The sequence below is a fragment of the Saccopteryx bilineata genome, chromosome 1, assembly GCF_036850765.1.
Source record: "Saccopteryx bilineata isolate mSacBil1 chromosome 1, mSacBil1_pri_phased_curated, whole genome shotgun sequence".
NCBI classification, from domain to species: Eukaryota; Metazoa; Chordata; class Mammalia; order Chiroptera; family Emballonuridae; genus Saccopteryx; species Saccopteryx bilineata.
Genome location: NC_089490.1, coordinates 12432172 through 12541766, shown reverse-complemented (window position 1 = coordinate 12541766; position 109595 = coordinate 12432172). Strand labels below are relative to the sequence as shown.

Genomic DNA, 109595 nt, shown 5'->3' with positions numbered 1-109595 from the left:
AATACTTCTCCGAATTGAGCTTTTCGTTCGGTTTTAAAAGCTCATAATGTATTGGTCCTCGAATGTCCCACCATATACACAACATTTTCTTATTCAGAGTCAAATTTGGTTTAGAGATGGAAGGGCTAGGTTTTCCGGGTTCACAATATGCCCTTTTCCTTACGATGTTTTTGTAGGTAATCCACTTTTCATCCCCAGTTATCATCTCGTTCAAGAAGGGCTCGATTTTGTTCTGAGCAAGCAGAGATGCGCATATGACGACTTGATCATCCAAATTCTTCTGACTTAATTCATGTGGCACCCATCTTGAATATTTCCACACCAATCCTATCTTCCAAATATGGTCCGAAATGGTTTGCTGAGCTGAATTAAGCCTTTCTGCGATCTCTGATGTTGTCAGAAAAGGATCTTGCTCCAACATGGTCTTAACAACATTGTCATCGATCAAAGATGGTCGCCCAGAACGTGGCTTATCAGAAAGGTCGAAATCTATTTCGAATTTTTTTTGTTTGTTTGTTTTGTTTTGTTTTTTTGTTTTTGTTTGTTTGTTTGTTTTTTGTATTTTTCTGAAGCTGGAAACGGGGAGAGACAGTCAGACAGACTCCCGCATGCGCCAGACCGGGATCCACCCGGCACGCCCACCAGGGGCGATGCTCTGCCCACCAGGGGGCGATGCTCTGCCCCTCCGGGGCGTCGCTCTGCTGCCACCAGAGCCACTCTAGCTCCTGGGGCAGAGGCCAAGGAGCCATCCCCAGCGCCTGGGCCATCTTGGCTCCAATGGAGCCCTGGCTGCGGGAGGGGAAGAGAGAGACAGAGAGGAAGGAGGGGGGGTGGAGAAGCAAATGGGCGCTTCTCCTATGTGCCCTGATCGGGAATCGAACCCGGGTCTCCCGCACGCCAGGCTGACGCTCTACCGCTGAGCCAACCGGCCAGGGCTATTTCGAATTTTTCGAACCATTTTCTGCATGTCCTATCAGAAACTGTACCTTCACCAAACACTTTCAATAAATTTCTACATGCTTCTGTAGCATTTCTTCCTTGTTGAAATTCGTATAAAATACAGTGGCGTAAATGAAATTTATCAGTAGCCATGTGTACACTATTGCTTCACACATAAGACTAACGTGAATCAACTTTGTTTTAATTTGCTACGTCAGTATGTATACATTAAGTGATAAAAATAGAGAGGCACACATGCGCCAAATAAACGTGCTTACGTGTCGAAACTTGTGATAGAAATGGACAGAACTTTCCAGTAGACCTGATATTATATGCTTTAACTTGCTGTAACTCTGCTTAATAAATTTTATAGCCCTGGCCAGTTGGCTCAGTGGTAGAGCATCGGCCTGGCGTGTGGAAGTCCCGGGTTCGATTCCCGGCCAGGGCACACAGGAGAAGCGCCCATCTGCTTCTCCACCCCTCCCCCTCTCCTTCCTCTCTGTCTCTCTCTTCCCCTCCCGCAGCCAAGGCTCCATTGGAGCAAAGATGGCCTGGGCGCTGGGGATGGCTCTGTGGCCTCTGCCTCAGGTGCTAGAGTGGCTCTGGTAGCAACAGAGTGATGCCCCGGATGGGCAGAGCATCGCCCTCTGGTGGGCATGCCGGGTGAATCCCGGTCGGGCGCATGTGGGAGTCTATCTGACTGTTTCTCCCCGTTTCCAGCTTCAAAAAATACAAAAAAAAAATACAAAAAATAAATAAATTTTATAAAGTAAAGTGACTTCCCTACTTTATAAATCACCGTTACTGTGGAACCGGTGGGCAGTTAGAAAACCTTACTACTAACAGAGATACAAAAGTGGGCGGTAGGTATTAAAAGGTTGACTACCCCTGATCTAAACAAATGTGGAACTCATTGGACAGTTTAAGAGGGTCATCACCACCTCCCGTCTGCCTAGCAAAGTGAAGTTCCCAATCCGGAAGCCAGCCGACTGGTCCAAGCTCTCAGCTCCGGGCTTCTCTGCACAGCAGCGCTCCTGTTACAGGGAACCCCACCTCCCGCCACGTGGGACTCATTCCTTATTCAATATTCAGATTAAGTGTCACTTTCAACAAGCCCTGGCTGACAGCCAGCGTTGCTTCAGAGTCAGGTGAGATGCCCCTCCTGTTAGCCCGCAGCATCTGAGCATATGCGCTCTCACACGGGTCTTGACCAAGAGGCTCCAGCTGAGCCAGGGACCCTTTGCTCAAGCCAGTGACCTCGGGGCTTTGAATCTGGGTCTTCATTGTCCCAGGCTGATGCTCTATCCACTGCACTACTACCTGGTCAGGCATGACTTTTATTCTTTTGCTAATTTTTTCAACTTTCTTGAGGTGTAACGGACAAAATAAAATGCATATATTTCAAGTGTACAATCTGATAAATTATGACATGTATAAATCCATCAAATCGAGATAGTGAACACATCCCTCACTCCAAATTATCCTTCTTAGTTTGTGACCCACTCCCCTGCTCCCACCCCCCCACACCAGGCAAACCCGGTGATCTGTCAGTGTCGATTAGTCCGCAGTGTAGACTAGTGCATGCAGTGTGCACGCTTTACAGCCGGCTGCTTTTGCTTCTATGAGGGTGGCGGCACGGGTCAGTGGTTCCTTTTTCCTGCTGCGTGGTATTCCATCGCCTGGCTGTGCCACAGTTTTGTTAGCCATTTATGTGTTGGCGGGCAATGGGTTTGTTTCCAGTTTCTGGCTATCATGATGAACGCTTCTATAAACACTCCTGGACATGTTCTTGTGTGGACATGTGCTTTCGTTTCTGCTGGAGGAGTGCTAGGAATGGAGTTGCTGGGTCCCAGGGTGACTGCGGGTGAAGTCGTGAGGAGCTGCTAGACTGTCTTCTCCGGGGGCTGCCCCGTCTTAACGCTTCCCACCAGCAGTGAGTGAGTTTCCGTTCCTTCTCATCCTCCCCCAGCAGGAGTGCTGTCCGCTCGTCAAAAGACCCAAACCCCCACTGCAGGAAACGGAAACAGCAACCCGAGTGTGGGTCTGTGCGGGGACCACACTGGGCGCCGAGCGGTGCTGGGTAGACCGCTCAGTCCCTGGTGAACCCCGTCCCCATTCAGCCTGCTGACGGGAGAGGGAGGGGGGAAATCCATCATTTGATTGCTCGGTTTTTAGAAAAGGGAAACTGGGACAGAATGAGGGCACGAAGGGGGGGGGGAGAAATGAAAGGAATTGTTTAAAAAGTTACAGCCATAGAAAGCCTGGAGCCCACTTCTATTTAAAAGTGCTTTATTGGAAGCCCGTGATAAATGCATGGCACACACCCAAAAGAACAGCCGCTTGAAGAATAAGCCCGGCATGGTCTTCTGACATATCAAAGAGGCCATTGTGAGGAAAAGGACGTCCTTAAAAACAAGCAAATAGTAAATGGGAGAGGATACCCAAGCCGAAGGAATGAGGCGACCTCAACACAGAGCGAAACTGGCGAAAGCTACGAGTCAAATGACATTTAAAAAATTCTAGAAATGTACCCGCAGATGTCAAATAAATAGTTCCCATTTATTGAAGTGCATGAAAAGCAGGTCAGTGTGAGACGGCAGGGCATCCACTCATTGGCGTGCAAACCCTGTGTCCAGGAGACGGACAGTCAGCTGACAGACATCTTTGCCCCTATCACACTGAGGCTTTACTTTCCATTAAAAATTGTTTTTAAGGCCCTGGCCGGTTGGCTCAGTGGTAGAGCGTCGGCCTGGCGTGCAGAAGTCCCGGGTTCGATTCCTGGCCAGGGCACACAGGAGAAACGCCCATCTGCTTCTCCACTCCTCCCCCTCTCCTTCCTCTCTGTCTCTCTCTTCCCCTCCCGCAGCGAGGCTCCATTGGAGCAAAGATGGCCCGGGCGCTGGGGATGGCTCCTTGGCCTCTGCCCCAGGCGCTAGAGTGGCTCTGGTCACAACAGAGTGACGCCCTGGAAGGGCAGAGCATCGCCCCCTGGTGGGCAGAGCGTTGCCCCCTGGTGGGCGTGCCGGGTGGATCCCGGTCGGGCGCATGCGGGAGTCTGTCTGACTGTCTCTCCCCGTTTCCAGCTTCAGAAAAATACCAAAAAAAAAAAAAAGAAAAAAATTGTTTTTAATCCTTTTTATTATGGAAAATTTCAAACAAATGTAAACATAAGACTATAATAAATCACCAGATACCTACCACCAAGCTACAACGGCCATCAACACATCCTGCTACTCTTGTTATATCAATATGTATACCCTTTCAGCTCTCACTCAATTATTTTATTACTTTATTATTTTATTGTATTGTTTATTAAGTGAGAGGTGGGGAGGCAGAAAGACAGACTCCCACATGTGCCCTGACCGGGATCCACCAGGCAAGCCACCTACAGGGTGATGCTCTGCTCATTTGGGGCTGCTGCTCCATTGCTCGGTAACCAAACTATTTCTAATTATTTTATTTTATTTATTCATTTTAGAGAGGAGAGAGAAAGAGAGAGAGAGAGAGAGAGAAGAGGGGAGGAGCTGGAAGCATCAACTCCCACATGTGCCCTGACCGGGATCCACCAGGCAAGCCACCTACAGGGTGATGCTCTGCTCATCTGGGGCTGCTGCTCCATTGCTCAGTAACTGAACTATTTCAACAGCCGAGGTGAGGCCATGGAGCCATCCTCAGTGCCCGGGGCCAACTTGCTCAAACCATTTGAGCCATGGCTGCAGGAGGAGAAGTAAGAGCGAGAAAGAGAGAAGGGGTGGAGTGGAGAAGCAGATAGTCGCTTCTGCCCTGACTGGTATTCAAACCCAGGACATCCACACGCCAGGCTGATGCTCTACCACTGAGCCAACCAGCCAGGGCCACAATTATTTTATTAAAGTCAGGTTCATTGAGGTATAATTTACATGCAGTAACATTCATCCTTTTAAAGAAGACAGTTCTGAGTTTTGCTAAACAGGTGTAGTTGTGTAGCCACCACCACAGCGGAGCCTAAAAGGCTCCCGTGCTGCTCCCTGTGGTCAGTAACACCCTGGTGGCCGCTGCTTTTAGTCTCTGTGGTCTTGCCTCTTCCAGGATCTCAGATGCAGGGAACCACACAGTGCGCTCTCTTCCGTGTCCGGGTTCTTCTGCCCAGCAGAGCGTTCCGAGCTTCCTTCGGGACGTTGCGTGTTTCCCCAGGCCCTCCCTTCTTTGCTGTGCACCGGTGCACTGTGTGGCTGCAGTGCCCTTGGTTTATTCCTGTTGGTTCTTTTATACGAGCACTTTTGGATAAAAATTGACACTGATTTAAACACATCCTAATCCCACCCTTTGGAGGAATGGATCCAGCAGGGAACTCACAACCCGGAGGAAGAGAAAAGCAGCCCCTGACCTCCAGCAGCCAGGCCTGGTACCCACAGCTGGGCCTTGGCAGGTTTGAGGCTGGCCTGGGGCTCACAGGGAGGCCTGTCATTGTCCTGTTAGACATAAACAATGTCACTACATGTCGCCCTCAGGACAAAGTCGTTCTGTGACTCTGATAAAGCAGGCAAAACAGCAAGGCCACTTTATAATCTTATCTAAGCACAGACAAAGACAAATTCACACTAAAATATAAAACGTCCCCCTTCCCAGCTGATGGGCGACTGCTGCTTCTAGACTGGTTATAGCTTCACCATGTCCCTTCCTCCCTCCTTTGAAGGAAGATTTGTTTGTTTTTTGTTTTTAGCAAGAGAGAGAGAAAGGAACAGAGATGAGAAGTATCAACTCACACTTGCGGCACCTTAGTTGTTCATTGATTGCTTTCTCATATGTGCCTTGACCAGGGGGGGGCTCCAGCCGAGCCAGTGACCCCTTGCTCAAGCCAGTGACCTTGGGCTCAAGCCAGTGACCATGGGGTCAAGTTGACGATTCCCTGCTCAAGCCTCCACTCAAGCCAGTGATTTGGGGGTTTTGAACCAGTGACTTTAGCATTTGGGGTCAATCCTCAATCCACTGTGCCACCATCAGTCAGGCTGAACACTTTTTTTTTTTAAGATTTTATTTATTGATTTTACAGAGAGAGGAGATAGGGGCGGAGGAGCAAGAGGTATAAACTTATAGTTGCTTCACTTTAGCTGTTCATTGATTGCTCATTAACCGGGCAAACCTGGGTTTCGAACCAGCAACCTCAGCATTTCAGTTCAACACTTTGTCCACTGCACCACCACAGGTCAGGCCAGGCTAAACAATTCTTGTACTTTTTTTTGTTTGTTTTTTTGGGGGTTTTTTGCAAGAGAGAGACAGGAAGGGAGAGAGATGAGAAACATCAACTTGTAGTTGCGGCACCTTAGTTGCTCATTGATTGCTTCTCATATGTGCCTTGACCAGGGGGCGCTAGTTGAGCCAGTGACCCCTTGCTCAAGCCAGTGACCTTGGGCTCAAGCCCAGAACCATGGGGTCATGTCTGTGATTCCACGCTCAAGCCAGCAACCCCATGCTCAAGCGGACAACCTCAGGGCTTCAAACCTGGGTCCTCAGCATCCCAGGCCGACACTCTATCCACTGTGCCACCACCTGGTCAGGCTTGTACAAGTTTTTTTTATTGTGGACTTATATTTTCAATTCCCTTAGGTAAATACCTAGAAGTGGAATTTTTGGGTCATAGGATAGGTATATTTTTAACTTTTTTGAGACATTGTCAAGCAGTTTTTAAAAGTGATTATAGCAGCCCTGACCGGTTAGCTCAGTTGGTTAAGAGCGTTGCCCCAAGCAACAAGGGTGCAGGTTTGATCACCGGTTCAGGGCACACATGGGAAGCAAGCAAAAAATGCACAACTGAGTGGAACGACCAATGCTTCCCTTCCCTCTCCCCTCTCCTCCTTCCTCCCTCTGTCTATCCAAAACTCAATAGAAATTAAGCCCTGGCCGGATAGCTCGGTTGGTTGGAGCGTCGTCCTGGAGCACAGAGGGTGCCAGTTCAATTCTCCAGTCAGGGCACATACAGGAGCAGATCGATGTTCCTGTCTCTCTCTCCCTGCCTCTCTCAAAAATATAAAATAAAATAAAAGTGGTTGTATCATTTTACATTCCTACCAACAATGTATGAGAGTTACAGTTACTCCACATTCTCCCAACATCTGGGGTTGTAGGTCTTTTACTATTTTTTATTTTAAAATTTAGCCATCCTGGTGTGTTTCATGTGGTTTTAATTTCCATTTCCCCCACTGATGATTGGTACTGAACACTCTTTAAGGTGCTTATTGGCCATTCCTTATATCTTTTTCTGTGAAGTATCTGTTAAATATTCTGCCTCATTTTTAAAAATTAAATTTTTTTGTGTGTGTGTCAACTATACTTACAGAGCGCTGGAAAAAAACTGAACACTCAAAAAAATAATCTTAAGCCTGACCTGCGGTGGCGCAGTGGATAAAGCGTTGACCTGGAACACTGAGGTCACCGGTTCAAAACCCTGGGCTTGCCTGGTCAAGGCATATATGGGAGTTGATGCTTCCTGCTCCTCCCCCCTTTCTCTTTCTCTCTCTCTCATTCTAACTCTCTCTCCTCTCTAAAATGAATAAATAAAATTTAAAAAAAAATGAATAAATAAATAAAAAATTTTAAAAAAAGAAAAAAGTAATCTTAATTTTGAGATTTGCATGCAGTTGTAAGAAATAATATATTGCCCTGGCCGGTTGGCTCAGCGGTAGAGCGTTGGCCTAGCGTGCGGAGGACCCGGGTTCGATTCCTGGCCAGGGCACATAGGAGAAGCGCCCATTTGCTTCTCCACCCCTCCGCCGTGCTTTCCTCTCTGTCTCTCTCTTCCCCTCCCGCAGCCAAGGCTTCATTGGAGCAAAGATGGCCCGGGCGCTGGGGATGGCTCTGTGGCCTCTGCCTCAGGCGCTAGAGTGGCTCTGGTCGCAACATGGCGACGCCCAGGATGGGCAGAGCATCGCCCCCTGGTGGGCAGAGCTTCGCCCCTGGTGGGCGTGCTGGGTGGATCCCGGTCGGGCGCATGCGGGAATCTGTCTGACTGTCTCTCCCTGTTTCCAGCTTCAGAAAAATGAAAAAAAAAAAAAAAAAAAAAAAAAAAGAAATAATATATTGAGAGCCTGTGGACCTTTTACCTTGTTCTAAATGGCAACATCTTGCAAAACTATATCTTGAAGACAAAAATCTTACAAAATAGTATCACAACCAGGACATTGATTCAGATACATTCAAGATACAGAATATTTACATCCCCACAAAGATCCCTTATGCTGCCCTCTTATAGCTGCACCTACTGCCTCCCCACCCGACAGCCTCCTGACCCCGGCAACTACTCGTCTATACTCTTGTTTCCATCGTCATGTGTCACAAATAATACTAAATGGAATCATACAATACATAACTTTTGGGGATTATCTTTTTTTCACACAGCATAATTCTCAGAAGATCCATCCAGATTGTTTCATGTTTCAATATTTTGTTTCTTTCCAGATGCACCATATATATATATATATATATATATATATATATATATATATATATATATATATTTTTTTTTTTTTTTTTTTTTTTTTTTTTTAAGTGAGAGAAGGGGAGATAGAGTCCTGCATGTGATCAACCAGGATCCTCCTGGCAACCCCTGTCTGGGGCCGATGCTCAAATCACTAGAGCTATCCTCAGTGCCTGGAGCTGGAGCCAATCGAGCCACTGGCTACAAGAGTGGAAGAGAGAGAGAAGGGAGAGAGGGAGGGGGACAGAAGCAGATAGTTGCTTCTCATGCGTGTCCTGACCGGGGATCGAACCTGGAACATCCATATGCCGAGCCAATGCTCTATCCACTTAGCCAACCTGCCAGGGGAATGCATCACAATTTGCTTAATCACTCATTCATCGAAGGACATTTGGCTGGTGCCAGTTTTTGGCTATCACAAACAAAGCTGCTATAAACATTTTAGGTACAGGCTTCTGCGTAAACAGATCTTCATTTCTGTGGGATAAATGCCCAGCAGTACCAGTACGAGGTTGCACAGTTGTTGCATGATTTTCTTTTAAAGAAACTTCAGTCTGTTCTCCAGAGTGACCGTACCACACTAGCGTACATTTCCACCAGCAACAGAGGAGTGGTCCAGTTTCTCTGTATCTTTGTCAGCATTTAATGGGTGTCCCGATGGTTCACTTCAGTAATTCTTCTAGGCGTGTAGTAAGATCTCATTGTGGTTTTAATTTCAATTTTCCTAATGGCTACTGCTGTGGAACATCTGTCCCTACGCTCCTCTTTGGGGAGATGTCTGTTTAGTCTCTCACGTATTTTCTAATTGGTTTGTTTTGCTTTTTGACTGTCGTGTTTGGAGAATTCCTTATTCTGGATACTAGTTCTCTGTTGTGTATGTGATTTGCAAGTAGTCCAGCCTGTTGCTTGTCTTTTCATCCCCCTCAAAGGTTCTTGCCAGGGCAAAATATTGAAGTTTTGATGAAATCTGATTTATCAATCTTTTCTTTGATAGATCATGGTTTTTAAAATTTTTTAAATGTTTATTTTATTGATTTGAGAGCGAGAGGAAGGGGGAGAGAGAGAGAGACAGGAACAGGAACATAGATCTGTTCCTGTATGTGACTTGACCATAGATTGAACCGGCAACCTCTGTGCTTCCGGGTGATGCTCTAACAACTGAGCCATCTGGCCAGGGTTTAGATTATATATATATATTTTTTTTATTTTTATTATTTATTCATTTTAGAGAGGAGGGGGAGAGAGAGAGAGAGAGAAGAGAGACAGAGAGAGACGAGGGGAGGAGCTGGAAGCATCAACTCCCATATGTGCCTTGACCAGGCAAGCCCAGGGTTTCGAACCGGCAACCTCAGCATTTCCAGGTCGACGTTTTATCCACTGCGCCACCACAGGTCAGGCTAGATTATATTTGTGTTAAGTCTAAGACGTCCGCCTAGTGCCAAATCGAAGATTTTCTCAAGTGTTTTGTTTTAATTCTAAAAGTTTTTTGTTTTTTTTATAATTATTTTGACGTAGGTATTTTTTATTTTATTTTATTTATTCATTTTAGAGAGGAGAGAGACAGAGAAAGAGAGAAGGGGGGAGGAGCTGGAAGCATCAACTCCCATATGTGCCTTGACCAGGCAAGCCCAGGGTTTCGAACCGGCGACCTCAGCATTTCCAGGTCGACGCTTTATCCACTGCGCCACCACAGGTCAGGCTAATTCTAAAAGTTTTATAGTTTTATGTCTTACATTTAAATCCATAATCTACTTTGAGTTGATTTTTGTACAAGACATAGTTTGAGGCTCATTTTTTGCTTATGGATGTCCAGTTGTTCTAGCATCATTTGTTGAAAAGCCTATCTTTTCACCCAGTTTAAAATTAGGTTGTTCATCTTTTTATAACAAAGTTGTAGTAGTTCCTTATAGATCCCAGATATTAGTCCTTTGTCAGATTTTTGTTTTGTGAGTATTTTCTTCCAACTTATGATTTGTCTGTTAATTTTTATTATTATTATTATTATTATTATTATTTTGTGACCGAGAGAATCAGAGAGAGGGACAGACAGACAGGAAGGGAGAGAGATAAGGAGCATCAATTCTTCATTGTGGCACCTTAGTTGTTCATGATTGCTTTCTCATATGTGCCTTGTCAGGGGAGAGGGAGGCTACAGCAGATTGAGTAACCCTTTGCTCAAGCCAGCGACTTTGGTCCCAAGCTGGTGAGTCTTACTCAAACCAGATGAGTCCGTGCTCAAGGTGGCGACCTCGAGGTCTTGAATCTGGGTCCTCCATGTCCCAGTCCATTGCTCTATCCACTGCGCCACCGCCTGGTCAGGCTGTCTGTTAATTTTTATTATTTATTTATTTTGCATTTTTCTGAAGTTGGAAACGGGGAGGCAGTCAGACTCCCGCATGTGCCTGACCGGGATCCACCCGGCATGCCCACCAGGGGGCGATGCTCTGCCCATCTGGGGCGTCGCTCACTGTAACCAGAGCCATTCCAGCGCCTGAGGCAGAGGCCACGGAGCCATCCTCAGTGCCTGGGCCAACCTTGCTCCAATGGAGCCCCGGCTGCAGGAGGAGAAGAGAGAGACAGAGAGGAAGGAGAGGGGGAGGGGTGGAGAAGCAGATGGGCACTTCTCCTGTGTGCCCTGGCCGGGAATCGAACCCGGGACTCCTGCACACCAGGCCGACACTCCACCACTGAGCAAACTGGCCAGGGCTGTCTGTTAATTTTTAAATGATGTCCTTTGATTAGCAGAAGTTTATTTTATTTTTTTAGTGACAGAGAGACAGAGACAGAAAACATCAACCCATAGTTGTGGCACTTTAGTTGTCCATTGGTTGCTTTCTCATGTGTACCTTGACCAGAGGGCTCCAGACAAGCCAGTGACCCCTTGATCAAGCCCGTGACTTTGGGCTTCAAGCCAGTGACCTTGGGCTCATGCCGGCGACTTTGGACTCATGTCTATGATCCCACACTCGAGCCAGCGACCTCAGGGTTTGAACCTGGGTCCTCAGCATCTCACATCAACGCTCTATCCACTTCACCACCACCTGGTCAGGCAGCAGTTTTTAGTATTTTGTTTGTTTGTTTGTTTTTGTATTTTTTCTGAAATGAGAAGCAAGTAGGCAGAGAAACAGACTCCTGCATGCACCCAACCAGGATCCACCAGGCATGCCTGCTAGGGGATGATGCTCTGCCCATCTGCGGCATTGTTCTGTTGCAACCAGAGCCATTTTAGCACTTGAGGCAGAGGCCATGGAGCCATCCTCAGTGCAGGGGCCAACTTTGCTACCATGGAGCCTTGGCTGCAGGATGGGAAGAGAGAAACAGAGAGAAAGGAGAGTGGGAAGGGTTGCTTCTCCTGTGTGTCCTGGCCAGGAATCAACCCAGGACTTCCACATGCCTGCTGATGGTCTACCACTGAGCCAACTGGCCAGGGCTAGAAGGTTTTCGTTTTGATAGAGTAAAATGTATAGATTTCCTTTTTTTAAAAATTAATTAATTTTTTTAAGACTTTATTCATTTTAGAGAGAAGGAGGAAAGAGAGAGAGAGAGAGAGAGAAGAGGGGAGGAGTAGGAAGCATCAACTCCTATATGTGCCTTGACCAGGTAATCCTAGGGTTTTGAACCGGCAACCTCAACATTCCAGGTCAATGCTTTATCCATTGTGCCACCACAGGTCAGGCCATTTCCTTTTAAGGTTGTTTTTGCTACGTCATGATCTTTTAAGTCATGAAGATATCTTATGTTTTCCATAAAAGTCTTTAGGATTTTGGTCGGGAACCTATGGCTTGCGAGCCAGATGTGGCTCTTTTGATGGTTGCATCTGGCTCGCAGACAAATCTTTAATAAAAAAATGTTAAAATATAAAACATTCTCATGTATTACAATCCATTCATTTCCTACCGCTCATGTTCATGATTGTGGGTGGCTGGAGCCAATCACAGCTGTCCTCTGGGACAACACTAAATTTTTATTGGATAATGTGTAAGGTACACGGGTCATTGTATGGCTCTCACAGAATTACATTTTAAAATATGTGGCGTTCATGGTTCTCTCAGCCAAAAAGGTTCCGAACCCCTGAACTAAGGTGTCGCAATGAAAAACTGATGATTGATGCTTCTCATCTCTCTCCGTTCCTGTCTGTCCCTATCTATCCCTCTCTCTGACTTTCTCTCTGTCTCTGTAAAAAAAAACAAACCCCAAAACAACCAAAAAATCTTGAAAGATTGTCTCAAGGTTCAAGAATGGTAGGTAATTTGGAATGATTAGACTATAGAGTGAGGTTGGCAGGGGCCAGCTCCTGCAGTGTTTTGTATCTCCTGGTAGAATTTGGATTTTTTTTTTTTTGTATTCTTCTGAAGTTGGAAACGAGGAGGCAGTCAGACAGACTCCCGCATGCGCCTGACTGGGATCCACCTGACATACCCACCAGGGGGCAAGGCTCTGCCCATCTGGGGCATTGCTCTGTTACAACCAGAGCCATTCTAGCACCTGAGGCAGAGGCCATGGAGCCATTCTCAGCACCCAGGCCAACTTTGCTCCAATGGAGCCTTGGCTGCGGGAGGAGAAGAAAGAGACAGAGAGGAAGGAGAGAGGGAGGGGTGGAGAAGCAGATGTGCGCTTCTCCTGTGTGCCCTGGTGGGGAATCGAAACCAGGACTCCTGCACGCCAGGCCGACGCTCTACCACTGAGCCAACCGGCCAGTGCTGGGTTTTTTTACTTCAAAGCCCTGAGGAGCATTTGTAGGGTTTTAATCAAGGCCACGACTTACTCAGATCTGCATTTAGGAGGGATTCCTCTTGCCGCTGTGGGTGGACAGGGCTTAAGGGAGGTCTGGATGGAAGCCAAGGAGTGGCAAGAGGAAGGATCCTACTGAAGTAATGGCAGAAGGCAAGGAGGGAAGGGACAGGGGTTGGTGCCAAGAAGGCAAAAGCTATGGGTTTTATTATCAACAGATAGAAGGTAAGAGATATCAATGACGCCCACATTTCTGGCTTAGGCAACTGAAGAGATACCTTACTATTTACTATGGTCATAAGGAAACAGGCAACATTTTACATATTGGCTTTTTTTTTTTTTTTTTAATTTTTTATTTATTCATTTTAGAGAGGAAAGGGAAAGACAGAGAGAGAGAGAGGAGAGAGACAGAGAGAGAGAGAAGGGGGGAGGAGCTGGAAGCATCAACTCCCATATGTGCCTTGACCAGGCAAGCCCAGGGTTTTGAACCGGCAACCTCAGCATTTCCAGGTCGACGCTTTATCCACTGCGCCACCACAGGTCAGGCTCTGGCTTTTTTTTCTTATAGGGCTTTTGGAGTATTTAACTGGAATAATATGGTAGTAAGTACAGGGGTCTCCTGTTATGCATGGGGGATACGCTTCAAGACTCCCAGTGGAACCTGACTAGGCGGTGGTGCAGTGGATAGAGTGTCGACCTCGGGTGCTGAAGACCCAGGTTCAAAACCCCGCGGTTGCTGGCTTGAGCATGGGGTCAAAGACACAACCCTATGGTCACTGGCTTGAGCCCAAAGGTTGCTGGCTTGAGCAAGGGGTCACTGGCTTGGCTGTAGCCCCCCCCCCTCTGTCAAGCACATACGAGAAAGCAATCAATGAACAGCTGAGGTGCTGCAACTTATCTCTCTCCCTTCCTGTCTATCCCTGTCTGATCCACCCCCCCCCCAAAAAAAAAAAAAAAAGCTGGGGAAGGAATTGAAAACCAACAAAAAAAATCTTCACCCATCTATTCAATCAACATTTACTGAACTCTTATTCTGGACAAGGCCTTGTTCTAGGAGACAGGGATATGAAAGTAAATGACACAAGACTGTCGAGGGGTCTACAATCTAACTGACTTATCCTTGCTCTCGTGTACTGAAACCTGTAATGCCTTTTATTAATTTTAGAGAGAAAGGGAGAGAAACATCGATTTGTTGTTCCTCTTATTTATACATTCATTGGTTGATTCCTGCATGTGACCTGACCAGGGAGGGATCAAACCGCAATTGAAGGTTTGTATCCAGACTGTGCTCTAACCATCTGAGCTACCTGGCCAGGGCCTGCAATACCTTTTGCAACTCTGCACTCAACCTAAAGAAAGTGGCAGATAGTATAGTGGAGCCATCTAGCTGCGGGTGTGATGGTACTCCTACAACTTTTCTGCAGAGGCTTTGGCAATGGGCAGCAAGAGCCGTAAATATGTTCCTACCTGCTAGACATGCCTCTGGGAATTTATGGTGAAGAATTATTTGAGATATGGATGAGGATTTATGTACAGGATGTTCACTGCTGTTCTGAAGAAATAGAGGCTACAACCTAAGTTTCTAACAATTGGAAGATATTCGATGGCATATCCCTATGACGGAGTATTAGGTGGTAATTAGAAATGATATTTAAAATTAATGACACATGGCCCTGGCCAGTTTGCTCAGTGGTAGAGCGTCGGCCTAGCGTGCGGAAGTCCCGGGTTCGATTTCCGGCCAGGGCACACAGGAGAAGCGCTCATCTGCTTCTCCACCCCTTCCTCTCTCCTTCCTCTCTGTCTCCCTCTTCCCCTCCCACAACCAAGGCTCCATTGGAGCAAAGATGGCCCGGGCGCTGAGGATGATTCCATGGCCTCTACCTCAGGCACTAGAATGGCTCTGGTCACAACAGAGCGACACCCCAGATGGGCAGAGCATCACCCCCTGGTGGGCGTGCCGGTTGGATCCTGGTTGGGCGCATGCGGGAGTCTGTCTAACTGCCTCCCCATTTCCAGCTTCAGAAAAATACAAAAAAAAAAAAAAAAAAAAAAAAAAAAAAGAGGAGAGACCAGAAAAAGAGTAGGACACAGATCTCTACAGAAGGTGCTTAAAGATATCCACAATTTAGTATTTCTTAGGCACTCTATATTTTTAAAGTTTTTGACAATAGTGCATGTTATAGTATTTCTACAATCAGAGCTTTCAGGGTTGTTGGTTTTTTTTGCCCTTTTTTAAAAAAAATTTTATTTATTCATTTTAGAGAGGTGAGAAGGAGAGAGCAACAGAAAGAGAGAGAAGGGGGAGGAGCAGGAAGCATCAACTCCCATATGTGCCTTGACCTGGTAAGCCTGGGGTTTTGAACCGGTGACCTCAGCATTCCTGGTGGATGCTTTATCCACGGTGCCACCACAGGTCAGGCTTTTTTGCCCTTTCTTTTTTTTTTTTTCATTTTTCTGAAGCTGGAAACAGGGAGAGACAGTCAGACAGACTCCCGCATGCGCCCGACCGGGATCCACCCGGCACGCCCACCATGGGGCAACGCTCTGCCCACCAGGGGGCGATGCTCTGCCCATCCTGGGCGTCACCATGTTGCGACCAGAGCCACTCTAGCGCCTGAGGCAGAGGCCACAGAGCCATCCCCAGCGCCCGGGCCATCTTTGCTCCAATGGAGCCTTGGCTGCGGGAGGGGAAGAGAGAGACAGAGAGGAAAGCGCGGCGGAGGGGTGGAGAAGCAAATGGGCGCTTCTCCTGTGTGCCCTGGCCGGGAATCGAACCTTTTGCCCTTTCTTTAAGAGACATAATGGCACGACCTGGAAATGCTGAGGTCGCCGGTTCAAAACCTGGGCTTGCCTGGTCAAGGCACATATGGGAGTTGATGCTTCCAGCTCCTCCCTCCCTTCTCTCTTTCTGTCTCTTCCCTCTCTCTCTCTCCTCTCTAAAATGAATAAATAAAAAAATAAAAATAAAAAATAAAAAGAGACATAATGGCAGAGGAAAAGCTAGAAAGACAACCGAAGTGGCCAATATTTTAGGAATTCTGCTAAATACTGACCACAGTGAACTGAAATTCCACATCTTATGTGACAAGGGTTGCATGAACTATCAAGAACATTAGTTGCCATATACTGAGTGCTTACTATGTGCCAGGAGCCAAGGAGGTTTATTACCTCTACTTTACAGAGGGAAATAAGTGATATCATTGAAATTCCAAACTAGGTTTGTTTGGTTTCAATCCTGATCTTTTCTGACCATGCTATATACAAGCAAATTCAAAAAGGCTAATAGCAAATTCCCAGACAAATCCTACACAGGATTTTCAACATGCTCAGGGGATCGGCGCTCTGGGTTGCTGATGACATTCACAGATCTTACTCCAGCTTCATTGTGTCTCACTGTATATCCTTCCCAGGAGAATTTGCTTGACAGTCATATACATATATACTCCATTTATTGCCAGAGATGGTGCCTTATGATTTGCATTTTGTGTGCACACACACACACATATCTTCCTTCCTGGCCCTCGTGTCTGCCTCAAGAGGAAGCATTTGCTTTATTGCACACATAAAGGATCCCAGGATAAAGATTTGTTCCTTCTGGACTACAAACCCCAGCCCATTGGACTTCTAGGGTTTCTGAAAAGTCAATGAAACGTGCCCCGCCCTCCCATCATACAACATATTCTCCCCGCCGTTTCTGTGCAGCACCTCATCCCAGGCTCTCGGGTTGCACTCTCGTTGCGTTTAATTGCATCCCACTTCCGCTCCCAGACTTTGCTCCTCAAACGCTCCCAGATGCACCGGCAGGGGTCAAGGCCCAAGCAGCCCGACCTCGGGTCATCTCCGCCCACGGACCTGCGGCAAGCCCCCCCACCCCCTCCGCAGAGCCGCACGGCTGGAGAGCAGTGTCTCCACGCGGGTCGCTCCTTAGCCCACCCGGGACGGCCCTGCTACTACAAAGTCTTTCCTGCCAGGGCTCTCTCCGCTCAGCGCGCGCGCGCCGCACCCACCCCACCTCTACGCTCCTAGCGTAGGAGCCGCCTCCAGCCGCGCGGCGCTCTCCTTCCAGACGTTGGTTTACGCCGCGCGGAGCGGGAGAGCGCGATTCCCGAAGGCGGCCTGCGCCGCGAGCGCGTGGTCGTCCCGCGGCACGGCGCGGCCTTACGCCGCTGACGCAGCGCGCCCAAGATGGCGGCGCGGTCGTCGTCGGGGGTGGCGGCAACAGAGGGGACGGCGGTCGTGACGGCGGCGCCAGCGCGGAGCCTGGGACGGCGGGAATGAGGAGGCCGCGGCGGGCCAGCGGCGGCGCCGGGTAGCGGAGAAGCGGCTCCCCCTTCCTTGCTTGCCTGGGCCGAGCCGGGGGCGCGCGCGGGCGCGGGAGCGCGCGGCCGTCCAGAGCGGGCTCTCCGCCCTCGCCTCCCGCACCCACACCGCGCCGCACCGCGCCGCGCCCCCCACCCCGGCCACGGAGATGATGAAGCTCAAGTCGAACCAGACCCGCACCTATGACGGCGACGGCTACAAGAAGCGGGCCGCGTGCCTGTGCTTCCGCAGCGAGAGCGAGGAGGAGGTGAGGCCCCGGGCCGGGGGTGCCGGGGGGTCGCCGGCCGTCGGGGGGACGGGGTCCCGGGCTTCGGCCAGCCCCGCGCTCGGCCCGAAGGAAACCCCGACGGGACTTCCCGAGCCAGAGGAGAGGGGGAAGGGACAAGGATGGTGGGTGGAGGGGAAACGGGTCCGAGCGTGGCCCCTGGGCACGGGGTCGGGCGGAGGGGCGGGCTGGCTGTCAGCGGGGAGAGCGGCCGCGGGGGAAAGGCCGCGGCGGGGGAAGAGTGTGCGGTGTGGGATCCTGGCCTCCAGCTGGGGGTCCGGGAAGGGCAGTTCCGCCCTTGTCAGCCCGGCACATGTGTGCGGAGGCCGCGGCGCACGAGGCGCAGGCCGCCCCTTTGTGGCGGAGAAGCAGTCCATCCACTTCATCCGCTTCCTTGGCAGGTTGGGGTGTGCGGAGGGATTATGCGCCTGAGTCTGGGTCGGGGTGGGGGTTCGTGGTAAGGCTGAGGGCGCTGTGCAGAAGTCAAAGCCAAGTTGTTTGTTTATTGTACAGTGCGCTGGGTAGCCCTTTTGGTGTAAATTGGGAAGAAGGGATATTTATTTGATAAGATCACCTTGGAGGGTTTGAAAATTTTTTATTTTAATTGGGAAGGCCAAAAGCGGTCTTTTTAAGTTCTATGCCCTGACGTTCCTCTACAACTGTCTCTATATTAAAGGCCCTCGGGATTAAATTTGCTAACAAAATAGAAATGCTTCGAATCAGTTTCTTTTTTCATTGGGTAGTTAAAAAAAAAAAAAAGAATCTCAGCCTCTCAAAGCCGTTTCTGTGGTGATCAAGGGAATTCGGAGAAGGAACATGTTTTCGTTAATCCACAAAGAATAGCCCTTTGGAAATTCGTAAGAGGCCTGTGGGAACGCATTTCTCTCATGTGCATGGGGGTAAAATGGCAGTTAAACTGGAAGCAATGAAGGACAGTGAAATTCAATATGTTACAGTCTGGCATTCAGCAGTGGACTGGGCTGGATACAGTGCATCGTGTTGAAATGAGGGGAAAGGAACTTGACCCGTTAGTTATGAAAAGAAGCCGCGATGAAAGAGATGGATGGGTGGATTGGCAGGAGTGTCTGTCCAGAGAGATTTAGGAGGACGTGAGAATTTAAATTATTGCCTGAAAAAAAATTAATAATGCAAATTTTTTTTTTGAAGGATTGTGTGTGTGTGTGTTTGTGTTTCCTTGGAGCAAAACAGAAGGAAGTGGATTTGGAAATGTATAATTTGTGTCCTAGCATATGTTGTAAAGATCCTCCGAAACAGATGCATTATAATAGGAATACTAAGCTGGGCCGTGCTTTAAATGATGAACTGTTTTGGAATACATACTTGAGTGAAGTAAAATTATTAGTGGTGTTTATTGCTCCACGGGCTTTGTTCTCTTCACGATCATGTATTATGGGAAATCATATGGGATCACAGGCTGTTAACTGCTTGGAAAACTAATTAGCATAATAACATGTCTCACTACAGTACTATGGTGAAATCTGTGAGCACTCCAATTATAAGGAGAAGGGTGTATAATTTAGTTATGTGGCTGATGTCAGAGTTTATGTGTTTAAAAAAACCATGCTAGAAATTGAGAACACGTAAGTGTTTTGGATTAATTGGAAACCCTTTGTAGATCATAAGCAAACCAACGAGGATTTGATTTTCCATTTTTAGTTAAAGTTTTGTTATTTACTGACATTAAGTGGCATTGGAGTTTTCTCTACTGAATTTCTTCTTTCCCCTATTGAATTTCTTTTTGAACATTGGTTAACGAGCAGAAGACTTATGCAAATCTTTAATTACAGATTCAGTGGATGTTACAGCGAATTCCTAGGAAGGACAAGAAAATTAATGAAATGGACCCATTTTAGACTTGTTTAATCAAGTGTGTATTAAGAGCCTCTTCTAGATGCAGCACTCTTTAATGTGGGATTTAAAGATAGATTTCCTTCCCTGCCCAGAAAATTGAGTAGTTTTTGATGGGATCACTTAATTGGGAGAGCTTTTGGACCAGAAATAATCTCTAGGTTGCTGCTCAACCGCTGATTATATAATTGAGTTGGATGGGAAGAATTTGTTAGTTCCAGGAGAACTTTTATGTTCTCAATAGAAGTGCTAGAAACTGTGGGAATGTAAAATTCCAAATCAATAGGACATTCAGCCCAGTTTTTATTTTTTAATAATAGGCACTAGTGGCTTTAATCGAGATAGAATAATTTATAGACTATTGATAGCATTAATATAGTAGTAATATAAGTATGCATAGGACCCTGGTTTATAAATGTAGTTAACCAGTATCAGAAAACATGTACAATGTAAAGAAAAAGAGATGGGAAATATTAGCAGATAATAGACCATGAATCAAACCTTCTCACATTCTGTTTTATTAGCCCCATTATAGGCCAGCTGAAATACTGATCTGGGACTTCAGGATGTGTGAAGGTATTCAGCTAGTTTACCAAGCAAATTTGTTGAGTGTCAGTTCTGTGATACAGTTACGAAGGTGACAGGCAGGGAGCTTTTAAGCTAGTGGGAGAAATGGAAGAGCAAACAGACCCAAAACATGATGAAAATGAGATCCCTTCTATTTTTTTATTATTTATTTTTATTCCTTCAATGAGAAGAGAAGAGGCCCGCATGTGCCCCAAGCAGGATTCACACGGCAAGCCCAGTAGTGGGTGATGCTCTGCCCATCTGGGGCTTTTCTCTGTTGCTCAGCAACTGAGCTATTCTTAGTGCCTAAAGCTGTTAGAGCCATCCTCAGCCTCTGGGGCCAACTTGCTCCAATCAAGCCATGGCTGCAGGATGGGCAGAGAGAGAGAGAGAGAGAGAGAGAGGTGAGAGGGGGAGGGGTGGAGAAGCAGGTGGGCGCTTCTCCTGTGTTCCCTGATCAGAAATTGAAACTACTGTGTTTCCCTGAAAATAAGACAGTGTCTTATATTAATTTTTGCTTCTAAAGACACACTAGGTCTTATTTTCAGGAGATGTTTTATTTTTCCATGAATAAGAATTCACATTGATTGTTGAACAAAAAATCAACATTTATTAATATACTGTAGTCATGTCATCACAAACATCAGCACAAGCAGCCAAACTCTGAACTCCATCAAGAATTTCTTGTGACTCTATTTCCATGTACAACAATCTACCCTGTTTCCCCGAAAATAAGATAGTATCTTATATTAATTTTTGCTCCTAAAGACGCACTAGGTCTTATTTTCAGGGAAACAGGGTAGAACATCCATACGCCTGGCCAATGCTCTCCCACTGGCTGCGGGAAGGGATAAGAAAGAGAAGGGGAAGAGGGAGGTGGAGAGAAGCAGATGATCACTTCTGTTGTATGCCCTGACGCGGGATGGAACCTGGACATACATAGGCTGGGCTGATGCTCTTTCCACTGAGCCAACCAGCCAGAGCCCAAGCTTACTTCTTGAGTAAGATTTTACTGCACTGGATTGGGTAATATGACCTTCATCTTTGTCATATTATTTCATTTTGGCCCTCCTAAAGCACTTCCATGGAGATTTTTTGTTCCCCTACTGCTTTTCATTTTTGGAGACTCTCTGATGCCAGGAAGTGAGACACTAGGGGTGGGCTTGCCTGTACTCTGTACCCTGTACCCTCTAGCGTGGGGGAGGGTGACAGCATTTTAGACAGTTGAAATGTCTAGTGGAGTGAAATGCTCACTTAGAAATGTCAGTGATACGGACTGGATACCAGGGACATCGCAGTGCCTGGGAAAGTTAGAACTGATCAGTCCTGAAGGGTCGGTTTGTACTCAAGGGGTGAGGGGATGAGTACCGACAGGATCATCCCAGCTAGACTTCCCTGTGCATTAAACCTGTTTTGTAAAGAAAGGACTAAGGTGTCCATAAGGGTGGTGGGTCAGTTGAGCTCTTCCATCAGGAGCCCTGCATCTCTTGGCAATGGGGCTGCTGCTTCTCCTTTCCCCAGATCCTTGAGCTCACCGGCTGGACGGGAAGGTGATTGACAGGGAAGATCTTCAGTGGACAGAAAGTGGTGGCCTGCGTGTTTGTCCGTGAAAATGCCAGAGGAGTAGGTGGAGGGCTGCCACTGTAGGCGACACCTTCCCACAGGCTTTGGGGAGCGGGAGGAAGACATGGAGGGCAACTCCAGAGGCGGTGACCGGGATGAAGGACTTTTAGCAGCTCCCGGCTGACTGGCGGTCCTTTTGTAGTGGACCTGGTACACTGGCCAGGTCACCTGGCAGGACGTTTTCTTTTCTCTTTTTTCCCTATTTATTTATTCATTCTTTCTTTGCTCCTCATTTCTCTCGATCTTTCCTGGAGGCTTTGTGTGTGTGCGCATGCACTTTCTCTTGTTTCTGTTTAAAATACAGGTTAGTCCGTTAAACATTTCTTTCGTTACCTCCCCTTCTACCTGCTTCCTGAGATGTGAATCCTGGTCCGAGATTGTACTGCTGCCTCCATTCTTCTTTTCTACGCTTTCCCTAATCTTACTTGCTTTTGGGCGCTTCTCATTTCTCACTAAATAGTGTTGTGAATCTACACTGCTCACAAAAGTCAGGGGATGTTTTATCGCTTCATATTTATTTTGAAATAGCCCCTAATATACTGTGTGTGAAGCAGTCTGTATATTTTTCATAGCCTGGTACACAAAGGAAGGGCCCTGTTCAAGAATGCATTTGTTCATTTGTTCCTTCACACTTTTTTTGAGAGCCCTGCGATGGAGTCGTGTCTCCGTGAGACCCTGGGAATACACGGATAAAGAAGACGGTGGTCCCTAACGCAGCCAGCCTCTCTGCTCTGTGCTGTGCCCATGCCCTCCTGCCTGCCCGGTGGCCTCACTCCTGTCCTCGGCCTGTCTCTCCTGAGCTGCCAGTTGCTCAAGTTAGAAACCTTGTAGTCACCCTGGACTTCTTTCTTTGTTATGTTCACATCTCATCTAACAGCAAGTCCTGAATAACCTTAACTCCTCAGCCTCCACTGTGCCTGACCCATTCGTTCTAGCCCCTTGGTCGGCAAACCACGGCTTGCGAGCCACATGCAGCTCTTTGGCTCCTGGAGCGTTTAGCAAAGGCCAGCTTAGGAGTACCCTAATTAAGTTCATAACAGTGTACCTACCTGTATAGTTTAAGTTTAAAAAATTTGGCTCTTGAACGAAATTTCAATCGTTGTACTGCTGATATTTAGCTCTGTTGACTAATGAGTTTGCCGACCACTGTCTAGCCTAACCTGTTACTCCTTCCTCCCAGACTATTGCTGTCTTTTCTGAACTGGTCTTCTGGCGCTGCCCAGCCTCCTATAGTCTTCTCTGCCCCAGCTGCTAGAGCGAGTCCTCAGACGTAGAGGTCAGGGTGTGTTCCTTCGGCCCAGTGCCCTGGGTGACCTGGTCCCCCGCCGAGGCTCTGTCTTCCTCTCTTTCCCCTCGCCCTCCGATTATCCCTCTCTTCCAGCCGCACAGGCCTCTGTGCTGTTCCTTGCTCCTACGACCTGTGTGGCTGGCTCTCTCACTTCAGGTCTTTGCTTGATTTTCACCTTATCAGAAGACTCTTTAGTGATCAGCCCATGTAAAACAATCCCCGTCCTTGTCACTGGGTGTCTCTTACGCTTTTTCCCTTGGCAGCACTGTCAACACCATACATACTATGTATCCTTTGGTTTATTGTCTGGGTCCTCTCACTAGAACACAGCTAGTTCACAGGTAGGAATCTTTATTTTGTGTTGTCTGTTTTGTTCACTCCTGTATCATCAGTGTTTAGAACTTAACAAGATGCCCATTCTTACTTGTTGACTCGGTGGATGAATGAATGAAGACGTAGTCCCTGCTTTTAAGGGGCTTACAGTCCAGTGGAGGAACTGAAAGTAGCCAGAACATACCAAATGCTAGTGTCTACCAATAATGTGTTGTTAACTGTGTGTCGGAGAAGTCTCCCCGCTCTTTCTGCATTTTCAGGGTCTGAGCGACAGGGTGTCTGACGATCTTGAGTGTCAGCAACAAGAGTGCATGTGTATTTGATTGTAAGTCTTTTCTGAATCTAATCGGATCATCCTGTTTGATAGGACACTTTGGATTTCTTTCAGATGTTGAACTTGAAAGCCCATGCCAAGCTGTGCCATCTCGCAGGGTTCGTGTTGGGTTGTTAATATAATGCAGAGTGACCCCAACCCCAGTGGTACAGTACCTTAGGGAAAAGGATTTTCATTTTGCTGATAGCTTGGGATTTTTCTTAGTAAGTAAATAAGTATATCAACAAACTATAATTGAGTATGTAGTGGATATGATTTACATGAATTATTCATAGTGGTTCATACCCTACAATAGATGCCATTTGGATTTTAGTTAATGTTAGACTGGTTAATTTGAAGGTGAAGTTTGATAGAAATAACCAGACATTTCCTGCCATCATTATTTTGTCCTTTAGGTCAAAGGGAAAGAAACATGATATAGAGTTTGTGGGTGCTGAGTGTTGAAGCATGTGATTTATGGTGTTTAATATATAAAACAGAACAAAGGAACTATCAGTCAGAAAAGATAATCTGTGAATAAAACAAAAATAAGGTATTAAATTTGCAAATAAAGTCCTCAGGCTTAAAATTTAGTAATAAAATATGCGCACCTGAAGTCAGCTGAGTAAAATCCTCATGACACTCAATAAAAATTCCTTGAGTCCGGTTTCAGAATTTCTGCCCTAAAGTAACATGGAAACCTCTCAAGAACATTCACATCTTAGCCCTGGCTGTTGGCTCAGTGTTAGAGCATCGGCCAGGCTTGTGGATATCTTGGGTTTGATTCCCACTCTGGTCACATAGGAGAAGCGCCTAACTGCTTCTCCACCCCTCTCTCTCTTGCTTCTCTCTCTCTCTTTCTCTCTCTTTCTCCACCTCTTCCCCTCCTGCAGCCATGACTTTATTGGAGCAAGTTGGCCCCAGGCACTGAGGATGGGTCCATGGCCTCTGCCCCAGGTGCTAAGAAGAGCTTGGTTGCTGAGCAGCAGAGCAGTGCCCCAGATGGGCAGAGCATTGCCCCTTGTGGACTTGCTGGGTGGATCCTGGTCAAGGCTCATGCCAAAGTCTGTCTCTGCCTCCCTGCCTCTCACTGTATAAAAAAAAAAAAAATGTTCATATCTTTTTCCAGCCTTCCTGAAGCCTTTGCTTTTTGCAACCCTTTGAATAGGGCAAAATGTTCATTCTTATATTCATTCATTCACTCATATACTCCTTCTGCAAACTTGTACTGAGTGTCTACTTTCAGGCCCCATTCTGGGGACACGGTGGTGAACAAAGCAGAATGGAAGCTCTCACTCTGGTGGAGTGTTTGATAGGAATGTGGGGAGACAGTAAATGAGCAAACGTATCAGTGAACTGGGTGGTCTCAGGCAGCAGGGGTGCTGGGAAGGAAACCAGTATGTGATAGGACTGGGGATGAGGGGGTGGCAAGTTTTGATTGGGTGACCCCTGAACGGCCAGGCAGAGGAAGAGCAGTCACAGAGGCCCGGAGTGGGGAGTGAGCTTGGCAGGAAGGGAAAACCGGAAGCAGGCCAGTGTAGCCACAGGGCAGGGGGAGCGGTAGGTAGCCACGTGGGAGGGAGCAGACCCTGTGGCGCCTTGTTACCGGAATGGTTTTTCTGACCTTCTCTTAGCGGCCCTGCTTCTGACTTTAGATCAACCCAGCCAGAAACCCAGCAGCATGTCGGGAAGCCACCCTCTTTCCTTTGAACGTGAAGGGGTAGACGCGAAAAGGGTGGTGAGAGGTTATTAGCAAAGGCTGCTTGGTATACAGGTATGATGTTTTAAAGAGTTAAGTCTGAAAGAACCCAAAGGTAAGATCCTGACGTTTCTTTACACTCTTCTTGGGGTAGTTTATAGTCAGAAAGACTACTTTGACTAGGTAATGTATGCATACATAACAAAATTCAAAAGATAGAAAGGCTACAGAGAGACAGGTAAATCTCCTTCCCACACACCTTCCCTGGTCACCCTGTTTCTAGGTTTACCCTAGACTCCCCTTTCAGAGATTGTGTGTGTGCGCACACGCGTGTAACAGGCAGGTAGTTAAATTAGAGAAGCAGGGCCATGCATCGCAAGTAAAAGATTGGGAACATTTTTTGTTTGATTGAACAAAGGTACGCCTAGTTTTCCTAAACGTGTATTTGACGGGGCCCCTTAAGTATCTGTAGTTTTTCAACACTTTTGCTCGTTTTACTGAGGTTTGCTTACCTAAGTGCCAAGGGTCCTTCTAGCGTGGGGAATAGCTGGGAATAGAGCGGCGCATGTGTGTGTGGGTCTCTATGTGTGTGTGTGTGTGTGTGTGTGTAGGATCTGTTACACTGAGGCTGAAAGTGTGTTGGTAGTGGGCTCTGTGTGGCAGGAGAGTGCTGAGTGTAGGAGCTACTTGCCCAGCTGGCCGCCAAGCCCCTGAAAAGCACTCAGCGGTTGTCTAGGTCAGGCTGGGTGTGCCGATTTCTAACGGGGCACGTGGTTCAGACTGGAGCCGACCTGTTAAGCCAGAGCGCCTTCCTTTCCCAGGTCCTGTATGTGCCTGAACCTGGTAGGGAGCTGTTGACTTTACCCAGATGCCCTTGCACCCAGCTGTGGAAGGGGGCAGGTCGAGTTCTGAGTGTATGAGAAAACCTGACCAAAACGATCATTGCGGTGCAGCCTCCTTATTTACTTTGATAGAGAAAATTTACTAGAATGGTACCCCTATATTCAAATGTGAATACCGAAGTATTTGCATGAGTTTTTCTTTTTTGTTGACATTTTATCATTTAAATTGTGTGCTGCTGCTGCTTTCTTAGTGCACTTAATTAAAAATGAACTGTTTCTACAAATCTGGTTATGTATCCGAGGCCCAGAGCCTTTTGTGTGATTTATCCAACTCTATTTTAGAAAATTTTAGACGGTTTAGGATGCTTTCCAATTCATTTTCAAAATGGGAAATTAATAAACTCAAGTGTTGCCTGACCAGGTGGTGGCACAGTGGATAGAGCAGGGGTCCCCAAACTTTTACACAGGGGCCAGTTCACTGTCCCTCAGACCGTTGGAGGGCCGGACTATAAAAAAAACTATGAACAAATCCCTATGCACACTGCACATATCTTATTTTAAAGTAAAAAACAGTAAAAAACAAAATGGGAACAAATACAATATTTAAAATAAAAAACAAGTAAATTTAAATCAACAAACTGACCAGTATTTCAGTGGGAACTATGGTCCTGCTTTTGGCTAATGAGATGGCCAATGTGCTCCTCTCACTGACCACCAATGAAAGAGGTGCCCCTTTCGGAAGTGCAGTGGGGGTCGGATAAATGGCGTTGGGGGCCGCATGCAGCCCGCGGGCCGTAGTTTGGGGACCCCTGGGATAGAGCGTCAGACTGGGATGCTGAGGACCCAGGTTCGAGATCCCGAGGTCGCCAGCTTGAGCGTAGGCTCATCTGGTTTGAGCAAAAAGCTCACCAGCTTGGACCCGAGGTTGCTGGCTCAAGCAAGGGGTTACTCGGTCTGCTGTGGCCCCCCGTCAAGGCACATATGAGAAATCAATCTATGAACAACTAAGGTGTTTCAACGAAAAACTGATGATTGATGCTTCTCATCTCTCTCCGTTCCTGTCTGTCCCTATCTATTCCTCTCTCTGACTCTCTGTCCCTGTAAAAAAAAAAAAGAAAATAAATAAACTCAAGTGTCATAAAGCAAGATCTTATGTTGGTGCATTTTGTGAACACTTCTGAAGGGAGATAAGAATAGTTTCTACTCCATGTAAAAAGTTATTACAAAATAAAAACTTTAATTTAAATCAAGAAGAGACAATTATAAAGAGAAGACAAGACTATTATAAACATAAAAAAAGAAACAATCTCTTAAGTAGACTTTATGTATAAGTAGTTGATCTCTTTATTCATAAAACAGTATTAAAGTCCTTTAAAGAACTGCCTGGGTAATCTTTTCTGTGAGTCAGTTTTTTTTTAACACTTCTGATGTGTTTTATAAGAGCAGCTAAGCAGAGATGAGCAGAAATGAAGGTGAACTCAGACATACAGTGCTTCTACTTCTATTAACAGGAGCAAGAGGCCTTGGCCGGTTGACTCAACAGTAGAGCATCAGCCTGGGGTGTGCAAGTCCTGAGTTGGATTCCCAGTCAGGGCACACAGACGAAGCAACCATCTGTTTCTCCACCCCATCCTTCCCATCTCTCTCTGTCTTCCTCTCCCGCAGCCATAGCTTGAATGGTTCAAGCAAAGTTGGCCCCGGGCATGCTGAGGATGGCTCCATGGTCTCACCTCAGGCACTAAAATAGCTCGGTTGCCCAACAGTGGAGCAGCAGCCCAGACAGGCAGAGCATCTGTTGGTAGAGGCTTGACAGGCGGACCCCGGTTGGGGCGCATGCAGTAGTCTGTCTTTGCCTCCCCGCCTCTCAATAATTAAAAAAAAAAAGAGTAGTTATTTTTCTTTGAATATTTTGGAACCCTAATAAAATACACTCTAAGAGAAGTTACATTCTTTCATAAAATACTTATTTTATTTGAGTAGCTAGAAGTAATTATTTTGAATAATGGGACCTTTGATTACTTCATGTTTCCATTTGCTGCTTCTCTGCAGGAAGGACTTGGCTGCTAGACTTCGATCCGATCATTTGCTCAGTGCGCTGAGCCCTGCCTGGGCTCTCCCACCCAGAAACTGCTGTGCTGCTTTCCTCCCAGGGGGCTTTGCAGTTTTGGTAGCCTGCCTTTCATAATAATACTGTGAAACTTACAGGTTTTTGTTGGTAAAATGAGTTAGAAAAGCAATCCAGAGAGTTTCTGAATGGAGTAGCAATTGTATTTCTATGGTAGTTTCGTAGGTTCAGCACCTACTGTATTTTTCACTCCATAAGACACACTTTTTTCCCCCAAAAGTGGAGGGGAAAATGCCCATGCATTTTACGGAGCGAATGTTCATTTTCTTTAGCTGCTGTGGGTTCCCGGACAACTAAGAGTATTTGAATATTAAAGTCTCTTCTCGTTTGTTAATAACAGAGCTAATGGTTGTTAATACTGCTGTTGAGTTTACATTGTTGAAATATTGTAGTATATTTTGTTAAACATTTTAACACACCATTTGGTTCAGAATAGTTTTGTTCTTATTTTCCTCCTTAAAATCCTAGGTGCGTCTTATTGTCGGGTGCATCTTATGAAGCGGAAAATACGGTATTTAACAAGGAGCTAGCTTGGGATCATCCTTCAGTCAACCACTTACAAGTGATTTTTCTTTCTAAAAGGAATTTATTTTTTTATTACAAAAGTAATTTTTGTAATATTTGGAATATTCTTTATAGACTAAGAGGAGTTTAAGTTGTATAGAACACAAAACCTGAGCTCTGTGGAACTCCTGTTGGCAAGAAAGTTTATTGATTTTTAGAGAGAGAATAGGGTGGGGAAGAGAGAGAAAGACAGCAACATTGATCTGTTTCTGTATGTGCCCCGACCGGGGATCAAACCTACCACCTCTGTGCTTTGGGATGACGTTCCAACCAAGCGAGCTATCCGGGCAGGGCAAGATGCAGGTTTTTGTTTTTTGTTTTTTAATTTTTTAATTTTATTTTTATTTTTCTGAAGCTGGAAACAGGGAGAGACAGTCAAACAGACTCCCGCATGCGCCCGACCGGGATCCACCCGGCAGGCCCACCAGGGGCGATGCTCTGCCCTCCAGGGGGCGATGCTCTGCCCCTCTGGGGGGTTGCTCTGTTGTGACCAGAGCCACTCTAGCGCCTGGGGCAGAGGCCAAGGAGCCATCCCCAGCACCCGGGCCATCTTCGCTCCAATGGAGCCTCGGCTGCGGGAGGGGAAGAGAGAGACAGAGAGGAAGGAGAGGGGGAGGGGTGGAGAAGCAGATGGGCGCTTCTCCTGTGTGCCCTGGCCGGGAATCGAACCCGGGACTTCTGCACGCCAGGCCAATGCTCTACCACTGAGCCAACCAGCCAGGGCCAAGATGCAGTTTTTAATTTTTTTTAGTTTACTGATTTTTGAGAGAAAGGAAGGGAGGGAGGTTAGACAGAGAGAGAGAGGGAGAGAGAGATAAACATCAATTTGTTGTTTATGCATTCATTGGTTGATTGTTGTATGTGCCCTGACCAGGGATTGAACCCACAACCTTGACATACTGGGATGAAGATGTTCTAAAACCAACTGAGCTACCCGGCCAGGGCCAAGATGAAGTTTAGACTGTGAAATAATTAGAGAATTGAGGCCTGCCCTGTGGTGGCGCAGTGGATAAAGCATCGACCTGGAATGCTGAGGTTCCTGGTTCAAAACCGTGGGCTTGTCTGGTCAAGGCATATGTGGGAGTTGATGCTTCCTGCTCCTCCTTTCTTTTCTCTCTCTCCCCCCTCCCCTTGGTAAAATATATAAATAATAAAAAAAACTGTTGGAGAGGAATGTGTAGGGGATTCTGGACGAATCTGTAACGATTGATGAGCTGGAGAGTCAGGGGCAGTCTTTGGAGCATGTGGTCACACCGCATGGTGGCCTCGGGTAGCCGACGAAGACATTTTGGGCCAGGTAGGCCATGGGAAGTTAGAGCCTGGGCGTGGAGCTTCTGGAAGTCTGTCTGTGCTGAAGTGTTGTGAGGACCACAAACGGATGGCTTATGGCTGTTTGAGCTGCAAGATGATTAAGCAATTTTTAAAAATTCGTTTCCAGCATTTGGATATTGAAAAGTTTTGATAAGACCTGGTCTTCTGGATTCTCTTGAAAAAAAATCTGAAGATCTGGCCGCACCGGGCCTGCATTCCTGTGAATGACTGGCCAGCGCGGAGAGGCGGCCGCCCTTGGCACTGCCCACGCCGCCTCCTCTGCTGGCCCAGCCCTTACCCTCCCCGCGGAGATACCAGGGCTCCGTGTCAGCTGCCATTTATTTATGTGGTGGCTGAGGTGTTGCGCCTTTTTAAGGCAGAGCTAAGAGGGAGGTCGGGTATTTCTTGCACACTTGCGGAAGTGGGAAGGTGGGGGAGAGAAAGAGCTCCAAGTGTCTGGGGAAATGGGAGGGCGCTGCTTCCTGCTGATGAAAGTAGCCCTCTCTCTCTGCTTTGCAATCATGAGTGTCTGTCTGACTGGCTTCACATGCGTAAGCCTCCCTGCCCGGCTCTGGAGGCCGGCCCCTGAGTTGGTTCGTGTTGCGTGCTCAAGAGCGTTGTCCCCGGTGTCAGGCAGACCCGAGTGGCTGTTCCGCTCGCCAGCCTGCTGGTCTGGAGCAAACTGCTTTCTGTCTTTTCCCCTTGTTACTTGTAAAATGGAGACAGTAACAGCACCGTCCTATCTCACTGTGTTGTTGGAGGATTAAGTGAAATCACTTAATGTGTAAAACACAGTTCAGTGCCTGGCACATGTCAACATTAAATGTCAGTGATGTGACTTTTAAGCGAAGAGAACGGCAGTTCCCAGCTTCCTCGCGGTGGGGCTGCCGTGTGGAGAAGGTTTCGGGAGCCCCTGAGCCACTGTCTGCGTTTCTCAGTTCGTTCACATGGAGCTTGCGCAGAGCGCACAGCGTTCCGTTCAGTGGACGAGGCGGCCACAGCCCTGCCTGCACGCCGCTCTCAGTCTGCAAGTGGAGGAAGACGACTTGAGCCAGCAGTCAGCGTGCAGCATGGCATTCACGTTGAAGGTCTTAAAATAGAGTCGTTGAGTGATTCTCTGGGTTCAGTGCTAGGAGAGGTACCAGGCAGTATTGCTGACACTGGGCCCTGTTCAGCGGAGCATGGCCCTGTCAGTGGTCCACCATCTTCCCTCCCCCTCCCTCAGATCACCATCCTGGACGGGGCACCCGTCATCGGTCAGGCAGGTGGCCAAGGCCGGCAGAAAAGGGGGAAAAGAAGCCTTTCTCTGGAGAAAGAAAGCCCTGTCTGTCTTCTGCACGCCCCCCCGCGTCTGCCCCCAGTCTTTGTGGGAGAAGAGAAGCTAAGGGGGCCCAGCCCACACCAGCATCTGGGAGGTGGGTAAAGGCACTTCTCCCAGTCTTAAGAATTCGAAGACAAGACAGAGAGCCCTATCAGTTTTTCTAGATTTTATTGATTGATTTGAGAGAGGCTGAGAGGCAGGTGGGGGAGGGGGAAGGAGGAGCCGGAAGCATCAACTCTTAGTTGCTTCTCATATGAGCCTTGACCAGGCAGGCCCGGGGTTTTGAACAGGTGACTTTGTCATTCCAGGTCGCTTTATCCGCTGCACCACAGGTCAGGCAGAACCCTCTTGGTTTTAAACCTTGGAGCTACCACCAGGAGCAGGAAAATCCTTCAAAATTTTTAATTTACTTTTTATTTCATGATAGTAGTACTTACTATTAAAAATTAGTACTTTATTGCATATCTAAAAATTATTTTAAATGCATAGAAGAAAATTGATTTAACAACTTGTATTTTATTATTTAAAATAATCCCTGTAGATTGCTTTTATAATAAAACTTTTTAAACTTTAATTTTTATTATTTTATTATTATTTATTGAGAGAGAGAAGGGAGAGAGAGAGAAACAGTGATTTGTTGCTCCACTCACCCATGCATTCTTGGCTAATGCTTACCATATTTCCCCATGCATAAGATGCACCTTAATTTTGGGGCCCGAAATTTGGGGAAAAAATGTATTACATAAAGTTATTGAACTCAAGTTTTATTCATCATAAAATTCATACAACTCATCACTGTCAAAACTCCCATCCATTATCTTGTCCTCACCTTTGTCTGATGACGAATCACTGTCTTCAACAATGAGCACAAAAACAAGCATGAAAAAGTGAGAAATACAAGTAAAAAAATCTATAACCACTGTATAAGACGCACCCAGTTTTTAGACCCCAAAGTTTTCGAAAAGAGGTGCGTCTTATACATGGGGAAAGACGGTATATGTGTCCCAACTGGTGATCGAACCTGCAACCTTGGCATATTGGGACAATGCTTTAACCAGCTGAGCAGCCTGGCCCCGGGCTAAAACTTTTTTTTATAACTAGAAATACAGTGGTGGAGGAGCAAGAAGAGGGGAGAGGAACTCTTGGGTCTGGTAAGGTATGTGATGGGGCAGTGCTCAGCAGAGGACTGATAAAGAGACCCTGGGGAAGGTGAGTGGCACTCAGTCTGGGGGCAGGGCGTGTGGCACCCAGACAGGGCAGAAGAGCCCGGGGCAGCTGAGGAAACAGCACCCACACGGAGTCTCTAGGGGAGGGTTCGGATGGCTCTGTGTAAGGATTTGTATCTGCATTTGGGTGTGTTGAATTTTTCTGGCAGAAATTTAGACAGCGTGGAATAATGTTTCTAGAGAGTCGTTCTGTGAATGACTTTGGAAGTGGGTGTGTCTGTGGGGAGAGAGTTAGCTGTTTGTTTCTAGGGTCTCTGGCCGTCGCCTCCTCAGTGCCGTCTTCTCACCATTTTGGAGAAAGCCCCTCTTGGAGAGGAGGAAGGGCCCATCCTCCAGCCCAGAAGCCGAACGGCCAGTGTGGTAGCTCCCTTCTCTGGTGTGGATGTGGGACTCAGGGTCCCCTGGCTGGCTGGGTGGAGGGCGAGGGGAGGGCAGAGGCTCTCTCCCGACCAGGCGTTCATGCTGTGGACCAGGCTGTGGGTTTTGCTGCCCACCCTGGAGTGCTATGGTTTGGGCTCATCTTCAGAGCCTGGCCTTCCAGACCCTCTGCTCAGTCTTCTGTGCCTTTCATATCCCTTCCGGCATGTTTCTTTTGGCCACAAAGAACCAGACTTGGTGTCTGTTGCTTGCAGCCCAAGAACCCTGTTTCATGTACACGTGGGCTAGTTTCACAGGTCGCCTCCTCGTTAACCCTCTGCCCCGGAAGGAGTGTCTGTGTTGAAATTTATTTATTTTGTGGGAGAGCTTTTTTATTTTGTTTGTGGAGCCAGCTTTAACATTTTTCCTTCTGTGTGTGTGTGTGTGTGTGTGTGTGTGTGTAGTAAAAATTTCTTCATGCTAAGTTTCTAACATTGATTTTCGATGGCCAAAAAAATAATGCAAATGTAACCTAACACCGCCTTGAACTCTGATTGATCTTTTTATGCAATTCTTAGCATCTTCAAACCTGCTCTCTATCCTTGACACTTATAGTTTCTCTTTTTAGAATTGCCCTAAAGAATATTTGAGAATGTGTGAATTTTTAGTATTTTAAACATTATGGGTGCCAAGGACCATCAGATAGAAGATGAATTTTAAAAATGCAAGTTTATGAAAACTGTAGGATGCTTCTTGCCTGACCAGGCGGTGGCGCAGTGCATAGAGTGTCGGACTGGGATGCTGAGGACCCAGGTTCGAGACCCCGAGGTCACCAGCTTGAGCGCGGGCTCATCTGGTTTGAGCAAAAAAAGCTCACCAGCTTGGACCCACGGTCGCTGACTTGAGCAAGGGGTTACTTGGTCTGCTGAAGGCCCGCGGTCAAGGCACATATGAGAAAGCAATCAATGAACAACTAAGGTGTCACAATGAAAACTGATGATTGATGCTTCTCATCTCTCTTCGTTCCCGTCTGTCTGTTCCCATCTATCCCTCTCTCTGACTCTCTCTCTGTCTCTGTAAAAAAAAAAACACACAAAAAAAACCCATGTCTTGTTGCCTCCGAGTTCTGTCTTGGTTAACAACAGTTTATGGAGTCCTTACTTGATACAGAGCACTGTTCTTGGTGTCGTGATGATCTGTGACACTGGGGACGTGTTCACTGCTCTCCAGGAACAGTGCTTTCCTAAAACGCTGAGTTAAATTTCCCTTAGCTGTTTTAGGACAGTTGAACAAGTGGCTACTAAGTTTCTTGTTTGGAGTCACATAGAAAAATTGAGGCAGGACTTCAGCTACAAGGAACAATTGACAAAACACAGAGAGGCTGTGCTTTGGGGTGCTTCATGTTGGAGGGCAGGTGCTGAAGTCCTCCATCTTGGGCTTTGGGAAACGGTGGGAGTTAGCTAGCTGGGAAGGAGGGAAGGGCGTGTTGGGAGAAGGGGCCCCCGCAGGATGGAGGTGGGAATGAATTGTTGCATGTCGGAGACTGAGCACATGATCCTCGCCTGGGGTTCGTGCTGTGGTGGGGGAGGAGGGGGGAGCTGAGGGTATAAAGCTTTGATTTCAGAGGCTGAGACGTTTGGGTTTGATCCCACACTGGGGGACCGTGGTCGTCCTTCAGGGGGTTGCTGTGAAGGGGCTTGTTGGGAAGTGGAACGCAGGGTACACGTGACAACGGGCTTTCCGTCAGAAGCAGTGGTCGGGAAGTGGCTGTTCTGTTCTGGGCTGAGAGCCGTGGCCACCGGGGAAGGAGTGAAGGAGGAAATGGGAGGTGTTCCGAAGGAGGACAGACTGGGCGGCAGATGGTCCGCTCGGAGCCGGGGTGGTGGGGCGGCATTGCAGTTCTAGACGACTTCTAAATTTGGGTCCTGGGTGATGGGAAGGATGGAAGTTGAGAAGAGAGGCTGGTTTTGGAGAGAAGATGGAGCTTTGGTTTTTGTCTTGTTGAATCGGAGCAGATGAACTGGTGCTGTTGGAGGTGTGGGACCAGGCATGGAGTGAGGAGTCAGGCCTGGCGGTGGAGAGGCGAGCACCAGGGGCCTAGGTGGGGAGGCTGGAGAGTCGGCCTGCGAGGAGCTGTCCGGAGGTAACAGCGGGCAGGCCTGGGCTGGAGAGCGTCATGGCCACAGCGGCGGTGTCCTGCAAGCCGAGGGGGAAGGGCTTTGCGGAGAGAAGTGCCGGGTCCCGCGGTCAGCAGTGTAGGGAGGAGGGGTGGGACGAGCACGAAGGATGGCTTCAGAGGGCGGCTCCAGTAGGATGGTGAGATGGGCACGTGCATTTGGGTTTGGTTAGCCCAGGTTTTAGGGAAGAGGTGCATTGTCTTGAGGTTGGGGGGTACAGAAACCTAGAGCCTCAGTGATACTGATTAAAATTGGAGAAACTTGCAGACGACCCCGTCCGTCTGAGGAGAAGCTAAGGTTATGTACCGGGGTGGCCTGGTGGTAGGAGTGTGAGGGGCAGGAGAAGTTGGTGAGCGTTGCTGTGGTGTGGTCAGGACTGAAGTGAGAATTTTCTGAGACTGTAGGTTGAATGGTGTGTATTCTCACAGACAGCTTTGGGCCCACTGTGGACAGAGTACCGCAGAGGATAAACTGAGCAGACAGGCAATTTTAGAACTCAGCACTTATAATCTAGTGGGATCCAAAGAGAGATTAGAATGTATAGTGTTTTAAATTTTCTCTTTAAAAATTCCCATTGATTTTGGGGGAATGAGGAGGGAGAGAAAGAGAGAAGCAGCAACTTGCCGTTCCATTTAGTTCTGTGTTCGTCACCGGTGATCGAACCCTTGACCTCAGGGCACTGAGACAGTGCTTGTCCACCAAGCCACCCTGCCAGGGGTTTTACTTCTTTCCCTCTCTCTTTGCACACAGGACTGGAGGGGCGAAGGGGACAGCAGAGACGTTCCAAGGCTGGGGACAGACTCAGGAGCATGATACAAATCCAGAGGAATGGGAGGTTGGCAGAGTCGGGTTTAAACCTGTAAAATGGGAATAAATTGTACCTAAATCACGAAGTTGCTGTGACGTGAATGAGGAAAGGCAGATAAAGTGCCTCCCAGGTACATAGTGAGCACTCAGGACTTGTGAGCCATCATGGCGAGCAGTCACAGTTGTCGACAAGTAGTTACGGCCTCGTGCGATCCGTGCTGTAAGAGCACCCTGTCCAGAGTGCGTGCGGAGTCAGAGCCTGATGCTGAGTGGGAGAGCGGGAGGCCGTGGGTCCGGGTGTGGAAGGCAGAGAGCTTCGCTGCCGCTGCGGTGATGCAGGCAGTCTAGGCCAGTGGTCGGCAAACTCATTAGTCAACAGAGCCAAATGTCAACCGTACAACGATTGAAATTTCTTTTGAGAGCCAAATTTTTTAAACTTAAACTATGTAGGTAGGTACATTCCTTATCGAGGTAGTGCCTGCACGTGGTATTTTGTGGAAGAGCCACACTCAAGGGGCCAAAGAGCCGCATGTGGCTCGTGAGCCGTGGTTTGCCGACCGGGGGTCTAGGCAGTAAGCGTGGTCCAGTCCCGATCCTGACAGCCTGGCACAGCTGTGCAGAGACACACTTCAGGGTGGCGTGTGATCCAGACATACGGGCTTAGTGCGCCACGTGGAGCTTTGTGAGTTCACCCTGAATGGACTTGATGGAGGTAAGACCTGGCGTTAGAGAATCCTTAAGTTTGTAACATGCTCTATCCAGGCATCTCAGCGAGATCAGGGAACTGAAACCAAACGAGTGTTCACATCTCTCTACTGCGACATTTCTGGTTGCCTAATGTGTGCAAAGGCATTAAGACATGAATTTCTTCTGGCAGATCCACAAAAGGGGTTAAACAAGGGGAATGGAAGAAACTTATCTTATTTTTTGTGTGAGACAGACAGGAAGGGAGAGAGATGAGAAGCATCAACTTGTAGTTGCAGCACCTTAGTGTTCATTGATTGATTTCTCGTATGTGCCTTGACGGGGGAGCTACAGCAGACCGAGGGACCCCTTGCTCAAGCCAGCGACAATGGGATCATGTCAGAGTTCCCATGCTCAAGCTGGTGAGCCTGCGCTCAAGCTGGCAACCTCAGAATTTTGAACCTGAGACCTCAGCATCCCAGGTCGATCCTCTATCCACTGCATCACCACTGATCAGGCTGGAAGAAACTTGAATAAAAATGTATGTCTGACTGCCAGTATCAGCATTAGAGAAAAGAAAGCAGGTAGAATGAAAACCTGTGCTCCAGTTATAGAAAAGTGACCTAGACTGACTTCAGCAGCATCTGTTGCTTGCTCTGCTGTCACCGTTAGCTGCAGCTGGTCACACCTCTTGGAGACAGCACGTGTGTTGTGGGAAGAAGTAAAATGATCAGAAACACGGATATTTTTGCAAATTTTGAATGCCAAACTGAATAATAAAGCTATTTTACACCCAGTAGAGCAAATCTGGAGAACAGCCCTCATTTGAGCCTACAGGATTCTAAGTTACCAGAGTTCTAAGTGTCTCTCTGGCTCACAGTTTATCCTCTGTGATGCTCGGTACCAAGTAAGCCCACCGTTGTGAGGATAAATACCATTCAGTCTTCAAATAATTCCCTTCAAAACATATGGAAGCAATTCTTGTCTTTAGTCATTGTGGTTTTTAGTTTTTATAACATTGTGATTGACTTATGTACAATTTTATGTTTTTTCATGTATAATAAACTTTTTTCCCTAATCTGAACTTGGCATACTCATCTTTAATGGCTGGGTGCTCACTGAGTGGATGAAAGAATTTATTTGCTCTTGTAAATGACATTGTTATATCACACAAGAAGGTAGTACTGGGGACCACAGTAATTAGTGGTTTTCTTTCTTCAGCCTTACAAAGTACACATTTTAAAACATGTCAACTAACTGTCTTAAAGAACTGCCACCCTCTTCCCCCAGTGCTCATTAATAAGAAACGAGTGTGAGATTTTACATTTTTCACAAATCTCTCTTTTTTTAAGGTTTTATTTATTGATTTTACAGAGAAAGGAGGATGGGGTTAGAAGTAGTTGCTTCACTGTAGCTGTTCATTGGTTGCCTGTTGCATGTGCCTCGACTGGGCAAGCCCCGGGTTTCGAACCGGCAACCTCAGCATTCCAGGTCAGCACTCAGTCCACTGCGCCACCACAGGTCAGGCTTTACAAATCTCTAATGTCTGGATAGATGGGTTTTCATATCTGCTTCTGCATTTGGTGTCTTGTGATACGTTGTTTTAAAGTATCAAGAAAATAGAGCTGCACACAGATACACAGTGAATCATTTTATAGAATGTTCCTTAATTTGAGTCTGATGTTTTCTCTTGATTCAATTGAGGTCATACATTTTTGGCAATAATATCACAGAGGTGACGTGCCCTTGTCCGAGGGTACATGATGTCAGTGTGTCTGTTACTGGTGATGTTTACCTTGGTTGCTGGGGTAAGGTGGTGTCTGTCTGGTTTCTCTACTGTAGCATAGTTATAAAATGTTTTTTTGTTGTGATGAGAACTTAAGATTTATTCTCTTAATTTTCAAATATACAATGCAGTATATTACATCTTCTTTATATGTTCAACAGTCAATGGACATTTAGGTTGTTGTCATGTCTTGGCTATTATGAATAATGCTGCCAGGAACATGAGTGTGCAGTTATCTCTGAGATACTGATGTTGTTTCTTTTGGATATATACCCATAAATGGAATTGCTGGATCCTACGATAGTTCTATTTTTAATTTTTAATTTTAATTTTTTCCATACTGTTTTCCAGTGTGACTGTACCAATTTACATTCCCACCAGCAGTGAACCAGGGTTCTCTTTTCTCCATGTCCAACACAAACAAGACATCTTGTCTTTTTAAGAACAGCCATTCTAAGCTGTCTGAGTTGCTATTTCATTGAGGTTTTGTTTGTATTTTCCTGGTGATTAGTGATGTTGAGTACCTTTTCACATCCCTGTTGGCCATTTGCATGTCATTTTCTTTTTAAGTGAGAGGAGGGGCGATAAAGAGACTCTCGCATGCGCCTGACCAGGATCCATCCGGCAACCCCTGTCTTGGGCCAGTGCTCGAATTAACTGAGCTATTTTTAGTGCCTGAGGCTGATGTGCTCGGACCAAATGAGCTGTCTTTAGTTCCCAGGGCCAATGCTTGAACCAATGAGCCACTGGCTGCTAGAGGAGAAGAGAGAGAGAAGAGGGAGAGAAGCAGATGGTCACTTCTCATGTATGTTCTGACTGGGAATTGAACCCGGGATGTCTGCATGCAGACCTGATGCTCTATCCATTGAGTTAATTGGCTAGGGCCATTTTTGTTTATTTACAGTTTTTATCCAGTTTTCTTGCAGTAGACACTTCTTTTTTAGGAATTAGGCAACTTGCTAATATGGTCAGTTTTATCCTTTTTAGCATCTTTAGGCATGGATGATGTAGATGTGAATTGAGAGATTGAGTCTTCTAATCATCCTTTCTTAAGGATATGACTCATCCTAAATATAAAAGTTATTCAAGACACATTTCCTTATATATGAAAGTAAAATACTAAAATCACAAATGTTAAAATAAGTTTTAGATAAAAATTTTAAGTTTAGAGAAGTTTTTAAATTTTAAAAGTATTGCAAAACAAGACAAGAATGTACTGCTTGTGTGGGCATAAAGAAAGCCTCAGAATTTGAAATTGATATGTTGGACAGTATTCAAGTTATAGGAATTATAGCAATTTATAATTGACCATAGCTGGTAAGACTAAATCTAAAAGGGTTTCCCTTGCTTTTGCACTGAGAATAGACACCAGTTAGGGAGCTGCTACTTTAATTGAGATGATAGGTAGAGATTGTGCAGATCAGGATGGTGGAGGTGGAGGTGGTATGAGGTCACAACTGGATTATAGCCAAAGATGCGATTTTGTTGACTGGGTATGAGATACTGAGTTTGGTCAAGGATGGTCTGAAGGTTTTTGATCAGTAATGGGAAGGGTGGAGCTGCTATTTCCTTAGATGGAGAAGACTACTGAAGGAGCGATACCAGCTATACATAGAAATTGACACTCAGGGTGTGGGCTGGGGATATAAATTTGGAAGCTGTCAACCTATTTGTGGTATTTTAAGCCCCAAGCCTGGACAGAATCACAAAGAGAGTGAGAAGGTGTAGAAGATAAGACAAGCTGAGGACCAAGCCCTGCAGCATTCCACAGTTTAGAGGCTGAGGAGATGAGGAAAGGGTAGCGGGCAGGGGAGCAGAAGAAACGAGGTGTGTTCTCGAAGCCAAGGAAAGGTTGACTGATCCAAGGCAGGGTGATGTCACCATGACAGAGACTGCTGATGGGTCAAGTGACGTGAAGACAGAATTGACTGTTGAATTTAGCAGCAAGGAGATAATTGGCAACATTGATGAGGGCGTGAAATTCTGTTTGAGGTGTGTTCAGGAGAGAGTGGGAAAGGAATGTCAATCAATCAATACTAGAGAATTATATTGAATTTTGCTATAAAGGGAGGCAGTAGATAGAAGAGGATATGGAGTCAAGAGAAGGTTTGGTTTATTTTTTCTTGAGGAGAAATTCTAGTGTGTTTTACATATAGTGGAGATGATCTGATCTTGTGTAGAGATAAACTGTTATGATGCAGAAGAGAGAGAAGGAGAATTGGAGCAATGTCCTTAAGTAGGGCAGAGAGAGGCTCTCACACATAGATTGAGGGTGTTTTTCAGCTGGAGCACAGACAGCGCCTCCATGTACCAGGCGGAGAGGCAGGGCATATGGCTGCAGATAGATGGATGTAGAGGTGGATGCGTGTGGATGTTCTCTCTCTCTCTCTCTCTCTCTCTCTCGTGTGTGTGTGTGTGTGTGTGTGTGTGTGTGTGTATGAGAGAGAGAGGGAGAGAGGAGAGAGAGAGGAAAGGAAAGAAGAAGCATCAACTTCTCCTTTGTGCCTTAACTGGGGATCAGACTGGTTGACCTCGGGCTCAAGCCATCAACCTTGAGTTTTGAACCAGTGACCTCACTCGGTGTTCAGGTCGACGCTCTGTCCACTGCACCACCGCAAGCCAGGCATGGATGTTCTTTTGAGATTGCTCTATATTCTCAGCAAAACAAAAACTGACAGAGTTAAGGGTAACACTCAACGTCAAGTATAGCTGTGAAAAGGCAAAGAAGCCACAGGACAGTCTGGGATAACGTAACAAGTTAGTGGGAAACATTTGGCTACTTGTGAGTTTCACATCTGGTTACCTCAAGTGAATTCTATTTTTTTAAATTGGATTTATTGGGGTGACACTGGTTAACATAATTATACAGGTTTCAGGTGCCCAATTCTACAACACATCTCTGTGCACCATATTCGGGTGACTTCTAGGACTAACCATTATAGAGCTTCCATTTTGTTCCATATTCTCACTAAATGAGGGATGCTTATATTTCCATAAGTTTATTTAAAATTCCTTACATCTTACCTTTCATATCAAGGAATAAATATATATTTTTTCCTTTTTTTTTTTTTCAAGCAAGAGGAGAGGAGATAGAGAGACTGACTCCTGAATGTGCCCTGACTGGGATCTACCCAGTAACCCCGTCTGGGGCTGATGCTCTACCCATCTGAGGCCTTGATTGTAACCGAGCTATTTTTAGTGCTTGAGGTGGAGGCTCCATGGAGCCATCCTCAGCACCTGGGGTTGATGCAGTCAAACCAGTCAAGCCATGGCTGCAGGAGGGGAAGAGAGAAGAAGAGAGAGAAGTGGGAGGGGAAGCGATGGAAAAGCAAATGGTCTCTTCTCCTGTGTGCCCTGCCTGGGACTGGAACTGGGACATCCATACACCGGGCTCATGTTCTAGCCACTGAGTCAACCAGCCAGGGCCTGAAAGGCCTTCTCTCTCTCTCTCTCTCTCTCTCTCTCTCTCTCTTTTGACAGAGATAGAGTCAGAGAGAGGGACAGACAGGAAGGGAGAGAGATGAGAAGCATCAGTTCTTCATTGCAGCTCCTTAGTTGTTCAGTGATTACTTTCTCATATGTGCCTTGATGGACGGGGCCGGGGCGGGGGGCTACAGCAGAACGAGTGACCCCTTGCTCAAGCTAGGACCTTAGGCTCAGGCCAGCGACCTTGGGCTTCAAGCCAGCAACCCCACATTCAAGCTGGTGAGCCCACACTCAAGCCGGATGAGCCTGTGCTCAAGCCAGTGACCTTAGAGTTTCAAACCTGGGTCCCCCGTGTCACAGTCTGGCTCAAGGGCCTTCTTAATTCAGATTTATTTGCTAGTAGTAACACTAGTTAATTGTCTGAACTGTGTATTATGGGGCTTTCTGATTCATAGACACATATATGCATAGTGTTAGACTATTTTTTAGTAAAGGTTCACCATCTAGCTTTAACGAGTGATTTGTAGTTAACACGGATTATTTTCAAATGAACAAGTGTTTGAGGGTGTGTAAATTATTATTGGACTCTACTATTGATTTACTTAGCAGGTCATAGATAGAATAAGTTAAATTTTTATTTGGCTCCTCAATTATAAATTTGGATTAATGTGTATGAATTAATTGGTGAAGCCTATGCCAGATGCTTCATGTAGCTTTTTTGGTTAGACAGTATTTTGATGATTTGAGTCTCCTGGTTGGCCATATATTTCTTAGGGTCCTAAAGCACTACGGGTCCTTAGTACTGTATTTCTTTTCTTTTTTAAAAAATTATTTTTTATTTATTAATTTTAGAGAAGAGAGAAAGAGAGAGATAGAGAAAGGGAGGAGGAGCAGGAAGCATCAATTCCCATATGTGCCTTGACCAGGCCAGCCCAGGGTTTTGAACCGGCGACCTCAGTGTTCCAGGTCGACGCTTTATCCAGTGTCACCACAGGTCAGGCCCTTAGTACTATATTTCTAAGAAATACTGAAATTAATGTTCAAGATGTCACTCTCTAGTTACATGAATTGTTACATTGAATGTTAACAGAATAAAATAACCAAACTTATTCAAATCAGATTTAATTTCTAATCTGTTCTGCTTTTTGCTTATCACCCAGAAGTTTTTGTTTGTTTTTTACAGAGAGAGAGAGAATAAGAGACAGGAAGGGAGAGAGATGAGAAGCATCCATTCATACTTGCATCACTTTAGCTGTTCATTGATTGCTTTTTCATATGTGCCTTGACCAGGGGGCTCCAGCAGAGCCAATGACCTCCTTGCTCAAGCCAGCAACCTAGGGCTTCAAACCAGCAACCTTTGGCCTTAAGCCAGAGACCATGGAACTATGTCTGTCATCCCACGCTCAAGCCAGCAACCCTGTGCTCAAGCTGCATGAGTTCCATGCGCAAGCCGGCAACCTTGGGGTTTTGAACCTGGGTCCTGAGTGTCCCAGGTCAACGCTCTGTCCACTGCACGACCACCTGGTCAGGCTCACCCAGAAGTTTTGATAAAGTAAAAAGAGCCTGACCTGTGGTGGTGCAGTGGGATAAAGCGTCGACCTGGAACACTGAGGTCGCCGGTTCGAAACCTTGGGCTTGCCTGGTCAAGGCACATTTGGGAGTTGATGCTTCCTGCTCCTCCCCCTTCTCTCTCTCTCTCTCTAAAAATCAATAAATAAAATATTAAAAAAAAAAAAGTAAAAAGAGAAGCCCATTTAAATAGCGCTGTGATGGTGTCCGCAGCCCATTGCAGCAGGAATGGAGTGGTGAGCGCCCCGACAGCAGAACGGTGTGAAGGCCTGGGCTCTGCTGAAGCGTCTCTGGTAGAAGTCTGTGCACCAGCGCCTGGAGCAGGGACTGAAGGAAGCTACTGGGTCTGGCAGGGCGGTGACCCCCAAGTGTCTTCAGTTCTTTGATGCTGATTTGGGGAGGGAGGAGGAGAAGCGATTATAAAGAAGAGTGAAGAGAGCAGGGTATGGGTTTGTGTGGTTAATTTTGGTCGGTAATCATGACTCTTATGGCAGGAATGTTGAGGACGTCAGTATCTCAAAGGAAAGGCTCTTCAAAGGGAGTAAATAAGAAGAATTTCTCTGTAGCAAATTGGGTAGGATTTATGTATCGATTCCCTGTTTAGATTTAGAAACTGTCATTCCCAGTTGATTTAAAAATTGTTGTTTGTGAATATACAAGTATTTAAAATTGCAGATACTTATTTTTCAAAAAGTTCCTACATAGAAGAAATAACAAGTTGAACTGCTGTTGGGAATATTTGAAATGATGCAGTTTTTTCAGTGCTAGCGAACAAAGGGTTTGAGCTAGACAAGAGCAAAACCTTAGTAATGAGTTCCTTTAAATTTAGTTCTGTTTGCAGCGGTGAGCAAGGACTGCGTCAGAGTTCTTACTGTCCCTGTACCAGTGGGTTTTCTGACTTGTTAACAGTCGCCTAACTCGTTTCTCGTTTCTCCTTTGTCGTGTCCAGCAGAGGTGGATAAAGACAGACTTGTAACATAATAATTTCACAGCAGAAGAAGATGCCAGCGGGGACCCTGTGACCTAAAACACAGGCTGGTCGAGTTGAGTCTTACTTGAGAGCTTGACTCGGTCTGGTCAGTTAGTAGGTAGCTCCTTTTCTCAGCCTTCCCCAGGGTGAGGCTGAGAAGGGGTGTTGGGAGACCTCCCAGGAGTCCCTGCCACACTTCCCTCCTTCCTGTCCACCCTGCGCTCCGGCTGCCCCCAGCCCACCGCCCACGGATCACACTGAGCCAGCGTTCCTTTTGACCGAGGGAGGGGTACTGGAGCGTGAGGGTGGACCATGGGCGGGACGGGTTTGCAGGGTGGCAGAGCTGTGGCCGGGTCAGTGCTGGGCCTCGAATAGGCGATCGTCCCACTGTGAGAACCATCGCGGGGTAGGAATCATTCTTCTGGCATTTAGAAAGATTGATAGCCGGACTAATTTTGAACTGGACGTGTGAAAGTTACAAATGTGCAGGTACTAAAAATACACGCTGACCAGAACTCTGGCCTCACTGGGCTTAATACGTCTATTTCGGGCCCTCTTTTCCCACTGCCAGACCTCATCCCCACAGTTGCTGAGTTTGCTCCCGACCCTTAAATGACAAGCCTGCTTCCCTCACTCCTTTCAATGGCCTGGTATAAAAACTCAGTTATTTTCTAACACGTGGGTGCAGTGAGGAGCTAGGTCTACCGTTCGTGTTTTTTTATTTCCCATTGCTTATTTGCTTATTTGCTTATTTATTTTATATGGCTGCCTTCCCCTATGGGAAGTGAGGAACTGCCAGTACTTACTAATTTGCAGAGGGAGCCAAGCAACCTTTGTCCTTCTTGAGGCCGAGTGTGTGGATCTGGAGGCCTTCCAGGCCCTGCTGGCTTAGCTCCGAATGAGCTTCATTCAGCGTGGCTGCCTCGCAGTTCATCAACCAGCTACAAACGTCTGTCAGGCTACCCAGAAAACTAGAGTGGAAAATTATATTCTTTTAGTTTGAGTGTTGCGATTGATTGTTACTAAATATATGGAGCATGTTTTGCAAATTTAAAAGCATGTGCTATAGAACCAAAGCTACAACAGGTATCTCAGCTCTTCATTCAGATGCAGACTCCTGGGACTCTTATTATGGTGGCTGATAACGGTGGCTGGTGCTACAGCGTTCAGTCAGGCGGAGTCCAGGGTGTGGGGGAAGAACATGGTGTTAGGGTCAATCTTTCATTCAGGTCTGAGTTTCCCTCTTTAAACCACAGTTTCTTCAAGTGTAAATAGAAGTCCATCCACTAACATCATCTCGTTTCTAAGGTTATTGTGAGAATTAAGTTAGAGTATATTTATTTACATGCTTAGCATTTGGGGTGTTTTATATGTCTAGTACCTTTAAAAAAAAATAGACTTTGCCCTGGCCGGAAGGGTCAGTGAATAGAGCACCATCCCGTATGCCAGGGTCACGGATTGATTAGTCAGGGCATGTAGAAGAAGCAATCAGTGAATGCACAACTAAATGGAACAACTAAGTGGAACAATGCGTTAATGTTTCTCTCTCTCTCGCTCTCCCATCTTTCCCTTTCTCTCTCCCCTCCTCTCTTGTGCTCTCTAAAATCAATGGAAAAATTTTAAAATGTAAAATGCCTTTGTATTTTCTTTTATATTTCTTTTCTTTTTTTTTTGCAAGAGAGAAAGACAGAGACAGAAAGACAGGAAGAGAGAATGATGAAGAGGATTAATTTGTAGTTGCATCTCCGTAGTTGTTCATTTATTACTTCTCCTAAGTGCCTTGACTGGGAGCTCAAGCCAAGCCGGTGTCCACCTGCTCAAGCCAGCGACCTTGGGCTTCTAGCCAGTGACCTTTGGGCTCAAGCCAGTGATCATGGGATCGTGTCTGTGATCCCATGCTCAAGCTGGTGACCTCGGGGTTTCAAACCTGCGAGCTCAGCATCCCAGGTCAACGCTCTGTCCACTGCGCCACCACTGGTCAGGCTAGACTTTGTTTTTTAGAGCATTTTTAGGTCACAGGAAAATCGAATGGCAAGTACAAAGTGCCCGCATATCCTCTGCCCCCACACACTCAGCATCCTTCACCAAAGTGGTGCAGTCCCTGAGCCTGCACTGACATACTGTTATCACCTGAAGACTAGTTTATGTCACTCTTGATGTGGTACTTTTTAGGATTTTGACAGATGTATAATGACTATCACCCATCACAGTATCATACAGAATGGTTCCACTGACCTAAGAACCCTTTGGCCTTTGCCTTCTCATCACCCACCCCCCCGCCTCCCCAGCCCTTGACAGCCACTGACCTTTTCACTGTCTCCACAGTTCTGCCTTTACCAGAATGTCGTAGAGTTGGACTCATACAGTATGTAGCCTCTTCAGACTGGCTTCTTCACTTAGTAATATGCACTGAAGGTCCTTCCCTCCATGTCTTTTTACGGCTTCATAGCTCATTTCTTTTTAGCACTGAGGAGTATTCCATTGTCTGGAAGTACACGGTTTATTTATCCACTCACCTACTGAAGGACACCTTGGGTGCTTCTCATTTTGGCAATTATGAATAAAGCTGGTAGAAACATACATATGCAGGTTTTTGTGTGGACATTGTTTGGGGGTTTTGTGTGGGGGTTTTTTGACATAAATTTTTAGCTCTTCTTGGTAAATACTAAGGAACATGATTGCTGGATCGTGGTGAGAGTGTTGATTTTGTGAGAAGCCACCGCACTGCCTTCCACAGTGGCTGTGCCGTTCTGCACTCCCACCAGCAGTCAGTGAGCCGTCCTGTGGCTCCACGTCCTCGCCGCACTCGGGGCCGTCAGTGTCCTGGGTGTCCGGCCGTTCTGGCGGGTGTGTGCTGGTCTCTCATTGTTCTAATTCGCAGCTCCCCTATGACATTGAGGCGGAACACCTTTTCCTGTGCTTATTTGACATCCATGTGTCTACTTGGGTGAGGTGTCCAGGTCTTCCACCCATTCTTTAATCAAATACTCTTTTTCTTCCTGTGAATTTAAGAGTTCTTTCTAAGACCTTTATCAGAGGCCTTAAAATTTTTTTCTTCATTAAAATTTGTTTTGCAACTACAGATGACATTCAGTCTCAGCAAAGTCTTCTTTCTATCCTTAGTTGTAGGCGTCTGCTCAGTAGTCTGCAGGTGGTTCTCAGAGATGGCGGTTCCCTAACTTAGTGGTCGTTTTGATGTTTACCTGCTCCGCCATCTTTGCCAGAACTTTCAGATATGAGGAGTTTCACATGTGTCTTTTGCAAATATTTTCTCCCAGTCTGTGGCTTGTCTTCTCAATTCTCTTGATATCCAATACAATTTTACTTACATTCTGGCAGAAAAATCTTTAAAAAAATTCCCCCCCATTGATTTGAGAGAGAGAGGGGAAGGGAGAGAGAGAAAGAAGCATCAACTCGTTGTTCCACTTAGTTCCATTTAGTTGTGCATTCATTGATTGCTTCTCATACGTGCCCTGACCAGGAATTGAACCTGCGACCTCAGCGCACCAGGATGACTCTGTCCACTGAGCTACCCAGCCAGGTGAGAAAAAGTCTTATTTGAGTTTTCTAGGGATTGGTGGGGAGGAAAGAGAATGAAGAAATTGGTTTAATATTTCCCATTCTTACAGATCAAGCATTCTACCTTCCTTCATAAGTTAGGTAATTATTAGGACATTTTAAAAATAAGTTTTAACACTTTATACCCACTGGGATGGCTTTAATAAAACAATGGAAAATAAGTGTTAATGAGGATGTGGAGAAATTGGGTACTTGGTGTATTGCTAGTGGGAATGTCTAATGGTTTAGTCAAATGGAAACACTTTGGTGGTTATTCCAGAAGTTAAAGGCAGAGGCGTGCTTGACCCTGCAGTTCCACTCCTGGGTGTCTGGATCCCCAGAAGAACTGAACACAGGTCCTCCAGTACCTGTACACAAGTGTTTACCTGTTCATAGAGAGCCAAAGATCAGAACAATCAAATACCCATCGATGAGTGGATAAACAAATAGTAGTTTATCCATAAAATGGACCGTTATTAGCTGGGTAAGGAGTGACGTACTGATACATGCTACAATATGGGTGACTCCCAGAAAATGCCAAGTGAGGGGACCCAGACCTTTGGTCACATCTTGCATGATTCCGTTTGTATAAAATATGCAAAATAGGTAAATCTGTAGATGAAGACAGCAGATTGGTGGTCACCAGGGACTAGAGGTGGGGGGTCCAGGCTGAGGAGTACCCTATTTCCCCATGTATAAGATGCACCTGTTTTCGAAAAATGTGGGGTCTAAACACTGGGTGCGTCTTATACAGCAGTTGTAGATTATTTTTACTTGCATTTCCCACTTTTTCAGGCTTGTTTTTGTTCTCATTGTTGAAGACAGTGATTCGTCACCAGACACAGAGGAAGACAAGCTAATGGATGGGAGTTTTGACAGCAATAAGGAGTTGTATGAATTTTATGATGAATAAAACTTGAATTCAAAGCCCTGGCCAGTTGGCTCAGTGGTGGTGCATCGGCCTGGTGTGCAGGAGTCCCAGGTTCGATTCCCAGCCAGGGCACACAGGAGAAGCGCCCATCTGCTTCTCCACCCCTCCCCCTCTCCTTCCTCTCTGTCTCTCTCTTCCCCTCCTGCAGCCGAGGCTCCATTGGAGCAAAGATGGCCCGGGCACTGAGGATAGCTCTGTGGCCTCTGCCTCAGGCACTAGAATGGCTCTGGATGCAACAGAGCAATGCCCCAGATGGGCAGAGCATCGCCCCCTGGTGGGCATGCCCGGTGGATCCTGGTCGGGCGCATGCGGGAGTCTGTCTGACTGCCTTCCCATTTCCAGCTTCGGAAAAGTGCAAAAAACCAAAACAAAACAAAATAAAAACTTGAGTTCAATGACTTTATGTAATACACTTTCTTTTTCAAATTTTGGGCCCCAAAATTAAGGTGCGTCTTATACATGGGAGCGCCTTTTACCTGGGGAAGTACGGTAGCTGCTTACTGGGTATGGGGTTTTGGGGGGAGGGTGATGAGAGTGTTTTGGAACTAGAGGTGGTGGTGGTTTCACGACACTGGACACACTAAATGCCACAGAATTTCACCTAAAAATGGTCACTTTCATGTTATCTGTATTTCACCTCAATTTTTAGAAAACCTGTTTTGAGATTTTGGTAATTTTTTAAAAATATTCTCTTAAAAGTTTTTATTTTAGATCAGTCTGTTGTTAAATGCCAAATTATAATTCATTATAGTTTCATGGATAAAAAGGCCTTGTTTTCTACATACTTTAGTGGGGGGATGTTGTAAGGCTGTTTCATTCTTCAGATACTTGGAAGCACCATTGAAAGACAAATTTATGATGAAATTGTTAAAAGTTTAAGAGGTACTGCCTGGCCTGTGGTGGCTCAGTGGATAGAGCACTGACCTGGAACGCTGAGGTTGCTGGTTTGAAAACCTGGGCTTGCCCGGTCAAGGCGCATACGAGAAGCAACTACTATGAGGTGATGTTTCCCAGTCCTCCCCCACCTCTCTCTCTCCTCTCTCTAAAATAAATAAATCAGAATTTTTTCAGAAAGTGTTCTGGGATTATCCCAGAATCTCCTTTTCTCCATAATAGACTCTATCAGTGTTATGTTATGGTGTGGTTTCTCAGGCCCGTTATTAGCTCAAGGGTTGGAAAACTTTTTTTTTTTTTTAATTTTGAGAGAGAGCGCGACAGGAAGGGAGGGAGAGGGTGAAAAGCATCAACTCCTAGTTGCTTTCACTTTAGTTGTACATTGAGCTTTTCATATGTGCCTTGACTGGGGCCTTATCAGTACCCCCTTGCTCGAGCCAGCGACCTTGGGCTTCAAGCCAGGAACCATGAGGTCGTGTCTGTGATCCCATGTTCAAGCTGGTGAGCCCGCACTCAAGTCAGCAACCTTGGTTGCAAACCTGGGTCTTCAGTGTCCCAGGCTGTACTCTATCCACCATGCCACTGCCTGGTCAGCCAGTTGTCATTTTCTCATGTGTATCAATAAACATTTTCAGAAAAGAAAGTGTAAAAATGTTGCATGATACAGAGGAGTACCCCTGTGTAGAAAACAGCTCTGCCAGGAATGACCTAATGAATAAGAGATACTTTGCACGTGGGAGAGAAAACTGAGAAGTGCCTGAAATCCTTGATTTGAATGAAACTTCTTTATCTTGTCCTTTTCATTATACCTGCTCTGGGGAAAATAGTGTTGTGGCTTTTATCTAGTGGCAGTTAAGTTTTCAAAGGGTGTTTCACGTGGGTTTAGCCACCTTGTGGATGTAACGGGCTCTTAGTGGCTCAGTGGTCCCAGTCACGCATGTAGCCCGTGGTTTCGGTCCTGGCTCAGCGCTGACCCTTTCTGTGCCCTTTGCCACATCACCAGATCATCTAAGGCTCGGTGTCCTCGGTGCTGTGGTGGCAAGTATTATGGACTACCGGCCTCCCATGGTTGCTTGAAAAGTAGAAATGATACATTTAAAATAGTGTGTGAAGAGCCAGCCGGGCTGGAAGTGAGCACTGGGTCTTGCTGCCCACCAGGTCATTACTCACGTCCCCTTGGGATTGGTCTGTCTGCTTTCTGTATTTATGAGAGCTGAGGGAGGGGTAAGTGTAATAGGGACACGCCAGATGTTCCCATTATATTCAAACAGTCTTTGTTTTTATTTTTATATAACTTGCAAATATGGCCATAAACTGGTTTCTTTAGCCTTCTTTTTAGAAATAAAATTTAAAAAATCACTGAATACCAGGCAGTATGATGTGTTATGTGTGCTTATCTTAATACTTAGACATCAGTTTGGCAGGGCAAAATATCTGGCAAAATAAGGCAGGGCACTCTCACTTAGAAGTCTGGTGTTCTCTCTGACCTGTGGTGGCACAGTGGATAAAGCGTCGACCTGGAAATGCTGAGGTCACCGGTTCGAAACCCTGGGCTTGCCTGGTCAAGGCACATATGGGAGTTGATGCTTCCTGCTCCTCCCCCCTTCTCTCTCTCTCTCTCTCTTCTTTCTAAAATGAATAAAAAAAAAAAAAAGAAGTCTAGTGTTCTTCGTCCGGGGACTCCCACCAAACAGTCATGTCTGTGTGTATTGGCTTGTGTGTGTCACTGCCTTTCTCTTGTTCTTACTTTGCTGCCCCCAGTCACAACTGTCAGAACAGCCGTTCATAGGACAGGGTGGTGTTTCTTTGGACTACACAGGGAATTCTTGTCGTTAAATAAATAGCCTGATTCGATAAACTGAAGGGATGTTTTTAAGGCATTTTGTAAACTGTTTATGTCTACTTATTCCTCCTTTTAGCATTGTAGTGTTTTGAGCTCCTGTGTAGGAAAAAAAAATAGCTAGTGGGTAAAATGGCCTTAAAACTCCAGGAACTTAAACTGCTGGTGCTCGGCCCTGTGATAACTCACTGACTTAAGCTGAACAGGGTATTTCACCTCAGACTCAGCTTGATTCTGCCTTGAAACGCAGTGTCCTTCATTGTGCATAAGAAGTTGTACTGGCTGGTCCATTAAAAAAGAAAAAGCGGCGTGCGGGGGACCCGGGTTCGATTCCTGGCCAGGGTACATAGGAGAAGCGCCCATTTGCTTCTCCACCCCCCACCCCCTCCTTCCTCTCTGTCTCTCTCTTCCCCTCCCGCAGCCAAGGCTCCATTGGAGCAAAGATGGCCCGGGCGCTGGGGATGACTCCTTGGCCTCTGCCCCAGGCGCTAGAGTGGCTCTGGTCCCGATGCCCCGGAGGGGCAGAGCATTGCCCCCTGGTGGGCAGAGCGTCACCCCTGGTGGGCGTGCCGGGTCAGGCGCATGCGGGAGTCTGTCTGACTGTCTCTCCCCGTTTCCAGCTTCAGAAAAATACAAAAAAAAAAAAAAACTTAAAAAAGAAAAAGCAAACTCCTGCCATTTATATGGGATCCAAGCAAGTCCAGATATTCAGTTATTATGCTGGTCTGATTTTTAAGAAGGGGCCCACACATGATTAGGAAGAGTTTGCCCGTGCGGATCACAGAGTTGGTAGCGTGCGGGCCTTGTGCCCGCGGGGACCAGAGGAGCCCTCTGCAGGAATAGCAGGGCTGTTGGGCCGTCAGCTGCTGTGAGGGGGGCCTTACAGGGTTGGCAGTGAGGTCATGTTAGGTGCGTCACCGCATGCAATTTTCTGGAAATTAGTAATATGTCCAAGATAGCTTGCCAATCAGGATTTCCCATAGTATAATTTTTAAGGAAAATATTTCCAGAACGTTAATAACCTGCAATGCCTGGAGTAGATCTACCTCTACTCTGTTCTTGGTGGTAGGGATGGAAACTTGCGTGACAGCAAGGGTAGGAGGAAGGAGCGGAACAGAACCGGACAGAACGGGATGGGACATCTCATTAAACTAGCAGATTCCTGTGTTCAAGGACGGCCTCCCTGGGCTCCTCTCCTCTGCTGACCCCTCCGCGTTCTCCTGGGAGGGCAGGCGTCTCCGCCACTGACCCAACCCTCATCCTGTCAGTCACTGAGTCCTGGGGTTTCTCCTCCTGCTACCTGGAAACCTGTCACCTCTTTCTCACTCTCACTTCTGCCCTCGTTCCTTCTCAGCCTGAATTCCCTGCAGAAACCTATTCTCTTACTGCGCTCGTCTGTCACCAGCCCAAGGCAAAGTGACGTTTCTAAAACCCAGATTGCGCTGTCATCCCTTAACTCCCGGGCCTTGAGCGTTGCCTTCAAGCTGCTGTCCAGACTCTCTGTCACTGGGCCCGGCCCTTTCTCAGCCTCCCTGAGAAGCCCCTTCTGTGTGTACTCTGCACTCCTTTTTAATAACAGTTGGTTCTTTCCGTCACTGGGCCATTCTTTCATCCTCTCACCAAACACATTGGCCACCGATATGGTTCAGGGTCACATGTAGGAACTGGGTGTGAGGTAGTCAGCCAAACACCCTGGGACATTTCACTGACTCCCACACTGCTGATCAGATAGACTAGGTTATGCTGCAATAACAGTTTACCCCTAAGTCCCACTGCTTCAACCCAACAGTGTATTCCTTGTCACCGTGCCTGTCAGTCATAGATTTTCAGAGGCTCCGCTTCACGCAGGGACACTCTTCCCTACAGGGACTCAGGATTATAGCTACACCAACTGGGACTCACCACGGCCTTGGGCACAGAGACAGAGACAGAGATCCGATGGGCTTCTCCCTGCTTCATTCCGGGAGTCAGCACTAGTCAGATGGCCCCACCTAACGGCAAGGGGGCCGGGCACTGTGGGTAAGAACATGAAACAGCTGGTGAGCAGTAAGGTCCCTGGCACAGTCACTGAAGTATAACTGGTCACCTGACTTCTTGTTGGTCACATCCGCGGGACTTGAAATTTCCCAAGGGCTGAGGCTGTATTTGCCTCGTTTTTGTGTCCTAAGCACATGTCACACAGTGCGGCTTTTGATGACTTTTTTCCCCTAATAAATGTCCTTCTTGAGCTTGAATTAAACTCAAGTCATTTCTTTTAAGAAATCTTCCCAAAGGAGTACAGATTTGTTGTTACAGAATAGTCATGGGGCTGTAAAGCAGAGCACAGGGAATACAGTCAGTAATAATTCTAAAGACGCCGAGTGGTGTCGGAAGGGTGCAGGATTTATTGAGACCTTCACTTAGTAAGTTCTGTAATGTCTAATCACTGGGGTGTGCACCTGAAACAAACACTAATGTGTGTTAACTGTAATTAAAAATAAAAAATAATTTAAAAAAATTAAGCACTCAGACTAACTGAGCTGTCCTCAGTACCTGGTGCCACACTCAAACCAAATGAGCCACTGGCTATGGGAGGAAAAAGGGAGACAAGCAGATGGTCACTTCTCCTGTATGCCCTGACCGGGAATTGAACCTGGGACGTCCACACGCCTGGCCGACGCTCCATCCGCTGAGCCACCGGCAGGGCCTATGTTTAACTTTTTGAGGAACCACCAGACTATTTTCCACAGAGTCTGAACTGTTTTACGTTCCTACCAGCAATGTATGAGGTTTGCAGTTCCTCTACATCCTGTCAGTTTGTGTTATTTTTAAAATGACAGCCATTCTCGTGAGTGTGTAAAGTGGTATCTCATGGTGGTGGTTTTACGTTGCATTTCCTACAGACTCGTGATGTTGCATCTTTTCATGTGCTTGCTGGCTATTTGTATGTTTTGTTTGGATAAATGATATTTGTCTTTTTTTTTAAGTGGGAGCACTGACAAATGGTTCTTTTTATTTTTTTTAAGATTTCATGTATTGATTTTACAGAGAGAAGAGGTGAGGGGAATGAGAAGCATCAATTCATAGTTGCTTCACTTTAGTTGTTCATTGATTGCTTGTATGTGCCTTGACCAGGCAAGTCCAGGATTTTGAACCAGTGACCTCAGCATTCCAGGTCGACCCTCTACCCACTGTGCCACCACAGCCCAGGCAATGTTTACCTTTTTTGTTGTTGAACTGTTAAGAGTTCTTTATATGTTTTGGATATCACACCTTATCAGATAGATCAGCATTTTTTCAACCACCAGTCCACGGACCAGTCCACCAGAAATTTTGTGCCAGTTATTTTTCCAAAATAAAGTCTCAGCTGGCTCTGTGAACTCTAAAAAATAAAATAAAAATATAACAATTTCCACATTTTACTTTTAATAGCCTTTGATTCAACATTGTGTGTGTGTGTATGTGTGTGTGTGTATGTGTGTGTGTGTGTGTGTGTATATATATATATACATACCAGCTAAAAAGCTAGTGTGGATTTTGTATTATTTATCTTATTTTGCATTGTACTAATCAAAGCAGAACTCCCATACATGTAGAGAACCATACTGTAAAGGTAACGCCTCTCCTCGGCCCTGGCTGTCTACACTGGTGACTCTGTATGGTCTCTGGCCGTACCCCCTGTAACTCTGTGGTCCCCTCCGGGCCGGCAGACACGGACTTGGTGGAGAGGCATCAGGAGTGTCTGTGATGTCGGAAGTGAAGGGATCAAGGGTGAAGGAAAGGACACACTTTCTAGTGCGCAGGTGCAGGGACCTCGGGGGAGAGGGAGGAGGGGGCTGGGGTCCGGGGCGGAGTCCATAAGGACCAGAGGAGAAGTAGTCTTCTTTTGGCATTGGAGAGGGCCACAGAGAGGGCTGGCTGCCGAGAGGAAGTGAGGAGCTGGGCGTGGGCTAGGGGCGAGGGGGGTGAGGAATAGGGGTAAGGTTGGGGGCTCAAGAGACATCACCAGAAAGTGATGGTTTGGGGAGTGGGGAGGATTCCTTGAGTTCTGGAAATGATGCCCGACTCAGCTCTCCCCCAGAGGAGAGGGGCTCCCCCTTGGAGCGCCTGTCCTAGAGGGGCGAGAAAGGGACCAGCCCTGACTGCAGTGCTGGGCCGTTGAGTTAGTGGACTATATGCTGTATCCATATTTTCATGTCTGTTTGCTTTTCTTTTCATTTGTTAATAAATTTTCCTATTTAAAAAAATCCAGTTTTATCTCAGCTGAAACCATGATGAAAAAAAATTTCTCCTCACGTAGATGAGAGAATTGGGTTCTAGGGTGCATGGTGTCGTTGTGCTGGCCCGTGCCCCCTGGGGGAGCAGGGGCTGGGCACACAGGGTGAGAACCTGGGGAGGAGTGCGGGACTGGCATCTATCACAGCGAGGACGCCCTGCCCGTGGGCCAGCGGCACAGACTCACAAGCTCATCATAGACGGTCTTTTTATTACTGTTACTTTTGTCAGCTCTCTGATCAAAGGGCTTTAGAGAATGGAGGGAGCGAGGGGACAGACAGGACAAGTGGCAGCCTGCAGGGAGAACAGCGTGAGTGGCCGCTGGTCAGATGCCGTTCTGCTGTTACGAGGCAGATGGTCTGCCTTGTCTAACAGACACAAAAGCCGCCTTCCAAGAGGTGACTTAGAGAAGCGTGAGCGAAGGGGTCTTAGATACTTTTTACTTTTCTGGTGTTTAAACTCAACTTGGATGAATGTGTGTTTTGAGTTTTAACTACCGTGCGACCTGTGTGACTTGCAGGTGCTGCTTGTGAGCAGTAGTCGCTACCCGGACCGATGGATAGTCCCTGGCGGAGGCATGGAGCCCGAGGAGGCGCCGAGTGTGGCCGCCGTCCGTGAGGTCTGCGAGGAGGTATGCACGGGGAGGGGGGTGGGGCTGGGAGGGGCGGCGGGGGGCGGGGGGACACTGCGTCCCCAGCAACCGGGAACCTGTCATGTCTGTGTCGTTCATTCGTTTATTGCCACTTGCTGAGTAAACCCACTCGTGATTGTAGAAAGAAGGCATTTAACATTTACCCTGTGCCTCCCGGTTAAAGAGATGGCCGGACTGTGGCATGTAATGTTTATCAGGCACCACTGTCTGCAGGGAGCGAGCTCAGAGTGCTGACCGTATCTAATTACAGCGCACAGCCCTGTGATTTCCCCTGGGCCTCTTCCAACAGCACGTCTCTTACCTGTGGCAGGAGATTGGGAGTCACGCAGCTCATCGGCCCTGAGAAATAAGAACAGGTGGTCTCGGCCTGAGTGGCTCATTCTGTCACCTTTGGATGAGGAGAAGGCAGCCCTGTTACCCTGTGCTTCCTGGGTCCTGCCCATAGAGCAGAGGTCAGAGCAACAGTTCTGTTAGCTAAGAGCCAGAAGCTATTAATTGTGCAGCTTGAAAGATAATAGTAGCTTTTTTTTTAAAGTCAGATGATATTCAACATACATGTGTTGAGTTTCTGGGCCATTCCCAGTATATCTAACTAGATGCTCTAATTATTTCCCATTGATTTAAGGGGGGGGCGGGAGGAAGAGGAGGAGAAGGGGGAGAGAGAGAGAGAGAGAGGCACCAAACTTGTTGTTTCTCTTAGTTGTTCCTAACTAGGCACTCTAGAATAAGCCATTGGAAGGTGTAAAGTCTTAGGCCCTCTCCCGTACCTCAACAGGTTACAGTTAGGTTGGGGAAACTGAAAAAGATTGCAGTTGAAAGCCAGGAGGAAGGAGCTGATGTTTCCTCATCGCCTCTAGGACAACACAGTGCTCGGCTCTGCTTGTGTTATCTCAGTTAGGGCTCCTGGTCGGCAGTCTATGTCCTCACCCCCACTACCTCCCCTCACCACGTAGATAGTGGTTTTAGATCATTTGCTTGTTCTAGAGGGAATTTAAGACGGATTGGAAGGATGTGTAAAGTAGCACTTGGGACAGGTCTAAACTCCACATTTCCTTTGGGTCCAGCACTTGCTGAAGTCCTCTTAGGCTCATGTCACCGTGGGGTCCTGAAGGCATCCCTGTGGCGCTCTCATTTATCAGATATCAGGCACCTGTAACTGGGACAAGGATTGTTTCTTGTTGTGAGCCCTCCCTGCCTGTGCCTAGTGCACAGCTTCGTGAGCAGCGGCGTTAACGCGCGCTTCTGTGCTGGGCGGAGCAGCAGGCGGAATGCTGGGAGCCCTGAAGGAATGCCCCAAGCGGGAGCCAGCAGCCTCCTTTGGGGAAGCCCAGTGGTCTGACTGTTCACATCAGAGTGGCGGGCAGTTGGGGGACCTGAACTGCATCCTTCTGATTTAAACCCTTTTGGCTGCTACGGGCTGTAAGGCACTTGAGGTAGACGTGGTGCTCGGCTGAGTTACAGCGGCAGCTGTGGGTTCAGGCGGGTCATTCGGAGGCCTGGAGTAGGGTGATGGTTCTAGAACTGAGAGAGAAGAGGCTCAGAGACTTGTACAAAGCTCGTTGCTCGGTGTTAGGAGTTGTGGGGGGAACTCGGACAGATCTGCCTTTGCAGAGGACATTTGGACTTGTCTGTGTCTCATGAAAGCTTATAGTAGTTGTTGTTACAGTTCTTGTTTTCTTTATTGTGTTATGGCTGAACAGTCTCTGGGTTAGGCAGGTGCAGCCCTGGGAAGCGCAGTGGGGGCGTAGGACAGGACATAGGGCGCCACACTTCCCCCTTTGCTTCCTGGAAATCACACACCGACCCTGAGTAGGTCAGAGGGAGAATGGGGTACTTGTGACGTGAGATAGTGATCTAGCACAGATAATTAAACTGTACTTCTCACGTGTTCCATGTCTGACCTGCCTCTTGTCTTGACGCGAATCCTGAGCTTGAAATTAAACTCGGGCTGCCTTCTCAGCCCTGCGGAGTGCTGTCTGACTGAGCAAAAGTCTCCCCTCCGGACAAAGGGTTACACCTCACCTTGTACTTTATTCCAGTATATTGAGAGGATAAAGAAATGTCTACAGACTTTCTGGAACTTTAGAATAAACTACCATATGTTTGTACAAACAGTAAAAATCAGAGAAAGGTGTCATTGCAAAACCAAACATTTTAGTGGCTCCTATCAAAATAAAATGGAGGGGTTGGTTTTTGGAATTCCATGTCTGTCAACAAAGAATAAGACTTGGAATCAGGGAGGATGTAGGTTGGTATTTTTTTATTGCCCTTGAAGGGTAGCTTTTTTAAAGCAGAAATCACTATTCAGGGGTTTATTTAGTTTACAGAATGTTAGGACTTTTTTAGTGTACACATTCAAAAACTTAGTTCTTTCATAATTCTTATAGATCAGCTTGCTCTTTAAGCATAGGAGGTTTTTTTTGTATTTTTCTGAAGCTGGAAATGGGGAGGCAGTCAGACTCCCACATGCACCCAACCAGGATCCACCTGGCACGCCCACCAGGGGGCGATGCTCCACCCACCCGGGGCATCGCTCTGTTGCAACCAGAGCCAGTTTAGCACCTGAGGCAGAGGCCACAGAGCCATCCCCAGCGCCCAGGCCATCTTTGCTCCAATGGAGCCCTGGCTGCGGGAGGGGAAGAGAGAGATGGAGAGGAAGGAGAGGGGGAGGGGTGGAGAAGCAGATGGGTGCCTCTCCTGTGTGCCCTGGCCGGGAATCGAACCCAGGACTTCTGCATGCCAGGCCGACGCTCTACCACTGAGCCAACTGGCCAGGGCAGCGTAGGAGATTTTGCTAGTCACTTTCAAGTGGCCTTTGGATAGTGCTTAGACCAGTTACTTGAAGACTTTTAGATGTTTCATGTTGCATTTATAAATTTCATATATTTGGCCCTGGATAGTGGCTCTGTAGATAGAGCATCAGCCCAGTATATGGACGTCCCAGGTTTGATTCCCATTCAGGGCACACAGGAGAAGTGACCATCTGCTTCTCTCCCCCTTCTCTCTCTCTTCCTCTACCGCAGCCAGTGGCTTGATTGGTTCGAGCATAAGCCCTGGGCGCTGAGGATAGTTTGGTTGGTCTAAGCATCGGCCCCAGACGGGGTGGGCGGTGGGGGCTGCCAGGTGGGTCTTGGTTGGGGCACATACAGGAGTCTGTCTATCTCCCCTCTTTTCACTTAAAAAAAGAAAAAGAAAAAGAAGATTTTCAACTTAAAATCACAAGTCAGAAAATAAATTAATTATACTTTTAAAATTAAGGTTACTAATAGGCCAAATTCTTTTAAACATTAAATGTTTAGAATATGTCTGGTCTCCTTCTTAACAGAATTCACTGTTTGATTCTCTTAAAAGTTTCCATATTTCATTCTGCCTCTTTTCAGTATTGAAAGATGCTTACCGGCCGAAGAAACCGGCCCTCCCTGTTCAGTGAGGCCAGGCCCCTTGGGCAGCCCGATTGGGGACACGGGGACATGGGGCCAGCTCCATGGTGCTTTCCCGAGCTCCTCCACTGGGCTGGTGGGCTTGCAGGCCACGTGGGGGGCGGGGAGTGAGCGCACAGTCTGCAGCCTCTGGCACATCTGGCTGCCTTTGTGCCTTAGTCTGAAAGTTAGTTCTCTTGTGAAGCCGTGTGTCCCCGGGGCTCACCGTGCTTGCCGTGTGCCCACTGCCGCCTGAGCCCCTGGCGTCACGACGTCCCCAGCCTGTGTAGGCACCGACTGTGCTCTCTGTCTCGGGCACGCATGGCTCTTCCTCACTTGCCGTTCACTCCCCAGGGCGTGACACACGGCCTCAGAAGCACAGACTTTGTGTTTCACAGGAATTAGTACTATTGACGTGACTGCTAGAGCAGCCTCCTGAACGCAGCTGAGGCCGGCCTTCTCCAGCTGTTGGGGGCAGATGCGTCATGGGCCCCCAGTTAAACGAGGAAGGATGGGACGGGGCCGCAGCAGCCGCCCAGCCACACTGCACAGAGGCGGACCCGGGTCACAGTGCACAGGCAGCCACACTCACCGCGGTGGGCGGCGACAGTGCCCTGTCCCTCGGCCAGCCTGGCCCCCACCCCGGTGGCCCTGCCCTTCCCTTCCGCTGTGGGGGAGCTGCCTGCTGACCTCCTGCCTCCTGGCTTCTGCTCAGCCCTCTTCACCCTTTTCCTTCTGCGGTTTTCCTGTATCCACGTGCAGCCTGCCGGGAGAGGGCCTGTTGGTCTTGCCTTGTCACGACCCGACCCGTGGGCAGAGCTGCCAGGCCTGGTCAGCTTCTGGCCGTGCTGTGCTGATGACATGCTGATGTCTGCCTCACCTTTGCCGGCTGTGGACTTCTCAGTCCTCAGCTGTACCCGCATGGCAAGTCCGCGTGCTGGAAGGCGTGGCACCCGCACTGAGGTGCTGTCTGCAGCCGCTTCCCCGAGGGTCCAGGATTCACCAACCCAGGGGAGGGTTTGCAGCCCACTGCTGCGTGCTCGTAACAGGCTGTGGCAGCGTTTGTGGCAGGAAAGCATTTAATGGAGAAGTGTGCGTGTAAGTGTAGGAGGAATAGACGTGTTACTTACACACTTACTGTGCGCTCATCTCCGTTCTCAGCATTGTGCACGCATGTTCTCATGGACTCCTTACCAGACCCTGTGAGGGGGAACAGCTGTTATCTACATTGTACAGATGAGAAAAAACCGGGCTTCAGTGAGATTAAGTCGTTTGTCGGCACAGCCTGTGCCCAGCTAAGTGTGCTCGCGTGCTTAAGGTGGGCTGTGCATCCAAACCCCTGGTCACCGCACCCGCATCCCTAGAGCTCACCCCAGAAAGAGTGTCCACCCACGTGCTCCCTGGGGTTAGCTTTGGGCCGACCCATAGAGTGTCAGGTTTCTCTGCATTGAACATTTATTTTGTGACTAGGAAAATTATCTGTGTAAGCCTGAATGGACTGCGATTATTAAATAGTTCATCTCAGCGCTGTCAGGCAAGGTACTGCGGCGCCCAGCCTGTCCTGAGTAGTGGCTGAACTTCAGAAATAGGTACATTTGTAGAACTTGAAACATGAGCAGTCACATCAAAGGGGCTAAAACCCTCCCTTCTGTAAACTAACTGGTCTCCATTTTAGCTGCTTGTCATTGAAATCCTGCTGCGGTGACCCTCCGAATTGGAGTGGGGGAGGCTTTCTCCCCGGGCCCGGCAGGGTCCATGGTAACAGTGCGTCTGTAGCTGGGCAGCAAAGGCCTGGGAGAGCCAGCCATGTGACTCTCTGTAACAAAAAGCAGAGCGCCCCTTTGTGTGGTGTTTGGAGCCATTCTTTCTCGCTGCTTCGGTGGGAAAGGTGAGACTGCCGGCTGACAGGGCAGAGGAGAGACGCTGGGTCTGAGGCCGTCTGCCCTCCGTTCCTCCGTTAGCTTTCCATCCCCCTCACCCCGTCTCCGCTCAGCCAAACCCAGAGGTTATTGCAGAGACACAGGACATCTGAATACTGAAACAGAGAATTCTGTGCGTCCCTTCAACTGCATTCTCTTCAAGGGTGACAGAGTTGGGTGTCTTTGCCTTCAGAGATGGTCATTGAGAGTGTGTGGCAAAACGCCATTCCTTGTGTCCACTGCTTTCTGTCTGGGCAGGCCCCGTGTCCACGGGACCATTTCTAGCATCTAAACTAGGCAGTGTTTTTAGGTAGCCTGGTGATTAACCTGTGATATAGGCCTAGCTTTAAAAAAAAAGAAAAAGAGCTTGTTCTCTGACTTGCTCACTTGTGTCCCCAATGTCATACTCCTCTGCTGCCGCCCTGCCTCTCGGCACTGTGGCCTCGCCATACAAACTCCCGTCTTAGCCCTTTCCCTTTCGTGATGCCTCCAGGCTTCCCTGGACCCTGATGCCCTGTCTCAAGTTGTGGATACGCTGTCTTCCATTAAATAAAAATTTTACAGCCTGTTTCACTTAAGTCACCTTCACTTAAGAAAGGGGTTTTTTGGGGTTTTTTTTTTGTATTTTTCCGAAGTTGGAAACGGGGAGGCAGTCAGACTCCCGCATGTGCCCGACCAGGATCCACCCGGCACGCCCACCAGGGGGCGATGCTCTGCCCATCTTGGGGCGTTGCTCTGCTACAATCAGAGCCATTCTAGAGCCTGAGGCAGAGGCCACAGAGCCATCCTCAGCGCCCGGGCAAACTTTGCTCCAGTGGAGCCTTGGCCTGTGGGAGGGGAAGAGAGAGACAGAGAGGAAGGAGAGGGGGAGGGGTGGAGAAGCAGATGGGCGCTTCTCCTGTGTGCCCTGGCCAGGAATCAAACCTGGGACTCCTGCATGCCAGGCCGACGCTCTACCACTGAGCCAACCGGCCAGGGCCAAGAAAGTTTTTTGACTGTCTGGATGCCTTAATACAGGACAGGGGACTGTGGTTGCCTCAAGAGTTCAAAGCTGCCTCAAAATGATCTCCCGCCTTACTAATCTTAGCCTACCGGGAACCCATTGTCACCCTCCTTGGTCTCCTTTGTATTTTCATCTAAGGATGTGGAATACGCCACAGTGAGCTTTGTTTTAAAAATCTGTGTCGTCTTATCCCGTTTCTGTGCTGTGGTCCCTGTTTCTGCAGATAAGTGGTTGAGCTCTTACAAGTATCACTGCAGCCAGGAGTCTGTCTCCACGGGGTGTCTCGGGAGTCTTGTCCTGTCTCTTGTTATACACAGTTGAATATTTTAAAAGTCTTGACTACTTGGGAATAATTTAAGGTACAATTTTATCAACTTTTTTTTTAGCTCTCTTTGAAATGGAGAAAAAAGTGATGGCTTTGTATGACTATGTTGTATTCTCATCTTTACAGTCTGAACAGTTGTGAATGGAAGGTGAGGATAAGGTAGCAACAGAATTTATTAGGGAAATAATGTGATTAAAAAAATCTAGAACTTTATGATATATTATTTTATGATTAATCTACTAAGACTATGTCCAGTCATTTCAACATGATAAAACAGGGAAGGAACGTTGCAGACTAGGGCCCCCCACCCCATCAGCCTGTCGGGCAGGGGCCGGCTGCGTCCGTGCTGGAGCTCTGACAGTGGGGAGAGCCTGCCCACTCTGCCCAGGCTCAGCTAGGAGGTGTCACGGGCAGTCAAGACCCAGTGTGGCTCGTACGTTTCCAGAGAAACTTGAAAGGTGGGTTGTCATGTGAGATCTCCCTACCTCCCAGTGCAGGCATCTAACTTAACAAAGTTTGTTAACCAACATAATGTACACATACAGATGAAAGGAAACAGCAACGAGAGTAAAAAAGACATAATGACAAACGACCAAGGGCCATGTTCCTAACCAGGTGGGCAAGCTGCCTCCCAGATTGTCACTTCACCTTGAACTGGAGACTGAGCGTCAACTTCTCGGAAGAACATAGTCTTGTTTCCTTAGTCTCCTAAACAAGTGTGAAAGCAGATAGAGGTTTCTGATCTTGGGAGTGTTTCAGTGTGAGTAGAAGTGTTAATGGGAGAAAATATGTCCAGATGTAAAGGACTGTAAATCAGAAGAGATCACAGAGCACCCCTGTTTGTTTGTTGAAAAGCAGGCTTTATATTTAGAACGCGTTCTCTGATGCCCATTATTTAACATGTAAGGACTTTTCAATCATATAAATAGGAACTAGTAGTAATAATGTACATGTGCGGCTATTTGTACCTGTAGATATATATTCAATATATTAAAGATAGGTACAAATATAGGACGTTCTTTCTAGATATTGGACTGTTCAGAATAAAAAGTTGGGCAGAAAAGAGCCATAAATACTTATTATGTGCCGAATATATTCAAGACTTTGAAGGGAAACTGAAGTACAGCAATATGGTGAACACCACTTTTCCTAAGATACGTTGTGTTTTTGTGAGTACTACCATGTCTTTATTTTTAGTTGGTAAGAAGACATATTTTTAGCTCCTTTAGTGACCACACTATAGAATGTAACTATTATCATGTCTTCTAATACATTATATGTAATAGTCTTATCTTGATGATTTAGTCTTTTTAAATATTTAATGGCCCTGGCCAGTTTGCTCAGTGGTAGAGCATCAGCCTGGTGTGTGGATGTCCTGGGTTGAATTCCTGGTCAGGGCACACAGGAAAAGTGACCATCTGCTTCTCCACTCTTCCCTCTTCCCTCTTCCCTCTTCTCTTCTCTTCTCTTCTTTCTCTCTCTCTCCCTCCCTCCTTCCCTCCCTCTCTCTCCTCCTCCTCCTCCTCCTCCTCCTCCTCCTCCTCCTCCTCCCACAGCTGTGTCTCTAGCAGGTTGGCCAAGTTGGCCCTGGGCACCAAGGATGGCTCCATGGGCTTGTCTCAGGCACTAAAATAGGTCAGTTGCCAAGCAACAGAGCAGCAGCTCCAGATGGGCACAGCATTGCCTGATAGGAGGCTTGCTGGTTAGATCCCAGTTGGGGCACATGCAGAAGGCTCTCTCTCTGTCTTCCTGCCTCTTACATGATAAAAAATAAATAAAAATTTAAAAAAATAACAATTTAATGGGAGATGTAATTTAAAATCTCAGGAAAGCCTTTGTTCACTTAACATGGACATATATTTCTGTGTGTAGAAGCATCTTTATTCTGCTCTCCTAGAAAAAGCATATACACAAAAATATAACAAAAGAAGGCAAGAGCTTTCCTTAGGAAAACAAATAATTTTGACTTGAACAGAGTCAAGTATGAAATGGACAGAGAAAACACACAGGCGTTGGAGTGGAAGCTGGTGAGAGGCCATGTTTGGTCAGAGGACAGAACGCGTCCCGCAGGTCCTTGGCAGAGACCCGCACGCAGTCCGTGTCACACCTCCTGTTTCTGGCAGCCAGGACCTGAGACCCTGCCGTTCCTCTCGGTTACAATGCAGGGATGAAAGGGGACCTTGGCAAAGATACCGCCTCCTGCGCAGGAACTGGATAATCCCTGCACTCAGCTGTTGCCTTGTGTCCACGTGGCCCGGAGTGTGATCCAGCTCTGGCCACGGGAGGGAGGGGGCGTGTCTGTGCCCGGCCATTACACAACGGTGAGCCGTAAGCGGCTGCTCCTGGGTCATCTCCAGAGTTCGCCTAGGTTACTTCTAGAGTCTCCTTGAAAATGAGAATTTTTAGTGAAGGTCATTTTGGCTTTTACCAAAATAAAACTCTTGGTTTTATGAAAAGTGGTATTTAAAATGTTATTATGTATTTGTGTCTGTGGGCATTTTCTAGTGGTTTGGATACATAGGTGCTTTTGACTAAGAATTTCCTCTTGATGCTGTTAGTGTGGCCAGTTTGAATACCCGATTAAGTGGGTGACTACTATAGCTTGCCATTTTTATGATTATAAGAGCAACGTGTTCTTGGCAGAATGAGAGCACAAAGATGATGGTTTATTGCCATAATTCCATGCTAGACCCCCCAAAAAACTTTTTTTTTCCTTAAGGTTTTATTTTTTGGCTTAGGGGATTTATACACACACACACACACACACACACGCATACACAGAGAGAGAGACAGAAAGGCACAGGGGTTGGAGCAGAAAGCATCAACTTGTAGCTGCTTCTCGTGTGCGCTTGACCTTGACCGGGCAAGCAGGGGTGGGGGGGCTCCAACCAGCGACCTCAGCCCTCCAGGTCGACGCCTTATCCATTGCGCCACCACTGGTCAGGCCCTCCCAACTTCTTAATCATGAAAATTTTCAAACCTATAATGACTGTTTTTCAATAGTAGACAAACCCTACACTGTCTTGTAGATGCATCTGTTGACTTGCTTGCATATTGCTTTACCTCTATGTCCATACCTCTTTTCACCGTGCTGTTTGAAAATAAGTTGTAGATTTCATGACATATTACTTCTAAATGACGTTTTAGCATGCAACTCTTTAGAACAAGGCCAGTCCCCTAGGAACCCCTACCATTGTCACAAGAGAATTCATAATTCCGTAACACGATCTAACACCCACTCTATTCGTGTATCCCCAGCTATCATGAAATGTGTTAGAGCTGTTTGTTTTCTCGCCTTGATGCAATCTAGGTGCACACACTATAGTTAGTTGTGTTTCTTTTCAAGCTTCTTTCTTGTCATAAAACCATAATTCCAGCCTTCCCCACCCGCCCACGACACCGACTCTCTGAGAGAGTCCCGGGCGCATTTGTCTCATAGAACAGCTCACAGTGTGGGTGGGTGTGGCTGTCTTCTTGGTGTCCTTCGGTGTGTGTCCTTGTCCCCCATACGTCCAGCCGCTGAGTCTGAGGCAGTGCTCTCCGGTAGACCTCTCCGAGGTGATGGAAGTTCTCTCTCTGCACCGTGCACTATAGTGGCCACTAGCCATAAGTGACTAAATCAGTTAAAATCAAACAAAATTTAAGTTTAGTTCCTCAGTCCCTCTGGCCACATACTAAGTGCTCATTATCTGCGTGTGGACGACGACCGTACTGAACAGCACCGGTCGGAGACGTGATTGGATTTGGGGTGGGCAGAGTGGACAGGTTGCTGCTGAGGCGACGCCCGCGAGTCCTGCTTCCCGTCGGGAGGCACGTGTCCAGTTGCCTTGCCATTGCTGATAGCATATTTGATCGGCAGCAACGGGCAGATCTTTCCATTGTGGAAGCACGTCTCTCTGTGCAGCAAAACTGGTCATTTATTGAGCAGTTTTTCCACATTGTATGAATGTCCTGTCTCCTAGCAATCTTTCAACTAATAGTTGAGCATCTGCTGATGGTCTTTACAAAATCAGATACAGTGTTACACTGGAGACGGCAGAACAGATACAGTGTTACACTGGAGACGGCAGAACAGTGACTTTTCTTTTTTAGCTGAAGTTCTGTAAAGGAAAGCTCTCTTCTTCCTTCCCGCTTCCTCACCCTCCCTTTTTCTTATTTTAAATACCGCTCTGGACTTACAGCGTTTTGAAAAATTGATTTTAGAGAGGGGGTTGGAGAGAGAGTGAGAAGCATCAGCTCATAGTTGCTTTGCTTTAGTTGTTCATTGATTGCTTCTCATACATGCCTTGACCAGTGGGCTCCAGACAAGCCAGGGACCCCTTGCTCAAGCCAGGGACCCAGCACTCAAGCTGGTGAGCCTGCCCTCAAGGTGGCCACCTCTGGGTTTCAAACCTGGGACCTCAGCATCCCAGGTCAACGCTCCATCTACTGCACTACCACAGGTCAGGCTCTTAGTTTGTACTTTAGCCCAGTGTCTTCATTTCTAAGTGTCTGTAGACAGACGCTCGTTCATGGGCATGAGGAGACATACGAGAGGTTCGTCGCAGCTTTCTGTGTAATAGCAAAGATTGGAAACACTCATAGTGTCCATCAGGCGAACGATTGCTTCAGTTATGGCGCATTTGTACCATCTGTTGTCATCCAGCAGTTTAAAAATAATAAAGGAAATCTATTGACTCCAACATGGAGAGTCCTCTAACACAGTGGTCCCCAACCCCTGGGCTGCTGACTGGTACTGGTCCATGGGCCATTTGGTACCGGTCCGCAGAGAAGGAATAAATAACTTACATTATTTCAGTTTTATTTATATTTAAGTCTGGACGATGTTTTATTTTTAAAAAATGACCAGATTCCCTCTGTTACATCCATCTAAGACTCCTGATGCTTGTCTCGGTCACGTGATACATTTATTCATCCCACCCTAAAGGCCAGTCCGTGAAAATATTTTCTGACATTAAACCAGTCCGTGGCCCAAAAAAGGTTGGGGACCACTGCTCTAACACATGTAGTTAAATGAAATGGCAACTGTTATCAATTTATATAAAATAACGTGTCCTAAAACATATTTTTATATGTTCCTATGTGTGTGTTAGTGTCTAGAATGGAGTCTGGAAAGAAAACCACTAAATGATTAGAGTGATTACCTCTCCGGAGGGAAGTGGGACTAGAAGGAAGCCCATGGGAAATGTCGCTTTCTCTAAATGTTCTTGTTTTATAACCCCATGATTTTTCCCAGATTCTGCCAGAAATGTGAAGCCATCAAGCAGTTGTAAAAGTCTGTATTTAAAGTATTTAGCAGTATAGCTTCAGCCCCCAAGGAATTCTAAAGAGATGTGTCTGTGCTCAGAAAGGTTACATTTAGGACTGGCAGCTCTGTTCTGTGTTCCCCTTTCCTGGGTCAGGGACGCAGAAGGGTGGCCAGCTCTGCGCAGGTGGAACAGCTTCCATTAGGTTTTCGTTTCTGCTTTTGATGCAAACTTATTTTTAGCTTTGAAATCTGCCCTTGCTGTAATTTGAATTTTTATTTTTAATTTAAATTAAAATGACTGGTAAAGATAAGGTAGTTGGGAAAGGGATGGTTCAGGTGGAGATCATTGAGACGGTTTCCTGTGTTTCTGGATGACCAGATTAATGTTTATAAAGGAGTGTGAGCAGAAGTAATCTTATGAAGAATCATCAGGATTTTGCTGTTGGATTTGTTTATATGAGTTCTTTTGTTAGTGATGCAGCCAGTTACAAATTTAGAAACTGAGTCAGTTATTTATTGCTGCCTAACAAAGCCTGAGTCATGAATAATCATGTTGTTTCGTTGTTTCTGTGAGACATGAATTCAGACGAGGAACAGTAGGGATGGCTTGTCCATTCTGTGATGTCTGGGATTCAGCTGGAAGAATCAAAGGCTGGAAGCAGAATGCTGTGGGAAAAAATCCCGAACAACTTTTTCAGCAGGCTTCCAGGTTCCTGTTCCTGACTTTCTCGTGTGTCTGCTGTGTCTTTGCTGATTGCTCCCTGAAGGTTGAATGTCCTGGAGTTCAGTCTTGTCTTTTCTTGTGTCTCTTCTACTCCTTGGTGAGCTCATCCAATTGTAAGGCTTTAAATACAGTGGGCGGGGGTGGGGGTTACTGACTGGGTAGGTAGACGGGTGGGTGGATGGGTGACCCATCCCGCCATCCCTGGCCACAGCTCCTCTCAGCCTGCCTGCTTGGTATTTCCATTTGGATGTCCAGCAGGTTTCTGAACCTTAGCATACATGAAACTAAACCTGGGACTCCACTGTCCTCCAAACCTTGTCCTTGGGCGGTCTCCCCATCTGGGTGAATGGCAGCTCCAGCCTTTCAGTTGTTTAACCCCCAAAACTAGGAGTTACCCCAAATTTCTTTTTCCTCATACCCAATATCTAGTTGACCAGTCCATCTCATTGGCTCTACCTTCAGAACCCATATATCCAGAATCTGACCACTTGTCACCATCTGTGCCACCACCACCTCGGTCCAGGTCACCATCACCTCCTACCTTGATTCTTCTGCCCACCCCACCTCCTGCACTCTCACCCCTTCTGTCTGCTTTCGGCACTGCAGGCAAAATGGTCCTGCTGAAAGAAACCAGGTTAGGTCACATTACTTAAGGCTTCCTCAGCTGGAGCCCTTAGAGTGGCCGTCATCCGGCTCCCTGTGGCCTTTCCTCTCCCACTGCTCTCTGTCCACTGTGCTCCACCCGCACTGGCAGCCCCTGCTGCCCCCTGCTGCCCCGCCCCACCTCAGGCCTGTGCCCGGGCTCTCCCTTCTGCTGCAGTCACCGTGATGTTGACAGAGGCTTGGACGTGGGAGCAGGAGGAGACAGCATCCTGTGGGGCTCCTAGCATTCGTATAGTAATCTTGTCTTGGCGAAGAAATGCCGTGGTATCGGGGGTGGGAAGTTTCCAGAAGAGACAGACTGTGTCTATACTGTAAGTAGCAGGTGCATTTACGTCTGAACCAGATGAAACTCCTTTCTCATCCGTCTACCTGCCATTCTTGCCCAGTTAGATCTCTGAGCAGTCCTTTCTTGCAGATGAGGTGACAGTTGTTAAAAGATCCCTTGAATGCCACTGATATGTCATTCCATTTAGCTTGATTTTTGTTCCTTTTTACTCCCTTCTGGGGGTGAGGAGTGACATGGGGATGTCACTGGGCAGTCTGGGGCGCCGTTGGGATGGCCCGTGCTGTCAGCTGCAGGACTTAGAGCTGCACGTCCAGACCCTGGATGGATACGGTTCTGGTTTGGAGTAGACCACGGAAACGCTCAGAAGGGCTCAGCTCGTGCAGTGGGGTTGAGCAGGGAGAGGGAGGTGGCTGGAGAAGGGGAGAGGGTCGTGTCCCACCAGGAGCTCTCCCGACACTCCGTCACGGAGACTCGCGGGAAGAAGGGGAGAGGATCGTGTCCCACCAGGAGCTCTCCCGACACTCCGTCACGGAGACTCGCGGGAAGAAGGGGAGAGGGTCGTGTCCCACCAGGAGCTCTCCCGACACTCCGTCACGGAGACTCGCGGGAAGAAGGGGAGAGGATCGTGTCCCACCAGGAGCTCTCCCGACACTCCGTCACGGAGACTCGCGGGAAGAAGGGGAGAGGGTCGTGTCCCACCAGGAGCTCTCCCGACACTCCGTCACGGAGACTCGCGGGAAGAAGGGGAGAGGGTCGTGTCCCACCAGGAGCTCTCCCGACACTCCGTCACGGAGACTCGCGGGAGTGGCACGACAGGCCATCAGCTATTTATAGCTGTGTGACCAGCACAGTTTTGGGTGCAAAACTGAATGAGGACGTCACTGAGAAGACCCCTGGACGTGAGACATCCTGAGGGAGGCGCCTGTCTATAGAGGGAGTGTAATCTTAAGTGGGATTTATTTTTATAGAGTCACAGAAACACATTGTTGAAAGGACATCAGGAGGTTATCTGGTTTAAGTCTGCACTTTTGGCCAAACAGAGCTAAATGTTGACATCATTTAAGCCTTCACTTTTTTTCTTTTGAATATATATTTATAAAAGATACTAACTCTTTCCCTGACCAGTGACGGCACAGTGGATGGAGCCCTAATCTGGAGCACTAAGATCTCTGGCTCAAAACCAGAGGTTGCCAGCTTGACCCCGAGGTTGCCGACTGCAGCATGGGGTCACTGGTTTGATCCCTGGTCAAGGCACACACCAGAAGCAATCAGTGTGCAACTAAGTGGAGCAATGAGTTGAAGTTTCTCTCTCTGTCTCAAAAAAAAAAAAAAAAAGAAAAGAAAAAGATACTCTTCTATGTTATCTAAATTACTAATTTTCTTTAATTTTTTGAAAACTGCCTTTAATGCCATTTCACAGTAAGGTAACTGCACATCTTCAGAATGGCTAAAAGAACATTCAGCAGCAGACTGAGTAGGAAATGTAATTGTAGTTTCCTGTTGTTTTCAAATAAACGGCTATCTCTGCTGAGTGAATGGAATATATGCAATATTAAACGTTTTAGAAAGAGCAAGGTCACCTTTACAGTGATAGGTGGCAAAATTGAATTTTTTTTTGTCATTTCAAACCGAAATTGCCAGTTCTGTCTTTAAATGAAAAGCTAGATAGTTGTTAGGAACACGAGGGCCTGTCAGGTAGAGAACAGAATCACTGAACACCATCGGACCTTCTTCACTTGAGCGATTGCTGCCTTTTCTCCTCCTTTTTAAAAATGAAATTGTAGTCATTTAATAAATAAATAAATAAATAAATGTAACCCAGACAACATACTGGAGTTGGTTAGAAATAGTTTTTGATATATTTCAGTGATCATTGATTCACATGTATGTACATCTTATTGTCACAATGAGAAAAGGTTTAGAGAGGATATATATATATCTCCAGAGAGAGGGACAGATAGGGACAGACAGACAGTAAGGGAGAGAGATGAGAATCACCAATTATTGGTTGTGGCACCTTAGTTGTTCATTGATTGCTTTCTCATATGTGCCTTGACCAGGGCGCGGGGGACTACAGCAGAGCAAATGACCTTGGGCTTCAAGCCAGCAACCTTTGGGCTCAAGCCAGTGACCATGGGGTCATGTCTATGATCCCTCGCTCAAGTCAGCAAGCCTGCGCTCAAGCTGGTGAGTCCATGCTCAACCCGGATGAGCCACACTTAAGCTGGTGACCTCAGTTTCAAACCTGGGTCCTCTGCGTCCCAGTGCGATGTTCTTTCTACTGAGGAACCACCTGGTCAGGCAGACAGTATATATACTTTTTAAGGGAATAAATGTGTTTATGTTCCTTTGAATTTTATGAAAGTATGCTTTAAACACAGGGGAAAATAAGTATTCAGTATCTGTTCATTAAACCGAAGAATAGCCTGACCAGGCGGTGGCCCAGAGAGCGTCGGACTGGGACACAGAGGACTCAGGTTCAAGACCCTAAGGTCGCCAGCTTGAGTGTGGGCTCATCGAGTTTGAGCAAGGCTCACCAGTTTGAGCCCAAGGTCGCTGGCTCGAGCAAGGGGTCATTCGGTCTGCTGTAGCCCCCCAGTCAAGGCACATATGAGAAATCAATCAATGGGCAACTAAGGAACCGCAACAAAGAATTGATGTTTCTCATCTCTCTCCCTTCTTATCTATCTGTCCCTGTCTGACTCTCTCTGTCTCTGCCACAAAATAAAAAAACAAAACAAAAAAAACCCGGAAGAATAAACATGTATATTCTGCCTCCACGGGTAAAGACACCTGAAAAATCATTTTTTAAAAGTGAGAGGCAGGGAGGCAGAGACAGACCCCTGCATGCGCCTCGACAGGGATCCCCCAGCAAGTCCCCTCCAGGGCTATGCTCTGTCCATTGGGGCTGCTGCTCTGTTGCACAGCAACCGAGCTATTTCAGTGCCTGAGGTGAGGCTATGAAATCATCCTCAGCACTTGGGCCAAATTGCTCAAACCCTTTGAGCCATAGCAGGGGTGAGAGAGATAGAGAGAAATAGAGAGAGAAGGGGGAGGGATGGAGAAGCAGATCTTTGCTTCTCCTGTGTGCCCTGACGGGGAATTGAACCCAGGACTTCCAAACACCGAGTGGACACTCTACCACTGAGCAAATTGACCAGGGCCCTGACAAATCTTAATTACACCACAAAGTCTAGGGAGTTAGGTAAAAAAGTAAAGGCATTTGGGGATTTCTCAAGTTCCAGATGATCAGACATAAAATATCAGTCATCAGCTAAATAATGATGATAGCAAACATTTATGTTTTTATATCTGATTCTTTTTTTTTTTTTAATTTTTTTTTTACTTTATTTATTCATTTTTAGAGAGGAGAGAGAGACAGAGAGAGGGAGAGAGAGACAGAGAGAGAGAAGTGGGGAGGAGCTGGAAGCATCAACTCCCATATGTGCCTTGACCAGGCAAGCCCAGGGTTTCGAACCGGCGACCTCAGCATTTCCAGGTCGACGCTTTATCCACTGCGCCACCACAGGCCAGGCTTATGTTTTTATAAATTAGATACTATAAACACTATACATATATTAAGTCAATATCAAATTTCCTCTGCACTAGCCAATAAATGAGCCCTCTTCAGCCATTATAAATCATTAGATTATGTCTGTTCTTATTTTATGGTTGCAGACAAATAACTGGAAATAGAACGCATCAGTGTGGGTTCCTACTCTAGATTTGGCAACTACTAAAAACAGTTTTCAGGACTACATTATAGGCTAATGGAAGATCTACAGAGGCTTATTTTAAACTGCTTATTAGGCATTAATAAACCCCAAAGAATCCTCAGTCTCTGCAATATCGTCATAGGTTATCACTTTTACACATTATAAGCATTAAATTAATATGAACTAATCTAAAAAACATTTTAAGAAGCATCCAGTTGCCTTGGTTCAGTGGATAAAGCATTTGCCCAGCGTTTGGATATCCCAGGTTCGATACCTGGTCAGGACACACAGGAGAAGTGCCCATCTGCTTCTCCACCACCACTTCTCTCTTCCCCTCCTGCAGCCATGGCTAGATTGGTTTGAGCACGGCCCCAGGCACTGAGGATAGCTCCTTTGGAGTGCATCAGCTTCACGTGCTCAGAATAGCTCAGTTCTTGAGCATGGTTCCCAGATGAGGTTGCCAGGTGGATTCTGGTTGGAGTGCAAAAGAAAAAAAAAAGAAGCAGCATTCAGTCTCCTAGAGGCTTCTTTGATGAAAGTCAACGTGGTCTTCAGCTAGGATGAATTGTGGAGATCATCCAAGCCCTTCTCAATATCTTTCAGAGGTGTGAGTACTTAGAGACTTTTCTTAGAAAGTTTTGGGAGAGAGAGCACCTCACTACTATCTATTCGAAACATTTGGTTTTAGCTTCTCTTCCTCTTCTTCCACCTCCGTTGTCAGAATTTGAAGTTCGTTTTGGGCTCTGAATGTTCCCAGTCACTGACGCGGCCCCTCTGTTCTGTTTTCCTGCAGCCATGCCAGACGGTGTGAGCTCTGTCTGTATTGTGCCTTTCCGTTTTGTGTAGACAACACGTTAGTTAGATCTTTCAGCTTTCTGGGAGGGACTTTTAGGGTCTCACACAGTTGTAGCATTCTTTTCGCTGAGATGATATGAAATTGGTTTGTTTCCTCTATCACTATTACAAAAATTGCTATTTTGTCTCCATTGTGGTTTGCAGGTGCTCTCTGCTGCTCTTCGGGAGACGCGTGCTGTCTTGACCTGTTTCAGACTCTGGGCTTTGTCCTGTCCGCTCTCTTCAGAAGACAGATGCTTTGCATATTTTAATTTTATTTTTAAACTGTGTTTCTAGTCTCTTTTTCTAATAACCACTTCCTCATCAGCAGTGTTGTTGTTTTTAAGTAAATAACAGCTTTTAAAATTCTTTTTATAGAAAGACACATCGATTTGTTATTCTTCTTATTTGTGCATTCACTAGTTGATTCTTGTGTGTGCCCTGACCAGGGATCAACCCCATAATCTTGGTGTGTCAGGACAACACTAACCAACTGAGCTGCTCGGCCAGGCAGGGTCTCTCATCATGTTTTTCTATTTGGATTCCTTTTCCACTGTAGAGACCTTTACTTGGAAGCATTTTCTTTGCTAGACATTTTGATCTAAACAGAACAATTATAACAGTGCTTCAAAAACATCTCTTGACAAGTGACTGCTCCAGAGAGCAATGCTGCTGGCAACTGGGAGCCCGCTCCGAGCAGCTCCTGGCCGCACAGTGGAAAGCAGAGGGACAGATGTCCTCCCCATTCCTTCCCCCACCCCCTTTTTACTTTAGAAAGAAAGGAAGGAAGAGAGAAACAGCAGTTGCTTGTTCCATTTACTTACACATTTACTGGTTGGTTCTGGCATGAGCCCTGACCCAGGTCCTCGCAACCTTGGTGTGTCAGGACAATGCTCTAACCAACTGAGATACCTGGCCAGGGCCCCCTCATTTTTAACGCTGGTCCTTCATGCTTATTTTTCAGATTCTCAGGTGATCTAGCAGGCAAATTTATTTAAGACCCCCTTCAGTAATTGCTCATTCAAAAGTCATCTAAGTTTCCATTTATAGAAGCTTGCCTGACCCCCGAAAGGTGTCCTCTAATTTATTCTCTCAGCAGCAGAGATGAGGGAGGGCATTAATACATTTGGTAGGTACACATGCTTTGGAATAAGACACCTGGTTCCATGGATGTCCTGAGTTAGATTCCCGGCCAGGGCACACAGGAGAAGTGAACATCTGCTTCTCCACCCCTCCCCCTCCCTCCCTCCCTTCCTGTCTCTCTCCCTTCTTTCCACACCTCAAAATAAATGAATGAATAAAAGTGATTGGCTATTTCACACATTTTAGAAATCACATTTGTGCACAGCGCATGGTTCAAAACGAAATAGGACTCAAAGACGTAGAGGGAAAAGCAGCATTCCTAGGGGACACAGTAGTTACTGTCTGTTTTCTGCCTTACACTTTCATGGTCTCACTGAAGGTTTTGCTAAATATAGTTTTAATTGAAAATCGCTTTCCCTTAAAATTACAAGTATTATTTTCAGTGTTGTGAATAATAAGCCTAATATTAGTTTGGATCTTATTCCTCTAGAGATAACCTGATAGTTTTCCTTCTTTTTATCCGTGGGGTCTTGAAATTTGTCATTTGTCTATAATTTTTATTGATTAGATATTAGGGGACCCCCCTCCCCCATTGAACCTTTGCTTTTGCTTTTTTTCCACTATATTTTCTATCTTGTTTTATGTTATGTTTTAGGAAGTTTTATCTATCTTCTGACTCTTCTAGTGAATGTTTTATTTTAGCAATCACTTAGAAGTTCTGAGATACCAGTTTTATTCTTGGTTGCTTTGTTTGTTTGTTTCTGAATAGTCTCATTAACGTTGACTTCTCGGTGGTGCTTTTTTATTATTTATTTATTTAATTTATTGTGTTTGCATAGATTCTAGTCTTGGCTGCTCTTATATTTTTGTTCTTTTTTAGGATGCCATAGCTTCTCAAATTCCTTTATGAGTAAGAACTAATTTTCCCCAAGTTTTCTTCTGCTCTCTTGACTTTTTTACCAGAGCTGTTTTCATTTGCATGTTCGGTCTTTCTGTCCTTGTGGTGCCTGGCTCGGCTGTCAGGTTGTCCGTGGTTGCCCGGTCACAGCTGTGAGTGACGTGAGTGATGGAGGCCAGGTAGAGTGACCGGAAGGGGGTGAAGCTGTATGCCTGGGCCTTGTGGAAGCATGCCGCAGTCGGGGACTTGCTTCTGGGATGTCTGTAGCTCTGCAGGATACAGTACAGCCCAGTTTCTCTGTTCTTCTGCTTCAGTTAGAGCCCTCAGAGTTGGCTGGGCGGTGGTGGCTGGAGCCAGGGCGCTCTGTGGTGGGTAGCCCTGTGGGATCAGGGGCCTCTCACTTCCACCCGTGTCCTGCCGTAGCCTTTCCTGGGGCCTGGCCTCTGGGACCTGGCCCCTGGGACCTGGCCCCGAGGACCTGTCCGAGCCCGGAGCTGAGCTGCCTCTTCTGCTGGTCTTCCTCCCTGTGCTTGCTCCCGGAGCGTCTGAAACTGCCTTCTTCCCACGGCCTCTCTCCAGTCTGCTTCCTCTGTTCCCTTCTGACGGACTCTCAGGAAGAAGAGGGGGTCATATGCTTAATCAACTACAATTTGTAGTTAATCTTTTTTTATATTTAGAATTCTATCTTTCCTCTCTTCCTTTGACTCTGAAGTAGTGCTCTAAATAGCTTTGTTTCTGTAAGCCAGCGATTTTCAGCCTTTTTCATTTCCTGGCACACATTAACTACTGAAATGCTGTGGCATACCAAGAAATACATTTTTTGCCAATCTGGCAAAAGACATTAGGTGTAATTTTGATTCATTCACACTAGACAGCTATTGTTGTATTGTCTGTTGTCATTTCTTCTTAGGTGGGGCCTTTTCATTTATTTTTATTATGAAAATTATCAAACATAACAAAAGTAAAAGAACTCTACAGTGGACATCCTATGCCCACAGCTTGAATTCTGCCATTAACGTTTTACTACACCTTTTTATGATAACAAATCTATTTTTTATCCATCTATTTGTCAGTTTTTACTTTTTGGACACAATTCAAAGTATATTGCAAATGCTTTTTTCTGAGTACTTTGGCATAACTTATTACCTAGACTTGAATAATTTTCTCTTGGTGAAATATCTATAGATATAATTATATCTATAGATATAATGAAGAGTACCAATCTTGAGTTTTGACAAATATTACACCCTCATAACCCAAACCCCTATTAAGATAAAGGTTATTCTGTTTTCCCAGATGTTCTATTAGGATATTTCCATTACAGTTATAACATATAGTATGTTATATTATAATACAATATATAACACATTATACATTATGTAATAGTTGATAATATAACATAATATGAAATTAAATTAGCTTTACCCTAACCCACATACAGAGTACTAATTTGAATAATAGCTCCCGTTGACATTTTGTTATTTGACAGTCTAAGGGAAAGAGCTCAGTGCCCTGACTCGTCAGGTAGTGCATATTTAAAATCCTTATGGCCCACCAGTGTGCCTGCCACGGCATGCTGAGTGAAAACCACTGCTCAGAGCTAATCATCTAAGATGCTTCTTGCTTTCAATAGATACATTCTAAGCAAGTCACGTTTTTGTAGATTCAGTCATCTTTAGGTATGATTTCTCTCCAATACTAGCAGCTTTTTACAAGCATCCCTCTTTAGTCAAATAATTGATATATAGTATTTATTATTCTTATGTTAAATTTACTAGAAGAACCTAATTTAAAGATTAGCTTTTACTGCAAATAACTACTCCTAAATTACTATTCAGCCCTTTTTTACGAAGTTTATCTGTCTACATTATCAGACACAATTGAATGTTACCCATGGATGAATAGTTAATTCAGTGGCTTAGTGCAGAGATTAGAATCTGCCCTCTTAGAGAATCTAGTTCTGTACTTGAGCTGAGCTGTGTTGGAACCCTGACTAGAGACGGAATTACTGGGACAGGAGCCAAGTGCTTTCTGCTAAGTGAATTGAGTCCAGATGACTCTTCCGAACAGTTGTATTGCTTTCCCACCCAGCTCCACATTCCCGGAAAGGGTTTTTAGTTTTAGGAAGTAGACGCACAACTTCCTTTTCCACTGACTCCAATACAATTCACCGTGGTTTCAGCAGATACTAAGTGCAACTCCTGCCTCTAGAGACACCACAGTCTTTAAACTGCCAGCAGCCGCTGGACCCAGGAAGTCTGACTTACCCGGCTGAGGTCCCACTAAACAGACTCCTCTTAATTCATTGAGCTTGCCAGCTACCGAGCACAGAGCTTGTTTGCTACACAGGAAGTGCATTTAAGGACTCAGATTCTAACTCATCTTAAAGGGACCCCACGTGGCTCAGTGAAAAGCTGAGTTTCCAGGTTAAATCACAATAAATGTAACTTGAGTTCGCTTAAACTTTCAAATAAAACTCACACATGTTCTTTTCAAACATAATAATACTAAGTTACTAGGAATGACGGGCTGGAGAAAGGTATACCAGGCAAACACTGACCAGAAGAAAACTGGGATCATTGTAGCGTCTGACAAAATAGAATGTGGGTGGAAAATACTTAAAGGGACAAGGTGTGCATTTCATACTATTGATAAAAGGAACAGTCTACCAGGACATACAGCAGTCGTGAGTGTATGTACATCTAGCAAACTCTTACCTGCATTAAGCAAAATTGACAGAGTTTTGGGGGAAAGCTGACAAATGTTTAGCTATATTGAAGACTTTAAAACGTCTAATTTAGAAACATAGAGTGGCCAACAGTAAGAAAAATAGGATGAATACCATTAACAGGGTTGATCAGGTAGTTATGTTGAGAGAGAACCTTGCATCCAACAATGAATATGTCATTTTCTCAAGCACACATGGAAGAATGATAAAAACTAACTGCATATCAAGACACAAAAGAAATATTCAAGACCCCAGAGTGTCCGTAACACAGACTATATGTACGTACCCTGACACCGTACAAATTAGAAATCCTCAGTAGAGCCAGCTTGACAGAGAGAAACATATTTGGAAACAGAAGAAATGTTCTAAATAATCCGTGAGTTAAAGCACAAATCACAACAAAAATTAGTAAGTAAATAGAGGTAATTATGAAAGCACTCTACATCGTAACTTACAGGATGCTGCTCATTCAGTCCTTTGAGCCTTAAAGGCTTTTATTAGAAAGCAAAATAGACATTAAATAAACTAAGCAGTCAGTTCAAGAAGCCAGAAAAAGCAGTTGAGTATACTAAAAAAAAGTAAAAGGATGGAAATAACAAGGAAAATGGCAAAAAATAATAGTGAAAAATAGAAATGATCGACAAGACCAAAAGTAGGTTATTTTTACAATATTTGTCTAAGAGATGAACCTCTCCCAGGACCGATAGAGGAAACTTTTAAGAGAAAAGGCAACAAATAAATAAGAAACAAAAAAGGAATAGCCACAGATAGAAACTTTGAAATTAAGAAAATGCTATGAAGCCTGACCTGTGGTGGCGCAGTGAATCAAGCATTGATCTGGAATGCTGAGGTCGCCAGTTCAAAACCCTGGGCTTGCCCGGTCAAGGCACATATGGGAGTTGATGCTTCCTGCTCCAACCCCCTTCTCTCTCTCTCACTCTCTCTCTCTGTCTCTCTTCTCTAAAATGAATAAATAAAAGTAATTAAAGACATACGTGACTCACAAGTCTCACTTCCACCTCCCAGCTTTGTGCTGAGTAGACAACACGAATCTCTCGATGATTGACTTCACTCTATTCCCACCATTTCCCCATTAAAAAAAAAGAAAATACTATGAAGAGCTACAAAAACTTTTTTGAAAAACTTTGATAAAAGTTTTCTGAGAAAACAACCTACCCAAATTTACTTAAGAAAAATTAGAAAACCTGTATATTGATAATTAATTCTTAGGGAAATTAAGTGGCAGTCAGCCTTTACCCACAAAAAAATGCCAAGATCAGACTAGATGAATTTTATTAAAATTTCTAAAAATATATATTCTTACCTTAATGAACTAGGCTAGAGAAAGGTTACTCCACACCTCTTGTAAGGCTGGTATAATCTTGATTAATGATCAGCAAACTTTCTCTGTAAAGGATCAGGCAATAAATATTTTAGATTTTAGAAGTCATAGTGTATATGTCACAAACACTCAACTCTGCTATTGTAGTGTGAATGCAGCCATAGATAATACTTAGTAAGTGAGCATGGCAGTGTCTCAATAAATCTTTATTTACAAAGCAGAGTGGTAAGACAGATTTGGCCCTTTGGGCCACAGTTTGCTGACCCTTCATCTTGACTTGATAATAAAGAGTAGAAAAAACCCCAATAAATTGTCTCTTATGAACATGGGTGCAAAAATTCCAAGTAAAATAACAGAATTTAAAACTTTCTCAAAATGTCACCAGCTGGTGACACAGGTACAAGGATAATTCAATCTGAGAAAATGTGTTTATGCAATTTATATTATAAAGACTAAAATAGCCCTGGCCGGTTGGCTCAGTGGTAGAGCGTCAGCCTGGCGTGCGGGGGACCTGGGTTCGATTCCCGGCCAGGGCACATAGGAGAAGCGCCCATTTGCTTCTCCACCCCCCCCTTCCTCTCTGTCTCTCTCTTCCCCTCCCGCAGCCAAGGCTCCATTGGAGCAAAGATGGCCCGGGCACTGAGGATGGCTCCTTGGCCTCTGCCCCAGGCGCTAGAGTGGCTCTAGTCGCGGCAGAGCGACGCCCCGGAGGGGCAGAGCATCGCCCCCTGGTGGGCAGAGCGTTGCCCCTGGTGGGCGTGCCGGGTGGATCCTGGTCGGGTGCATGCGGGAGTCTGTCTGACCGTCTCTCCCCCTTTCCAGCTTCAGAAAAATACAAAAAAAAAAAAAAAAAGACTAAAATAGAAAAATTATCTCAGTGAATGAAGAAAAATTACTTATCAAAATTCAATACCTGTTTATTTATTTATTTTGGTATTTTTCTGAAGTTGGAAACGGGGAGGCAGTCAGACAGACTCTTGCACCCGTTTATTTTTAAAACTATAAGCAAAGTGAAAAATAAAGGAAATTTCTGAGGTGTCTAATAAAACCTACACAGATATTATATTTTTGAGATTTTCAGAGCATTCTCATGGCAGACAGGAAAAAGACAATTGTTTGTTATTGTGCTGCCATTTAATACTGAACTGGAGCCCCAACTACTGGGATAAGACAGAAATAAATAAAATGCTGTCCTGGTGGACGGTTCACTTGGTTAGAGCATCATCCCAAAGCATAGAGGTTGCTGGTTTGATCCTTGGTTAGGACACATACAGGAACAGATTGATGTTCCTTTCTCTCCTTCTCACTCTCCTTATTCCTCTCTCTCTCAAATCAGTAAAATAAACATTTAAAAAAATAACTGAAATTACAATGATCCAAAGGAAGAATCATAAGTGTCATTATTTGCAGATGGTATGATCATTATTAGGAAACCGAAGGGGCAGGACAGCAAATAGTAGAAATAGTAAGAGCATTTAGAAGGGTTGCAAGAAACCAGCAATGTTTCTTTATACCAGCCGTAATAAGTTAGGAAATATGTAACTTTAAAATATATATACCAGGCCCTGGCCGGTTGGCTCAGCGGTAGAGCATCAGCCTGGCAGGTGGAAGTCCTGGATTCGATTCTTAGCCAGGGCACACAGGAGAAGCGCCCATCTGCTTCTCATTCCCTCTCCCTCTCCTTCCTCTCTGTCTCTCTCTTCCCCTCCCGCAGCTGAGGCTCCATTGAGAGTTGGCCCGGGCCCTGAGGATGGCTCCATGGCCTCTGCCTCAGACGCATTAATACAGTGCAGGATCTTTAAAATAAAACTTCGTTGACCGCCTGCCCTGTGGTGGCGCAGTGGATAAAGCGGCGACTTGTAACCCTGAGGTCGCCGGTTCAAAACTCCAGGCTTGCCCAGTCAGGGCACACACAGCAATCTGAAACAGCTAAGTGAAGCAGCTATGAGTTGATACCTCTTGCTCCCCACTGTCTGTAAAATCAGTAAATAAATTCTTAAAAAACAAAACAAAACTATTGAAGGCAAAAAAGACCTGAGTAAATGGAGAGGTGTAATCTAGACCTAGATGAGAAGACTTCAATATTATAAAGATAGGAGATTTTCTCAAGTTGATCGAAAAATTCAGTAATAAAAAGAAACATCCCAAAGTATTTTTCAAGAGATCTGAAAAACTGATCTTTGAAGTTGATGTGGAAGAATAAAGGTACAAAAGTGGCTTTAGGCCCTGGCCGGTTGGCTCAGTGGTAGAGCGTTGGCCTGGCGTGCAGAAGTCCCAGGTTCAATTCCCGGCCAGGGCACACAGGAGAGGCGCCCATCTGCTTCTCCACCCCTCCCCCTCTCTTTCCTCTCTGTCTCTCTGTTCCCCTCCCGCAGCCAAGGCTCCATTGGAGCAAAGTTGGCCCGGGCGCTGGGGATGGCTCCATGGCCTCTGCCCCAGGCGCTAGAGTGGCTCTGGTCACAACAGAGTGATGCCATGGATGGGCAGAGCATCGCCCCCTGGTTGGCGTGCCGGGTGGATCCCGGTCGGGTACATGCGGGAGTCTGTCTGACTGCCTCCCCGTTTCCAGCTTCAGAAAATTAAAAATTAAAAAAAAAATTAAAAGTGGCTTTAGAGTTTTTGAAAAGGAACTAACAAGCTCCACTAGCTAAAACCATGTGCTGTTAGTACATAAATTGACAACTAGATGAGGAAACAGAATGATATCCATGTGTCTGTTCTGGAGTCCCTAGACCACTGGCTATTTGGGAACAAATCCCCAAATTTGTTTATTGGTGGACCATAAATCAAATTCTCAAACTATTAGAAAAAATACAGGAGACTAACTAACCTTATGCCATTGGGATAGGTTATCTGTTTCTTTAAAAGATACTAAACTCACACAAGAGAAAGATAGTCAAATCAGCCATGTCTTATAAAGCGTGTTTGGCAAAGGACATCACAAACAACGATGAAACACAGGTGCCGGATCAGGAGCTGGTGTTTACCACAGAGGCAGTACAAATCGTCAGCAGTCAAGCAGATAAAGTGTATGAGTTCCCGGAAGAAGACATCTGGATGTTCATTAAACATAAGAAAAAGTACACAATTTCAGTATTAAAATTATGCAGTATATTGTCGATCCTGGAAATGCTGAGGTCGCCAGTTTGAAACCCTAGGCTGCCTGGTCAAGGCACATATGGGAGTTGATGCTTCCTGCTCCTCCCCCCTTCTCTCTCTCTGTCTCTCTCTCCTCTCTAAAATGAATAAAAAAAATTATGCAATATAATTTTACATTCATCATAATGACCCAAAATAGAAAAGACTGATAACAAACATTGAACATTAAAAAGGAACAAGAGTGATGAGAAGTTGTACACTGCTGCCCTTGTGCTTGGTTATCATACAGCGAACTGTCCGAAAACTCTGTGGCTTAAAATAGTAAGTATTGATGATGTACTCACGAGCCCATGGGTCAGCTTCTGTCAGCTGGGCAAGTCAGATGTCCGCAGCCAGCTCGGGGCAAGTGGGCGGCTCTGCTGACTTTAGCTGGGCCTGTTCACGGTGGGAGGCGAGCTGGCTCCGGGCTGCTTTGCCGTTCCCTCAGCTGAGACAGGTCTTGCACCCTTTAGGAGACTAGCTCACATGGCAATGGCGGAGTTCCAAAAGAAAACAGAGGCTGGCCTTGGGACCAGCACACCATCTTTCTACATTCTGTCAACCAAAGCAAGGCACACGGCCAACCTAGTACAGGGGTGGGTAAACAGATTCCATCTCGTGATAGGAAGAGCTATAAAATTATATTTCTTCTTTTTTTTATTTTGAGAGGAGAGGAAATAGTGAGAGACAGACTCTTTTTTTTTTTTTTTTTTTTTTTTTTTACAGAGGCAGAGATAGACAGGGACAGACAGACAGGAACAGAGAGAGATGAGAAGCATCAATCATCAGTTTCTCGTTGCGCGTTGCGACTTCTTAGTTGTTCATTGATTGCTTTCTCACATGTGCCTTGACCGTGGGCCTTCAGCAGACCGAGTAACCCCTTGCTAGAGCCAGCGACCTTGGGTCCAAGCTGGCGAGCTCTTTGCTCAAGCCAGATGAGCCCGCGCGCGACCTCGGAGTCTCGAACCTGGGTACTTCCGCATCCCAGTCCGACGCTCTATCCACTGCGCCACCGCCTGGTCAGGCGAGACAGACTCTTATATGTGTCCTGACCAGGATCCACCAGGCAACCTCTGTCTGTGGCTGATGCTTGAATTAACTGAGCTATTTTTAGTACCTGAGGCTGATGCTCAGACCAACCAAGCTATCCTCAGTGCCTGAGCTGACGTTCAAACCAGTTGAGCCACTGACTGAGAGGGGAAGAAGGAGAGAAGGGGGAAAGAAGTAGATGGTCGCTTCTCCTGTGTGCCCAGGCTGACGCTCTGTCCACTGAGCCAGCCAGCCAGGGTATAAAATTATAGTTCAGAGAATGTGGATACCGGGAAAGGTGTCAAATTGCAGCCATCTCTGCAGTTGCTCTATTGCAGGGAGCCAACTTAATATGTGGGGACATGGAAGGGACTTTTTCCCAGTGATTCAGAAATTTGACTTTTAGTATAGATATTGCACTCCCACAAGTGGTAGACAATAAGAATATAAGTGAGTTTTTGTGATTGGTAGCATTTTTTTGTAATAGCAGGACTAAATGTTTACCAACAAGTGAATGGATCAACAAATTGTGGTAAATTCCTAAAATAGATTACTGTTCAGCAACCAAAATAAATGAATTAGAACTATATGTATCAGTGTAGCTAAAACTCAGAAACATATTAAGGGGAAGTTGCAGAAGGTATAATTCTTTTTTTTTTTTTTCACTGAATAGAGAAACATGCAGAAAAGACTATATACCATTAATGGTGGATATATACCTAAGTTGTAAAATTATTTTTAAAAATTCAAGAGAATGATAAACACCAAATTCAAGTGAGTTAGTTGCCTTTGGCAGGGGTGCAGAATACAGAAGGGATTTCAGTTGTACAGTTTCATTTCTTAAAAAAGGAAAAATAAAGACAACAAAATGATTGATTACCATTTGACAAAGCTGGCTAGTGGTGACCTGAATGTTTGTTATTTTCTTTACTTTTTAATGTTTTAAATATTTCATTTAAAACACAAACAAACAATACCCCGGGAAGGGATTCCACTGGACTTACTGCTGGCCTCTCGTCTTTCACCTGTCTGCATTGTGATTCTTCCCTTCTGTGGTTTCTGCATTTGGCAGGGACCAGGTAGTCACATGCATTGAACACCCTGTGTTCTGTCTGTGGGTTTCCTCACACGGACTGCTGTTAGAGTCTCTCCCCTGAGCTCCTTCTGGGCCTGGACTGTTGCTTTAATGGAGGAAGCTTTTGTACTCAAGCTCCCTTGAGTGTGTAGAAGTTTTGTTTTCGGGTCCCCAGTCTCCTCACGGGGCTGCCTTTTCAATCCAGGGCAGTGGCAGGACACTCTCCGATATGAGAACCAGGGCCCCTGACCCACTGTGGCTCCCGCAGCACCGGGTCACCTTCTCACGTAAGAAGAGAGAGGCTGGCCGTTCTCATGTTGCTTCAGCAGCAGCAGCGTGGCCGTGGCCGGGTTTGAGTCAGCTTCTCATCAGTACCCGTGGCCTGCCCCTCACGATCACAAGATGATGGTAGCAGCTCCACGTTTCAGGTCCCCGCTTGACAAGCAGGGGAGTGTAGGGTTTCTCTTTGTGCGGTGCTTTGTATCATGGTGGGAAATTGTTCCTGGAAGCCCCCAGGAGACTTGTCTCAGGAACCGTTTGTCCAGAACTGGGTCACGCAGCCCCCCTGAGCCCGTGCCTGCAGCGGGGAGCAGAATTCCCAGTGCCCCCGCCAGGTGTGCCCTGCTCTCAGCTGACAGGTTCTGGACCTTCCTGGGAGCAGGGCAGAGGGGAGTGAGTGCCCATGGGCTGGGCAGCGGCAGTGTCTGCCAGAATGCCCACCTTAGAGTGAGAGCTTACTTTCAGAAGGTGATGGCCCACTTTGTGCCGCCCACACTAACAGCAAAGTCGGGTTCTTTGAGGTGGGGGGGGTCACTCCAGCGGCAGGTGCAGAGGCCTGCCTGGGGCGTGCCTCTGCCCGGGCCTCAGGTGCCCACTGCAGGGGGCGGTCTGCTAGAGGGACGGGGGGGCGGGGGTCACTCCAGCGGCAGGTGCAGAGGCCTGCCTGGGGCGTGCCTCTGCCCGGGCCTCAGGTGCCCACTGCAGGGGGCGGTCTACCAGAGGGACGGGGGGGGGGGGGGGGGGGGGGGCACTGAAGTCTCCCGTAAACACTTCCAACTTCAGTAAAACACCCTAAAAGGGAAAGGACACATTTGTAACTTTTTCATTTTCAAAAAATAGGCAGTTGTTCACCTTAGTTTTTGTTAGCTAGATTTAGTATTGTATATTTTGAAGTTCAAGGAAGCATTAGGGCTTTTGATTGGAATTATAACTGCTTTCAAGTGATTTTGAGAATAGGTTTAAACCGTCACCCTGGCTGGACCACCTTACATGCGCCTGAATCAGATCTAATCCCCTGACTGGGTACTCAGTTGGTTAGAGCATCTTCCCAATATGCCAAGGTTGCAGGCTTGATCCTGGTCAAGGAGCAGACAAGAATCCACCGATGAATGTGTGAGTGGGTGGAACAGCAGATCTGTGTTCCTCTCTCTCTGAAGGGGAAAAAAAAATATATATATATTGAGTCAGCTTCTCATTAATGCTTGTGTCCTGCCCCTCACAATCACAAGATCACATACACACACACACACACACACACAAATTACCAAAAAAAATGTTTTCCCCCAGTGTCTGAGCCAGATATCTGTGAAATGTAGCGCTGACACGGACCCCAGCGTACGTGTGAGAGTCATGTGAGAAGGAAGCCCCGTGCGGGTGCTCGTGGCAGCGATGGAGCGGCCGGGAGGCGAGAGCAGCACGGGTGGAAATTATGAAAAAATGTAGTGGTTATGGTGGACCTGTCTCGGGAGACCTTAGCCTATGAGAAATCTTTCTTTTTCAGCACTATGGCTTTAAAGAACTGAATTTTTTTTTCTTTTTCTTTTTTGTTTTTAGCAAGAGAGGGGTAGGGGGACAGACAGGAAGGGAGAGAGATGAGAAGCATCAATTCTTTGTTGTGGCACCTTAGTTGTTCATTGATTGCTTCTCATAGGTGCCTTGATGGGGGCGGCTCCAGCTGAGCCAGTGACCCCTTACTCAAGCCGGCGACCTTGAGCTACAAGCCAGCATCGAACCTGGGACCTCCGCATGCTGGGCCAACGCTCTACCCACGGAGCAAACTGGCCAGAGCCATAACTTCTATTTTAGAAGGACAGAATACAGAAACAAAGGCATATGTAATAGAAATAGGTAGCTATGTAAAGAATAGTTAGAAATAAAAATAAAAAACAGACTATAGAGATGAGAGAACTCCAGCCTGGATACAGTTGTGTTTTTTTAATAGTAAATCGGAATAGACTGAAAAAATTAACCTGTAATGCATCAGAAAAACACAGATCTAAAAGAAAAAATTACCAAAGGCCAGAGGCAGATAGAGGGTAGACTCAGGTGCCTAACCACTGTGGGAAGCGGTCACGCTCCTTGTCACTGTTGCCACAGCGTTCTGTACATCTCCGTCGATACCTGTTGTGGGCGGCATTGCCAGGTTCACGTCTGTGGGCTTCAGTTTGGCTGAGCTCCTGTGGGGTGCCAGCTCTGCCTGGCGCTGCCCGTGGGCATCCAGGAACAAGTCGGGCAGGTTCTCGCCTTTTGCTCCAGCCTGTGCACTGTCTCTCTGGCACCCACAGTGCTGTCGGCTCGACCGAGGCATTCAGTGTATGTTTGTTGAATGAATGAATCAGTGAGTGAAGTCATTCATGGCCTGGATTCTCTGCTGTTTGGCTGTTTGGCCAGCTTTCAGTGGGGAGAGCGCCTAAGAGAACCTCCCCCCACCCAAGCTCACCCCTGCACACCCTGCTTGTCTCAGCCGGTGACAGGCAGGAAGCCCGAGGACCCTCACCAGGCGGGGTCCTCGTGTTTCTCCTCGGAAGATTTAGGAGGAGGCGGCAACGTAAACAATATCAATGTGTTCAATTTTTTCCCCTCACTTTTCAGGCTGGAGTCAAAGGGACATTGGGAAGATTAGTCGGGATTTTTGAGGTAAGCCTGTTAAAATCTTTGGTGTGCTGGGTAGCGTAATAACCACATGTATCTTTGTCTTGGTCCATTCAAGAGGCTATCCCAAAATACCAGCAGCTGGGTGGTTTTCAACACTAGAAATGGGTCTTTCACAATTGTGGAGGCAGGAAATTCAAGGGCAGCAGCCTCAGGGTCTGGTTGAGGCCCTGCTTCCTGGACCCAGCTGAGTCTCCGGCATCCTCTCTTGGGGAAGGGGATGCTGCTCTCTAGGTCTCTGTCACAAGGCCCCCGATCCCGCTCAGGAGGATCAGCCCTCACAGCCCAGTCGCCCTCCTAGTACCAGCACTTCAGTGATTAGCATTTCAGCACAGGAATTGGGGGGAGACATACACATTTATTTAGTCCGTTTCAGGCTTCACCTCCCCCAGAAAGCTAGACTGTTGTTTGTAAGCGTTATTTATCCCATCCCTGCCTCTCTCCTTTCCTCCTCAGATGTGAGGAAGGGTAGGGAAGTATAGAGAAGACAGGCAAAACAGAACGTAAATAGCTCTAGCGAAAGAGGGAGAAACAAGGAAGTTGGCTGGGGCAGAGATTCTGAGGACGCAGGACGCAGGGAGAAGTCAGGGAACAAAGCTGGGTGAAGTGAGCAGGCCATCGCCTGCCTGGCTGGCCCTGGGGAGGCCCACCCCAGTCTCCTCGCTTCCTGGTGCCCAGCTCCGTAAATTGACTGGGTGCCTTTTCCTGCTCACAGCGTGTCCCTGAAGTTGCACGTAGGGGAAGGGGAAGGGGAAGGAAAAGATAGGAGAGCTTTAGAAACCCAGCCAGAGAGCTCACCCCAAATGCAAGTGTGGTGCGTCTCAGACCGGCCCCTGGACGACTCCGTGCTTGGTTGTGGGACAGGAGAAGGTACAAGGAACCCCGCGTCCCCGCTCTGGTCACCTGTGTAGGAGTGCGCTTCCCTTGAGCACTCTGGGCTCTGAGGAGTGACTCCCTCCGCCCCCTGTGCCCGCAGAACCAGGAGAGGAAGCACAGGACGTACGTGTACGTGCTCATCGTCACGGAGGTGCTGGAGGACTGGGAGGACTCGGTTAACATTGGTAAGTTGCCCCGGGTGCTCCAGGGCCCACAGCCAGCTCGGGCCACGGCACCAGTTGCACTCAGAACCAGAAACGACAGCCTGATAGGAGGGTGTACCCAGTGAAAGAAGCTTGTCCACTTTGGAACTTCAGAAAGTCAGTATTTTGAAGTGTTTAAAAGGAAGCTGAGGTTGGGTACATGGTGACCAAATAGAAACGCCCCTAAAAGTAAGAGCTGTTCCAAAATCAGATTGGGTCCTCCGGGCCCACTGCCAGCCCCTGACCCGGGGGGGAGGTGGCCCTGGCAGCCGCATGGGGCACTGACTGGCACTCTCCCGGAGACCACAGGTCGGACCAGAGTCACTTAATAGGTGGGGAGTGGTGGGAGTGGTTTCCAGTTTCATTCCTGTCACTCCTCGAGTCACCTAGTGTCCTAAAGAGCCATTCTCTTCACTCTCGAAGATCACTTTGGATGTATGTCTTTAGAACTAAAATCTGAGGTGATTTGTGGTTGGTTTGTGGTTAATTTTTAACCTCTGAATAAAAATATATTCTAGAAAAGCATACGGATAATTTATGTTGTGAACTGGCAAATAAAGAAAGCACTTGCCGAAGGCTCCCCTTCACTGGGAGTGCCCGCTCTGTGCCAGGCCCTGCCGTTCTCACGGCCTTGCGTTGGGTAAGACCAGCGTGCGTAGGAGAACGGGTTCAGTGAGGGTCACTGAAAGCAGACCCCTGGCCAGCTGGGGCCGGGGTCGGAAAGGGAGATGGAGCCGTGTGGCTGGCCCTGTCCTCAGCGCACTGGCGGCTGGAGCCGCACATTATGGTAGAAATCTAAGCTCCCATCGCTCTGTTAATGCCCAAAACTCTCACCTGTGCTCCCACCTCTGAGAATTAATCCTGATGAAGTCATCTGAAATACGGGGAGTAAGGCTGCAAGCCTTCCTTCAGACGAACCTTCTTCAGGTGAAAAATCAGGTCTTCACTGTAACTCCGTGAATGAGCAGTGATCTGGGTGCATTCCTCTGATGGAGTGTGAGCTGTCACCGTGGGAAAGTGCTTACAAAATAGTGTCAGTGAGTGAAAAAAGCAGGGTAGTTTGAAATGAAAACAAAAAGTGAGACTGGTTTTCACCTACAGCATTGGCAGTTCCCAGGAGGGGCAGTGCTGGCGGGGGCGTGCCGCCAGTGCTCTGGCACGCAGGACCTGGCTGTGTGGTCTCAGAGCACAGTTAACGCTGTACGTCACGAGCCCTTCATAGTGCAGGTGTTTTATTCATACAATCCCAGTTCTAGGGATCTGCCCTGAGAGGTTAGAAAAGACAGAGATGAAGATTTTTTTAAATTGTAGCAGGATTATTGAGATGGCAGGATACTGATGTTCAGTGACAGGGAAATGGTTAAAGGAATGACAGTACATCATGCTAGATGTTATAATATGTTTTTATTAAATGTTATATTTTTTATAGCATAGAAGAATGCTTAAGAATTAGTGTGAATGGCCCTGGCCCGTTAGCTCTGTGGTAGAGCATCGGCCCAGCACGTGGAAGTCCTGGGTTTGTTCCCAGTCAGGACACACAGGAGAAGCGCCCATCTGCTTCTCCACTCCTTCTCCCTCTTGCTTCTCTCTCTTTCTCTCTCTCTCTCTCTCTCTCTCTCTCTCCTCCTCCCCTCCCACAGCCATGGCTTGATTGGAGTGAGTTGGCCACAGGGCACTGAGGATGGCTCTGTGGCCTCTGCCTCAGGCACTAAAAATAGCTCAGTTGCTGAGCAACGGAGCAAGGGCCCCCAGATGGGTATCGCCCCCTAGTGGGCTTGCCACATAGATCCTGGTCAGGGTACCTGTGGGAATCTGTTTCTGCCTCCCTCCTTTCACTGAATTAAAAAAAAAAGGGCAGTGTAAAGTAAAAAAGAAACAATAATAAGCAAACTCTTGTAGCACATTCTGTGTACCAGGTATTGTTCAAATACTTTACATAGTAATCCTCACAACAGACTTGTGAGATAGGGACTATTTATTACCTCCATGTTATAACTTGCCCTGAGCTGCACAGCTCGTTAGAACCAGTGATGGAGCCGAGCGCGTTGGTGTTGGCCTCCGCGTCCTGACCACGGCGCCCTGGCCAAGCCTCTCAGGAGCTGGAGCACCTTACAGCATGGTTCAGCTACAGGTGTCCAAACACAGCATCTTTCTGAATAGGACGAAAGCAGAGCAGAGGCACTGGCATAGTGAAGAAGCCAGTTTTAGGTTACAAGGTTATGGGTAATTATGTTATACTTTCCCCCATTTTCACACTTTTAAGCAATGATCTTTTATTATAAAAGGTAAAATAATAAAAGGGTTTTATTTTTTTTTAAAGATTTTACTTACTGATTTGAGAGAGAGAGAGAAAGAAGGAGGGGAGGAGCAGGAACCATCAACTCCCATATGTGCCTTGAGCAGACAAGCCCAGGGTTTCGAACCCACAACTTCAGCATTCTAGGTTGACACTTTATCCACTGCACCACCACAGGTCAGGAAATAATAAAGGATTTTAAAACATGCATTAAGGAAACCAAATAGGCCCTGGCCAGGTGGTTCCGTGGGCAGAGTCATCCCAGCACGCCAGGGTCGTGGGTTTGATTCCCGGTCAGGGCGCCTACAAGAATCAGCCAGTGTGTGCACAACTGAATGGAACAGGTGAGTGAAACGAGTTGGTCCTTCTCCCCCCCCCCCTCAAGTCAATGGAAAAATTTAAAAATACAGAAATAAAAAAGAAGACGATGAAGACCAAATAGGAGATGGATTTGACTCCATAAAAGAAGCCAAAGGCCCGAGTCCGCAGGGGCTGAGCAGGGCCATTGAGAGAGGACAGTGGACAGAGCCAGTTCAGTGGCGTGTGACGCACATTTAAAAAGAAAAACAAATATTAATAGTGATTGTGTTGAGGGTTTTTCTTTCTTTTTTAAAAAGTTTTTTCTATTACAGGGATATATCACTCATATATATATATATATATATATATATATATATATATTTTTTTTTTTTTTTTGTATTTTTCCAAAGTTGGAAATGGGGAGGCAGTCAGACAGACTCCTGCATGCACCTGACCAGGATCCACCCGGCACGCCCACCAGGGGGCGATGCTCTGCCCCTCCAGAGCGTCACTCTGTTGCAACCAGAGCCATTCTAGCGCCTGAGGCAGAGGCCACAGAGCCATCCTCAGCGCCCAGGCCAATGGAGCCTTGGCTGCGGGAGGGGAAGAGAGAGACAGAGAGGAAGGAGAGTGGGAGGGGTGGAGAAGCAGACGGGCGCTTCTCCTGTGCGCCCTGGCTGGGAATTGAACCCGGGTCTTCTGCACGCCAGGCTGACGCTCTACCACTGAGCCAACCGGCCAGGGCCCATATAAATTTTTTAAAATAAATAACTGATTACAAGCCAGCCATCGTAGTACTCTTGGGAGCTTGATTTTTGCAGGGGTGGGACGCTGGCCAGGCTTCTGGTTCCTCTGAGCCAGTGGAGCAGCCTGCACGCAGGGGCGCTGCTGGCCGGCTTGGTCAGGAGACCTGTTGTGTGCTGGCCGTCCACTCTGCAGTTCTCAGACTTCGTGCCTGTTTTCTGCGTTAGGCATTTGTGCAGTATTTGAAGTGTAGAAAGCGTGCTTGTGTTACTCTTATATGAAAGAGAATGTATATAATACGTATTTTGAAAAGGTTGACAACCATGACTTCGTGTTCAGTCTATGTTTTCTCAAACGTCAGAAGATTCAAGGCCGTCTGTGGCTTCCCCGTGTCCTGATCTCTCCCTCTGCCCCGCAGGGAGGAAGAGGGAGTGGTTTACGATCGAGGAGGCCATCCGAGTGCTGCAGAGCCACAAGCCCGTGCAGGCCTCGTATTTTGAGACGCTGAGGCAAGGCTACTCCGCCAACAACGGCACCCCGGTCGTGGCCACCACGTACGCAGTCTCTGCGCAGAGCTCCACGTCCGACATCAGATGACTGGAGCCCCGAGGAGGACGGAAATGGGAAACCGGACTGAAGTGCAACCCTCCCCTCCCCCTCCCCTTGCCTCTCCTCCCGGCCTCCCCCCTGAAACAGGCATGTCTACAGCACGGCCGGGTCACTGACGGGGCTGCTGCAGGTCTTACCTGATGGGCTTCTTCTCTTTCTGCTGGGAGTGGGGGTGGCATTTGTACGTATTTGGGTGCATGAGCTGTCCCTCCCCGGCCACACCCTGCAGTTCTCTAAGGGGCAGCAGCCTTCCCTCTGCCTTGGATTCTGCAGTATTCCTGTCTGCCTCAGCCTAGCTCTGGCCAGACGTTTTTCTTTGATTTAAAAATTTTTTTTATTAAAAGATACCAATCCGAGACAAAACCTTTCAAGCGTTTGCGCTATAGTGTGCATACAGTCCCGTAGGCTGGCCCCTTGCTTCGCAGGGCACATTTATCTACACATTATATACTGGGCCTATAATATGTAAATGAATGACTTTTAGAAGAGGAGTTTAACTGTTTAAATGTTTTTAAGGTTTTGTGTTTTTTTTAATTTTGGGCGTTTCTGAAATGGAGCACCTCACGGTTCACGTTTTTCGCCTGAGGCTGGTGGTCAGACCCGTCCTGCCCCTGTCCTCCCTGCTCAGCCGCCAACACTGCAGGGACAGATGAGCACAGCCGCCGGCCTGGCGCCCCAGGACCGGCCCTCTCCTCCCCTCTCCACGCTGGTCCCACTCCACGCAAAAACCGCGAAGAAACCGATTCTCTTTTTTGTTTCCGAGCCAGGAGCAAGCTGGCCTCAACTCAGATCCAGAGGAGCAGGGACGGAAATTGAATCCCTCCCTGCGTGTTGACAATAAGGATTTGAACTGGGTTCTCGGGATCACTCTCTAAAAACTGGAACGGAGCATCGAGCACTGTACCTACCCTGCTGGTTTTGGAGTTTTTTCCATAATGCTACTTACCGCCACCAACGCCTCGCTCCCGTGCAGACCTGGCTGACAGCGCCACCTGGACACTGTCCTCGCGAGGGCAGCTGTGCAGGCCTGTCCCCACCCTGGCAACCACGCCAAGTTCCTGAAAGTACACAGAGAAAACCCAGGTGTCCGCTTGTCTTTGTAATGTCACAGCATTGTAAGTGCACCTTGAGCATGCTCAGAAATACTGAATATGTCTCCGCCGGGGGGTGGCAGGCCGTCTTTTGGCTGAGAAGGGACACGGCCGAATGCTTAACGTTTACTAGAGCAGCTTCCCGGTGCACTGGCTCGCTCAGACTGTCCCGTTGGGGTTTGCTAGTTCTCAGCTGGCTTCGTTGGCCAATTGTGTTGTTTAGTTGGGAAGTAAGGGTCTTAAAATCTGGGGGTGGGGCTGGGGGGGCACCGATCGATCCCTGGCTTGGGACAGGAGCTTGTTGCCATACTCTTAGTGGCATCTCCAGTGTCAAAACATAGCCAAGATGTGAAATTAGAATCGTAGTTCTCTTTATTTAAAACTTCTAATAAATACTCAAACTTTGAAAAGCTTTTTGCTCTTCCCTCCCACAAAGAGAGTGTGTCTGTCTGTCTGGTCAGCCTGTCTTGGAGGGCACCACTCGGTGAATTTAAGTTCTGTTACACTCGGTTTGCCCTTCTCTCCCAGTCTTTTTTTTTTTTTTTTCTATAGTGGGTGCAAATGTGATAAACAGACTGACTTTCTTTTTTTTTAGCTTGTTTTTTTATTTTTTTATTATTTTTTATTTATTCATTTTAGAGAGGAGAGGGAGAGAGAGAGAGAGAGAGAGAGAGAGAGAGAGGAGCTGGAAGCATCAACTCCCATATGTGCCTTGACCAGGCAAGCCCAGGGTTTCGAACCGGCGACCTCAGCATTTCCAGGTCGATGCTTTATCCACTGCGCCACCACAGGTCAGGCCCTCTCCCAGTCTTAAACCCAGAACCAGACGGCCATGCCGGCAGCCGCCGCAGTGCACTGCCCCGTCTCTGGGAAGGGAATTCTGTCCCCACGGAAGGGTCCCGTGGAGAGAACAGCACCGTGGCCTTTGAGTCTGAATGCCACCTCCCTGTTCACCTGGCCTACTTAGAAACAGACACCACTGCTTGTTGTCTGGTGTAGAACATCTAAGGTTCTGTTCCGACACCTACAAGCAGAAATAAAATAAGTTCGCCTGAGCGCCCAGTGGGATCCCGAAAGCACATTCCTGCAGGATTCCACCGGCGTGACGTGGCCGGAGGTGCCCCGCAGGAAAGGGAACTGCGGTGTTGTTAACAGTAATCGTGCGTTTTTTTAATGATCAGCAGGGGTCCTTACTGGGCTGGCATAGCAGCATACCACCTGACAAGCCCTGCTGGCATCGTCGTTGCTGCCTGTGGGTCAGGAGAGCGACGTGAATGCACCCTGTTAGTGCGGCGAGCCGGAGAGGCTGCGCTGGCTGGCGCCCTCCTGACAGACAAAGGCCGCCTTGTCCTGCTGGGGACGTTTTCTGTCGCCCTGGGGTTCTGATGAGCGGGGGCCGGTGTTTTTCTCTCCCTGACACCACAGACACCAGGGCCGCCTTGACTGCAGTCACAGGCCTTTGGTGACAGGTTCCTTAGACCCAGAGAAAGGGAGGAGAAGCGGAAGAAAGCACAGAAATTGCCCTAATTGCAAAATACTTTACACTGGCCATTTGTTCTGCACGTACTCGCCTGTCCGTGCTCGACGGAACCAGGTTTCTGTGTTGCAGGCAGACACAAGCCTTTGCCTCACAGTGAGTTTGCATGCGCTGGGATCTGGTGATTCCCTGGAGCCCCCCTCAGGGTCCATCTGCCTGGGGTAGAGAGAGCATTCGGTCATTTCACATTAAAATCTGTGTTTGGGCCTGACCTGTGGTGGCGCAGTGGATAAAGTGTCGACCTGGAAATGCTGAGGTCGCTGGTTTGAAACCCTGGGCTTGCCTGGTCAAGGCACATATGGGAGTTGATGCTTCCTGCTCCTCCCCCCTTCTCTCTCTATCTCTCTTCTCTCTCTCTCTCCCTCTCTCTCTCCTTTCTAAAATGAATAAATAAAATTAAAATTAAAAAATTAAAAAAAAAAAAAACTTCCTTTCTAAAAAAAAAAAAAAAAATCTGTGTTTGGTTTATACATTGCAGCCATTAGGGAAACGTGAGAGGTCGTGCCATCATTTTGGACCAGGACTTTTTTTTGGGGGGGGGTACCCTCAGGAGTCAGCGGTGTTAGATTTTTTTTTTTTTTTTTAGCCTTCCACAACAGTGCAGCCCGCGAAGCTGAAGGCTTTTCTGGTAGCAGATACAACAGGATGGACACAGCAGTGAATTCTGATGGTGCTGTGACTTTCTACCGAGTCTGAGCTGAGACCAGGGGAGGCAGGCGGTCAGGGAGTGTGGCAGGGCCGCCCCTCTGAGGCCCCGGCAGGATTCCGCCTGCCCACCCCCGCATCGCACGCACGCACACACTGCCGAGGGTCCTCCTTGCAGCCTCGGGGGTGTAGGTCGCTGCCCTCTGAGTGTTTCGCAACAGTTTGGGAAGTGTGTTGCTACATGGTCCAGTTTCTTCTGGCAAAAATATGTATGTATGTATTTCCTATTTTGATGTTTGAAGTCAGCCCACGTGACTCCTCTGACTTGCTTAGAAGAAAAAAGTTCCACGGAGACCCGTCCTCCGCGTGCAGTGATCCTAGGAGGCTCTCGCCCCCTCCCAGAGTGCCGCTGGGACTCTGCGGACCCCGGCGCGGAGCACCTGTCCCCTTCCTTGTGGGGCATTTTCATCCAGTGCTATGTTAACACCTTTGTTGGGCTCCGCACCTGACCATTTTTTTTAAAAAATAGCTTAGTTTGAGCCATGTTTCTTTTTTTTTTTTTAGTTTACAGAAAGGCTTTGATAACCACTATGTGCCTTTTTTTTTTTTTTTTTACAGAGACAGAGTCAGAGGGATAGATAGGGACAGACAGGAACGGAGAGAGATGAGAAGCATCAATCATCAGTTTTTCGTTGTGACACCTTAGTTGTTCATTGATTGCTTTCTCATATGTGCCTTGACCGCGGGCCTTCAACAGACCAAGTAACCCCTTGCTGGGGCCAGCGACCTTGGGTTCAAGCTGGTGAGCTTTTGCTCAAACCAGATGAGGCTGCGCTCAAGCTGGTGACCTCGGGGTCTCGAACCTGGATCTTCTGCATCCCAGTCCGACACTTTATCCACTGTGCCACCGCCTGGTCAGGCTATTTTTTAACTTTTATTATTATTTTTTTTGCGAGGGTGGGGACAGATAGGCAGGAAGGGAAAGAGATGAGAAACATCAGTTCTTCACTGAGGAACCTTAGTTGTTCATCGATAGCTTTCTCATATGTGCCTTGACTGGGGGCTGAGCCAGTGACCCCTTGCTCAAACCAGAGACCTTGGCCTCAAGCTGGTGACCCTGCTATCAAGCCAGCGACCTCAGCGCTTCAAACCTGGGTCCTCCGTGTCCCAGACCGATGCCCTATCCACTGCACCACCGCCTGGTCAGCCACAAACGTAATTTTTAATATTTTTGAAGCATTCTGTAAGCCTATCCTAGTTGAGAGTCGATCTAAAATTAGAAGAAATATCTGGAGAAATCGCCCCAATGGGATGAATTTTTGCTTCAATGAGGATTAGCTGTAATTGATCATATAGCTTCATCCTGGTCCTATCTGCATTTCAGAAAAGAATCCACATTTTACCAAAAATAAAAATAAATAAGGACCTGCAGGACAGTTACGCTGGCAGTTTAGGGCGAGGAGGTTATTTAATAGTGATCAAATACTACCAACACTTCTGGTTCCTATTCTTAAAGACAAAGAGGTCAGACCTGAGGCCATGCTGTGCACACCGTCCAGTCGAGGTGACAGTAATTTCTCGTGAGCCCCACTGGGCTGGAGCCCGATGCCCAGGCTGCGGGTGGCCTCCGGCGGGTGTTCCTTCAGGACGTCGCCTCACGTGGAGCGGATGGGGGTGCTGCTCCCTCGCCGCTCAGGCTCTGCGCACACACCTGTCCCTATCCAGAAGAACTGTGTTTACGCGCGACTTTAGACGCCACCTAAAACAGTGAGGCATTTGAGATTTCCAGGTCAGCTGTAGACTGGGAAGCACAGACTGCAGTCCTTGTCAGATACGGTTGTCTGTAAATGCGGGTCCTGGGAACCCGGGACCTCAGACAGACTTCCATTCCTGCCTCCGAACGGGCGGCCTCACATTTTGACCAGGTTCTAGCCATTAGTTGCTAACCTTTCAGGGAGGTGAGAAGCCTAATCAGGACGTCTGACAAAAGGATACCTCTCACTCAGTAATCAAATACTTTGTCCTCCAAGTTGTCTGAAAAATTAATAATAGATAAAAAGAGAAAGAAAGAATACCACTTGGTGTTGATTTGGATGGGCCCCTTGAGCTGAGCCTACTAGTCCCACAATTTTGTGCATCTCTGCAATGTGACATTTTCTAAATAAAAGGCGTGCCTCTTCCTGAAGTTTGGTTCATAGTGATGATTTGGTGAGCTTGACCTTGTGTTAGAAAATGAGACTGTCCACTGCAACGGAGCTCAGAGGTAAGCCTAGGCTAGCGCCGATCTCAGCACACCAGGCGGGACTCCGCAGAAGAACACCAGGTGGCTTTCTGAGGGGGAGGGCCGTGCTTCCGCTCCAGCAATCAACCGGCTGTTTAATAACTACTGGAGGTTTCCTTCAGTTTACATTCCCAGTTCTGAACCCCGAATGGGGCCAACACAACACCAAAAGAGGCATTTAAAACCCTGGAGAGCCTGACCAGGCAGTGGCACAGTGGAGAGAGCATCCACCTGGGATGCTGAGGTCCCAGGTTCAAAACCCTTTGCTGGCTTGTGCAAAGGGGTCACTGGCTCAGCTGGAACCCCCTGGTCAAAGGCATGTATGAGAAGCAATCAGTGAACAACTAAAGTGATGTAACTACAAGTTGATGCTTCTCATCTCTCTCCCTTCCTGATGTCTGTCTCTTGCTAAAATAAATAAATATGTATAATATATATATATATTGAGATCAGCTTTAAAAGAGACAAAACGGCAGTGTTGTCATCCTCCAGGTTCCTCACCCCCATAGCAGCCAGTCCAGACGTGAAGATTTTATTAAGCATTGAGTTACCAAATGTAAGTACTGGTTCTGAAACAATTACCTCCTAAATTGCTTCTATCTGTGGAGCGGACCTCTCAGAGGACATCTCGCCAGTCCAGTCGAACCACTCTGGGCTTGAGGTCCTGTTTAGATCAAAATCTGAAGCCTTTGAAACTCCTTAGGGAAAAAGCAAGATGCCTCCCTCCCGACACTGGGCCCTGAGCCCGCTCCCCTCTCCACTGTGCGGGGTGTGTTAGCTCACCTGCAGGAAATCGCTTTTCCAGGGCGACTGCCTGTGAGCCCTGCACAAGTAATACTGATAGGAGCCTGTCTTCCTGAGCACTTCTGTGCTGAATTGAAGCGACTCCCACCCCCAAAGCAGCAACAGATCCATGTAGCCTCTTGATTGTCCTGTTGAAGAAAGGCTTTTTCAGGCTCACTAATAAACGACAAGAGAAGACATCTTTGTAGTTCTGGTTACTTGATCACAGCAGCATAACATCTGCCGGGGCAGGTCGAGGCTCCTTGTGGAGAACCACACACCCACACCCACACCCCCGCCGCAGGAACCAGGAGGGTGGGTCTGCCCCACACCCAGCCCCCACTGGGGGCAGAGCTAAAGTCAGAAGCTCCCAAAGTGTGCTGTGAAGGGAGCACTTGGAGGGCCTCGGCTCAGCCAGCAGGCGCTGTGCTCCCGAGAGCAGGAATCAGTTCCAGAGGAAACGGCCGGCGTTCTGAGCCACAGCGCCCTCCCGCACAGCCTTGCCCCTCTGCTCAGAACCGGGACTCCCCTCCAGAACTGTCCTGTTTGGCCTGAGAACCTTACTCACCTTTGTGCTTCCCCCTACGGATGAACACTCGGGTCTGGCTTTCTCAGGGCACAGGTGCACGAGGGCCCAGGGCACAGTGGCGTCACGTTGCCTTAAGTAGCTAAGCTGTTGGAGTCATCAGCTCTACCATAAAAGAAGTTAACTGTGTGGTGCAGTTTTATAAGTGTCGGGTCTGTTTTTCTTGTTTTGTGGTCTGAACACTGTGAAGCTGGTTTATAACCGGTAAAGGTTGGTGGTTAAAATAAGTAAACGTTCCGTCGGTCCGTCTGTCTTAAGAAGGCAAGCTACCAGTCTGCGGTGTGCTTAAGGGGAAGCTAGGAGCGGTGGAGGATGCTGGGAGCTGTTACAAAGGGAGAGCTAGCGCCTCTGGCCGCCACGAGAGTGTTTGTCCTCGGAGGAAGTGGAAGCCCTTAGTGGCATCTTCCTGCTGACTTGCGATCCCTTGTCTCCCATCCCACCAGTTACTGGGCAGGGGATGGGAGCTGAGGAGCGGGCGAGCCCCGGCCTGCTTGCTCAGCTCCAGGGTCTGGTCTTCAGACAGCGTAAGGTTTATTTGAGGTGTTTCTTTCCTCACTGCTCACTTCCACTCTTCTACCATCTGCATCAGAAGGGTTCGAGTCCCTGGGACCACTTCTGTTCAAAAGCAGATGGATGAGAAGGGCTTCCTTCCCTGTTGCAGGTGGGCGGCCCAGATGCAGTCTCCCTTTGGCCAGGTTCAACAGGCATTTCCAGGGAACCCTTTGTTTGGGTTGAGGTGAAGCCCAGATGCATTGCCTTTAAGTTTTGCCAAAGGACACACGTCTGCTTCCTCCTGTGCCCATCGTGTTAGCTGAGCCTTAAATGGCCAAGTCAGGTAATGTCCCCAGCACTGACAGAGGACCAGGGGCCCATGTACCCAGGGACCAGTCCCCTGGGGATCACAGAGGCCCAGTCTAGAACTCTGTCGCTGTCCCCCTCGCACCAGGACCACTCGGAAAAGCAAACGTGTTAGCCTTCCCACCATTAGGTCACCCGGTCCCTTGACCATTCCTCAGAGTACGGGTATGTGTCACCTCTGTTGGGCAGCGTGCCTCATATTTGTAGAAAGGGTTGAACGTGGACCAGCCAATGGGCTGAGGACTCACATCACGGGAGAGATTGGTGGAAATAATCCTGAATAGAACTGGGGCATTCGAGAAATGGCGCTGGGCTGGGAGGAGGGGCTGGGGACAATCCTTAACCTGTGGGGACCTGATGCTGTTACAAAACAGGGGTTTGGCATTCAATTGCCCGCGCCCCAATCCGGAGGCACTCCGGGACTTCCCTTCCAGCCCGTGGGCGGACGGCCTCGTTTTCCGTTTCTCTCGTTTCTACAGCGGTCTTTTTTTTTTTTTTTTTTTTTTTTTTTTTTTTTTTTTTAATTTTTTTATTTATTCATTTTAGAGAGGAGAGAGGGGGGGGGAGAGAGAGAGAGAGAGAGAGAGAGAGAGAGAGAGAGAGAAGGGGGGAGGAGCAGGAAGCATCAACTCCCATATGTGCCTTGACCAGGCAAGCCCAGGGTTTCGAACCGGTGACCTCAGCATTTCCAGGTCGACGCTTTATCCACTGCGCCACCACAGGTCAGGCTCTACAGCGGTCTTGCTTGGTAGTGCGCAGAAAATCAGGTTCCCCTTCCTTCCCACTCCGACTGGACCGCAGGCCCAGGCCTGGCCTCCCCGCCCCTGTCCTCACGGTGCTCCTGAGGGAGACCCACACGGTGCCCGCAGGAGCCGAGGCGTGGAGTTAAGTCCAAAGAAAGCTGGAGGAAACGGAGCTTTCCGTTTCCTTCCCTCGAGGGTGCCGGCTTCCCTCACACCGGTCTCTGGACAGCACAGCCGAGGGGGGGGGGTGTTGTCTGCAAGACGAGCGAGCGGTGCCAGCCCCAGGTTTGGGTCTGATATAGGTGCACTTCCCCCTTTGATAGCGGGAGGCCACGTGGAAGCATGCCCGTCTTTGCTCGTGTCCACTCGGTGCCAGCGGCCGGCGGGCACCCCCCTCCCGGTGCCCCTGGAATTCCACCCCACTCCCACATCTCGCTCCTCTTTGTACAGACAAACGCTTAAACCTGTGAGCGTGCTGTTCCTTTCTTTGTGTCAATCAGTTTCCTCCCACGGAGCTGTGTGGAAAGAAGGGCATTGGCGTTGTAGGGTGTAACCTTGTGCCAACCTATAAAACCAGGATTTCCCACACTTCCCTGCTCAGCGTCTGGTCTCTTCTCTGGAGAGGTTTTTCCTCGAGTCCTCTCCATCAGGTCTTCATTGTACCCCCACTCCGCTGGGATTTGGGGAGTTGCCCCAGAGGTCATCAGCTGTCCGGGGGTGAGGAGGCGGCGTCCTGCGTGGATGCAGGAGTTGGGCGTGGCGGAGTCCAGAGGGCCCGGGCGGGGTTTGGGGGACATGCAGTGGGGGGTGCGGGCAGGACGGGGTGGGGGAGGGCTCCAGGCCGAGAACCGGCGGCCTCATCAGCGGGGCAGCAACCTTAGCCAGCTAGGTCCCCAGGGCCTACAGGCAGGCAGAGAGCATGCGGGCTGCGATGAGAAATAAAGGATGGCGAGAGCAAATTAGAGGCAGCACGGAAGCCAGGCCAGGGAGTTCGGCTTCGTCCAGGTGAGGCCACAAAGGCTTGAGGCAGTGACAGCTGCCTGAGAGGCCGGGGAAGAGCGGGGGTGGGCGGTGCGGAGGGAGCCATGGTAACCGCGCACCAGGCGGATGGAGTCCAGGCGGATGGACTCGGCAGGCAGGCCTCGGGCTACAGAGAGACCCACGGAAGCGAGAACAAGCAGTGGTGACAGAGAAAGGAGCCCTTTCGCGGCAGGCTGGCCTCCTTTGGGCTCGGTGGCATGGCCAAGCTTTGTAAGCCCCCAGACCCTGATACGGTCAGTGTACTCTGAGGGCCCCTTTTAGGACAACACTCCCACAAACCTAACTCTCGGGCGGCTGAGATAGGTGTCTCCATATGTGTTGTTAAATGTCAAGTCACGTTACCGGGCTAATGCACCGGCGGCCTCCATGGTGTGGTAGCCAAAAGTAAGCAGAAAGTTGGTTCCTGAACAATAATAACAGCCTGATGACTTCATCCACTACGGAACACATTCACTACCAGCTGGTCAGGGTGCTGGTTCCCCACAAACTCCGCATTCCACAGGCCGCCTGCGTCCTTCCTGTCATGATCAGCCCTCCTCTCTCTGTCAAAGGCTTCCATCTTTTGCCAGAGTTAGCGTGTATGTGTGTGCGCGCGTACGCGTGTGTGTGAGGGATGAGGCCCTGAGCTTATGAACGCTGGTACAATGACATGCTCAGGAAGTCACCGAACAACCCCTTCAACATGGGACCTGGCATTTCAGAAACTCGACCCGCACACATGTCGGATCACCACGGGCCCTCCACCTGCGGAGTGGCGCCCCCCCCCCCCTACATTTTCTACAGCCTCAGAGCGTAGGGCGAACGGGTTATCTCACTGCGGCCTGGTCTCCCAGGAGCCCACATGGCTTGAGCTAGAGACAGAAATCTAAAGAGGCCCCAAAACTTTGAGCATGAGTGACAGGAGAAAATTAGTCCACGCGACATCAATGCAGCTCTGACATGGCTGGGACCAGCAGAGGGACGGCGCCACGACATGCATTGCTCTTCCAATGCCCTTTGTCGATGGAGCTGGCAAAATCACTGCTCATTCTCTCCCTCCCCCCAACCCTGGGCAGGCTGGCTCCCAGCCTCTCCGGAGACCTGATACGCGTCCCAAGAAAGCCTGGGGTTCAAACCAGGGACTCGTTTGCTTTCTGGTTTCAGACACATTCGGAGTGTGAAAGGTTTATTTTACCTCCTTGGTCTCGTGACACCCAGCTAACATCTCAGCATCTGAGATTGCAGCCAGAGGGCTCCGTGTTCTGCGTTCTGAATACCAGCAACGTGCTAAACCCAGGACACTCAGCCTCACAGAGGAACCTGCTTGGTGACAGGTGGCATGAAATGAGAGGCAGGACAGCCTGGGGAGGTGAGCCATTCGAGGTCGGGTGAGCTGGGACGATGGAGGGAACTCCAGCAAGAGGACCAGGGAAGCATGAGGCGGCGTAAGGGATTCCGAAAAGGGAGGAGGAATAGTCGTTCGCCAAGACTGCTGGCTAAGGCCCTGGCCGGTTGGCTCAGCGGTAGAGCGTCGGCCTGGCGTGCGGGGGACCCGGGTTCGATTCCCGGCCAGGGCACATAGGAGAAGCGCCCACTTGCTTCTCCACCCCCCCTCCTTCCTCTCTGTCTCTCTCTTCCCCTCCCGCAGCCAAGGCTCCATTGGAGCAAAGATGGCCCGGGCACTGGGGATGGCTCCTTGGCCTCTGCCCCAGGCGCTAGAGTGGCTCTGGTCGCGGCAGAGCGACTGCCCCAGAGGGGCAGAGCATCGCCCCCTGGTGGGCAGAGCTTCGCCCCTGGTGGGCGTGCCGGGTGGATCCCGGTCGGGCGCATGCGGGAGTCTGTCTGACTGTCTCTCCCCGTTTCCAGCTTCAGAATAATAAAAAAAAAGGACTGCTTGCTAAGACCCTGGCCGGTTAGCTTAGTAGGTTCAAGTGCTGTCCCAGAACAGCAAGGTTGCCGGTTGGATCCCCAGTTAGGGAACAGACACAAAGCAACCAAAGAATGCACACCCAAGTAGAATGGACGAATGCTTCTCGCTCACTCTCCTTCCCACCCTCCTCTCTCTGTCTCTCTCAAATCAATCAATCAAAAAAAAGTCTGCTTCCTAGAGGCCACTTTGCTGTAATAGAAGGAGTGAGCATTTGAAACAGAGCAGGGTTCAGGTCTCAGCTCAGCTCTGTGGTTTTGGAGTTCACCGTCCCTGCCCCCTCCTATCCGGTGGGGGAGAAAGCTACTCTGCAGGGTTGTCATGAGTGTTAAGCAAAGAAGCTTACGTGATGTGAGGCCAGGGTTGATGTGCGGTCATTAAATGGTAACCGCAGGAACACCTGTCTGGGAAATGCCAGGGGCTGTGAGGATTCACTAAGAAGGTAGTCACAAGTGACAAATCATCACAATGCAGAGAGACAAACGCAATAAAAGGGGGCATCAGAGGACTCGTGGGGGATGAAGGAATTCTGTGCTAAGAGGCCAGCAAGCGCAAGGGCGAGGGGCTCACTCGGGTGGCAGCGAGTTTGCTGAGCTGGAACATGCTCCCCATAGTGGACAGGGACGGGGAGGAGGCCCGAGGTGCTGCGGAAGAGGTCGGCTGGGGTCGGTGGCTTGGAAGGCTCGTGTGAACTTTACTCTGCGTGACTGGGGAGCCAGCAAAGGTTTTAAACAGAGCGTGACGGCATCTGGGCATTTGGGGAAGATGATGCTACCGCCCACAGAGTGCTCCTGGAGTTCGAAGCCCTTACTGCCTGGCGGTGTGTCCATGGTTTACATTTAGTTTCTGCAGTCCTGGGACGCCCAGGACCTGGGCTCATCGTCCTTGGGTGGTAAATAAGTGCAGGCTTAGGAATGTGACTACTTTTTCAAGGTGTTGGGAGAACTAATTTTAAAAATCATAGGGTATGAACAACTAAGGTGTCGCAACAAAAAACTGATGACTGATGCTTCTCATCTCTCTCTGTTCCTATCTGTCTGTCCCTATCTATCCCTCTCTCTGTAAAAAAAATAAAAATAAATCATAGGGTAAAACACCAAGTATGTCTAAGGCAAGTTTGAAAAGTTCAAGGAAAAACACAGGGCTAAAAGGGAATTCCTGTGTTCTATTGTGTCCAGACTTAATATGAAGATTCAGTAGCTAAAATAAAGTGATGAATGGGAATAGAAAGAGAAATAAGTTAGCAAGTAGAACAAAGACAAGAACCAGACCTACACGTGTGTGGGACTATATAGTAAGAGCCACAGGAAATGTGCACCTGGGTGCCCAAAGGATGGGCTCTTCAATAAATGGTGTTAAGAACAGTGGACTGGGCCCTGGCCAGTTGGCTCAGCGGTAGAGCATCGGCCTGGCGTGCGGGGGACCTGGGTTCGATTCCCAGCCAGGGCACATAGGAGAGGCGCCCATTTGCTTCTTCCCCCTCCCCTCCTTCCTCTCTGTCTCTCTCCTCCCCTCCCGCAGCCAAGGCTCCATTGGAGCAAAGATGGCCCGGGCGCTGGGGGTGGCTCCTTGGCCTCTGCCCCAGGCGCTAGAGTGGCTCTGGTCGCGGCAGAGCGATGCCCCGGAGGGGCAGAGCATCGCCCCCTGGTGGGCAGAGCATCGCCCCTGGTGGGCGTGCTGGGTGGATCCCGGTCGGGCGCATGCGGGAGTCTGTCTGACTGTTTCTCCCCGTTTCCAGCTTCAGAAAAATACAAAAAAAATAATAATAATAAAAGGTTCTTCTGCTCTGGCCACCAAACTGTCTGGCCAATGTCAGGTCTAACCCCAGGCCCATCACTTCATCATTTCCTCACTTATTCTTTACTCCACCTTTCTTGTCCCCATGTGCTTCCCTTGCAGCCTCCCTTCATAATCTCAACCCTGAACCCATCCCTGTGCCTCCCCCGTCCTAGGCTAGAGCTGAGCCTGCCCAGAGGAAACCATTGCTGCGATGTCACCGTGGGTTCCTGCCTCCCCTCCACGGAGCCTACAGTGCCCCTCACCCCTGCCAGTGGTCTGACTTCCCCGACCCTTCCTGCCCTCCATCGCGTCCCTGGCCACACTTCGGACTCTCTTCTTGCCCATAGCTTTCTGAGTCAAGTCCCAGCTCCTTAGACTGGTACCCAGCATGTTCAGTGACTTGGCCTCTGCAGCCTCCCTCCCCGCCGCCGGCCTTGGCCTCACAGAACATGGTGCAATTCTCCAAATAAATACCCAGCCTTCATCGCGCCCCAGTACCCATGCAGGGACCCACCTTTGGGAAAGCGCTCCAAGACGTCCCCTAGGTGGCGCTGTGTGGCGCCTTCGGAAGGCGGGGAGAGTCTCTGTTTTTGGTCTCTAGCTGAGTGGTTCAGAGCAGGTGCCTAGGAAATAGACTTAGGAGGAAGCACAGCGCCAGATGACATTTTGGGAAGTGTTCACAGCACAGGAATGTATGCCTACTGCCACCCTTTCCTCTCAGCAACCGCCCCCACAACACCCCTTCACTTTGCCCAAACCTGGAAGCAACGCACGGCCTTCGTGGGGGGGGGTGTGTGTGGGGGTAATCTGGAGCGGGGAAGCCCTGGCCGGTTGGCTCAATGGTAGAGCGTCGGCCTGGCGTGGAGTCCCAGGTTCGATTCCCGGCCAGGGCACACAGGAGAGGCGCCCATCTGCTTCTCCACACCCCCCCTTCCTCTCTGTCTCTTTCTTCCCTTCCTGCAGCCAAGGCTCCATTGGAGCAAAGTTGGCCCGGGCGCTGAGGATGGCTCTGTGGCCTCTGCCTCAGGCGCTAGAATGGCTCTGGTTGCAGCAGAGCCACGCCCCAGATGGGCAGAGCATCCCCCTGGTGGGCGTGCCAGGTGGATCCCGGTTGGGCGCATGCAGGAGTCTGTCTGACTGCTTCCCCATTTCCAGCTTCTGAAAAAAAATACAAAAAAAAGAAAAGAAAAAGAAAAAAAAAAGAGTGGAGCGGGGGTGGCCGGGGAGGCGCTTCCCTGTGGCTCCACTGACCAATCAGAACAAAGGCTGATGGAAGCCTGGGTCCTGAGGCTCCTTCCCCGGCCTTCTCTTTCTGCTTTGATTTAAGGGAGGATAAGTCAAGGGGAATTCGTTTGACTTGGGGAGAACTCGATCTGAGCAAGTTGAGGGGACCAGTTATAACGGCTACCATTTCACTAGCGCGTTCCAGTGTACAAAGTCATCCGCCACCAGCGCACATGATTTCCTTGAACCCCCTACTGCCGGTACAGGGCCAGGGTCCAGGGTCCGGACCTGCACGGTCATCCTGAGAGAGGGGGGTGCTTTGGTCCCCACCTCGTGGCGGAAGGAGCTGACTCCCGGAGGAGTCTGGCGGACAAGTGAGGAAATGGTTCAGGTGTGGAAGAGGTTCAGGAGGCCAAGAAAGGGCGGAGGGAGGAAGCAAATACCTTGCAGATGCCTCCAGTGCCGCCCGGGAGTCTCGAGACCCCGCGTAGTCCCTTCTGGGTGTGTAGAGGACAGACACCTCATGGGCCCTGACCTGCTAGCCTTGGCCCTGACCTGCTTGGGAAGGAGAGTGAGTCTCCGGTTAGCTCTAGAGAAGTTACCTGTGTGGAAGGGGCCTCTACGCGTCGGGGGTCTGGGTGGGCCCTGGACAGCGCTGGAGACTGGGTAGGGAGTGGCCACGCGCCTGGCACTCTGATGACCCTGGAACCGAGGTTGCTCCCCAACAACAGCCTCACCTCCTCGGGATGCCAGTGATGTCACAGCGACAGGGCTGGGAACTGTGGGTCCCTCTCTGCCTTAAGCTGGCTGACCTTTTACCCCAGAACGGCGTAAGAGCCGAGGCTGACCGGCTCCGTTGGCCGGTGTCTCCTTGCAAGCTCTTCCTCGGCTCCTCCCTCCTGCCAGAGCCCGCCCCTTCTCTGCCCTTCCGAAAGAGGAAGGGTGGGCTTCCAGAAGAACAGCCCAGCGGCCAGCACGGTGGGAGAGCAGTAGGGTCTCGCGCACCCAGAACACAAGGTAACTTCACAAAAATAAGTG

The 109595-nt window shown here is 47.8% G+C and overlaps 1 protein-coding gene across 2 annotated transcripts; it reads left to right on the top strand.

Moving 5' to 3' along the window:
- The first annotated feature begins 17260 nt into the window (after positions 1–17260).
- Positions 17261–95584, top strand: NUDT3 (nudix hydrolase 3). Of its 2 annotated transcripts, none has more exons than XM_066280056.1 (5): positions 17261–17690; positions 56563–56673; positions 88996–89040; positions 90032–90116; positions 93893–95584. In XM_066280056.1, the coding sequence occupies exons 1-5, from the start codon at positions 17592–17594 to the stop codon at positions 94069–94071; spliced, it is 519 nt and encodes a 172-aa protein (XP_066136153.1). In that variant the 5' UTR covers positions 17261–17591; the 3' UTR covers positions 94072–95584. The 2 variants fall into 2 exon arrangements, with proteins under 2 accessions (XP_066136153.1, XP_066136239.1); XM_066280142.1 differs by lacking the exon at positions 17261–17690 and adding an exon at positions 48051–48106.
- Positions 95585–109595: the final 14011 nt, after the last annotated feature.

Excerpts from the sequence above, each read along its gene's own strand:
- NUDT3 (XM_066280056.1), top strand. The coding sequence starts at position 17,592 with ATGATGAAGCTCAAGTCGAACCAGACCCGCACCTATGACGGCGACGGC. Across the intron at positions 17,691-56,562 it reads GCAGCGAGAGCGAGGAGGAG|GTGCTGCTTGTGAGCAGTAG; the intron begins GTGAGGCCCCGG and ends TGTGACTTGCAG. Across the intron at positions 90,117-93,892 it reads GGAGGACTCGGTTAACATTG|GGAGGAAGAGGGAGTGGTTT; the intron begins GTAAGTTGCCCC and ends TCTGCCCCGCAG.